The 121,896-nt window shown below is 44.4% G+C and overlaps 1 protein-coding gene across 6 annotated transcripts; it reads left to right on the top strand.

Moving 5' to 3' along the window:
* Nucleotides 1-42,884: 42,884 nt before the first annotated feature.
* RNF38 (ring finger protein 38) lies at nt 42,885-119,529 on the top strand. 6 transcript variants are annotated; one of them, XM_029056200.2, is made up of 12 exons: nt 42,885-42,940; nt 90,721-90,914; nt 98,635-98,845; nt 99,024-99,191; nt 99,812-99,982; nt 102,428-102,589; nt 105,237-105,343; nt 106,181-106,265; nt 109,771-109,836; nt 111,781-111,902; nt 112,472-112,571; nt 115,851-119,529. In XM_029056200.2, exons 2-12 carry the CDS (start codon nt 90,808-90,810, stop codon nt 115,911-115,913), a joined length of 1,362 nt encoding a protein of 453 aa, XP_028912033.1. In that variant the 5' UTR covers nt 42,885-42,940; nt 90,721-90,807; the 3' UTR covers nt 115,914-119,529. The 6 variants fall into 6 exon arrangements, with proteins under 6 accessions (XP_028912033.1, XP_028912034.1, XP_028912032.1 ...); XM_029056201.2 differs by lacking the exon at nt 42,885-42,940 and adding an exon at nt 43,082-43,310; XM_029056199.2 differs by lacking the exon at nt 42,885-42,940 and adding an exon at nt 84,471-84,620.
* Nucleotides 119,530-121,896: the final 2,367 nt, after the last annotated feature.

The following is a 121,896-nucleotide window of genomic DNA, read 5'->3' on the forward strand; positions in this document are numbered from 1 at the left end:
GTGGCACCGAAGAGCTCTAAGGCCTCACCAGACCTACTTTGAGCTCAAGACATCGGGTTCAGATGGATGATCACGTCACGATACGATCATTTTAAAAAGCCAGGGGTACCTGTTCCCCATGACTGTTCAAAGAGACGCTGAAAGTCTGGCAGCGGAGACTGAGGAACAGAGCCTGGCTGTCAGCCTCCTATCCAGCAAGAATGCAAAACACAGTCGCAGATGACTCGACTCTGATGCAGGTACTTTCAGCAACCTTGCCTCTGAGGCAGTTAGAAGCTGTGTTGGGAGGAATCTCAGCCTTTTCTGCCAATTGAATGGAGCACCCGGTGGGCCGGATAAAGCCACGGATGGTATGTTTTGCCCATCCGTGCTTTAGCTGATAGTCTTAACTGTTTCCTGGATTCATAAAACTTCTGGAGCTTTTATCTTAGAACTAACCATAATGACCAGCTACTGACTCTAGAATACTAACTTTAATGCACATCATTATGTACATGAATAGTTCTGTTCTTATTACGTAGGTTAAACTGTATTTTGGCAACTCATTCTAATTCATGCTTACAAAAGGTCTAAATATATAGGGTCTAAATTTTCAATTTCCCTTCAGTAGTGGATGTCAGATATCCCTATGGTCTCTGCTGAAAACATTTTCATTGAATCAGTCCAAAACTTTTATTGAACATTCACTCTGTGGATTCTGTACTGTGTTAGATTTTACAAAATAATTATTTAAGGTCATCCCTTCCTCCAAGAACTTGCTCTCTATTAGGAAAGATGGGAGAAGTAAAATTAAATGGTAGAAACACATGAACATATTCTTGACTTACTGCAAGCGCCTAAGTGATTGATAATAATTGAGAAGGTGGGAAGGATAAACGATGTTAGAGGGGTTAGAGTGATCATCAGTTGTGGTGCATCTGGAAAGCCTTAAGCAGAGTTTTGAAGGAGTGGAGGACATGGTCGGGTGGAGAGAAGGTAGGGATGGTGCGCTAGAAAAAGCGTGCGTGACATCTCAGAAACAAGTGAGGATGAATTGTGGAGGACACTAAGCAGGTTTACATAACAGAGAGACTGGAGGCAGGGATACTGACGAGGAGGTTGCTGTGGTAATCCAGATAAGAAAAGCCAAAGTCGGTGGCGGTGGGAATCGAGAAATGTGACTGAAAAAGAATTGGCGGGCTTGGTGACAAGCTAGATTAGGGAGTGAAAGAGAAAGAGGAATCAAAGGTGATTCCACAGTGATGTGTGACCAGGAGGGTCGTGAGATGACCAATGGGGAGGAGAGAGAGAGAAGGATTTTAAGGAAAAGAGATTAAATCTTTCATTCACTTGGGTTTTGGGTAACTTTCCACATGGTATGTGGAAGTGAAAAGTGAAGGGTCCCCCTCGGTTAAAGCGTATGCCATATTTTTGACTCCATTATCCATTACCACCATGTATACTTCAGGAGATTCATTTGTAACTGTAAAGCGTTTAGGAGTTTATGAGAATGAGTGTTGCTATCGCTCTTCCCTGCCGTCATTATCACTGTTTTCATCCGTATCATAAGTGATGGATTCGGCTCATTTCTATTTGCCAAGCACTGTATTTGGCTCTCTTTCCTCAGCAGTGGCAACAGACATTGTGGTGAATCAGTCAACCAATTGGTGGCATTTACTGAGTGCTTAGCGCATGCAGGGATCCGTCCTAAATGCTCGGGAGAGTCCGATAAAGTAAGTAGACCTGATCCCTGCCTCGGGTAGCTTACCGCGTAGCGGGGGACAGGTCTGTTTCCTGTGGGTTTCCAGTGTGACCACAGCGATGTGGTTGTTGCAAGCCAGAAGTCTCTAGGACCACTCATTCTCCAAGTGGCTGTGCTGACAGGATCCTGCCCCAGCCACTGAGCTGTGAGGGCAGGAGCCCTTCCACCGTAGTCTCAGGGGCAGGAATTCCTGCAGCGTGGTGGTGGAGCTTCTGTCACCTAGAGGGCAGTGGTGGGACATCCATCCCACAGAGCAGAGGGGTGGAGCATCCAGATCGGGGCTGCAGGCTCCCATCGGTACAGCCCAGATGGCGAAGGACAGTGAGAGTCCCCGTCTCTCCTGCTCCCTTTGCACATCTTGTCCTCCTCCTTCCTTTCCCCACTTCCATTCTCCCATGCCTTTTCCCCTTCCTTCCCTTCCTCCTTTTTCCCTCAACTGTTTCCCTCCCTCTAGGCTGTAAGCTCATTGTGGGCAAGGAGTGCGTCTGGTGTATAGTTAGAGTGTACTTTCCCGAGCGCTTAGTACAGCGCTCTGCACACGGCAAGTGCTCAATAAATGCGACTGACTGACACCTTTGGCCCCCATCCACGCTCAGGCCCCCACCCCCAATTTTTAGTCACCTAATTTGTGATGCGACACCTGGACTGTCGATGCCTGGGTGAAATGCCACCCCTCTTCCCTCCCCCTGAAAATGATGCCCAGCCCACACCTTCATCAGTGGGCCCAGGGCTAGATCTGGTCATCGTCCTCCTGGGCCTCAAACGTGTGGCTGACTGGCTTCCTCAGAAATTACTCCTCATCACACAGGCAACGTGAGTTTTCCCTAGATCCTCAATTTGGGTTGAATCCCTTCTACTTCTAGCCTATCAACCAGGTTCTGCAGAAGATTGCCCAAGCCTGTCCTGACCTCATTTCATAAACCTTCAGGGCATAATGCAAGAGTCGTTTAATCATTATTGTTATCATTAGCATTTCTTGAGGGCTAACTGGATGATGGGTGCTAAACATAAAATTAGATCTAATCCTTGTTCAGACTTTTCTCCAAATACCAGAGAGACAGAGAAGTAATTATGGGTGTTAAATGTTAGTGATGCATTGTATATGTGCCTGTGTGCTTGCAGAGGCACATGCTTGAACGGGCACAACATATCTGATGTTGATAAATGTTTGTTTAATATATTCTCAAATATGTAATATCTACAGGAAGGATCAAAATTAATAAAAACAGATGGGCATTAAAATACATTGAATTGCCCATGAATCTTGTTCATATTCAAGCACGTAAACTTTTCTTTACATGTGGTATTTTTTTGGTCATTTAAAAATATGAGTTTCTTTTGGTGAATAAAGGTCCCAGATGCTCTAATTTGAAATTGTGAGCTATAAAAAAAAAGGTAACCCCCATTCAGTGGGTCAAAACTTGATACGCTGTTGGTTTGAACTTGAATTTGAGGTACACTTTGGGGTAAGTTTAATGATATATAATCTGGGGAATGGACACTTGCCATTCTCGAAAGGCAGTTGAGATGTATTTTGTTTAAAAATGATAACATCGACACCCTTCAAAATCAACTCTCTAAGACTCTGTTCTTCCCTTGTAATTACTCCCAAGGAATAATAAGGGAGGAAGCGGCCATTTCAAAGCGATCAAGGTTACGTGCAAAACATCATTCATTCAAACTGATTTTTGTGCCCAACCGATTTGTGATTAATTGGGTGGGCACTGGTCTGAGGCACCTGAGAATACTAAACTGTGCCCATTTCCTGCCTGATTTGAGTAATGAATCAACTGGGTTTCTGCCATTCAGTAATGTATATCCCACTTGATCTTGAAATCAACAGGATAGTGTTTGAGTGTGTATTGAACATCCAGTTGAAGTTTTTCTTGAGTTTTCTTTAGTTTTAGTTATACAAGTTCCAGATCTTCTTTTCTCCTCACGTGTATCCGTGAGTTGACTGCACACCCAGTTCTTCTATAGCGTACATTTTTCAATGGGCATTTTGACTAGGATGCTGTTCGAGAATTAGGGACCATTTTTCCAACAAGACAAGTCTGTTTGGGCTCGGCAGGCTGCATTACTGGAAGAAGGTGCTCATGTGCATGTACCTTTCTTGTGTGATGCTGGGCTGGGTGCATATGGCAGAGTACATTTTTCTTAATGTACAGTTTTGCAAGGACACAACCCTCAAATTATAGGAGAACTGGCTATATTGTACTTCTAGCTCCCCAGAGTTAAGCTGTACTGCTAATGTAACCCTATAAACCTAAGTAAATCTTAGTTTAACGCCTTATAATTTTCATCATTACACTATGAGTTCCTCTAGTCTCTAATAAAATCTAAGCACATCTGCTAGAGCTAAAGCTTCGTTCTCCAGCATGTTTGGGGAATGAATGGTGGGAGTTAATAAAACACTCAAGATAACCGAGAGGGTCTTTTAATGTAAATTGTTAAAAGTTTAAATGTTTGATTGAAAAGTAATTGTAATCAAGTTCTCCTATGATGCAAAGATTGCATTCTTGTGAAACCTCACCTTAAGGAAAACTCGTGTCGTAGTACCAGTTCCGATGCCACGAACGGAAGCAGTTTCTTCAATCACGCTATATGCCTGGCCCAAACAGGCTCTCGTTGTCGGAAGAATGTTCCCCCATTCCGTAAGCGTGTTCTAGCCAAAATGACTATTGACGGCCCATGTTGTGGAAGATCTGAGTGAAATTGAAATGCATTAACATATATTAAGCTTACAGAGAAACTCAGCAATCAAGACAGTACAAAGCTTAATGCTAAAAAACAAAAACATAAGGTAAGACGTAACAGAACACCATACTTGACACTGAAATTAAACTGTATATACGGTGATGTATTCTTTCTTTTGAGATTCAGGAGGCACCTGAGAACTTGACAATGCCTTGGGGTCAACATCAGCAATCAATTTTATACATATTCATAAGTGTGTAAGTTTATATGTCTGTCTTTCATGTTTAAAGATGACACTTCTAATGATGAAATCATTTACATGCACGTGGGTGTGGCTGAAAAGACCAATGCATAACTGACATACTATTTCATAGCGTGTACTCGTAAAGATAGGTCCTTGCTGCACAGATGCATTTGCCCTTTACAGGGGTTGTCTTCATTTTTGAAACTTCTTCTTGGTATCCCGGTCCTCATGAAGGCTCCACTTGAGGAGAGCAATATGTCTCCTGATTGGTGTCCACCAGTCTGTTCTGTCTCCTGTGGAGGTCTCAGATGGTCCGCGCCCTATCACATTGTTTGAGGCTGTGCCTCACTTTGTCTGGAATACATTTGTTAATAATAATATAAATTGGTGGTATTAGGTGCTTACTGTGTGTTTAGGGCTGGGGTAGATACAAGGGAATCAGATCAGACACGGGTCCCTGTCCTGTATAAGCCTAAGGGGCAGGGAGAAGAAGGATTGAATCCCCATTTTACAGGTGAGGAAAATCAGACCCAGAGAAGTTGTGACTTGTCCAAGGCCATACTAGAGGCAAGTGGCAGAGCCGGGATTAGAACCCAGGTCTCCTGACACCCAGGCCCATGCGCTTCCTTCAGACCGTCATACTTCTGCCCTCCCAGCCTATGTGTATTCCCATTCAGCTCACTGTAAAGCAGCTAACTGTGTGACCTTGGGCAAGTCACTTTACTTCTCTGTGTCTCAGTCACTTCTGTGGGCCTCAGTAATCAGGTTGTCCCACGTGGGGCTCACAGTCTCAATCCCCATTTTACAGTTGAGGTAACTGAGGCCCACAGAAGTTTCCCATTTCTCTGGGAAACTCTTTCAACTTAACAGACTGGGAGCATTATCCAAAGTTACAGAGATAGGTGTTCAAGAATTGCTGTTCTCAGATGACTGCACCCTAGAGACACAAACTGAAGAAGACATGCAAAGGCTCACCAAATCAGCCAGGCATTTATGGGCTGACATTAAGCCTCTAGAAAATTGGGCTAATGTATCAGCCTACGTCAGGGAAGCTGTACCCATGGTCAAAAATTCTATATGGGCAGCCCAGAGCTAAGTGCTTTCATGGGCAACACACCGACCCACAACACGACAGGGCAGTAGATATGAAATGAAAAAGACCTGCGCATCCTTTGGGAGACTTGTCAAAAGTGTGCGGTGGCAACATGGTATTGGGCGGTGGATCCGACTCAACCCCTATAAGCGCCCAAGTAGCTGGGAGACCCGGTCCTTGAGCAGTTCCACCAGTGTCACTTATGGGCTGTCGGCAACATCAAATGGCAAGACAGGATCACAGATAATAAAGGCCTGGATCGAAGTTAGTTTATCTTATAAGTTATGGTCACCTCAAAACAATTCTGCTAGGAGAGACACGTGAGAAGAACAGATGGCAGTAGGATACTGAAGGAGCTGTTTTATGGTGAGCTGAAACTGGCAGCCTGAAAGCAAGGAGGACACAGGTCATGCTGTATTTCAGATGAAAACTGGGAGTCAGTGACCACAGACCAACCAGCATGGGGCCTTACAGTCAAGAAAGGAATGGCTACTTTGGAGCAGGAGCTTCTTAAGGATTGTGAGACAAGGAGGCAGAAGTGAAAGCGGTGCCGGATGCGGCATGCGACCTTGAGAAGTAGTGTGGCCTAATGGATAGAGCGGAGGCCTGGGAGTCAGAGGGATCTGGGTTCTTATGCCAGCTCCGCCACTTGGCTGCTGGGTAACCTTGGGTAGGTCCCTTCACTCCTTCCGTTGAGTGTCTGGTTGCTCTGATATAGGTTCGTGCAGAGTACAGTGATATCTGACAGCTTTGTTTCAGGACTATTGATTGAACTTGCAAAAATTGGGGCAGTTTTTCTGTCTTATCGTCATAAATCACAGACCAGGGGACATTGTACTCTTCCACCAAAACATTACTAAATCTCCTTTTCAAGTAGCAAAAAAAAAATACCGTTTTCCATGGTAATGTCAGCACTCACTCATGCACCTCTCTTCTGTTTTGCCTGGCATTTTTGATTTCCTAAGTGTAGGGTAGCAATGATACTTTATCAGTGATAGGACAATCCATAGGAGAATCAACAGATACATGACAGTGTGGACCCAGACAGAAAGTACAACTTTCTGCTCTTCTTGGCTAACCTGGGCATAGTCCAAATGGTCCCGGAAATGCTCAGGTCCTAAATTTCCTCGGCATTGATCCCAGGTGCTACATTAAAGGTTTGTTTTGGAGTGAGGAAACCCTCATCGATGCCTGTGGAGGTCTCAGATGGTCCGAGAGCTTTCCAGTTTTTAAGATGCTGGTTAAAAAAGCTTTTATCACAAGTGTATGAGAACATGGAGAGAGATGGGGAGAAAGAGCTAGACATTCTTCATATACAAAGATGATGCTAATGATGGTGATTATGGTATCTGTAAAGCATTTACTATGTGTCGTGCACTGTCCTAAGCACCGGGGTAGATACAAGTTAACCAAGTTGGACACAGTCCATGTTCCACATGGGGCTTACAGCCTTAATCCTCATTTTGCAGATGAGGGAACTGAGGCACAGAGAAGTTAACTGACTTGCCCAAGATCACACGGCAGACAAATGGCGGAGCCAGGATTAGGTCTTTCTGACTCCCAGACCCATGCTTTATCCACTAGGCCATGCTTCTTTTCTATAATTGATGATGGTGATGATGATGGTATTTGTAAAGCGCTTACTATGTGCCAGGCATTGTACTAAATGCTGGGGTGGATACCAGTTAATCAGGTTGGACACAGTCCTTGACCCGCCTAGGGCTCACAGTCTTAATCCCCATTTTACAGATGAGGGAACTGAGGGCCAGAGAAGAAAAGTGACTTGCCCAAGTCCACACAGCAGACAACTTCTGCCATAGTATTTCCAGGAAGGAGTTACTGAATATGAAAGCAAGTCTGATAAGAAAACAGTCCATCTTTACACATAGTAAAGAAAAGACAGTCACAGCTGTCTTTGAAACCCATGTTAGCCAGCTATTTTGGGGGGGGGGGGGCGGCGAGTGGAGGATTCCTGCTGTATCTGTTCACGTTGTGGAATGCCCTAGGTTGTTCTTCAGTCTGAAATCTTCCCCACTGATGACGTAGCCTCAAAGGTTATTCCCTTACATGCAGAGCCAAGACTAGAATCTAAGTGTCCTGATTCCCAGTGTTGTGGTCTCTAGACTAGGTCAACAACTTAAGTGGCAGAATTCAGTGATAGCAGTAAGTTCTTGGTTGCCAATAAAGACCTGTAGTTGTGCATAGGGCTTTCCATATTTGGGCTGATAGAAAAACCTCAGTTTTACTCATACCTATCAGTCTGTATCATTGTTCTGAATTTGGGAAATGATTCATACTCATCCACATGTTGCTTTGTGTATGTGCCTCAAGAGTACAGTCATCAATATTGGGCAGTTTCCAGATGCCGTCTCAAAAACTCAGAGTATTCATTATAATACTCATAGTCTGTTGTGGGGAAAGAGATGCCTAGATCAGAAGTTTAGAGGTGTACTCCACGTTACTTCCACTCCACAAAACATAACATCCCGAGTTGCGCCACTCTTGACATATCCCATAAGCCCTGATCCAGAAGTTCTGTTTGATCCCAACTGGTAAATCAGTTCTCTATTTTCCACCCCTTCTAGAGCTGCTCTGCTTCCGATCTCCTGTTTGAGCAGTTTTGCACCCCTCCACCCCATCCAAACCCCAAATTAGATCCCTTCCTCTCTTGTCCCCTCTGGCCCGGTATTTTTTTTAAACCAATGAGCCCATAGTGACCTTCTCAAGCCTTACACCCTCCCTGCCAGCAGGAGAGAGGTAGGAAAATGTTACCAGGGTACTTGCTGGGACTCTCCAAAAGATCAGATGGATACCTGGGTCCTGTCCTGGTCCTGTCCTACCTCCTAGCCCCAAATGGTAGGAAGATAGTTTGGCTTTACTAGGCAGTTGCCAGAGCCCAGGTCTGCTGATAATGTCAAGTCAGTCAGTCAGGTGTATTTATTGAACACTCACTGTACTAGCATAGCCTAGTGGATAAAGCACGGGCTTGGGTGTCAGGTCATGGGTTCTATTCCCGGCTCCACCACTTGTCTCTTGTGTGACCTTGGACAAGTCACTTCTTTTCTCTGGGCCTCAGTTTCCTCATCTGTAAAATGGGGATTAAGACTGTGAGCCCTATGTGGGACAGGGACTGTGTCCAACCAACCACTGGTCTCCACCCCAGTGCTTAAAACAGTGCCTGCCATGTAGTAAGTGTTTATCAAATTTCATAATTATTATCATTACTAAGTGCTTGGTAGAGGACAGTATAACAGTATAACAGACATATTCCCTGCCTACAATGAGCTTACAGTCTAGAGGGTGATTTTGAATGGTCTATGAAGACATTATAGAGGTTTTGATACTGCTCCCTGCATTTCTCTGGTTGTACTGGGTTTTGGTGGAGAGCTACTTTGCAATTCAGGTGTTGAATGGTCAGCAGTCATAGCCTGTCCAAATGGATTCTGCCTAGGATATTGCTGGCAACGGAGAGGATTGAGCCTCTCTAGTAGTTTCTACAGTCAGCTCTCATCCTTTCTATTTATATACCACAAGTAAAATATATAGAGAATATATTACATATAATGTATGATAAATGTAATATAAATGTTATATATTATAAATTATTTATATGAATGCCTGTCTTGCCCTATAGACTGTAAGCTCACCGTGGGCAGGGAATGTATCTGCTAATTCCCAAGTGCTTAGTACAGTGCTCTGCACATAGTAAGCACTCTATAAATACCATCGGTTGATTGATTCTGTTTGAAGATAATGGTTATGCAATCATCTTTAAAAGTCCTGGGTATTTTTGCAGTGTTCCATATTTAAGGAAACAGCCATGCCGACACCGAAGTATAAAAACCCCTGGCTACTTGGATGTTGCATCAAGAATATCTTCAGATTCAATTCTTTATCACATTTTATAGCTTTGATTGCAGTAGTGATGTCTTCAAAACATGGAGTTACTGCCATTCCTGTTGATTTTGGTTGTTTCCTGTACTTCACGGGGCCTCATGCTAGATGGTGGAAGCTGTGCTTAGAAAATAGCTATAATGCTGTCAACCCCATAGGTTTTCCTTATCATCTAAGATGAGTGGAGAACCGTCTGCATTCTAAAGTGGAGCTGTGGTAGCATTCATGGGCACATCATCAATTAATAGTAATAATAATTGTTATTATTATGGTACTTGTTAAACACTTGCCATGTGCCAGGCTACTAGTACATGTGCCATGTACTAAGCGCTGGGGTGGATACAAGCAAATTGGGTTGGACACAGCCCCTGTCCCACGTGGGCCTCACAGTTTCAATCCCCATTTTTACGGGTGAGGTAACTGAGTCCTAGAGAAGTGAAACAAGTTAATCAGGTTGGGCATAGTTGCTGTCCCACATGGGGCTGTCACTCTTAATCCCCATTTTACAGATGAGGTAACTGAAGCCCAGAGAAATGAAGTGACTTGCCTAAGGTCATGCATGCAGCAGACAAGTGGCAGAACCAGGATTAGAACCCATGACCTTCTGACTCCCAGGCCCATGGTCTATCCACTATGCCATGCTGCTTCCCTTCACTTGAGTGTGGACTGCGTGCAGAGCACTCTACTAAGCACTTGGGAGGGAGCCAAATGGAAGAAACAATCCCTGCTCTTAGGGAACTTGCACTCTAGCAAGGGAGCTGGACAACAGCGTGGCTCAGTGGAAAGAGCCCGGGCTTAGGAGTCAGAGGTCATGGGTTTGACTCCCGGCTCTGCCACTTGTCAGCTGTGTGACTGTGGGCAAGTCACTTAACTTCTCTGTGCCTCAGTTACCCCATCTGTAAAATGGGGATTAACTGTGAGCCTCATTAACTGTGGGATGACCTGATTACCCTTTATCTCCCCCAGCGCTTAGAACAGTGCTCTGCACATAGTTAGCGCTTAACAAATACCAATATTATTAATTAAATTAATTACAGCTGGGGAAGTAATAGAGTAATATGAGATAGGCACATAAATGCTGTAGTGACTTTGGTAACTTAGGTGGTCCAGAAAGGCCAAGGTGGCAATTGGGGGACACAAGGTGAGAAGAGAAGAGGGCGGGCGTTCCAGGCCAGAGGCGGGATGTAGGCAAGAGTTGGGCGGGCAAGATCGCGGGACAGGGAGAAGGTTAGCATTAGAGGAGCGAAGTGTGTGGACTAGGTTGTAGTAGGAGAGTAGTGAGGTGAGGTAGGAAGGGGCAAGGTGATTGAGTGCTTTAAAGCCTAAGGTGAGGAATTTCTCTTTGATACAGAGGTGACACTGGAGGTTCTCGAGGAGTGGAGAAACATGGCCTGAACATTTTTGCAGAAAAATTATCCGGGCAGCAGAGTGAAAGTATGGGGTGGAGTGGGGAGAGCAGGAGGCTGGGATGTCAGCAAGGAGGCTGATACAGTAATTAAGGTGGGATATTATAAGTGATTGGATTAAAATGGTAGCAGTTTGGATGGAGAGGAAAGGGCAGTTTTTAGCGATGTTGTGAAGGTTGAACCGACAGGATTTAGTGATGTATCGAATATGTGGGTTGGATGAGAGAGATGAATCAAAAGTAACACCAAGGTTACGGGCTTGTGAGGCAGGAAGGATGGTGGTGCCGTCTATAGTGATGGGAAAATTAGAGGGAGGACAAGGTTTGAGTGGGATCGTAAGGAGTTCTGTTTTAGACATGTTAGGTGTGAGGTGATGAGAGGACATCCAAGTAGATGTGTCTTGAAGGCAGGAGGAAATGAGAGACTGCAGAGAGGGAGAGAGGTCGAGCCTGGAGATGTAGATATGGGTATCATCCACGTAGAGATAGTAGTTGAAGCCATCGGAGTGAATGCATTCTCCAAGGGAGTGGGTGTAGGTGGAGAATAGAAGGGGATCCAGAACTGAACCTTTAGTGACACCCACAGTTAGTGGGTGAGTGGCAGAGGAGGAGCCTGAGACTGAGAATGAGTGGCCAGAGAGATAGGAGAACCAGGAGAGGAGAGTGTCAGTGAAGCCAAGGTTGGATAATGTTTCCAGGAGAAGAGGGTGGTTGACAGTGTCAAAGGCAGCTGAGAGGTCGAGGAGGACTAGGATGGAGTAGAGGCCATTGGATTTGGCAAGAAGGAGATCATTGGTGACCTTTGAAAGGGTGGTTTCTGTGGAGTGAAGGGGACAGAAGCCAGATTGGAGGGGGTCAAGGAGAGAAATGGAGGAGAGGAACTTAAGACAGTGGGTGTAGACAACTCGCTCAAGGAGTTTGGAGAGGAATGGTAGGAGGGAGATGGGGCAATAACTGGAGGGAGCTATGGGGTCAAGGAAGGGGGTTTTTTAGGCTAGGGGAGACATGGGCATGTTTGAAATCAGTGGGGAAGAAGCCATTGGAGAGCGAACAGTTAAAGATGTCAAAGAGGGAAGAAGGGAGGAGCGGGCAAGAGTTTTGATAAGGTGTGAAGGGATGGGGTTGGATGCGTAGGTGGAGGGGGTGGATTTTGAGAGAAGGCAGGAGATCTCCTGCTGGAAAAGATGGGAGAGTTGAAGAAGGAGCAGGAGCAGGGAGGGACTGGGGAGAGGCGAGGGAGATTTTAGGGTGATCATGTCTGATAGTGTCAGTTTGCTCAATACAGTCAGTGGCCAGGCCATTAGGGGCGAGGGATGGGGGTAGTGGAGGGGAGAGGGGGTTTAGGAGGGAGTTAAACATCCAGAACACCTGGTGAGCTCAATGGGCATGGGTGTCGACAAGGATGGAGAAATAATTTTGCCAGGCAGAGTTAAAGCACACAAGGAAAGGTTATAGCACACAAGGATGTCTTGCCCTTCGACAGTTTGGATGATTGCCTGGTGGACAAAATCGCAAAGGATAAATACAGCCAACTCTTAGTTGCTTGGGCTGTAATACTCCCAGGGAAGACTGTTTATGCAGATCTCATAGTCATTATTCATCTATGGGACAGGCTCCTTGTAGATTCAGTAGAGTTTGAATGCTCGTGGGCATTAACAGAATTGATAACTGTACACCAATCTTCTTATTTTTTCTTTTTTTTCCTTTAATATCAAACCCTGAGTACACCCTTGTAGGTAGGTTGTTTGGTTTTTTTTAAAATTGGAATTTGTTAAGCACTTATGTGCCAGGCACTATACTAAGCACTGGGATAATTACAAGCTAATCAGTTTTGACACAGTCCATGTCCCAAATGGAGCTGTCTTAATCCCCATTTTACAGCTGAGGTAACTAAGGCATAGAGAAGTTAAGTAGCTTGCCCAAGGTCACACAGCAGACAAGTGACAGAGCTGGGATTAGCTGGGGTCTAGTGGAAAGATCACAGAAACTGGAGTCAGAGAACCAGGAGTCTAATCCCAGCTTTACCCTTCATCTTGACCTCGAGTAAATCACTTAACATCTCTGAGTCTGCTTTCTCATCTGCCAAATGAGGATTAAACACCTGTTCTCCCACCCCTCTAGGCTCATTGGAGACAATGACCATGTCTTGTCTGATTATCCTGTATCTACCCCAGTATGTAGCACAGTGCTTAACAAATAACAAATAGGGAAGAAGTATGGTGTAGTTGATAAAGCACGGGCCTGGGCGTCAGAAGGTCATGGGTTCTAATCCCGGCTCCACCACTTGTCTGCTGTGTGACCTCGGGCAGGTCACTTCACTTCTCTGGGCCTGAGTTTCCTCATCTGTAAAATGGGGATTGAGACTGTGAGCCCCACAAGGGACAGGGACCGTGTCCAACCCGATTTGCTTGTATCCACCCTAGCGCTTAGTACAGTACCTGGTACATAATAAGCACTTAACAGATACTATAATCATCATTATTATTAATGAATAACACTATTATTATTATCATTAATAACATTTATCAAACACATACGGAGTGTTAGGCACTGTACTAAGCACTTCTGAATAGTTGACCAGTAACAAGACACACATTCCCCTGCCCTCAAAGTAGGTACAATTTAATGGGTGAGTCAGCAGTGGTGAGTCGCACTGTCATGTAGGAATATTCATTTAGTCCTATTTATTGAGCACTTTCTGAGGGCCGAGAATATCCCCGAGGCTGCTCATGATTAGAAGTATGCTTTGGGGATGCCCCTTGTTTATTTTGGAAGCAGCACAGATTTTCCACAAATTGGCTGTCTTATAAGCATTTAGGGAAAATACACATGAAGGCGTTGTATCATTACGGCAGCACAGATGCAGTGAAGTTGCTAGGCCGATCCCTAGGAATAAAAAATTGCAAAGAATTTGATCTTTCTTTGACCTCATTGGGGTGCGTTCATAGTAAATATTAAGAGAACTAGTAAGATCTTTTCAAAAGCTGTAATAATACCTCCAGGAAATGTTTCTGAGTAGCGTCACTTTCATCCTTTTTGTTTTCTTTACTAGAAAAATATAGGAAATTAAATGTAAGTACCAAAAATCAGTCTGAAGTTCCAGACTTTAATTCAGAAATAAAGCAGATGAGGTTCAATATTTTTCTTGCCCGTATTGTAATATTTGTAAAAATATGAATACTACTAAACATACTTTAAATTTCACAATATTCAAAAAATTGTTAGGTTTTATTTTGGAAAGCTTTCCTGGAGAGTGCCAGTTTGGGACTACTCTTCATTTGGGCTGTTAGCTGCATCCAATCATGGTCTCGTCTTATGCCGTTGAGTCGTCTCCGACCCATAGCGATGCCATGGACATATCTCTCCCAGAACGCCCTACCTCCATCTGCAATTGCTCTGGTAGTGTAGCCTTAGAGATTTCTTGGCAAAAATACGGAAATGGCTTACCATTGCTTCCTTCTGCGCAGTAAACTTGAGTCTTTGCCCTTGACTCTCTCCCGTGATGCTGCTACCCAGCACAGGGGAGTTTTGACTTGTAGCAGATGGCCTTCCACTCGCTAGCCACTGCCCAAGCTAGGAATGGAACGGGTAGGCCTCCGCTTGACTCTTCCTCCCGCAGTCAAGACTGGTAGTGGGCTGGAAACTCTCCACGTGTGATCCTGAGAGGGGGCCAGTCACAGTACCATGATGTATTTAGTAAACGTTCCACAGCCTCTGGAATCAAGAAAATTGACCAAGGATTAAGAGGCATAGTGATCAGGAATCAAGAGAAACTAAGTGGGGAGTTCGTACCCCAAGACAAGAGGAGAACCATGTGGAATGTACAAGTGAAGAGTGGAGATGGGGCAAAATACTGCCTTTCTCCCTCCCTAGTTTCTGAAAGCTGGAACACGGGGTCTTAACTCAGTGTTACATTTAGCAAATTGGTAGTTTGGCAAAACTGTAGTAAATAACTCTTTGAATACGAGACAACACAGCAGTGATATTAATGAATGTTACTACAGTTACTAATGTCTTAGCTCAGATTCTTCTTGGCCAGGTACTCGTAATTGTTCCTATCATCTCAGGAGGAAAGTTAATAAGGCAGGGTCAGAGAGCTGGAGATTTCTTCTGGTAGCCTTGAAAACTACCCTCTATTTGTAGCAGGATTGACTAGGTTCCTGTGCACCAATTAGCCAGAACCCATTTCCTTTCAGAAAGCCTAAAACTTTCAGGGAAATCTGGGATTTGTAGTTCCTACTTGGGAACCATTTGTCAGTGGTTACTGTTATTGTCATTATTAGTACTGGTAGTAATTCAATTCAGATGTATTTATTGAATGCTTACTGAGTGCAAAGCACTGTACTGAGCGCTTGGGAGAGTACAGTATAACAGCAGACACATTCCTGCCCGCATCAAGCTCACAGTCTAGAAGGGGAGACAGACATAAATAAATTACAGATACATACATATGTGCTTTGGGGATGGGAGGGAGGATGAATGAAGGAGCAAGTAAGAGTGGTGCAGAAGGGAGTGGGAGGAGAGGAGGGCTTAGTTAGGGAAAGCTTCTTGGAGGAGATGTGTCTTCAATAAGGTTTTGAAGTGGGGGAGCAGCAATTATCTGTCTGATAGGAGGGAGGGCGTTCCAGGCCAGAGATAGGATGTGAGTGAGAGGGCGGCAGTGCGATAATAGTAGTATCATGTTCGTTAAGCATGTGATATGTGTCAAGCACTGTTCTAAGGGCTGGGGAAGATACAAGTTAACCAGGTCAGACACAGATTGTGAGCCCTGTGTGGTATACAGGGACTAAGTAGGAAGGAAAACAGGCATTGAATCCCCATTTTACAGAGGAGGGAACTGAGATACAGAGAAGTTAAGTGACTTACCCAAGGTCCCCCACCACACCCTGCCGCAATTTTTTTTTATGGTATTGTTAAGCACTTTCTATGTGTCAGGCACTTTTCTAAGAACTGGGGTAAGATACAAGTTAATCAGGTTGGTTACCGTCCCTGTCCCACAGTCTAAGTAGGAGGGAGAGCAGATATGTAATCCCCATTGCATAGATGAGGCAACTGAGGCCCAGAGCAGTTGAGACTGTCCCAAGATCTCACAGCAGGCAGTTGGCAGAGCCAGGATTAGAACCCAGGACCTCTGATTCCCAGGCCCATGCTCTGTCCCACTAGGCCATGCTGCTTTCCTGCTCAAATGAAAAAGTTGGAACCTCTGCTTTAAGCACATTCATACCTGAATCTTAACACAATCAGTCTTTGGTAATATTGAGGAAGAAATGTTCTGCCACAGCAGTTGTAGAATTTTAAAAGAAAACTGAAGGAAATGACTGTGGTATTTCTGGGTTCTAATGGATGAAGAGAGGAGTCTTAGACTGTGAGCCCCAAGTGGAACAGGGACCTAATTTGTCCAAACTAATTATCTTGTATCTAACCCAGTGCTTAGTTTAGTGCTTGGCAAATGCCATTAAAAAAAGTAATCCATTTAAAGATTCTGGGAAAATTACTGGAACTATGGGTATGATCTTTGTTCACATCAATGTTGAGTGTCAAATAGCAATAACTAGGGAGGATATTTGTACTGAGTTTAAGAACCTATTCAACATCCCCTCTCTGCAGTCCCCTCTCTTTTCCTACCATCCTTCTCCATTTTTACTAAGTAAAGTAAATTTGAAGTAAAAATTACCTTCCATTCAAGTGCTAATCTAAAGTTAAGAGTAATTTAATCGCTGCAAGTACAAGAATGCAATACCGATTGCTACTCTATTTTCTTTCAACACAATTTGTAGAATTTTTTTAAAATGATGCAATAGTCCGAGAAAAATAGCTTTTTTCTGAATACTTAAGAAAACACCGCATAGGTCTCTGACAGGCTAATTAAAATGCTATTCACAATATTTTAAAAAAATCATTGCTAAAATATTCCTGCCCTTCTTTCCACCTGATTTTATTTATAGAAATTATAGATGGAAGAATTGGCCTGCAATCCAAGAAGTCTATTATAAAACAACAGCCTGCTTGCAGAATACTTAAAACATTGAGTAGTGAAGAATCCTTCTCAAGAGTGTAACCAAAGAAATTACCTTTAGTCAGCATGAGAAACTTTAATCTTTGGACTAGAAATCTGGAAATTGTTAGCTATTAAAACTTGGAAACCCTCAGGATGGTATTTATAAACTGTTTCCCAGTAGCTGTGGTAAAGCCGGCTAGTCTGCAAGTGGTGTGATTCAAGTCTAAAACGATGTGAATTGGCCATATTCCATGAATGAACATCACCCAGAGGCCAAGAATTGGGAAGGGCTCAACATGTTTTCACTGATGGCTGTAAAAGAAGACTGGTTTTTTCTTATTTCCTGGTAGTTCACCAAAAAAAAAAAAGAGAAAGAGAGAGACATGCAAAAGTAATAAAGGGGAAGTGGACCTACAGAAGATGAAGGTTTTCTGAAATCTAGTAAGTGGAATCTTGGGGATGACTAAGATGGTGGCAATTCCATTTTGAGAGCTCCTTCTTCAGTTTTGAACTCTGACATTGATTGTGTACCGTGCACATTCCCATTCCAGTACTGTTCTAAGCTCTGAGGCGATATGAGGTAAGCAGGTTGGACACGGTCCCTGTCCCACAGGGGGCTCATAGTCTTAATCCCCATTTTACAGATAAGGTAACCAAGGCCCAGAGAAGTTAAGTGACTTGCCTAAGGTCACACAGCAGACAAGTGGTGGAGCCAGGATTAGAACCCATGTTCTCTGACTCCCAAGCCCGTGTACTTGCCACTAGCCCATGAGAGCAACAAAAAGAGAGATCAAGAGAGCATGGAGAGGCAGAGAAAGGAAAGAGCCGGGAAGGGAAGAACCTTCCAAGGCACCACCATCCTCCTTTGCCTCTATTGCCATCACTGTACTTACTGAGTTCCAGCGTTTCTGTAGGGGCCAGAGGCCCTCTCAGCAGCCTTCAAGGCCATTAGCAATGATGATGATAATACTAACTGTGGTATTTCTTTAGTGCTTACTATGTGCCAGGCACTGTACTAAGCCCTGGGGTAGATACAGTGCAATCAGATCAGATACAGTTTCTGTCCCATATAGGGCTCCCACTCAAAGTGGAAGGGAGACCGAGTATTGGATCCCTATTTTGCAGGTGAGGAAACTGAGGCCCAGAGAAGTTAAGTGACTCGCCCAAGGTCACACCGCAGGCTAGTGACAGAGCTGAGGTTAGAACCCAGGTCCTCTGATTCCCAGGTCTTGTGCTTTTTCCAGTAGATCATGCTGCTTCTCATTGTTGGGAGTTTCTGATATAGCCAGGTGAAATGTTATTGGCTGTATTCCATCATCCACCCGAAAGGCCAGTTTAACCCTGGTCGGGAGGATGATGGGCTCATTACGGGCAGGGAATGTATCTAACACCTCTTATATTGTACTCTCCCAAGTGCTTAGTACAGTGCTCTGCACACAGTAAACATTGAATAAATACGATTGATTGATAACTGCTGATTCCACTGCTGATGAAGATGAAGCAGCTTCCCAGTTTCCTCCTCTTTCCTGCTGACCTGCCACTGCCATCGCTGCCATGGCTGAGGAAATCTCTCCCACCTTACATTTTTCAGGTGGTAGGAAGCAGGACCCCCCCAAACCATGGCAATTCTATTTGCTTCTGGGGGCATCTGGTCACCTTACATTCAGCAGTATGTCATTTCCAAGATGGTTTTGATCATATTTTGCCCTACTAGTTAATAACACAGGCAGGGAATGTGTCTGCTAATTCTGCTGTATTGTACTCTCCCAACCACTTAGTACAGTGCTCTGCACATACTAGGTGCTCAATAAATTCCACTGATTGATTGATTAACTTGAAAGGGCCCATTAAATGTATGTGGGCGGCTACCTATTAATAGCAACTAAAATCTGTTCTAAAGTGTAAAGACAAAGAAGATTTTGCCATTTGAATAAGTATTGGCTGGGTTATAGTTTGCAAACAAAATATTTTCTAGGTATAATATCCAGGAGCAGAACTAATGGCAATACAGGCCCTTTTACCCAAGGACCAAGTGGCTCTGACAGCAGTCATCTTTGATTTCTCCAAACGAGTGTGAAAAAAATACATCTTGGTATTGCTGCGAAGTAGGGACCACACTGCCTTTCTGGGTCCCACCGTCTTTGATTTAGTGACATGGGTGTGAAAAAGCCCTAAGAATGGCACCTAAAGTGGACACTGTTATTCTTGATTTTACTTCGTGAATGGGGCCAAAAAAGTTGTCTCGGTCTGTCGGATATGAAGGAGGAGGGAGTTCCGGGCCGGAAGGAGGATGTGGGAAAGGGGTCGATGGTGAGAATGACGAGATCAAGATAGAGTAAGTTGGCATTAGAGGAGTGAAGTGGGTGCATTGGGTTTTAATCAATCACTCAGTTGTATCTATTGAGAGCTTACTGTGTGCAAAGGACTGTACTAAGTGCTTGGGAGAGTACAGTATAAGAGAGTTGGTAGACACAGTCCCCGATCGGTGAGGTAAAGTAGGAGAGGGAGAGCTGATTGAGTGCCTTAAAGCCAGTGGCAAGGAGTTTCTGCTTAATGTGGATGATCAACCACTGGAGGTTTTTAAGCAGTAGGGAGATATGGACTGAATGCTCTTTTTAGAAAAATGATCCAGGCAGCAGAGTGAAATCTGGATTGGAGAGGGAAGAGAGAGGAGTCCGATGCAGTATTCATTCATTCATTCAATAGTATTTATTGAGCGCTTACTATGTGCAGAGCACTGTACTAAGCGCTTGGGATGAACAAGTCGGCAACAGATAGAGACAGTCCCTGCCATTTGACGGGCTTACAGTCTAATCGGGGGAGACGGACAGACAAGAACAATGGCACTAAACAGCGTCAAGGGGAAGAACATCTCGTAAAAACCGATGGCAACTAAATAGAATCAAGGCGATGTACAATTCATTAACAAAATAAATAGGATAACGAAAATATATACAGTTGAGCGGACGAGTACAGTGCTGTGGGGATGGGAAGGGAGAGGTGGAGGAGCAGAGGGAAAAGGGGAGAATGAGGCTTTAGCTGCGGAGAGGTAAAGGGGGGATGGCAGAGGGAGTAGAGGGGGAAGAGGAGCTCAGTCTGGGAACGCCTCTTGGAGGAGGTGATTTTTAAGTAAGGTTTTGAAGAGGGAAAGAGAATCAGTTTGGCGGAGGTGAGGAGGGAGGGCGTTCCAGGACCGCGGGAGGACGTGACCCAGGGGTCGACGGCGGGATAGGCGAGACCGAGGGATGGTGAGGAGGTGGGCGGCAGAGGAGCGGAGCGTGCGGGGTGGGCGGTAGAAAGAGAGAAGGGAGGAGAGGTAGGAAGGGGCAAGGTGATGGAGAGCCTTGAAGCCTAGAGTGAGGAGTTTTTGTTTGGAGCGGAGGTCGATAGGCAACCACTGGAGTTGTTTAAGAAGGGGAGTGACATGCCCAGATCGTTTCTGCAGGAAGATGAGCCGGGCAGCGGAGTGAAGAATAGACCGGAGCGGGGCGAGAGAGGAGGAAGGGAGGTCAGAGAGAAGGCTGACACAGTAGTCTAGCCGGGATATAACGAGAGCCCGTAATAGTAAGGTAGCCGTTTGGGTGGAGAGGAAAGGGCGGATCTTGGCGATATTGTAGAGGTGAAACCGGCAGGTCTTGGTAACGGATAGGATGTGTGGGGTGAACGAGAGGGACGAGTCAAGGATGACACCGAGATTGCGGGCCTGCGGGACGGGAAGGATGGTCGTGCCATCCACGGCGATAGAGAAGTCTGGGAGCGGACCGGGTTTGGGAGGGAAGATGAGGAGCTCAGTCTTGCTCATGTTGAGTTTTAGGTGGCGGGCCGACATCCAGGCGGAGACGTCCCGGAGGCAGGAGGAGATGCGAGCCTGAAGGGAGGGGGAGAGGACAGGGGCGGAGATGTAGATCTGCGTGTCATCTGCGTAGAGATGGTAGTCAAAGCCGTGAGAGCGGATGAGTTCACCGAGGGAGTGAGTGTAAATGGAGAACGGAAGAGGGCCAAGAACTGACCCTTGAGGAACTCCAACAGTTAAAGGATGGGAGGGGGAGGAGGCTCCAGCGTAGGAGACCGAGAATGATCGGCCAGAGAGGTGAGAGGAGAACCAGGAGAGGACAGAGTCCGTGAAGCCAAGGTGAAGCCAGTAGTCAAGGCAGAATACAAGAGAGGCGAAAAGAGAAAAAAGATAGGAGAAAAGTGATTGGTCTCGATTAGCATTTTGCACTTGGACAACTGGCAATTTACCATTAGGATGCTAAGGCATATGCTGAGGCCTAATGGCAAATTCACTAGGATTTGTATATGGTAAGGCTTTGGGGGATTATGTATTTTTGATTAAGTCCAAAAGGTAAATGGAATGATTTAAAACATGACTAAGTTCCTACCAGGAAATGATTAAGCTAAGGTACTTACAACAGCACTTATTCTGCCATTATACTAATAGTTTTTATTGAGCACTCACTTGGTGCGATGCACTGTCCGAGGGACTTGGAAAATACGAAACAGAGAAGTGACACGTTCCCTTTCCAAAGGGAGCTGTAACATAGGTGTTTATTAAAATTATCAATATACATTTAGAAGCAGCGTGGCTTAGTGGAAAGAGCATGGGTTTGGGAGTCAGAGGTCGTGGGTTCTAATCCCAACTCCTCCACTTGTCAGCTGTGTGACTTCGGGCAAGTCGCTTAGCTTCTCTGTGCCTCAGTTACCTTATCTGTAAAATGGGGATTAAGACTATGAGCCCCGCGTGGGACAACCTGCTTACCTTGAATCTACCCCGGCGCTTAGAACAGTGATTGGCACATAGTAAGCGCTTAACAAATACCATAATTATTATTATTATATTAATATTGGTTACATTGGCTATAAATTAGCTGTTACCTCTGCTAAACCATAAGCTCCTTGAGGGCAGAGATCATGTCTACTAATTCCATTTCACTCTTCCAAGCCCTTAGGCTAGTGCTTGGAACACAGCAGCAACGATTGATTGATATGGAAAGTTAATTAAGCTATATCCCCCTAAACTTTAGAATTCTTGTATTTCAGTGAGGAATGTATGCATTATCATCATCACTATTCCTATTATTTACTGTATTATTTATCTTCCCCCTGCCAGGAACTCTCTCCTTTCAAATTTGACAGATCACAGCTCTCCCCATCTTCAGAGCCTGTCTAAATCACACCACCTCCAGGAAGCCTTCCCTAATTCCCTTAATTCCCACCATCCCAAATCTCATCAAACTAACACGTTTAGCACGTATGTATTGATACCCATCCTCAGAACTAATGTCTTATATAGAGTGGGGGGGTGTAAATCAATCTCTGAATGCTACTCATTTATTCACTTAATTAGTCAGCCCTTCCATCTTCCATACTTTTGCTATTATGAGTTATGCCCTTGTTCTTCCCCCTCTTCCCACTCTTTCTACATAATTTGTATCTGCCTGTCTCCGGGATTAATTGTAAGATCCTCAAGGGAAGGGAACCTGTCTTTGCTTCTGTGATATCTCCCAAGTACTAGGTAAAATAGTCGGCACAGAGTAAGCGTTCAAGATTAATTGTTTTGTTAATTGATTAAATAACTGTTGAGCACTTACTTTGTGCCAAGAATTGGGGAAAGGTATAAGGATGATGATTCACACATAGATCCTGACCCACAGGGGGCTCATAGCCTTAAAAGGCAGGGGGGAGGGGAGGGAGAAGTGGGAGGAAAGAAAGAATATTACCAAGTAAAATTGACAACTTAACAGCTGTAGTACATGACTGTTAGAAGTTTCCAGACATGTATATTCAAGGCAAAACATGACAGTTTGTGCATATACTATGCGACTGCAAAGTCTATGATAAAGTTTTCTCTTGCGAGAAAACTAAAGCACTGAAGAAAAAAGACTTTTGAATTCCCCATAGTTACTGTTCCTTGATGAAGTCTTTTCTGATGTAAACTTTGAATTTAGCTATTTGAAATATAAAATGCAAATGATTGGAATAAAAGGAATATCATATGACCTGTCCCTAACAAAAAAAGTCTAAATTTTGTTTGCTTAAAATTTAAAAACCAATAACAGCCACAGCCCACTCTAAGTACACATTTTAGCCTCACTGGAAACTTTCCAGAAACAAAGAAATCAAGAAGTTAGAACAGGAACAATTTCTCAATTTTAACCCTGAGCCTTATTTTAGAAGTTGGAAAGAATTTATTTTAAAATGACACCTATCCAACTTTATTAGACTCTTTTGATTTTTTCAGCATAGTCTCTCTGGATTGTTTGTAGAAAAGGCTATCAGAACAACAATTTGCGTGTACTAAATCAGAGTGAGCAAATAATTCTTACCTTATCTAAGTTTAACATCTTGAACAAGCTAAATATTGTTTACTGTTAATCTGAAATTGTATCTTGGTGAAGATCAGTATAATGGATCTTTCCAGACTAAACTCCTAGAGGGTACTAGCTGTGATGTGTATGTGTATGCACGCACACGTGCACACATGCTTTTTGGTGTATGGTATATTGTGGGGGCTCAGTAACTGTGATTCAGTTTCAGTGTGGGAAATCTGGTAGGCTAAGTGAAAAGATAAGATGCCACTGGGAGAGGCACCAAAAGTGAACATTAGGTCAGTAAGCCACATAAGAGAAAAAATACTGTAATGAAAGTTTGTTGGGGATAAAATAAAGAAACATCAGTGTAGAACATTAGAAGCAGCGTGGCTTAATGAATAGAGCATGGGCCTGGGAGTCAGAAGGATCTGGTCTCTGATTCTGGCTCCACTGCTTGTCTGCTGTGTAACCTTGGGCAAGTCATTTAACTTCTCTGGGTCTCAGTTACCTCATCTGTAAAGAGGATTGAGTGTGAGTCCCGTGTGGGACATGGACTATGTCCAACCTGATTAGCTTGTATCTACCCCAGTGCTTAGTACAGTGCCTGACACATAATAAGTGCTTAACACATACCATAAAACAAAACAAAAACATTAAGGGAAAGAGCAACATTATTTAATTTTAGCAGTGGCAGAAAAATAAAAATGTTGCTCTTTATTAGATGGAGACTGGGATGTTTACAAAAGACTCCCAAAAGTCAGGGCCTCTTAATATTTTGAGTTGTTGGTTTTGGGGTTGGGGGTATTTTGAGGTTTAGTTTTGTTTTTTTGGGGTTTTTTTTAGCCTTTCTTAGGTTTTATCAAAAAATTGAACTGTGATGACCAGACCCCTCATGAAAAAAAGAAACAAAGCTGGAATAGGGAAAGACCTAGTGGAAGGTTTCTATAGTCAGATCTTTTTAAATTGTATTTGTTAAGCTTTAACTATGTGCCAGGCACTGTACTAAGCACTGGATAGATAGAAGTTAATAAGATTTGACACAGTCCTTGACCCACGTGGGATTCACAGTCTTAATCCCCAATTTACAGATGAGGTGATTGTGGCACAGAGAAGTTAGGTGACTTGCCCAAGCTCACACAACAGACAAGTGACAGAACAGGGATTAGAACCCACGTCCTCTGAATTTACTCAGACCCATGCTCTTTCTGCTAGGCCATGCTACTTCTCTAGATGTATTCAGATATGCCAGATGAATTCAATTACGTGGGAATTAATAGCTGTGTTTTAGGATTCTTAGTGAATTGCTTCAAAGCCACTCACTATGATCTCTGATAATTTGGGGTGAATAATGTGTTGCCTGAAAAAGGGCTAGCTATGTACATAGATTTTAAACTGTGAAAAGGGATGACACAACTATTTCTAAGCTTTTGAAACTGGAGAAACCTCGAGATAGATAATCAAAAACTCAATTTGCAATCTCCTAAAATATTTCAGGATACTTTTTAATAGCATGGTTATTAGATGCATCTCATTTCGTGGTAGAGGGATGGGCCTGGAAGAAAAAGGTTGTGGCATCTAGATAGAAGTCTAGTTTCATCCTTAGCCTGCATTATGTTTTGATGTGCCTGCCTCCTGCAGCTCTCTAGTATCCCAGCACCCTAGATGAGAAATTGAGCATTATCAGTTACCGTGCAAATCTCCTTTCTATTACTATTTCTGGTGAGTTTTCAATCGTATTTACTGAGCACTTACTGTGAGCCGAGCACTGTACTAAGCACTTGGGAGAGTAGAATCTAACAACAAACAGACACATTCCCTGATGAGGAGGAGGGGAGCACAGAAGAGCAGGACAGCACAGTTATTTTATTTTATTTTATGGTATTGAAGTGGTTACTTGTGCCAGGCAGGCACTGTACTAAGCGCTGGGGTGGATACAAGCTAGTCAGGTTGGACACAGTCCACGTCCCACATGGGGCTCACAGTCTTCATCTCTGTTTTACAGGTGAGGTAACTGAGGCACAGAGGAAGTGAAATGACTTGCCCAAGGTCACTCAGCAGACAACTGGCAGAGCGGGATTAGATCTCAGGTCCTTGTGACTCCCGAATTCATTAATTCATTCAATCATATTTATTGAGCGCTTACTGTGTGCAGAGCACTGTACTGAGCGCTTGGTAAATACAATTCAACAACGGAGACAACCCCTGCCCACACCGGGCTTTCAGTCTAGAAGGGGGGAGGCAGACATTCATTCATTCATTCAGTCGTATTTATTGAGCACTTACTGTGTCAGAGGCAGAGTCAGTGGCCTATCCACTAGGTTTGGGAACTGCTCTACTCACCTCCCCTCCATGCAGTGGGCTAAATCCCAGGGACTAAGATGCCGAGAACCTAACTGAGATATTAAGGGGAGGTCAAGTTGCCCCGGCTCAGTCTGTCAGAGAAACTCAGTACTGTGTAAGTGACGTGTGAGATGTTTCTAAATCGTTTAATATGCACGCTGGGGTGGACTGGTGAAGTGCTGAAGGGCATTAGATCAGGGAAAATTTTTCAGTTTCCAACTGGGTTTTTCTAAATGTCAAGCACGTTGTTTGCTAAATGCGACTGTTTGATGCGTCTTTGTTGACGTGGATTTGAGGAAAAAAAATCTCTAATTCTAATTGTGAAAGAATTTACTACTTTTCATTTTATTCAAGGATGAACACTTGAACAAACTCACAGAGGGTAACTATGAGGAGATATTTCTGCTTGTTCTGGAAGAGAGAAGTTTGAAACAGTTTCCTTTTAAAAAACTATTATGAATTCAAGTGACTTTAAACCATGAAGTTTTGCGTTAAATTTTACCAAGTGTGTTAAACGTGTTTCTCATACATTTTCACGTTAAAAATATTCAAAGTTGATGTTTCAAATGTTATTATTGAATTGTTGCCTATTTACAACTTAAAATTAACTGGTCCTAGAGAAGTTCTGCAAACTTGAGAAGTTTGAGCTGGTTTTAAAGATCCAGTCCCCATCTAATGAGCTACCTCTGATCACCGAGACCTTTTTTTCTCACTGCTGGCTAGTCCAACACAACTTTGGTGCAAAACTTGTTAGAACAGCACTCAAAAGTTAATCAATAGTTTAATATTACCGGGGGAAACTTAATGATCTATATTCAGCAGGGATCATCTGGATGCCATGCCTCATACTCCTTATTGATGACCTAAATAGTGGAATAGAAATCATCCTCGTGCATATTGTAGTTAGCAACAAACTGGGTAGAGGTCGTGCTGGTAGTATGGAAAGCTAACATCTTGTATCAATCAGTCAATCAGTCCATGGTTTTTGTTGAGTGCTTACCATGTGCAGAGTACTGTAGGTGTTGTTGGAAAGGTGAAAGAAAAGTTTCAAGGTATAGGGCAGAAAACCAAGCTGCACAAGTACAACTGTGAGAATGACTGATTACAGATGAGTTGAACAGAAAAAGGCCAGGGGTCACTGGAGACCACAAGTTGAACTTGTCAGGACTAGACAAGTCATCCTCTGAAGTTGTATGGTCTCATCAGATTTCCCTTCTGTGATTCTCTCTCATCCTGGAAGGGAACCACCGAATTGATGAGCTGATGAGACTTATACCACTTTGGAGAGAAACTTGTCTGAAGGCCGGTTCAATACTAGGACATAAAATGTGTAGCAATCCATAGGGAATCATTTAATTGAACTCGGCGCAGGTTGACAGCTTCCCACCACTTGGGCTCCACGACATGAGTTATGGAGACGTCAGAGAGGGTTCAGAAAAGAGCTACAAAAATATTTAAAGAATTGGAAATTGAAACCTGTGTAAAAAGAGGAAAAGGAGATTGGATTAATGTAGAGAAGAAAAGGTTACAAGGTGACCGGGACCATGAAATATTGTTCCCTGGGGAATGGTGACCTGCACTCCTTGGGTAAGGGCAAACTCGGGGAAAGAAGAGAAGGGGTGAGGCATGGCTTTCTGCATTTTCTAGGTTAAGAAGATAATTGTGTCTAGCTGAAGAATTTTCAGCAATCTGGATGACTTATTAAACATAAATAAATTTTTAAATGACAAGTGGGCTTTGGCTGTTATCCAACAGAAAATGGATCATATTTTGTTAAGTAAGATGGGAATGGGGCTGACTTGGGCGTGGACTAAGGGCAGATGGGGGGAGAGGGAGAAGGGCAGGCAGTGACAGAGGCAGAAAGGAGGGTGGGGGGGACAGAGAGGCACAGGCAAAAGACATGTGAACAGTTCTCCTGTAAGGTCTGTTTTAATTACGCGCCGTGGATAGGAAGTAATGATGGAATTAGGGACCGTTCTTCCGACCCCAGGTGTTTTGTCTGAACACAGTGCGATTTGGTGTCGGAAAAAACGGTTGTGTGCACGCACGTGGCATCAGACACGGAGCGAGCACCACGATGCAAATTTCCCTTAACACGGGATTCTGTCAGATTTCATCCCCCACATCCTAGGAGAACTCGGGGTGCATACCCACGAATAGAAAATTCCCAGCTACCACTTCCTGAGTCGTCTTCAGGCCCCTGCTTCTCATGCTGCTGCTTCTTGAGCTGCGGTGGAAAGTAGCGCCACTGCCGCTCAGGCTGGGGCAGTAAATGAGGGGAACCTGTAGCTGTGGGGCAATCTTTTTCACTTTGTCTCGTATTTCTAGTGACCTCGACTTCTGAGGTCAGTATGGTGGAAATCCAGGTCACCGGAGACCTGCAGTGGTGGCAGGTAAGAAGTGGGGATGGTTGCCCACTGGCATCGGCAACCCACTGCTGCATTAGGCTATTGGTTGCTCCTGCTTCATGCCTCCCCTGGCCCCCTCCCACTGCCACCATAGCTGCTTCCGCCAGCCCAGCTGAAAGCAGGATCTTAAGGGTCCCAAGGTGGATGGGATCCTAGAGGTCAAAATACTGTGACCCTCCTGGCCAACCCGGGACATCCAGTCCCCATATACTGAAGTAACAAGAATTTTAGATTTAAAGAGTCATCTAAGTATTGACCTGACTTGCCTAGGGTGGACCTCCTCTGGGGACTTTAAAGAGAATAAAATCTCACCCAGGACGTTTAGGTGTGCGCTGCTAAAGATGGAGCAATAGACGAGGTGACCTCTTCTGGCCTTTTTCCACCATCTAATTCCCCACCGATTCAGCGAAACGTCAGGCAATTGATTTAACCTGTCTGTACTTAAGAATCTTCAACTTGATGATGGACTAACACTGCCTAATCTTTTACTTCATAAGGATATCATATGATCTTTGACATCATAAGGATGAGTTTGATCATTTCTTTATGGTGTACACTCTGGGAGAACACAGTTTTTGATAAGAGTGTTATGTTGGGAAAGCCCAACTGCAGCTCAAGAAACCTAGGGCTCACTCATTTTCCCCAACCCTAGAGTGTTTCCCTAGCCAGGGACAGTCATTTCTGGGGATATTGCCCCTGGTGATAGACCGAGAGCACATCCTCCTTAATCCCCAGGCAACTTGGCAGCTTTAGAATCAACGTGAATTGGGACATGGTTCTTGGTCTTTGGAAGATACCCAGATGCAGCTCTGTAGACAACTAGATTCATTCATTCGTATTTATAGAGCTCTTACTGTGAGCAGAGCACTGTACTAAGTGCTTGGGAGTCTGACTTTTCCTCTGGAATTTTGTTCTGCTCGGTAAATAAAACAGAGCTTCCAGGAAAGCAGAGAAAGGAGCATCCTTGCTGGCCAAGAGCTACAAGCATACCTGTAGGCCCCTGGTTCTGCTCTATTTAGAAAGAGCTGGGCGTCAAGTGGACTTTAGCCTCCCATGAGTTGGATTAGGCAGAGTGCTATTAGGCTTGTATTAATATGTATTTATACATTTATTTAGATGAATAATTAGTACTTTAGTACTAATTCTCTGCAGCTTAGAATTGATGTGGCCTCTTTAACGCAGGATGAGATGATTGGAACAGCAAAAATATCTTTGTTGGTATTCCATTAACAAATTTCAATAAAGAAGGCTACCTGAAGGCATTTAGCATCAAAATCTGTTGTGTGAAAAAAAGAATTCTCACTTCTGTATAAGTCTGTTTTTTTGTAGTGTTTTTTTTTCTGATCATTGGGTTTTGCAATTTAATGAACTTTTATTTCCTTTCCCCCCCCACCCCCATCTCTTTTTAGGTAATGTTGGCGCTTCCTTCCAGTGCCATTCAATCCATCATGACCACATTTGTAATGACGACAGTGACAAGGTGAGGCCTGTGCAAATGTCCTCCGTGAAAATACGTGTTGCTCCTATGTTGGTTGAATTCTCTCTTCCTTTAACAGTGTGTGCTCCCGCTGCTTTTTATTAAACTTTTTGCCCACAATTTGAGATTTCTCTGACATGAATTTTTTGGCTCTCCGATTCTACTGTGCCCTGGGCAGGTTTTCTCAGAAGTGGAGACTTGAACCCAGATAATTCACGCGAAGGTCCTCTGAAGACTGAATTTTCTATAGGCTTAGATGCTTCTCTAAGAAGCATCTAAGATGCTTCTCAATGGGGTGACCTGGCTTTTATCTGAATGTTTTACCGTCTGAGGAGTACATAATGAGATGTCACTCTGCTGCACATGTTCCCACTCTGAGTACATGGAAATTTTGACTGATGATATGTTGTGAGCCCTCACAACAGGTCTATACAACAGCAGCTTATATGATTGGCCCATTGGCTTTCAGCAACTTTAATAATAATGGTATTTGTTAAGTGCTTACTATGTGCCAAGTACGGGGGTAGATACAAACTAATCAGGTTGTCCCACATGGGGCTCACAGTCTTAATCCCCATTTTACAGATGAGATAACTGAGGCACAGAGAAGTCAAGTGACTTGACCAAAGTCACACAGCTGATAAATGGCAGAGCTGGGATTAGAACCCATGACCTCTGACTCCCAAGCCTGTGCTCTTTCCACTAAGCCATGCTGCTGGTGCCTTTTTCCTACCAAAATAGAAGTCCCCAAACTATTAGCTTTGGATTTGAACTTGGCTGTAAGACTTAAATTCCTCAATGACGTTGGTTTCGGGAAAACCAGAGCTGAAAGACTCTTAACCCAACATCATCAAGGAATTTTACTAAGTCTCATAGCCAAGTTCGGATCCAAAGCTAATAGTAATGTTAGATTTCTGTTTCATAACAGAGGCAAGGCCACTCTGTAAAACCTTCTCCATTCATTTCTCATTTCCTTACCTAGATTTTTGCCCTCCTGTTGTTGGTTGTTTATCGAGTAGTACTATTGTGGATTCTCTACCACCTCCTTAACAGGTGCCAGAATTCCGTTCTTGTGCATGGACATAAACTTCTCGTGCTTGACTTGGGCTGGCCCAAAACACCCAATGATGCAAATTATTTCCAGATATAATTGCTTGCAAACATGCTCGTGGCTCCTCGAAACAACCCTCTCTTGACCCCATGGCTCCCTCCAGTTATTGCCCCATCTCCCTCCTACCATTCCTCTCCAAACTCCTTGAGCGAGTTGTCTACACTCACCATCTCCACTTCCTCTCTTCCAGTTCTCTTCTTGACCCCCTCCAATTTGGCTTCTGCCCCCTTCACTCCACAGAAACTGCTCTCTCAAAGGTCACCAATGATCTCCTTCTTGCCAAATCGAATGGCCTCTACTGCATCCTAGTCCTCCTCGACCTCCGATCTGTCTTGGACACTGTCGATCATCCCCCTCTCCTGGAAATGTTACCCAACCTTGGCTTCCCTGACACTGTTCTCCTACCTCTCTGGCCACTCATTCTCAGTCTCTTTCCCTGGATCCTGCTCTGCCTCCCATCTCCTAACTGTGGGTGTCTCTCAAGCCTCGGTTCTTGGTCCCCTTCTATTCTCCATCTACACTTACTCCCTTGGAGAACCCACTCGCTCCCAGAGCTTCAGTTTCCATCTTTATGTGAATGATTCCCAAATCTCCATCGCCAGCCCTGATCTCTCTCCCTCTCTGCAGTCTCACGTTTTGTCCTGCCTCCAGGACATCTCTACTTGGATGTCCCTCCGACACCTCAAACTTAACATGTCCGAAATGGAACTCCTTATCTTCCCACTCAAACCCTGTCCTCCCTGTGACTTTTCTGTCACCGTAGACCGCACCGTCATCCATCCCGTTTCACAGGCCTGTAACCTTGGAGTTATCCTCGACTCATCCCTCTCATTCAGCCCATGTATTCAATCCATCACCAAAACCTGTAGATTCAACCTTCACAGCATTGTTAAAATCCACCCTTTCCTCTCCATCGAAACTGCTACCACGTTAATCCACGCATTTATCCTATCCTACCTTGATTACTGCATCAGCCTCCTTGTTGACCTCCCTGCCTCTTGTCTCTTCCCATTCCAGTCCATACTTCACTGCTGCGCAGATCATTTTTCTACAAAAACATGCAGTCCATGTTTCCCCACTCCTCAAGTGATGTTGCCCATCTGTCTCCCCATCAAACAGAAACTCCTTAACACTGTCTTTAAAGCATTCAATCACCTTGGCCCCTCCTACCTTACCTCCTTGATTTCCTACTATGATCCAGCCCACACATTTCGCTCCTCTAATGCCAACCTACTCACTGTACCTCGATTTCATCTATCTCTCCACAGACCTTTCACCCACATCCTGCCTCTGACCTGGAATGCCCTCCCTCTTCATATCCAACAGACGACCACTCCACCTTCAAAGCCTTATTAAAAGCACATGTCCTCCAAGAGGCCTTCCCCGACTAGGACCCCATTTCCTCTTCTCCCTCTCCCTTCTGCATCACCCTTGCTCCTGGATTTGCACTCTTTATTCACCCCTCCCTCAGCCCCACAGCACTTATGTACATGGCCAAGATTTATTTATATTAATGTCTGTCTCCCTCTAGACTCTAAGCTCGTTGTGGCCAGGGAATGTGTCTACCAAGTGCTTAGTACAGTCCTCTGCACACAGCAAGTACCCAGTAAATACAACGGATTGATTGAATGACATGAGGGAAATAGGAGCATTCACTGTGTGCCCACTTGCTGCAATGTACTGAACTAGGCACTTGGGAAGTACAAAATAACGAAGTGACATGTTTCCTGCCCATGAGGAGCTTACATTTCAACAGGGGACACAAACCTAAAAGTATTTACAATCAGAGAGGGCAAGGGTAAAATAAAATAATAAAATATACAAGTTCTAAGTGTAAATAAATTTGTAAGTGAAGGGATGATATGGCCCAGGGTGCGAGGAAATTAATCTGGAAAAGTTTATTAGAGGAGGTAGTACTTTAGGAGGATTTTGACTGTAGGAAAAGCTGTGGCCTGTCTGATTTTGGGAGGGAAGGAGTTCCAAGCAAAGAGATGGAGGTAGGTGAGTAGAGAGTGAGGTACAGCTAGAAAGTTGGCTTGGGAGCAACAAAGACAGTGAATTGAGGAATAGCAGTTGAAGAAAACAGATGGATAAAATGAGGGGATGGTTGGAAATAAGGTGGAATCTATCTTTCCTCCCTTTTGATCACAAATTGGAATTTCTAAGTCGATGATTTACCACACTTAGTCTCTAGCCATGAGAATACCTTTTCTGTTTGATAAAGCAATTTTCAATCACAAAGTACCTTCATTTATGAAAGGCTCAGAATATTGAATCAATCAATTAAAGGTATTTAGTGAGTGCCTACTGTGTGCAGAGTGAGCGCTTACTGTGTGCAGAACACTGTACTAAGCACCTGAATCATAGTTGTTAGATAAAACCAATAATTCTCAATGGGCAACCAAAAAAAAATCAGAATTGGCCTAAAGGAATAAAAGAATCAAAAGGGAAACCAATAATCCTGCAAGATATACATCCCAGAAGGATGAAGCAAATAACTGTCGAGCCATTTAGATGTGTTTGGATATTCATCAGCCAATGGTTTTGAGTGTCTAGTGTGTGCAGAACACTATACTAAGCGCTTGGGAGAGTACAATACAGCAGAGTAGGTAAATACATTCCCGGCTCCACCACTTGTCTGTTGTGTGATCTTGGGCAAGTCACTTCACTTCCCTGGGCCTCAGTTACCTCATCTGTAAATTGGGGATTGAAACTGTGAGCCCCACGTGGAACAGGCACTATGTCCAACCCAATTAGCTTGTATCCCCCCCATTGCTTAGTACCGTGCCTGGCACATAGTTAAGCGCTTAACAAATATCACAGTTATTATTATTATTATAATACATTCCCTGTCCACAATGAGTTTACGGTCTAGAGGAGGAGCTTAAGTCTTATAGTCTTATCCCTCAGTTGGGTAGGGAGAGGAGATGTCATTTTCTCTCACAAAAATTATTATAGGGGTAGTCAGCAAGTTTATCTCAATTGCTTAAGCAGGAAGTAGTCTTAGCAGACTTTTTGAGACCTAGAGTAATGTAATTGATAAATGTCACATTCTAATTTCCTTAACGGGATTATAAACCCCTCGAGGGAGGGACTGTGTCTTTTACTTCTATTTTATGTTCCCATGTGCCTACTACAGTACTCAGGATACAGTAGGAGCTCAGTAAATGCTACTGCTGATGATGGTCGCATAACCAAGGAAGCGTGGTGGGTATGCTTCACTGACTCTTTTAGTTTTCTGAACAATTGTACTAGCAATAGCTGGGTCTGTGTGGGTGCCGACAATAATAATAATAATTGGGGTATTTGTTAAGTGCTAAGCACTGTACGAAGCGCTGGGGTAAATACAAGATAATCAGATCCCACATGGGGCTCATGGTCTAAGTAGGAAGGAGAACAGGAATTGACTCCCCATTTTTTGCAGATGAACTGAGGGTCAAAGAAGTTGTGACTTGCCCAGGGTCACACAGCAGGCAGGTGGCAGAGTCAAGATTAGAACTCAGGTCCTCTGACTCGCTGACCCGTGCTCTTTCTACTCGGTCATACTGCTTCTCAAGAGTCTTGTTTCTGGAATCATGGTTGTGGGTGTCCTCTTCAGTCCTACTCAGGGAATTCTGGCTTCAGTCAGGATGCCTCCCTGATTTAAGAACTGAATTTTAAGTTTTTACACACTCCCGGCATGTCCTCTTACTTTCTCAGGCCTGCCCCCTTACAGGGCAGTCCTAGAGTACAAGTGATAGAATAACGGTGGTTTCCCAGATCAGGAGAGTTTCCGCTCACAAAGGAAGCTGGGAAAAACTGCTAGAGCAACTGCTATTATTTTTGCTCTTTCTCCAAGTATGAAGAAGAAGGGCAACAGCATGAGCTGGTTCATTAACAGCCTTATTTATAAGGACTGTTTACTTGTCGTTGACTTCCACAGCAGAAACTAATCATACAGACTGAAGAGATACTGTCTCAAGACAACAAAAAGAGAGAAGAAACAAAACAAGTCTCTGACAAGCCCTAAGAGTTTCTCTTCTCTCCTATGTTGGCTTTTAGTTGTGGTGGCGACTAATAGGTGGTAATAATAATAGTAATAATAATCATAGCATTTGTTAGGCATTTAGTGTACTAAGCCTTGGGGTAGATGCAAGGTAATCAGGTTGAACACAATCCCTGTCTCACATGGGGCTCACAGTCTAAGCAGGAGGAAGAAAAGATATCAAATTTCCATTATACAGATTAAGAAACAGAGACAGTGAGAAGCTAAGAGACTTGTCGAAGATCACACAGCACGCAAGTAGCAGAGCCAGAATTAGGACCCAGGTCCCCTCACTCCCAGACCTGTGTTCCTGGGCAAACCACCTTATAAGCTTTCAAATCATTTTCATAGTCCAGCTATATTTTTAAATGATCAAATATCTTTAATGAAGATATATTTCCTAAAAGGAAGTGATATGAATTTATAAACGATTACCAATCATTTTCCCAGATGCATGTCCACACACAAACTAGACCACACTGCTTCTCATTAAAAGATCCGTAACTGCATTAGTCAGGATTTTGCAAGGAATTATGATTTGGAGTATTTATCCTGTTGGTTTTACGACAGCAAAAGATACATTACTTCTCTTTTCTAATCCATAAAGATCCCAGTTTTAACTGCCCTAAACTAGGGCAGTTGAAAAGGGGTGCCTGGAAGAGACAGGAAATTCTACCAGCACCTCGGCAGGCAGTCTCTGAGGTAAATGAGGAGACATGCCCAAGGAAGCCATTTTGTAGGGAGAAAAAAATGCCATTTTATCCTTCCATGTTGAATCGTGACAAGTACTCATAGGAAATCCCCTGTGAAGAAACAAGTAACAGGTAAATGTCAACCAAATAAGAAAAAGGAAGATGCCTGAAAACGCTTTCCTATTTGGAGTGACTTTTACTCCTTTGCAGTGATTCACTTCTCTCCTTTTCTTCCTTCAGCCAGGCAGTTTAACGTTTTGGGGGAGATTTTTAAGGAATTTGTTAAGCACTTACTATGGCCAGGCACCGTTCTAAGCACCGGGGTGATAAAGTTACCGGGTCGGACACAGTTCCCGTCCCATGTGGGGCTCACAGGCTCAATCCCCATTTTACAGATGAGGTAACTGAGGCACAGCGAAGTGAAATGACTGGCCCAAGGTCACACAGCAGACAAGTGGCGGAGCCAGGATTAGAACCCAGGTCCTTCTGACTCCCAGACCCGTGCTCTATCCAGTAGCCCACACTGCTTCTCAGCGTGGCTCTTCTAGTCAGTGCCGTCTTAGCGGGACAGAGAGAGGCTGAAGCTGTTTGCTTTAAGAGAACACCTCCTTCCCCATCCTTGGTTTTTCCTCTTTCTAATCTACTTGCAGCCTAATCAGATGAAACACAAAAGCAAACAGGAACAGAACAACTCCTTTAATTGGAGAATGCTGAGGCAGACCCAAAATTGAAAAGCAAGAGCTTTGGCCCGACACCCAGCTCTATTTGTGAGAAAGATGCAGTTGGAATTTGCAGATCTCTCTCACCACCAGCCCAACTCTTTTCCTTCCTTCCTCTCATTCAACAGCAGCACCTCCTCTTGTCAGACTCCCGATTTCTCTGATGTGATGCTGAAGAACCTCTTGTTCCATCACACATAAGTGATATCATAGCAAAATTCAGATAGCCACCATATTCTGATGGATGCCTGTGCTGAATTGATACCAAACACAATAACCCTGAATTTAAGGCTGTCATCCCCTCCCAATCTGATGCATCACATTCAAAAAGTAGCAAACCACCTTATAAGCTTTCGAATCATTTTCATAGTCCAGCTATATTTTTAAATGATCAAATATCTTTAATGAAGATATATTTCCTAAAAGGAAGTGATATGAATTTATAAATGATTACCAATCATTTTCCCAGATGCATGTCCACACACAAACTTCTAGGCACCCCTCAACACACACACACACACACACACAGCAGACAAATCCCTAGAAGTACAAACACACAATCAGAGAAACTGGATGCTGTTTTGCAAAACGGTTTCTTTTTCTCCAGGGTATGTATAAAAGAAGCTACCGCAACTTCATCTGCACGTGGGATCTCTGTAGTGTAGATTAACCGTGCACTTCCCCTCAGTTTACCCCTCTTTCTAGCATACTCCTTGGCAGCTGCTCCTTCTTTAGAGCAGGTTTCATTGCTTTTGTTTTTTAATCATTACCAGCAACAGCATTTATCCCATTCCCCTGCTCCTAAAATACAAACCACGCCCCAACACACTTTTCTTAGGAGCTAAAGAGAGAAGGGGGGAGGGTCAAAAAAAAGGCCGGGGAGGAAGCCGGGGGCGGAGAGGAAAGGAAAAATAAGGGGAACCCAGAGAGAAGGGATGAGTAATGGAGCCACTGTCCTTCTCCACCTCCTAATCCCAATAGAACTGGCCTCATTCGGGCTAAAACTTCAAATAAGACCCGAAGAGCTAGTTCTGCTGGGGTTGGGGAAGCCGGGCAACTGCCACCAACATCAGTCAGCAGTGTTGTCACCACCGGAACCAGGCTGGAATGGAACATAAGTGAAGAGCGGCACTCCCAAGAAATAAAAGCGACCCTGTCGGTAGCGTCAGTTGTAGGGTTTGAACATTAAGGTTCTGACACCTAGCCGACTCCCACTTGTGCCACCCCCTTCCTAAGAAAACACCTCTTGGCACTACGGGCACCGAACCAGAAACTCCACAGCTCTTGCTACGGTGACAGGTATCAGGAGTGGGAAATCTGGTAGAACCCAACAACCTCTAATGGCTAGGAACAAAGGTTGGATCGCAAATCCAGACCTTCAGGAAGCACCCACCTCACTCTAGGATTGGGGCCCGTTCACCTATCTCAGTGTGTTCTCATCATAGATTTACCCAGTGCTCAGATGTGCCGGATGTCAAAATCAACATGTTTTAGAATGCGGTTGAGGTTATTCGGTGCTTTTCCTTGGCTTGTAGTTTAACAGCTATCTTTCAGATTGTGCAGTAGTAGAAGCATTTACTGAGTGCCCCTCGGTAGCGGTGTTCAGTACTGGGTTCTTGGGAAGCACCGAATGACAGAGTGACATGTTCTCTGCCCACATAGGAGCTTACAGTCTAACAAATGTAAAAATATTTCAAGATTGTCCGAATAAATCGATCGGGCTGACATATACACACGAGGCTAAGGAGGATGTAAGTTCAGAAGCGCTAGAGCTGGCTGAAGGGATGATAGGGCTCAGGGTACTGGGAAACTAAGTAGGACAGACTTGGAGGAGGTGAGATTTTAGGAGGGATTTATATGTAGGGAGAGCTGTGGTCTGTCCAATGTGGGGAAAGGAGGGAGTCCTAGCCAGGGCCTTCATTTAGAAAGAGAGCCAACTGCTCATAAACCTTTTTAGTAATGATTGTGGTATTTGTTAAGTGCTTGCTATGTGCCCAGCACGGTTCTTTAGGGAATAATGGGCCTGGAATTCATATTTTAGAAAGTCAAAAAATCCCAAGTTGTAGTTGAAGAAGAAAGAAGTCAGAATACAATATGACCGAAACTGAATTTTCTGGTTGATATATAAGCCAGAGTGTAAAAATCAAGGAGTAACATATATAGATGTGGAAAGAAACCCTGGGGGATGGAAAAAACAATGGAGTATCTTGAAAGAAATGATGGGAAACTGGTAAAATGAGATTGACTGTAATAATTTGGTTATAGTAGCTTCTGGCACCTTGTCTTCACCTATTAGGTGTCTCGACATTTCAGGAGAGTGCAAAGTCGAACTATCACTGCTCCATAAAAAAGTCTGGCTGCTCATATGAAAAGTCTGATTTGTAAAATGAATTAAATTACTTATCTCTGTCAAAAAAATTTCAGATTTCAGTGCCCTTTACTTTGAAAGGTGAAGATAGCACAAAAATATTGTTCAGTTATGCTCCAGTGAGTGGAGAAAGGTAGGAAATAATTTTCTGTGGCTTGCAAAAATTGCAGTTTTTATATTTAAATGCACAGAGTATCATCACTTTATAGAAAGCAAAATTTCTAACTACAAAATGAGAGGGAAAGGATTTGTTGGAAGGTTCCATTTTCTCCAATCTCCCACATCATTCTTAATGTCATACCCTAGTGTTTAAATTGTGACTTGAAATTAGAGTGCCAGAAGTATAAATGGAATGAAAGATGTCAGAGAGAGAAACAGATATACAGGCTTCTTGAATACTGCTAGGAAATACTAGACAAATTTAGTTAGTAAATTTTGAATCTGCAGTGACTGTCACAAAATGAAGGGTGTAACTGGATAGCATACAGAACCCAAGAGAAATTAGGAGATGAAACCAATTACGTTTTTCCACGGTTAATGAGTTATCTTATTGGGAGAATAATAATAAACTTTCACATTTCCGAAGTGTACCACGGGTGGTAGATTGGAAATAGAATTGCCAATCAACAATATTGATCAGGCATCTACTGTGTAGATAGCACTGTATTAAGGGCTTGGGTGAGTATCCTAGCCCATAGACATGAGCCTTGCCTTCAATGAACTTACAGTCCAGAAGGGGATCGAGGCACTAAAATAATGTACAGACAAGAGGAAGGCAATGTGGCCTATATAGATGTGTGAGTGCTTAAAAAATGAGAAACTCAAGTAAACTGATATGTACAGAAGTACCCTAGTGTGTCATTGGCACAGAAGTAGAAGCAGCATAGCCTAGTGGCAAGAGGACAGGCCTGGGAGTCAGAGGATCTGGGTTTTAAATCTGGCTCTGCTGATGTTTGCTATGTGACCTTGGGCAAGTCACTTCTCTGTGCCTCAGTTTCCTCATCTGTAAAATGGAAATTAAATATCTGTTCTCCCTCCAGTTCAGACTGTGAGTCCCACGTAGGACAGGGACTGTCTCCAACCTGACAAACTTGTATCTACCCCAGTGCTTAGAGCAGCGCTTGACACACAGTAAGTGCATAACAAATACAATAACAGTAGCACCAACAAGAAGTTCTGAGGTGGTAGTTGGGGTTGCAAGAAAAATGAAGGGAAAATCAATCAAAGAAGTCTTCCTGGAGGAGATGTGATTTCAGCATGGCATCAGTGCCTGGCACATAGTAAGTGCTTTGAGAAGCAGCATGATCTAGTGGTTAAAGCATGGGCCTGGGAGTCAGAAGGTCATGGGTTCTAATCTCAGCTCCGCCACATCTGCTGTGTGGCCTTGGACAAGTCACTTTACTTCTCTGTGCCTCAGTTCCCTCATCTGTAAAATGGGGATTGAGATTGTGACCCCCACATGGGACAGGGACTGTGTCCAACCCGATTTGCTTGTATCCACCCCAGCGCTTAGTACAGTGCTTGGCACACAGTAAGCCCTTAACAAATACCACAATAATTCTAATTCATTAAAAGGGCTTTAAAGATGGGGAGGGAGTTCCAGGCAGGAGGAGGGGTGCAAGTTGGGGGTCAGAGACCAGAATAAGTTAACTTGAAAGCAATGAAGTGTGCAAGTTGGGATGTAGTAGGGGAAGAGAGTGGATAAGTAAGAGGGGGTTAGCTGATGGGTGCCTTACCGCCAATGGTCAGGAGGTCCTGCTTGATGCGGAGAGGAACGATCAATCATTAGAACCTTTTGAGGAGCAGGGGAGATGTGAGCAGTACGCTTTAGAGAAATGATCTGGGAAGCAGGGGGAAAAGACCAGAGCTAAGGAGACCGGTGAGGTGGCTGACGCAATGGTCGTGCTAGTACACGACACCTGCCCAGACCAGGATGGTAGTTGTTTGGATGGCAAGGAAGGCCTGGATCCAGGAAACGTTGCTGAAGTAAAACTGACCAGATTTAACAATAGGCCCAAAATGGCAATCAAACGAGACGGAAGAGAGAAGGGTAAAGCCAAAGCTGTGGACTTTGGAGACCCAGAGGATGGTGGGGCTGTCAACTGTGAAAATAATAATAATTATGGCATCTGTTAAGCGCTTACTGTGTGCCAAGCACTGCTGTAAGCACTGGGGTAGAAACAGGGTAATAATAATAATTTTGGTATTTGTTAAGCGCTTACTATGTGCAGAGCACTGTTCTAAGCGCTGGGGTAGACACAGGGGAATCAGGTTGTCCCACGTGGGGCTCACAGTCTTCATCCCCATTTTACAGATGAGGTAACTGAGGCACAGAGAAGTTAAGTGACTTGCCCACAGTCACACAGCTGACAAGTGGCAGAGCCAGGATTCGAACCCATGACCTCTGACTCCAAAGCCCGTGCTCTTTCCACTGAGTCACGCTGCTCACAGTCTTCATCCCCTTTTTCCAGATGAGGGAACTGAGGCCCAGGGAAGTTAAGTAGCTTGCCCAAGGTTGCACAGCAGACAAGTGGCGGAGCGGGATTAGAACCCATGACCTCTGACTCCCAAGCCCGTGCTCTTCCCATTAAGCCACAGGAAAGCGAGGTGGAGAGGATTTGGGAGAGAAAGACGTAAAGTGTTCAGTTTGGGACATTTGAACTGGAAGTGACAGAGAGATATCCATGAAGAGACGTCCCAGAGGCAAGAGGAGATGCCAGATTGTAGTGGAAGTGAGAGGTAGATTTTGGAGTCATCTGCCTATGGGTAGGAGTTTAAAAGCCAAGGGGATGGATGAGCTCTTCACTTCACTTCTTCAGGCCACCTTACCTCTAGGAAAGCAATAATTGAGGGACAGAGGATAATTGGCCAGGTCTTCCGATGGGTCTTGCGAGTGTGCTGTGTAAGTAACTTTGCAGGTAAACCTACTGGGCAGTAGTTTGGTTCGAGGATTCATAGGATAGGAAGGCAGTAACTGGTGTCTAGCGATTCTGGCGGTTTCGGGTGCGGACGAGTGGTGAGTGGTGAAAGCGGGCCTGTTACCTGTTGACCCTTTACTGTGTGTGTTTGGGGGTGGGAAGGGAAGGACTATGTCTTGGGCAATATGACTGCAAGGTATCCAGCAGGCTGAGGATAATAATAATGATAATGGTGGTATTTTGTAAAGAGTTGTTATGCGCTGGGGTGGATAGAAGCCAATGGGGTCGGACCCAATCCCACGTGCAGCGCTCTGCACACAGTATGTGCTCAGTAAATAATAATAATAATAATGTCGGTATTTAAGTGCTTACTATGTGCACAGCACTGTTCTAAGCGCTGGGGTAGATACAGGGTAATCAGGTTGTCCCACGTGAGGGTCACTGTCTTAATCCCCATTTTACAGATGAGGGAACTGAGGCCCAGAGAAGTAAAGTGAATTGCCCACAGTCACACAGCTGACAAGTGGCAGAGCCGGGATCGAATGAATAATAATTTGGTATTTTTAAGCGCTTACTATGTGCAGAGCACTGTACTAAGCGCTGGGGCAGATACAGGGTAATCAGGTTGTCCCAGGTGAGGCTCACAGTCTTCATCCCCATTTTACAGATGAGGGAACTGAGGCCCAGAGAAGTGAAGTGACTTGCCCACAGTCACACTGCTGACAAATGGCAGAGCTGGCATTCGAACCCCTGACCTCTGACTCCCATGCCCGGGCTCTTTCCACTGAGCCACGCTGCTTCTCTAATGAATGAATGGGGCTGTTTGTTAAGCACTGTGCTAAGCGCTGGGGTGGGACCCAGTCCCACGTGGGGTTTACAGGCTCCGTCCCCCTTTTACGGATGAGGTGACGGAGGCCCAGAGAGATGAAGGGACTTACCCCAGGCCACACAGCGGGCAAATTTGGGGATGTGGGATTAGAAGCCGTGACCGTCTGACCGGCAAGCCCGTGCTCCATCCACTACGCCACGGGGGTGGGGGGGTGCGGGGGCCCACGGCACTCCTCGTCGAGGGGTCGTCGGAGGCGTGGCCGTGGCCTCGGCACGGCGTCGTGTCCTCCCCCCCCTTCCCCGGGGCGCCAGTGGTACAGTCCAAGGCCTCGCTCCATTGCGTTCATTGGCTGGGAGGTGTGCGGGGCGTGGTGGCAGCCCTGCCTCCTGCCTCTTATTGCCGGAACTGGGAGCTAGCGGGTCGCTCCTCCCGTCGGCCGTGCGGGTCTCCTCCTCGCCGAGTGAAAACAAAGAAAGCTCCGCAGTGGAGGGTGGGGGAAGAGGCGGGGCCGAACGGTGGAGATTCGGGTGCGCTCCGCTGATTTGCGGTGGCCGGGCGGGCCGTCGCGGGATAGGCGGGGCCGGAGGTGGACGGCGGTTAGGCCGGCGGGGCTGGGCGGCTGCCGCGCGAGCGGACGCACTGCGCCGGCGCGCTCGGTGCGTGCCCGCTAGGTGAGTGGCGGTTGCTCAGTGCGTCTCGCGCTCTCGCGCCGGGAGGAGCGACGAGGGGTGGAGGTGCGGGCTGGCGAGGCCGGGGGGCGAGCGGGCGGCGGCGGCGGCTTCTTCTTCTTCCTGTTGTTATCCTCTAATAGGAAGAAGGAAGCCCGCTGACAGCTTTGGAATCGCTTGCGCGGCTCTAGGCGGCCCCGGGAGGCGCCGCAACTGAGGCGACCGAGGAGGAGGAGCGGGCCCTTGTGGGTTACCGTAGGCGGCTGAGGGGGCGGCCGGGCCCCGGTGGCGGCCGGGCCCCGGTGGCGGCCAGGTTGGGGGAAAGCCAGGGAAGCAGCTCTCCCGGGAGCCTCCTTCTGCAGGTACAGGAGAGGTAAGGCCAGCCTCTGGTCTCCGGGGGAGAGCACGGAGCGTGCAGTTGCCCTTCGGAGAGGTGGGCTTGAAAAGCCTGAGGGAAAGAAAGAGAGCAAAAGCAAGCTGGCCACTTTGGGCTGTTTTGCTTTTTCTTTCTCCCTTCCTTTCTTCCCTCCCAACCCCCCCCCCCCCCATCGTTGCTGGTCGTTTGATGTTTAGGCGGCATCGATGTGCGCTGGTTCTGCCCGCAGATTGCTTGGAGGACCCTTTCACTCTCTTTGTTTTGATTAGCCATCCCGGGCGGTGGTGCCAACCCTCCGATCCCACTTAGGCAGGGAGGAAAGGAGCTTGAACACAGCTTGCTTCCCGAGGAGGAGACGCAGGTAATATGGTGCCGAGCAAAAAAAAAAAAAAAGAAGAAAATGCGTCTGTTAACGATTTTAGGGCAATCGTCATCGCTCACCTAGTGACGGTTCCGAGGGTTTCGTTGCGGGGCGAAGGGGCTTTCTTTTGCCCGGGTGCCCCCCGTTGGAGGTTTGCGGACTATTGTTCTGGGTCGTCTGCGGGGCGGAGGAGTAATTCTGGCTCTACGTGCTCCTTAATCGCCTGCTAGAGGCACAAGTTGGGAGAAATTCATCTTCTACCTGAAGAGTGAGCGTTCGGTTGTTCGGGACAGCCCTTTTCTCGACGCACATTCCCGGGATTGGTACTTAAATGTAGACTTGAGGAAAAGTGGGGTGTGCGGTCCCCGTCGATGACACTAGAGCCTAAATCGTTAATTAGGCGCCGATAAAATGGTCGAGCATCTTGCTTAAAGAGATCCCCCGAAATATGGTGGAGCAAACTTTATCTGCTACTCGGGGAACCGTTGGCGGAGGTTATCAGTGGTGATTTTTTTTCGATGCGCCTTTGGTGATATGGAAGCAGCCCATGCCGTGGAAGAAAAAGGGGTCCACTTGGCGTGACCTCCCAATCCGCTTTGGAGAGAAAAACGTGAAATTCGCTTGCAGATTTGCCAGGCGTGGAGGTTAACCGTTTTCCTCCGAGATTTCGAAGAGTGACTGTGTAGGGTAGGTTTCCCGGGATTCGTTTTCTCACTACGCAGTTTGGAGAGAATGGGACGTTTCTCTGACAGTGCAAGCGATCGTGTATGTGCATGCGTGCGTGGACCATCAGGCGTCGTGAAATACCATCCGGTGGTGGTGTGGTGTTTTTTTTTTTTTAAAAAAAAACAAACACCCATCAAAAACGGGGTTCTACCAGAATGCAACCCCCTCGTTATAGGAGAACAGGGTGTATTTTATGTCCCACACTTCTGTTGAGAAAGGTACGTTTTGTCAGGTCCGTTAATCTCAACAAATATTTGAGTTCCTGCTGCGCATAGGACACTGCGTGCTCTGCAAAACTAAGGAAAAGGAATAACGTGTGCCAGTTAAAATTTTAAATTCCGAAGTTAGGGCGGCATAGATAAAATGGGTTGCATGAACCCATTACTCCCTGAGATTACCGGTTTCTCAAGTCTGGTTTGTAGACCTGCTGAATTTTGACTTGGTAACTGATGTTCAGGTTTGGAGGGAAAAACCCAGTGGCACAACGAGGGAATACGGACTTGATGCCTTCCGTAATTTGAAAGGTATCAAGAGCACCGGTTCCCCACCCCCATGAGTGTCTTCCTATTTTACTAAACCTTCGCCTCGTGCATTGGTTTTTTTTTCCAAGAGAAAAAGCTTCTAAAAAGCATATGTTCCGTGTGTTGGGCATACCTGGGCCTAATTGAGCAGCTATGGTGCACCAGCACACACAGCTGCTGAACAAATTGATACAGTACAGAACATCATGTTCTCAGAGCAAATTTCTAATAGTTCAGCGTAGTCTATTGGGTAGCAACAGGGACCTGTAGCCCACCCTTTAACGTTCAGGTGGCGCTTTGGAGCCACCCAGGTGCTGCAAGTTGCAAACCGTAAGAACTGGCTTGAAGATTCTAGACATGGGCGAGCATCGTATTAACTTATACAAATCAGTTTTTGCATTTTTAAAAAAGGTGTTTTTTCATGTGTGCTTATGTTAACATTGAGTTTAAATAAAAAGACTTTTAGTATTTGTGCATTTTTACTTTGCTCTTAGATCGTGAAAGTTAATAAACGGTGTTAACTAATTTTTTTCTATCAGTTTTTTGTTGTCGTTTCGATCGGTTATTGGCAGGGGGAGGAATTCTGGCGATGCATTAATGCACTTTGCATTATTTCCTAATGGAAACCATAATTTAACGCCCTTTCACTTCACACTCTCTTCATTGAACCAATTAAGAGTGTGCACTGGGGTTTTTCGGGAATCTTAAAATTGCTAGGAATATTTGGACAAAATCTCATGCTTGTTTTTCAGTCATTCATTGGTATTTATTGGGTGCCTTCCTTGTGCAGAGCACTGGAGCTTGGGCTAGTACAGTACAACTGAATTGGTCAACAGGTTCCCTGCCCACAGGGAGATCCAGTTTTATTCTGCACTTTTATTTTGATGCAGCAATTTGTCATCATTTTAAGAAATTCATTTTCCTTCCCTCCCCCTTTGTGACTGTTTAGCCCAAATGAGGTATTTTCTAGTACTGATTTTTAGGATTTGTGGGTAGCGATTACCTAAACCTCTCATTTTCAATTATTTGATGGTGACAGGCTGGTCCATGTGAATTGGTATAAGGACATAGAGGCGTTGTATTGGGTAATTTGCATTATAAATCTTACCCTAGCTTTAACAGGCTTACCTTAGCATCACCATTCTTGCAAATAAATCCCCAGTGTTGTTAGAGCCTCACCAAAAGAAGAAAAAAAAATTCCAAGAAAGTGCGATGGCTTGGTTGCTTGTGTGACCGTAGTAAATTGCGGTAAACTCCTAAGAAAATACATGCCATTTATCTACAGAGGGAGTTAACGGTGGTGGTAACTGTAGTACTCCTAATATATTGTATCTGCCCCAGCGCTTAGAACAGTGGCTGACACATAGTAGCTGATTAAAAAATACTGTTATTATTAGTAGCAGCAATGGTATTTGAGTACCCTCAGGGTGCAATACACTGTTCTAACTGCTTGAGAGCTACAGAACAAAGAAGTGAAATTGTTCTTGCCCCCAAGGATCTTATAAATATCCTTTCCCTAGTCTCCTCTCTTCTCACACAAAAATGTCTCCTCCTTCTCTTTAGAATCTACCGTCTTGGAAATATTTTCAGGCATAAAACTTTTTTTGAACTGTAAACAGCTAGAGCTCTGGAAACCGTATAGAGGAAATTCCACTAACGTTGGGCCTTGAAAGTTTGGATTTCAAATGCCGTAAAGCCCAATTCATGTCGTCGTCTTGTGACTCTTGGACTGCTGGCTATAAAAAGGCAGTGCAGTGTGAATTCTTGGAAAAAAGATGGTTTGGTTTCAGACGGTTATAGGCTCCCTCCAGCTCATTTCAGTGTCCCTGAATGAAACACAGCTAAGTACATGCGTGTGTTTGTGTATAGGTGTGGTTCCACCAAGCTTCCTAAAGTCTGAATCTCAAAGAAAGGTCAGCAGAACTAGGGACCTGGATAGCTTTGATTTCCCCCAGCCTGACTTCCTTGAAAAAACCAAGCACCTGTGTAGTTCTGGCAAGTGCTTGACTTGAGCACCAGGCAGTTTACTTAGCATAGCCTTCCTCTCCATGCTCTACTAGCTGTGCCTCTGGGAGAACTGGGGAGGACTTGTTCCTGAAGCCTGAATGAGTATCCAAATCATCCAAGTCCAGATGGAGCTGATTCTGGGCATGCAGGTTGGTGCTGAGCTACTTAGGCCTGGCAGAATGAAGTCTCCTGTAATCCCCATGAGACTTAACCCAAACTGTGGGACCCACCCCTATGCAGAGCAAATTTGGGGGAAGAAAAAGTAGGTGTGCTTGAGGCCATGCAGAAAGAATCTGTATAAAGTGAATATGTTCTGTCTTTTTGATATTGTGTTGTAACAACTGACTTAGCCATCCCTTAAATGCAGAACTAATGCTGTTATCGCCACTAGCTCTAAACTGATATTTAGGCTGCATATTGATATTAGTTACTATTGATATTTTATGGTATTTATGTGTTTTCTATGTGCCAGACACTACTAAGTGCTGGGGTAGTTACAGGCTAATTGGCCTAATGGATAGAGCACAGGCCTGGGAGTCAGAAGAGTCAAATAATAATAATGATGGTCTTTTAAGTGCTTACTCTATGCCAAGCACTGTTCTAAGCGCTGGGATAGCTACCAAGTAATCAGGTTGTCCCACGTGGGGCTCACAGTCTTAATCTCCCTTTTACAGATGAGGTAACTGAGGCACAGAGAAGTGAAGTGACTTGCCTAAAGTCACACAGCTGACAGGTGGCGGAGCCGGGATTAGAGCCCATGACCTCTGACTCCCAAACCCGTGCTCTTTCCACTAAGCCACACCGCTCCTCTGGCTCCACCACTTGCTTGCTATGTGATCTTGGGCAAGTCACTTAACTTCTCTATGCCTGATACCTCATCCTGTAAAATGGGCACTAAGATTGTGAGCCCCACGTGGGACAGGGACCGTGTCCAATCTGATTTGCTTGTATCCACTCCAGCGCTTAGAACAGTGCTTGGCACGCAGTAAGCACTTAACAAATAGCACAATTATTATTATTAATTATTTTTAGGTTGGACACAGTCCATGTCCCACATTGGACTCACACAGTCTTAATCCCCATTTTACAGATGAGGTAACTGAGGCCCAATGAAGTGACTTGCCCAGCGTCACACAGCAGACAAGTGGCAGAGACGGGATTAGAACCCAGGTCCTTCTGACTCCAAGGCCTGTGCTCTGTCCACTCTAGGCCATGCTGCTTTTTGATGCCCATAAGGTTTTTTTTATTTTATGGGGATAAGTATCAGGAATCAATTGGCTACTTAAAAACAAGTTCTGTTTTGCTTTGTGTGAGGTCTGCATTTTCTTTTATTCTGGAATTACATATCCATTTGAAAACACCATTCTCTCATCTTGACCTTTTTTTTAATATGCTCAACTTAATAGCCAATGTTTTATTTGAAATGAATTTCTAGGATTTTTTTTAAAACTGACCTTCAAAGTTAGGTGATAAAATCCTGAAAACAGCTCCAAAAATTGTGGCGTTGCCTTCCCTGGAGAACTTCAAGTAAAGGAGAGAGAAAAATGCCTGCCCTGGTTGTTTAGTCCCTCACCTTCTTGAAGAAAGGCAATGGGACAAGATGATCATCTCTTCCGTATTATTTTTGAATTCTAAGACCTACTTCTGTTAAAAGAGGACAGGAGGTAATAATTGGGTTTACAGAATACTGTTCTTGTAAGGAGAGCAGAACACCAGGTAACAAAATGCCATCATTAGTATTTCATCATGCTAATCTGCCGGTGTGGTATTCCAGCGGAGCGTGAGTCAGCCAGCCATTGTGGTGGAAAGAAAGCCATAAAGGATATGGTGCCACCATGATACCAACTCCATAGAAAAGACATGGATGGGCGGTAGGGGTGGCCCTCTAGGAGGGGGCAATAAAAACCTAAAAATCGTTCCAGGCAAATAGAGGAGCGTGGAATCCCCTAAGTGGAGATTTTTTGATTTGAACAGGCCAAGATGGGGAAAATGAATGGGAAACATAGGATGAAAATGGGGAAGCTGCAGAATCACTGCTGTAGTAATAATGGAAGGATTTCAGTTATCCTCACATAGAGAAGCAGCATGGCCTAGTGGAAAGAGCACAGGCCTGGGAGTCAGAGGGCCTGGTTTCTAATCCCAGCTCTGCCAATTGCCTGCTGTATGATTTGGGGCAAGTAACTTAACCTCTCTGTGCCTTAGTATCCTCCTCTGTAAAATGGGGATTCAATGTCTGTCCTCCTTCCTCCTTAGACTGTGGTCCCCATGTGAGACAGGTACCGTGTCCACCGTGATTAATTTGTATCTACCCCAGCCCTTGGAGCAGTGCTTGATGCAGAGTAAGCGCATGAAAATACTACCGTTATTATAAATCAGCTGAGTAATAAATCAGAACCAGAATTGGGGGTAGACCCCATTTCTTCACACCTTATCAAAGCACTTGCCACCTCCCTGACTGCCATCTTCAACCGTCCACTCTCCATTGACTTCCTCCCCACTGCTTTCAAACATGCCTATACCTCCCTTATCCTAAAAAAAACCCTCCCTTGGCCCCACAGCTCCCTCCAGTTATGACCATATCATCCTCTCCAAACTCCTTGAGCAAGTTGTCTACCTCCGCTGTTCTGTGTTCCCTTCTGTTCTCCACGTACACCCTCTCTTGGAGAACTCATCCGCTCCCAGTGGCTTCAACCACCATCTCTATGTGGGTAATTCCCAAATCTACACCTCCAACCTTGATCTCTTCAGTCTCACATTTCCTCCTGCCTTCAGGACATCTCTTCTTAGATGTCCCACCGACACCTCAAACTCAACATGTCCGAAATTGAACTCCTCGTCTTCCTACCCAAACCCTGTCTTTCCCATGAGTTTCCCATCACCGTAGATGGCACCACCGTTCTCCCTGTCTCACAAGCCCTTATCCTTGGCATTATCCTTGACTCATTGCTCATTCAACCCACATATTCAGTCTGTCATCAAACCCTGTCAGTCCAGCCTTCATAACTTTGCTGAATTCTGCCCTTTCCTCTCCATCCAAACTACCACCTTAATCCAAGGAGTTATCCTATCCCGCCTTGATTGCTGCATCAGCCTCCTTGGTGACCTCCTGCCCTTCTACTCCAGTCCGTACTTCAATCTGCTGCTGGATCATTTTTCTACAAAAATGCTCAGTCCTCGTTTTTCCAGTCCTCCAGAATCTCCAGTGGTTGCCCATCCATCTCCACATCAAAGAGAAACTCTTTACCATTGGCTCTAAAAGCACTCAGTCACCTTGTCCCCTCCTGTCTTTCCTCGCTGCTTTCCTACTACAACCCAGCCCGCACACTTGGTTCCTCTAATGCCAACCTACTCACTATACTTCGATCTTGTCTGTCTCACTGCTGACCCCTCGCCCACGTCCTGCCTATAGCCTGCAACTCCCTCCCCCATCGTATCCGACAGATGCTCACTCTCCCCACCTTCAAAGCCTTAATAAAAACACATCTCCAAGAGGCCTTCCCCGACTAAGCCCCCATTTCCTCTTCTCCCGCTCCCTTCTGTGTTGCCTTCGCTCTTCGATTTGCACCCTTTTTTCACCCCTCCCTCAGCAGCATAGCTTAGTGGAAAGAGCCCGGGCTTGGGAGTCAGAGGACGTGGGTTCTAATCCCAGCTCTGCCACTTGTCTGCTTAACTTCTCTGGGCAAGTCACTTAACTTCCCTGGGCCTCAGTTCTCTCATCTGTAAAATGGAGGTTAAAAGTGTGAGCCCCGCATGAGGCAACCTGATTACCTTGTATCTACCACAGTGCTTAGAACAGTGGTTGGCACATAGTAAGCACTTAACGAATACCATAACTATTATTGTTATGTACATATCCATAATTTATATTAATGTCCGACTCCCCTCTAGACTGTAAACTTTGAAGTAGGGAACATGTCTACCAATCTGTTACATTGTACTCTCCCAAACACTTAGTGCTCTGCACACAGTAAGCACTCAATAAATCTGATCGATTCACAAGTCAAAGAAACATACTCTAATAATAATGTTGGTATTTGTTAAGCGCTTACTATGTGCAGAGCACTGTTCTAAGAGCTGGAGTAGATACAGGGTAATCAGTTTGTCCCAGGTGAGGCTCACAGTCTTCATCCCTATTTTACAGATGGGGGAACTGAGGCCCAGAGAAGTGAAGCGACTTGCTCACAGTCAGCTGACAAGTGGCAGAGCTGGGATTCGAACCCATGACCTCTGACTCCCAAGCCCGGGCTCTTTCCACTGAGCCACGCCGCTTCTGCTAATAGCCTTCTATCCAGAATGTGTAGTGAAATATCTCTTATGGAGGAACTGAGTATACAGTAGATTTTATTATGGGTAGTGGTCAGGATCTGGTGCAGAAAATATACGTGACAGAGACACTGTAATGCTCACAACATGATTAAATTTAGCATTTTTGCTTGGAAGGAAAAACTAGAAATAACTGACTCGTGGGTATTAAATTTCAGAGAAGAAAACTATGATAAAAAAGCAAGGCTTGCGGGGAAAGCCGAAAGGATTAGCCAAAAACAATGTCTAAAAGAGGTCTACAGGCTGTTTAAAAGCTCTTAGAACACAGGTAAAACGTTTGCAATGCCACAGAAAAGGTGGCCAAGGTAGAAGCCTGAATAAAAGAGGTCTGTATGAGATGGGATATTGTTTAAAAGGATGGAATATGCACCCAAGTAAAGAGAAGGGGGAGACCCATGAAAAATGCCAAGTCAAGGGAAACAGGAAATTGGGCAGGCTAAAAAGGATAATGAGAAACACCTTGCAAGGGACGCCAAAGCTGCTAATAAAAAGTTCTTCTAACATTTCAACAGCAGGAAAACCGGCTAGGGAATCAGAGGCACTTGATGGTCATGGTGTAAAAAGTGCATTCAGAGATGAACAAAGATATCCCAAGGGCTTTTAGTTTGGTAGATAGGGAAGTTCTCACACCACAAATTGTTTTTTGTAGCAGACAAGTTGGAGGTAGTGAATCAAATGATAGTGAACAAATTCTTGTTGTAGGCTGAACCAAGGGTCTGCAAACTGTGGCTTGGGAGTCATATACTGCTCTTCAGCGCTCAGTAAATACGATGAATTCTTGGAGCCAATGTGGCTCTCAGCTGGTGGTGAGGAGGGGGTTAGGTGGGCATTTAAAACAGCTACCCATGCCACACGTGGCCCCGCTGCCACGGTTTATCTAAAAGGCGTCGCAAATGGCACAGGCCCACCGGGCTCCATCTGGTCCATTGTTGCTTGGACTGAAGTGGGGGAGCTGACGACAGGTAGCGTGCCCAAAGTCCCTAGTGGGTGTCGATGCCGCCCTCCTCTCCCACCCTTCACCCACCCCAGGAAGGCCTCTTACCTCGCCCACTGCCTTGGAAGCCCCAGAAAACTCCAAGGTCCAGTAGGTAGCCCTAGATGGAGCTGGACCTACCTTGCTCGGAACCCACCCATCCTCTGCTCTTCAGACGGAAAAGTCCTCACCCTGTACTTCCCGAGGGAAGGAGGAGTTTCTGCCCTCTCGCGACCCAGAATTCCTGCCCACCCTGGAGGCCGCTGCCATTTTGGCATCTTTGGATCTGGGCAGGAAGGAGGAGGCCAGGGGCTGTGGAGCAATGGAAGGTGAACAGCAGAGAATCTTGTTGGGGATCCTACAAGCGGCGGGGCGGCGGGACCTAATGTGGGGTGGGTGAGGAGTGGAGGGGGAAAGAGGCCGGGGCTGCTTTTTTCAGGTTGTGACTTCCAAGACGATACATTCGGACCATTTCCTAAGTTGAAGACATACACACATTCTCCCATCTCCCTCTTCTCTCACCTTCCTTCCTCCTTCACCTCCCTTCTCTTCACCATGTAAGTACAATATTAACCCTAAATTACCTCTATGTGATTATTGTAATAATAGTGGCATTTGTTAAGCACTTACTGCATCAAGCACTGGGGTAGACACAAGATAATCAGGTTGGAATTTTCCCCCATTAGACTCTTCCACTGTACGGATGAGGAAAGTGAGGCACGGAAAAGTTAAGCGATTTGCCCGAGGTCATACAGCAGACAAGTGGTGGAGCTGGTATTAGAACCCAAGTGTTCTGACTTTCAGGCCCGTGCTCTTTCCACTAGCCCATGCTGTTTTTCTAGGTAATAAATGAGTTGCACTAAAGTGATCTTATTAATACTAGATTAACCGAAACATCCCTGGTGAAAATCTAAATCAGTATGGACACAGCAGCTATTTTATTGGAAACTCCTGGGTGGTGTCACCGTTTTCTGGCCAAGCAATATCCAACAGAAGAGTTGAGGAGAGTTGCCATATAAAGAAAGTGCTGTGGCTACAAGGATAACAACCAGTTACATAGGGCGAGAAGAAAGTAAGACTTTAATTAATAACTTGTCACAGCCCCTGGATAATTTGCTTTTTTCAAGCATGAAAAATTATTTAAAAACAAATGTATTGAAATTAATTGGTAGATTATAGTTTTGCAAGTAGTCACTTGCCTGCAATGTGACCTTCGGTAGGGTCACTTCCCTGTGCCTCGGTTTCCTCCTCTGTAAAACAGTGATCACGCCTGTAAGCCCCATTTGCGACATGGACCTTGTCCAACCTGATTATTTTCTATCTATCCCAGTGCTTAGTACAGTGCCTGGCATAAAGTAAGCCCTTAACAAATACCATTGAAGAAAAACAGTACAGATAATAATAATGATGATGGTACTTGTTCATTCATTCAGTGGTATTTATTGAGCACTTATTGTGTGCAGAGCACTGTACTAAGTGCTTGGAAAGTACAATTCAGCAGTAAAGAGACAATCCCTGCCCGCACCGGGCTTGCAATCGCTTACTACATGCCAAGCACTATTCTAAGCACTGGGGTAGATACAAGGTAATCAGGTTGTCCCACGTGGGGCTCACAGTCTTAATCCCCATTTTACAGATGAGCTAACTGAGGCACAGAGAAGTTGTGCCGTGCCCAAAGTCACACAGCTGACAAGTGGCGGAGCTGGGATTAGAACCCACGACCTCTGACTCCCAAGCCCGTGCTCTTTCTATTAAGCCACGTTGCTTCTCATGTCATCTTGCTTCATGTGTACTTCCTGGAAATGAAGTGACTAAGGGTTTTTTTTGTGATGTGTTTTAACTAACTATACCTTTCTATTTATTCACAAGGTTGTTTTAGCCTCGCACTTAGATGGCTACACGATTTGCTTCTATTACACCCTAAGTAAAACCTCTTAAAGGGCCATACCCCACCCTTGACTTTATGTTGAATTTATAATTGTGTACATCTTTCCTTAGGAGGGGATTGGGAAAATGAAGCAGCATCATAAGCAGGGGAAAGCAATGTGTCTGGTTTGTCAGGAATTGGCAAGGGGTTTCTCAGAGAATAACAAATATCTAGTTGTTCCAGCTAGAGCCATTCTGTAGGGATCTTTCTGAACTAGCACTGGGAATCACGTCTTGGTGCGAGAAGCACATTTTAATGCCCAAAACTTGATATTTGTAAGAATGCCTATGTTAAGTGAATAAAAGGGATTTAGCTTCTTTTTATCCAATAGTTAGTTGTTGAATGATTTGGGACGCTAGTTTCATTTGTATGCTGGCAGAATCGAGTGAATCTGGTTGCATGTTCTCCCCACCGCTCTCCCCGGGCCTTTTGCCCATAACTCCACCCTTCCTCTCTCTGGGGATGGAAAATAATGCTCAATTCTGAAGAAACTAATTTCTCTTAGGGTCGAAGCAGAACAAGGTTAGATTTGGGGATTGTGGGTCTTTCCTACTTGTCATCTCCATCAGCTATTACTGAACCCCCTTGAGGCACTGTTTTAATAAACGTACAGGCCTGTAAGCAGATTTCTTCTAAAGGGCAATCCTAGTTATTACAGCCCCGTCTCTCTTTCTTGGAGTTCAACTACATGAATTCAGCAAGGATTTTGTTGAGAATCCAACCAACGCAGAGCTCTATCTCGTCGTCCCTTGCTCTTCAACACCGTGTCTTTTTCTGCTTTTACTGGGTAGTCAGTATTGAGTCACATATTTGCATATACTAGATTAATGATAGCCAAATCCTCAGTGAAACTCTTAGTGGACATAGCAACTGGGCTTGTGTCACAAGTGCCCATCCACTCAGCATAGGTCAGCAGAGGACTGGTGCGCTTCAGGGAGAAGCTGAATGGGATTGGAGATAAAACTAGGCTCCTCCTCTAAGATGCCCGTAGTATTAATCGTGATATAGGCGTACCTCAGTTAGTCATCCCATGAAATATACAATCCAGGGATACAGCAGCTAATGGTATTTTCTTTAAGTGGTATTTGTTAAGCGCTTACTATGTGTCAAGCACTGTTCTAAGAGCTGGGGTAGATAGAAGTGAATTTGGTCAGACACGCTCCCCATCTTGAATGGAGCTCGCGGTCTAAGGGGGGAGAATAGGAGAACCGAGGCACGGAAAAGTTAAGTGACTTGGCCAAGGTCCCACAGCAAGCGTATGGCAGAGTCTGGATTAGAACGCAGATCCTTGATTCCCAGGCCTGTGCTCTTTCCAGTAGGCCGTACTGCTCCACGTGAGTGCTTTCTTCGTGCAGAGCACTGTACTAGGCATTTGGGAAAGTATGGTACAGTCGGTAAACGTGATCCCTGTCCTCAGGAAATTTACAGTTTAAGAGGGGAGGCCAACAACAATTGCAGCTAAGGGAAGCAACCATGGAAATGCATGGAAATGCTGGGGGAGTGGGACTGAGTGTGTGGGGGAGGCAGTAGTTTTTGTTTCTCGACGATCGAGTGCATCACTGCAAGGTGCCAAAACTGATGAAGGTCTCTCCACCATTAGCAAAAATTGAGGGGCTAAGTCTTGAATCTTTTTTTTTAAAGCAGCTGAATTTATAAGAATGATCATAGACCCTCATGAAGAGAAGAGTTAAGAGATGTGAAGAGGTGTTCAGAAGAAATTGGTCTGGTACAAGGTACTTTATGAAAACAAGAAGAAGGCTGTCATTCAATCTCTTGGACAAATTCTTCACCAAAATTGCAATACCATAGTCAGTTGTGTTTATTCATTCAATAGTATTTATTGAGCGCTTACTATGTGCAGAGCACTGTACTAAGCGCTTGGGATGAACAAGTCGGCAACAGATAGAGACAGTCCCTGCCGTTTGACGGGCTTACAGTCTCCCCAACTGTGTACAGAGCACTGTACTAAGCACTTGGGTGAGTACAATTGAAATAGACATGATATCTGCCCTCAAGGAGCCTGTAATCTACAATCTTGAGTAGAGATTCGTTTTATCTGTTCTGAATTGTACTTTCCAAGAGCTTAGTACAATGCTCTGCACACAGTAAGTGCTCAATAAATACGAATGAATGAATGAGGGAGGCAGACTCAAAGTAAATTACAGGTAGGGGAAAGCAACAGAGTTTAAAGATATTGAAATGCTGTGGGAGTGGGGAGTTGCCAATACTTAGGTAATCAGTTGATGGAATTTGGGGGCTTACTGTGTGCAGAGCACTACTAAGCACTTGGGAGAGTACAATATAACAGAGTTGGTAGCCTGCTCAGAAATCTACAGGGAGAGATAGACATTAAAATAAATTACAGGTAGGGGAAATGGTGAGTATAAGGATATGCACATAAGTCCCAAGGTGAATATCAGAGTATTTCAGGGGATAGAAACCCAATTGCATAGGTGATGCTGAAGAGAGGGCAAATTAGGGAAGTAAGGGCTTAATCAGGGAAGGCTTTTTGGAGGAGTTATAATTTCATTAGGGCCTTGACGATGGGGACAGCGATGGACAAATGGATATGAAAGGGGAGGGAGTTATGGGCCAGAGGGAAGATGTGGGCAAGGGGTTAACAGCAAGACCGGTGATATCAAAGTGCAGTGAGTAGGTTGGTGTTAGAGGAGTGAAGTGTTGTAGTAGGAGATTAGCCAGTTAAGATAGCGGGGAGTGTTGAGTGCCTCAGAGCCAATGGTAAGTAGTTTCTCTTGAATGTGGAGATGGATGGGCAACCACTGGATAATAATAATGTTGGTATTTGCTAAGCGCTTACTATGTGCAGAGCACTGTTCTGAGCGCTGGGGGAGATACAAGGTAATCAGGTCGTCCCAGGTAAGGCTCACAGTTAATCCCTATTTTACAGATGAGGTAACTGAGGCACAGAGAAGTTAAGTGACTTGCCCACAGTCACACAGCTGACAAGTGGCAGAGCCAGGAGTCGAATCCATGACCTCTGACTCCGAAGCCCAGGCTCTTTCCACTGAGCCACGCTGCTGCCCGTGGATGTTTTTTGAGGAGTGGATAGATGTGAATTGAATATTTAAAAAAAAAATCTAAGCAGCAGAATGAAGTATGTACTTGAGAAAGGGACAGGAAGCTGATGCAGAAGTCAAGGTGGCATAGGATAAATGCTTGGATCAGTGTGGTAGCAATTTGGGTGGAGATGAAAGGGTGGATTCTAGCTATGTTGTGATGGACTTTATAAGTAAATTGATTGAGAGATGAGTAGAGGGTAACAAGGTTACGGGCCCTCCACAGGGAGGGTGGAGGTGTGTGAAGAGATGGGAAAGTCAGCAGGAAGATGGGATTTCAGTGAGACGTGTTCTATTTTGGACCTGTTAAGTGTGAGTTGTCAGCGGGACATTCAAGTAGAGAAGTCCTGAAGGCAAGAGGAAATACGAGACTGCAGAGGGGAGAGGTCGATTTGGGAAATCATCCATGGGGAGGTGGTAGTTGAAGCAGTGGTAGAGAATGTTTTCCAAGGGAGTGGGTGTAGATGGAAAATGAGCCAGACTGAGCCTTAATGAACTCCCACAGTTAGAGGGTGGGAGACAGAGGAGGAGACTGAGAATGAGCAGCCAGAGAGATAGGAGAACTAGGAGAGGACCGTGTCAGTGATGCCAAGGTTGGATGGTGTTTCCTAGAGAAGGGACAGTCAACCAAGTCAAAGGCAGCTGAAAGGTTGAGGAGGAATAGGATGGAGAAGAGGCCGTTGGATTTGGCAAGAAGGAGGTCATTGGCAACCTTAGAGAGGGCAGTTTATGTGGAGTGAAGGAGAAGGAAGCCAGATGGGGTCAAGGAGAGACTTGGAAGAAAGGAATTTGAAACAGCTGATGTAGACAACTTGCTCAAGGAGTTTGGAGAGGAATGGTAGGAGGGAGATGGGGTGATAAATGGAGGGAACCATGGGGTCATGGGAAGATTTTTTTAGGATAGGGCAGACCTGGGCATGTTTGGAAGCACTGGGAAAGAAGCCCTTGGCGAGTGAGCTGTTCAAGATAGCGGTCAGGGTGGGGGCTAGTGTTTTAATAAGGGGCAAAACCATGACCTTAGAGGCACAGGTGGAGAGGATAGATTTTTTTTTAGAGGAGGCAGGAGGTGATGCAGAAGTATTGAAGTGGCAGTAGAGTGGGAGATAGGGTAGAGTGAGATGAGAGATTATTCAGTGAAGGTCCCCAGGAGGCAAAGGAGGTTAGATGGTGTTTCGTAGAGAAGGGAGTGGCCACCACTGTCAAAGGCAGCTGAGAGGTTATGTTGTACCCAGGAGGTAAAATGATTTCAGAAAGGCCTTGAAGATGAGGAAAATAGTGGTGTGCTGGATGTGAAAGGGGAGCGAGTTCCAGATAAAACTAAGGCAGTTCTGCTGGGATTCTAGGAGAAGCTTATAATAATAATCGGGGTATTTAAGTGCTTACTGTGTGCCAGGCACTGTGCTAAGTGCTGGGGTGAATACAAGCAAATGGGATTGGACACAGCCCTTGTCCCAGTCTCAAGTCCCATTTTACAGATGCGGTAACTGAGGCCTAGAGAAATGAAGTGACTTGCCCAAGGTCACACAGGAGACAAGTGGTGGAGCAAGGATGTCCACCTTGCTTTCTGACCCATGACTTTCTGACTCCCAGGCCTGTGCTCCACCCATGACACCATGCTATTTCTCTATACAAAACCCCAGAAGGGGTATGGGCAGCATTAGGCTGGTAACGTGTCTCCCGACTCTGTTATATTGAACGCCCAAATGAGTAGTACAGTGCTCTGCACACAGTAAGCACTCAATAAATAATTGGTCAACTGGGAGAGGAAGCTCGGTAGTGGGGAGCTGAAGTGTTTTCTAATCAGATTAGCAGAGATTTTATGCAAATATCCCAGGAGAGTGGCTTGCCCGCCAGGGAGGATTCCAATAATATAATCTCCCCAGGGAGTCAATTAGCTAGTGCGCCCCATAAATGGGGCAATCCCATTGGCAGGGCTTTCTGGTTTGGAATTCATTCGGTCCTATTTATTGAGCACTTACTATGTGTAGAGCACTGTACTAAGCACTTGGAAAGTACAATTCAGCAAGAGAGAGAGAAGTTTGGAAGTTACCTAGCAAACGTTTTTATCCAGTTAAAGTTTGTCTCTTGTGTTGGCCACTTACCTTTTGTAATCCTGGACCTTCTTTCCTTTTTGTTCTGTCCTTTATTTTCATTTTCTTGGGTTTTTGGGTTTTGTTTTGGTTTTTTTTTTAAAGGTATTTAAGTGCTTACTGTGTGCCAGGCCCTGGAGTACATACAAGGTGTTATGTTCCACATGGGGCTCACAGTCTTAATCCCCATTTTACAGATGGAGTAACTGATGCACAGAGAAGTGAAGTGACTTGCCCAAGGTGACACAGCAGGCAAGTGGCAGAGTTGGGACTAGAACCCTGTCCTTTTGACTCCCGGGCCTCTGTCCTATCCACTAGCCCACGCTACTTCCCTCCCCCACACACGTATTTTATCCCAATCTTTTCTCAAAATTTCACATTCTGGTTTTTGGCTTTTTTCCCATTCTTCTTTCTTATCCCCTTCGTCCTTGATTTAGAGTCCTTCTTGGGCTCAGGTCAGCCCATGGAACTTGCAGCTGCAGGGCCAAGTTGGACTGACCTGAAATCGAGTCAAGTTCAATCTGGGACTCCCCTAAGCCTCCCAAATAATTCAGACGTAACCCATCGAACGTGTCAGTTTTCCACATGGCACTCCGTGCTCCAAAAGGGGGAAATATATTCTACAGCTTGTAGTAACCCCAGTGGAACTTCCTTGCTGTTGAGCAGACCTTTGAATACTGCCTGACTGCATATTCAGTCAGAGCCTCCTGGCAGCATTCACAGAGACCACAAAAAAAAAAAAAACAAAAAACCCAACATTGCCACGCTGGAAGGTTTGGGTTGAAAAAGACCCCAAATTTTACCAAGACAGCCTTTACAGTGTGGCCAAGTTTGAAGTAATTGGTATGTACTAGATAAATGCAAAATTTAAAGACATCCATTTGCTACCGGAGTTGTTTTCTAAATCTGGTGATGTCACATTTTGCTGGTAGGTGTGCCAAGATAGATACACGTGTGTATGTGTGTGTGTGTGTGAGCAAAGAGATGGTTCATTTAGGTAGTCACTAAATCCTGCTGCTGTTGGAGACAAAGAGCGGAGGGGTGGTCCAGCTTTTCAATATTTTGAGCATGTGCATAGCCTTGGGGTGGGTATCCAGTGGAGCGGGACTGGGGGAAAATGAAAGAAACACACAATTGGGCTATGGAGGTGTTCACGCAGACACGCTCATGCAAGTGAATGCGGGAGAGCTGCAGCCCAGAACTCTGTCATGGCTCTGACTTCCCGCTGACCCCTGCCTTACTGTAGGAGGTAGGTCAGGACAGGCCTCTCCAAAGCTGTGGAGATGTTCCAGTTCCGTGGCAGTAGAGACACCCGTTGCTTTTTTTTCCCCCTTCCTGTGTCTCCTTCCCTTTGGAGTCAGTGTCCCGATAGGTGGGGACAAATGTCATCTTGTTGTCCAGATGCTCTTTTTCCTGAATGCCCAGGAAACCTAAAGATATCCAACTGCCCAGTGGGTGTTGGTCTATGCTGTCCCTTTTTGGGGAGGAGAGAAGGGCATTCTTTCAGGGTCTGGAGTTCTCTGCCACCGTCATCTACTTTCAGTTTGGCGTAGTGGCTCAAAGCAAGGACCTGGGCGTCAGAAGGTCAAGGGTTCTAATTCTGGCTCCACCACCTGTCTGCTGTGTGACCTCGGACAAGTCACTTAATTCATTTGGGCCTCGGTTACCTCATCTGTAAAATGGGGATTGAGAATGAGCGCCCCACATGAAACAGGGACTGTGTCCAATATGATTTTGCTTGCATCCACCCCAGAGTTTAGTACAGTGCCTGGCACATATTAAGTGCTTAAATACCACAGTTATTATTATTAGTTGCCGTCTCTTTCTGAAGAGGGCCCTTCTATATGGCAGAGGAGTAGCATGGCGTGATTGGAGTAGAATTTGTAGACAAGCAAAACAGTTTTCTTTTTCTGTGAATTTTGGATTATCTGTACATCACCCCAAAAAAACTCATTTGGGTCACCAGATCCCTGTCTACCCACAGAAGTCTTCAGCAACTGCTGCTCCAGGGCAGCCAGGTCCCCAAGGCCATGATGATAACTGTGGTGTTTAAGTGCTTTATGTGCCAATCACTGGGGTAGATATGGTGTATGCAGATTGGACACAATCCCTGTCCCACACGGGGCTTAAGTGTATTCCCTTCTCTCCTTCCCGCTGGCTTTGCCCAATCTGTCCAGCAGGAGCAGAAGACCCAAGAACGTAGTGAGTGTCAAAAGAGCAGATTTTCAGCTTTTTCAATTTTCCATGGTAATCCTTCCATCTCTTGATGTGAATAATTGAGATTGCCAGGGTGGTCTACTGGTTAAAGGCCAACTTGCATAGTTTTATGGGAAGCTGGAGTTGCTTTCACATTTAATATATAAATACTTGGACATTGCCTGTTGTTTTGCGCATTCTAACTCAAGACCAATACAGTCACACCAACAACTGAAAACATAATTACTCATCCTGTAGTCAGATAATCAAAGAAAGCCAACTGGTTTTTTCACTATCTAAGGGCTTGTGTGTACACATCAGTCAGTGGTATTTATTGAGCACTTACTGTGGGCAGAGCACTATACAGAGCTCTTGGGAGAGCCCAGTACAACAAAGTGGGTAGACACGTTCAGCATGTTGGGTTCTTCCGAGTACTCCTGGGGATCTCGGAACGTGTCATCAGTCGTGCAAATTGAATGGAGGGGGAGAGTCTCTGTGAACAAAATAAATTATTTTCTTTTCAATATATGATGGCAAGCAATGGTCAAGAATAGTTCCTACATCTTGAGAAATGCTTTCTAGTTGTATTTGCCCCAATTTCCATCTCCTCTTTTGGCAGCCACAAAATGATCTTGGCTAAAATGCCTATTAGGAAAAAAAAAAAATTAGGGGGAGGGAGGATGAAACATGAATTGTAATCCTGCTATCCAAGCAGATAAAACAGTGTCAGCGTCCTAAGTTACCAATGCCATAGTTTGCTCTTAAGATGCAGTCAGTCCTATAATGCACAGGTTCAGTAGAAAGTGGCATGCATTACTGAAAACTTGAGTTGCAGTACTTGACTGCTGTATGCATGTACAAAACCAATTTTTCCAACATAGCACCACATTGACAGAGGAGCACAGTGGGCAAAAAACTTCCCCAATTTCTCAGTGTTCTATCCAGAACACATAATGAAAGCACATTATGGCAGGACTGACTATATTTGATTCCAAGACCAATCAGTTGTATTTGAGTGCTTACTATAATAATAATAATAATGATGGTATTTGTTAAGCATTTACTATGTGCCAAGCACTGTTCTAAGCACTGGGGTAGATACAAGGTTATCAGGTTGTCCCATGTGGGGTTCACTGTCTTAATTCCCATTTTACAGATGAGATAACTGAGGCACAAAGAAGTTAAGTGACTTGCCCAAGGTCACACAGCAGACAAGTGGTGGAGCTGGGATTAGAACCCACATCCTCTGACTCCCAAGCTTGGGCTCTTTCCACTAAGCCACACTGCTTCTCAATGTTACTAGGTGCAGAGCACTGTACTAAGCGCTTGGGAGAGTTTGATGGACCAGAGTTGGCATACCTGTTCCCTGCCCACAAGCTTACACCACATCTTCCAGTAGTCTTCAGGAGGTAAAACGGTAGCGTTCTTCTTTGCTTAGCTGCCCTACTGTAATATATCAGAAAGTACAGTGAGCAACAAGCCTTTCTCCAGCAGCATTGCAAAAATCACTATTTTTTTTCAACTCATCAGTAGCTAGAGGTGTAGGGTATGCCATCCTGTGTTTGTGTCTCTGAAGCTAACTGAGGATTTTTTCTAGTCTTCTTTCTAAGAAGCTCACCAAATAACTGGAATCACCAGACTATCCGTTCACAGGCATGGTCTAATAATAATATACAGTATTTGTTAAGAGCTTACTCTGTGCCAAGCACTGTTCTAAGCATTGGGGTAGATACAAGGTAATCAGGTTGTCCCACGTAGGGCTCACAGTCTTAATCCCCATTTTACAGATGAGGTAACTGAGGCACAGAGAAGTTGTGACTTGCCCAAAATCACAGAGCTGACAGGCAGCGGAGCGGGGATTAGAACCCACGACCTCTGACTCCCAAGCCCGTGCTCTTTCCACTAAGCCACGCTGCTTCAACGTTGGTGCAAGTTAGCCATGAACTATCCTTTTCTTCTCCCTCTTTTTCTCAGATCTCTCTCGGGTCCAATTCAGCATCTCTACCTGACCATCCTAACAAGGTGATTTGTGAAAGGGTGAGACTTCAGAACCTGTTCCCTCTCATCTCAGGTGATCAGGACACTTCCGTTCAAGAGGATGCTAACTTCAAACCTTTCTTCCAGGTTCTTATATATGTTTACACTTCCCTAACAGGGCATTAGTCTCAAATCATTTCCAAAGTATTTGGAGGAAAATTGGAAAAAGGCAAGCGATGATGATCCTCAGCCCATAGAGGATTAGGTCAGGGTTACTTTTAGCTGTCTTCTGGTGGTTGTCAGTGATCCTCTTTAGACTTCTTTAATATGCCTTATGCTTTAAGCAGTGGTTCTGTTTTGTCTTCTCTTATATTGCTGTTGTCTCTTGATTATTCTTGACTTGTCCGTGTTTCCTGGTCTTTTGCCACATACCGTTCAATTAACTGCCTGTCAGAAACTACAAGCAAGGAGTGGGATGGATCAAGGATTCCAGTGCATTGTCCATATATTGAGTGAGTGAGTGAATGAATGACCCAAGAGACCTCATCCGAGAAGGTAGAAATAAGAGCAAATAAACCTTTTTTTGTTGTTGTTGTTTTTAAATCATCGCTGAATTTTCAGGTAAGCTACTTCAGCATATAGAGACAGGGAAGATACATCCTTGTGGGTCTACAATGTAATGGGAAAATTTTGCAAGTGCAACTTTAAAAATACATTTTTAAAAACAAAGAAAACCTAGAAAAAAGTCATAAAAAAGTGGGATTTCTAGAGTTAATTATGTGCATTGAGAAATTTAGGCTCTGATAAAGATTGACTGTTCTGCTGAGGTCTTTTCTAGCCTTCATCTAAAGTAGAAAATGCAATACTCTTGTTTCTGGATCATTAGAGAAGCAGCGTGACTTAGTGGAAAGAGCCCAGGCTTGGGAGTTAGAGTTCATGGGTTCTAATCCCGTCCCCACCACCTGGCTGCTGTGTGACCTTGGACAAGTCACTTAACTTCTCTGTGCCTCAGTTACCTCATCTGTAAAATGGGGATTAAGACTGTGAGTCCCACATGGGACAACCTGATAACCTTGTATCTACCCCAGCGCTTAGAACAGTGCTCAGCATATAGTAAGCTTAACAGATTGCTCAATAAATACTATTAAATCCGTTACTCAAGGAAGGGGGGGTGGGTTTTTACCCTGCTTCAAATATTTTATGTCTATTCTTTTCAGTAGTCTGAACATTTACTTTTGGGGCAGGTTCTAAAAAGCACCAATGTTCTCTAATAGTTTGATCAAGTACAGTGCATTCAGATCTGTTTGGGACAGATTTTTCTGAGAATTTCTTACGAGGGACCAGTTCCAGTAACTTTTCAAACAGTTGGATGGAATACGTGTAGTCAGTATTGTGCTTTATAGGTTACAAAATGTTGATTGCCCTTGCTTGTGCAGATAGTAGTCATCCTATTCCCGATTTGTAGCTTTAGTTTAACGGAAACTCTTTTATCTTTTTCCCTCCCTAACCTTGGATTTATAAGCCTGGTGGAGCAAAAGAAAAAAACGATTATTCTTCCTAGAGAAGCATATTTCCAAATCTAGCTCTCTGCAAGCCTTGAAAACTTGGCTCTTGGTTTTCCAACTTTGTTTCGCCAGGCTCTGCCTTTGGGGAATCTCTGCTGTACCCAGAATGTTTGAAGTTTATTGTTCCCTTTTTGTTGCTACCCAGGGTCCGGGAGATCTCTGACACTGGCCTTCAGGGTGAAGATGGGGGGTGGGGGTGGGGGGATTTAGGCCCACGTGGTCCTCCATGTGGCAGCCTTCCCTTGGTCACAACCTGGGCATGGGTCACCCCTGTGGATTTCTTAAGAATAGCCACGCCTGTACTTGAGTTCTGTCACTACTTCTCAGCCGACCCCAAGATCCCGGTGACGGGAGAAGGGTGACAATGCAGCGAGGAGTTGAAAGTACCTAAATCCTGTTTGTAAAGGTTAAATAGGGAATGGAAATAGAGGAGAAGTCAGAGAGCTTGGCAAACGGCAGTACCTGTGATTCAGAAATTAGTGGGCTAATCTTTTCTTTCCCAGAGGAAAGAAACTACTAGAGTGGGGTGACCAAAGTGAATGAGGGCACAACTTTAAAGAGAGGCGGGGGGGGGGGGGGGAGGCTTGTTTATGCTGCCACAACCCACCTTAGAGTGTGTTCATTGACGTCACAGCTGAAACAGAAGTCCTCACTGTAGCCAGATCCAGCATGCTTGCCTTGGGCCAGATATCTAAACCGCTGGTCCTGCTCTTGCTGTGATCCCATCCCGCACAGCATTACCCACAGTTTCAATTTGTAGCCTCACCTCCCCTTCCCCAGTCCCAGCTGTGGGATTGGAGATAGGGACAGATCAGGGTAGGATGAGAACAAAGCCTGCTGCTGCGAATGGGGATGAGAAGGGGAGACGTAGCTGCTGCTGCTAAGAACAAAAGTTCAAAAAAATGAATAAAATGCTGGCAGGACGGGAGGGACTGAGTTTGGATAAGGAAGGCAAGGAATAAACAATTGAAAGGGGCCACTAGGGAAGGATGTATGTACAGTTTTGTGTGTGTGTTTTTTTAATTCACCTGTACGATTGGATCATCACACTGGGGCTGGTTCTGGAACTGAACTTAGCAGAGTGCATGTTCAAGGGAAAACTTGCCCTTGGGTCTAGCCGTTTGCAGTACATCCCCGTTTTTGAGGACTCTATCAGCGCTGTATCGTGGGGTAAACTTGTATACGGAGCATCGTGTGGGTGCTTGGGGGTGGAGGCCTGGCAGAACTGCAAGTGCTTATAGCAGTGAGAGCAGACAGGAGCTCTATATTATAAAGTGCTGTTTAAATCAGCAGGAAAAAGAGATGTTGGAGTGAAAACAACAAAACTCCTTTAAACAGAAAACGGAGAACAGAGAAGGAGAGGCCCACGGTCACAGGAATTAGTTCCTTATTTAATGTCAGAAACAAGAGCTCAGAGTGTTGAACCTTCAAAAGGTTTCAAGAATTCCCGGGACTCTAACTTGGGAATCTGTTCTTTCTCTCCCATTCCCCTACCTCCATGCTGAACATCCCCACTGCCACATTGTGAATTTTTGGTATGCTTTAAAAAAAAACAACACACACACACACCATCTGGGCAAAATGCTGCAGAAGGAGCCTTGAAAAGCAAAAGAAACTTATATTTAAAATTCTGACTTGTTTTTTCAAGATTTACATTTTATTTGGTCTGAGTGATAGATACAATTTCAATCACCTAATCACTGCATATTTTCTGTTCTGCTTTAAGGAATGAAAATGTCAAGAAATACAAGAATTTTAACTTAGATTGGTATAGGTAACATGCAGGTGTGCTTTTAAAACATTTTGCTAGTATACTTAATGTCTCAGTTCTATAGTTTCTCTGGTGGCCAATGACCCAGGCCATTTGCTATCAGTCCTCCATACTGATCATTTCATCAGCTCATCAGCACAGCACAGAAAGGAGAGAGGGAGGAGGAGTCATTTTAATGAGTCAGCCTTGTTGTTTTTTGGCAGCTCTGGTAATAGATTTGCTGGGCGAGGAGATTGGAAGCCTCGGCACAAAGCTTTTGGATGATCTCTGGATTTCATTTGTGCATTCTATCCCTAGCTTCCGCTGCCACAGATAATGGCGTGAAAACTTGGACATATGTGATAGTGTGTTCAAGATGGAACTTTCAAGGGCATTTTTTAAGTAGTTAATAATACCCGGAGCTTCCAGGATGCAAGTTTTCACCCGACATTTAGGGTAGAATGCTATTAGAGAGGGGTCTTCAGACCGCATAAAATCTAAATGGTTAGAGTTTAGGCATGCCATAATATGTTTTTCCTTAATCTTGCCCAGAAAAGTAACGTCCATGTTATAGGAGAATTGAGCATACGGACATTTATTAGGCATTGTACAGGGGCTTTGGTGGAGCCTTTGCTCTGGTGGGGAACAGGAGTTGGTGTGAGATGGAGGGTTGAGCTGGCTGATCTTCAGGCTACTCCCCTATGATGATGGTGGTGGTGAGTTATAGCTCCAGGCCATGGGGCACCATGCTTTTGCCTGGCCCCTGATTCTGCAGGAGATATGGGGCATGGTTCCCATGATGTCTTGTCGAAGACTGGAGACAGATCTAGCCCTTGGGTTGCCCTACCACAAACTGCAGGCCTCTGGTGGTGATTAGCAGATAAAGGGAGCAAATAAATATTTTCAGATACGAAGGTGAATCAGTAGGCCAAGAATTGATGTTGCGTACGGGCAGGGAACAGATCTACCAACTCGGCTGTACTGTACTCTCCCGAGTGCTTAGTACAGTGCTCTGCACACAGCGAGTGCTCAGTCAAGACCATCGATTGTGTGTGTCTAAGTATGGCCTGTTATACAGACTATTTTATAAAGATTTGAGGTGTTATGTCGAAGATATCTAGCTCTGCTTTAAAGTGGTGCGTAAAATGAACCACGAGGGAAATTTCAGCCTCTGTTTTTGTTTATAATTTTTGAATAATTCCAATTAAAAGGCCTCCTATTGGAATGTTTTTGAAATGCACATTTTTAATCAGAGATGCACACAGTGGTTTTGACTGGCCTCAGTTAGTGAAATGAGTTGGATTTTGACTTTATTTTTCTCTCTGCTTCCAGTGTATTATTTATCCGAAAGCCAGGTTAAAAAACTTCCAAGGACTTACATAATTTTTGGAGAAGTGCTAGCTGTAGTCTTTAATTGAAAAATCCACCTTTATGCAACATTAAAACAAGCACTTTTTACCTTTGTTTTTATTAGGCCCCATTGAAATTAAATTGGTGTATTTCTTTGAAAAGGAAGGAATGCCGGATGTTTTTATATTTCAAAGGATTTGAATTACTGTTTGCATTTGTATTTAAAAGACATTCAGTAATATGTCTTTGACATGTAAATAGAATTGAAATTCAGTTTGAAGAACTTCACTGAGATTGCTATGCTTTTTTGGACTTCTCTTAAGTTGCTTTAGCATTACAAAAGTAGTTACTTCATTTGTAAGGCATGCAGTGCATCTGTATCTGTATTCTCTTTGCTCGTGCTTGTAGATGGAAAACTCTTGTGAAAGTATAACCCTGGCGAACAGAAAATATATTTCCTTCTCTTCCCCATTTAGTTACTGAAGAGCATTTTTAGGGCTGTGTTGGATCGTGTCTTGATTGAGTACCTAATTTCCTAGCTATAAATGCAGTAATTTTGTGCATGAACGAGCAATGGAATTCTCCTGCTTAATCATCTACTCTAGTGCAGGAAGGGTGCTGATTATCAGAAACTCATGTGCATGTAGCAAGAGTTTTGGACCAAACATCCGTCCTGCTGCTCTGTCTGAGGAGAGGTGAGTCAGCCCCTGGAAAGTTTTGAGGGAGAAGTGGCTGAAGAGCAGGGAAGAGAACTTGCTCCATTGTACTTGGTGTCTGGCCTTTCTCCGGGCTTCCTGCTTTCGTCTTCTCAGCCACCTTTCCGACTGCCCTGCTGTGGTGCTTCTGCTTGGCTGCCTTTTGGCATTTAACTGGGACTTAAGATGAAGTAACGGTAAAGAATCTAGTCAGTTAATCCATGGCATGTTTTGAGCAACTTAGTGCGTGCAGAGCACCATACTGAGCACTTGGGAGAGTACAACAGAATTAGCAAAAACATTTTTCCAGAATTTATCAAGTCTTCTGTGTCTTTCACTTATTTTAGTTGCTATTTAAGCACATGATTTTGGCAAGTAGCTCCCTTCTATGTTGCCCTTGCACCTGGATTTGCTCCCTTTATTCACCACTCCCTCAGGCCCACAGCACTTATGGACATATCAGTAATTTCTTTCTGTTGATGTCTGTCTCCCCCCCAGACTGTAAACTCGTTGTGGGCGGGGAACGTGCCTAACGACTCGGTTATATTGTACTCTCCCAAGCTTTTAGGGCCATGCACTGCACCCAATAAGCACTCAATAAATAGAATTGATTGCTTGATTTTACAGCATGTTTTTAAAACCAGCACAGAATTAGCGAAGGTATGCCTAGAACAAGGAAGACAACTCGGTATAGTAGTGGGCATACTTGTGTGCTTAAGGTGCCATCCTGCTAGAATTCTACCTGGAATGGCTTTAGCACTTGCCCTTCCCCTCCACCCCCCCACCTCAAGACCCTGGGTTGGGCCCACCTGGCCAGGTAGACGTCAGGATAGGGTGACTACCACAGCCTCTGTGGCTCTCTGTTCAGTTGTGGGGCAAGGGGCATAGGTTCTGTCAGACCTCTTCATTTTGAATTCAGGGGTGTAAAGGGGGTGGGAGTTGGGAGTGACTGGCGAGTTTTGGAGTGCTAATGGGACCCCCCCAAAAAACCCCACCCCAAAAATGATTTGGGATCTTTTTCAGCCCTGCTTTTAGAAGCTCTTGGGTTTTGTTGATCACCTAGCATGCTGAGACTGAGAGTCCAGCCCCCAAAATAGGTGGGAGCAAAGAGAATGGCCCTATTTCCACAGATGGAAATTCTGGTGGGCAGTGAACCTCATGGCATTGACAGTCCGTGGTTGCCCATCCACCTCTACATCAAACTCCTTACCATTGGCTTGAAGGCCCTCAGTCACCTTGCCCCCTCCTATCTCACCTTGCTGCTCTCCTACTACAACTCTGCCCACACACTTCACTCCTCTAATGCCAACCTACCTACTGTACCTCGATCACTGCTCCAAAAAACAGTTTTGTGTAGTGGCCTAGTGGAGAGAACATGGGCCTGGTGGGTCAGAGGACCTGGGTCCTAATTCCGACTTCACCATTCATTCAATTGTATTTGAATGCTTGCTGGGTGCAAAGCACTGTACTAAGCACTTGGGAGAGTACACTTCCACAACACATTCCCTGCCGGCTCACAATGAGCACACAGTCTAGTTCTTGTTGTGTGGCCATGAGCAAATCACTTCACCTGTGCCTCAGTTTCCTCATCTGTAAAATAATAATGTTGGTATTTGTTAAAGCACTTACTATGTGCAGAGCACTGTTCTAAATGCTGGGGTAGATACAGGGTAATCAGGTTGTCCCATGTGAGGCTCACAGTTAATCCCCATTTTACAGATGAGGTAACTGAGGCACAGAGGAGTTAAGTGACTTGCCCACAGTCACACAACTGACAAGTGGCAGAGCTGGGATTCAAACCCAAGACTTCTGACTCCCAAGCCCGGGCTCTTTCCACTGAGCCACGCTGCTTCTCTAATGGAGATGGAAGACCTGCTCTCCCTTCCCTGTGAACCCCATATGGGACAGGGACTGTGTCTGACCTGATTATCTTACATCTATCCCGGTGCTTAGTACAGTGCTTGGAACATACCTCTTAAGTGCTTAACAAATCCCACTATTATTATGCAAAATATATTTCATGAATTTGCATTTTTTGTAGCTCAATTTAAGACAGTAGTTTTGAGAGTATCGGAAGGAAATATTTGGTTTATAGATTGAAATATTTGGTTTTATATGTTCCAAGAGTTTTTCACCTGTCATTGAAATTTAATGTTTTATTTTTTTCATTTAACATATAGGGAAGTAGAGCATCATTAATATGCACATTTCTTCATCTCAAAAAGTCCTAGCCTTCATTTATATCGGTAACCCATCGTTCACTTCACGAGCCCAATGTTAAATCGTTAGTGAACGTGTTTTTATATTGAGAAAGCACTGACTCTTGTCTCAAAATATGATTTTCCAAATTTCTTGAAGGTGATTGAGGGGCAAAATTTTCAGATAAATTACTACTGATGAAGCAGATTGTCTTCCTGTTGAACTCCAGGGGAACTCCTGTGATTACATAAAATATCCATTATTCTAATGTTTTGAGGATGACTAAGATGTGCCTCTTCTGCTTAGATTGGGTTGTAACATGAATAGTTTTTCAAGGATAGAAAAGTGAAAAACCTTTTTAAAAATTTTCACTGACGAAGCGTAAATTGCTAATTTGACAACCTTGTTTGTATTGTACTCTACTGTGTATGCACATTTTAAATTAGAGCAGTTTTTGAAGTGGACTGACCTCTCTCTCTTTCTCTTTCTCTCTCCCCCCTTCCCCCGCCCCCCCATGTCAGTTGTTTTCAGATTTAATGTCTTTTTTTTCCTTCTTGCCTCTAGAGGTACTAATTCTCAGAGTGTTTATTGAGACTCCCTTAGAAATAGTATTGAAGCATGGATGGCCAGGCTTACTCCAGCCTAGAGTCACTTTTATTTTTAATGGTATTTGTTGACACTTACTATGGGTCAAGCACAGTTCTAAACTCAGCAGAAGGTACAAGTTTATCAGGTTGGACATAGTCCCTGTCCCATATGGGGCTCACAGTTAAAATAGGAGGGAGTAGGATTTAATCCCCATTTTACAGTGGAGGAAACAGAGGCATAGAAAAGTGAAGTGACTTACCCAAGGGCACACACCGCAAGCAACTGCTAGAGCCCAGACCCACGCCACTTCAGTCGCTCTTAGTAGCCATCTTTTGGACGTTTCAAGACCCGGGTCCAGAGGTTGGTGACGTCACTTCCTGGAGCGAAGTGGGGGGGTCTTCAATGGTTGCCTAAGAACCGACACCCACCTATCTTTGCTATTGGTCATGAGCACAGGGAGTCTGGACCAGTGAGGACAAGGACTCACCAACTACCACTCGGGATAAGAACTCCTGACCCTAGCGGTGTCTTAAACGTGGAAATTTCTCGGGGATAAAGCGAACCACATGGCAGCAGTGAAATCACCAGGCACATGGCTTAATCTGGAAGTAGTACGATGGAATGAAATACGATTGAATGAATTTGAGGAGCAGCTACTGTCTGCAGAGCACTGTACTGAGTGCTTGGGAGAGTATAATAGAGTCCAGGAGCCATGATCCCTGCACAGAAGAAGCTAAGAGTCTAGTAGAATCACAGCGGCCTGTAATGCCTGCTCCCCCAGCCTCAGACTTGGGGGCCCCTCCACTGCAAGGCACAGTGGGATTAGGAAAAAGTTGCATCATCAGGGCTGCCGGTCAGGGTATCCCAAGCGACGTTGAAAAGGCTAAAGAGCCCCAAGCAGCTTGTGAGCCAGCACAGCTACCATTGCCCTGCCCCATCCCAGGTGGGGTGAAATATGGGCACAACCTTGGGTAAAATGTGCACATGCTGCAAAACCTTCGATCTTAGATCATTTTCAAGTTTGGAATTAGGCCATGGGCCTGGTGATTTCACTGTTGCCAAGTGGTTCACTTTATCCCAGAGAAATCTCCCATTTAAGACACCGCTAAGGCCAGGAGTCATTATCCCGAATGGCAGTTGGTGAGTCCTTGCCCTCATTGGTCCAGCCTCCCTTTGCTCATGACCGGTAGGGATGGGGCAAAGATAGGTGTGTGTGGTTTCTTAGGCCAGCGTTGAAGACACCTCCCTGCCCCTCCCCCCCCCACTTCACTCCAGGAAGTGACATCACCAAGCTCTGGACCCTGTTCTTGGAAGGGCCAAAAGATGTCTACTAAGAACGACTGAAGCAGCGTGAGTCTGGGCTCTGCCAATTGCTTGCTGGGTGTGACCTTGGATGAGTCACTTCACTTTTCTGGGCCTCTGTTTCTTTTGCCCTTTTTTGTGGTATTTTTTAAGTGTCTACTTTGTGTCAAACACTATTCTAAGCACTGGGGTAGGTGCAAGTTAATGAAGCTAGACCCCGCCTGGGGCTCAGAGTCTCAAGTAGGAGGGAGAATAGGTATTCCCATTTTATAGTGGAGGAAACTGAGGCCCAGAGGAAGTGAAGTGACTTGCCCAAGGTCACACAGCAAGCAATCAGTAGAGCCAGGATTAGAACCCAGGTCCGTCTGACTAGGCCACGCTGTTTCTCTGCGCTACCCTTTGGTTGGTTGCCTTTTGGCTCTTTTTAATGCTGTCTGTCATATTCTTTCTATCATGCCTTCTCTCATTATTACAGAAGTATGTGCCTAGGAGGGGGGAGGCAGGGATCTCAGAGAAGTGAAATGATTTGCCCGAGGTCACTCAGCAGACCAGCGGCAGAGCTAGGATTAAAGCCCAGGGCCTCTGATTTTCGGTCCCGTGCTCTTTCCACTAAGCCATGCTGCTTTCCCGGTGGTTTAACCGCTAAGATGTACAAACAAGGAGGAGAGCTGCTGTTTGGTTATTTTCACAAGCTCTTCCTCAACCTAAAAAGCACTGAGGAGATGCCACCATTGTCACCACCTTGGAGAGGAAGGAGGGAGCAGAAACTAACTTGGAATTTCAGTGCTCTCCGAGCGGATGCGACGTGACAGTACTTAATTCTAGGAGACGGTATGTACAGTAATCACGATCCATGCAATTTTTAATACTATGGGGACAATGCTGTAATAACAAAAGAATGAGAAATGTGAGAGGAAATAATATGGGAAATTTCTCGGTGGCATTAAGTAAAATACAATATAAATTCATTGGCTAAAATATAGATTTTTATATCCTACAGTAAAACAATAAAGCACACCAATTCAAGAAACCCAGTAAAATAATAGATCGCATAAATTCTGCAGCTTAACTCTTATTACAATAGGAACACCTTGGAAAATTGGCCAAGCCTCCCAACTCTAATTCAGCACATGGAATGAGACCATTCTTCGCACCCTGGAATCAATCTCTCATTGTTTGGGGGGGGGTCCTAAAAAAAAAAAAAAAAATTAAAACTCTGCTTTTCTGCCCAAAAATGTTTCAGGGGATTTACACTACATATGTATCTATGCTACATATGCAGCTTTGGTCTAGAAGAAGTGCAGCGCTTGTTATCACAAGTTACCTCTAGTTGTTCTCTCTGTCCCCAAGTTTCTCTTTTTCTACTACATACATATTAAAACATTCTTACAACTTTGATATCGTATTCTCTGACCTCAGTTCTTATGATCTCGGTGACCACCTCTTTTCTCACGGCCTGTGGCCGTTTCTGGTTTTCACGCCTCTGGCTCTGATGTTCTGATGACCATTCTGCTGGCCGCCTTCTATCACTCCTCCACTCCACTGACCTCCTGCTCCACCCCACCCACTCGCCAACTTGGACACCCACCCGATCTCATCATTACTAGTCAGTGTACAGTCTCTGAACACCAACACCAACCTCACCAACTCTGAATCCTTCTATCCCACCTCAACCTCCTCACTTCCCTTCTCTCCCACCCACCCCCTCTCTGCAAATGACTTGTTCCCCCCAAAAGACTTCCAATTTTTTGCCCCATACCAATTTTCTTAAGTCGTTATGCCTTAACTACCTGCCCTTGATGACAAAATTGACTCCCTCAACACCAGCCTCTCTTCTCATCTCAACTCAGTTGCTCCCCTATCCCTTTGTCGATCTCGTACTGCTAACCCACAGCCCTGGATCACTTCCTTGGGTCCCATTCATGACTGGCTGCTGGCCGAAATCCGGATATCAGGATGACCTCCTCCATCTCAAATCAATCCTTGCCTGCTTTTGCACTGCCCTCTGCATGGCAACGTTATTTCTCCATCCTTAGGTGGACTCCCATACCTGTTGTCCTCACCACTTTTACCTCCCTCTTTTCAAACCCCCTGTTCCCCTTCCTCCTCTGTCTCTTGCCCCTAATGACCTAGCCACATCCTTTATTGATAAAATTGAAACAATCAGGGGTAATATCCCCTAAAATGTCCCCCACACCTCTCCGGTCCCTCCCTCCCACCCATTTTTCCGACTCCCATCTTTCCCAGCAGTATCTCACGAGGAGATCTCCCAACTTCTCTCAAAAGCCAACCTTTCCACCTGTGCCTCATCCCTTCAATCCTTATCAAAACATCTGCCCCCTCCCTGATTGCCACCTTCAACTGTTCACTCTCCCAGTGGCTTTTTCCCCACTGCTTTCAAACATGCTCACGTCTCCCCATTCTAAAAAAAAAAACCCTTCCCTTGAGCCAACTCCCTCTAGTTATTGCCCCATCTTCCTACCACTGTTCTCCAAACTTTTTTTTTAATGGCATTTAAGTGCTCACTATGTGCCAGGTACTGTACTAAGCACTGGGGAAGATACCAGATAATCAGGTTGAACACAGCCCATGTCCCATGTGGGGCTCACAGTCTTAATCCCCATTTTACATATGAGGTAACTGAGGCACAGAGAAGTTGACAGAGGTTAAGTGACTTGCCCAAGGTCTCAGCAGACAAGTGGCAGAGTTGGGATTAGAACCCAGGTCCTTCTGATTTCCAGGTGCAAACTCTATCCACCAGACCACACTGTTTCTCCTTAAGCAAATTGTCTACACCTGCTGTCCCCGCTTCCTCTCCTCCAATTCTCTCTTTGACCCCCTCCAATCTGGCTTCCACCGAAACTGCCCCCTCAAAGGTCACCAGTGTTATCCTCTGACTTTGTGTCTTAATCTCCATTTTACAGATGAGGTAATTAGGCACAGGGAAGTGAAGTGACATGCGCATGGTCATGCAGAAAAGTGGGGGAGCTCGGATTAGAACCCAGGTCCTTCTGATATCCAGGCTCATTGCTCTATCCACTAGCCCACACTGCATCTCTGCCACCGGATAGCACTTATCCTGTCCTGCCTTGATTACTGCATCAGCTTCCCTGATGACCTCCCTGCCTCCTGTCTCTCCCCACTTCAGAACATACTTCACTCTACTGCCTGGATCATTTTTCTACAAAAATGTTCAGTACATGTTTCCCCACTCCTCAAGAACCTCCAGTGGTTGCCTATCCAGCTCTGCATAATAATAACAATAATTGGGTATTTAAGTGCTTAGTATGTGTCAAGCACTGTACTAAGCACTGGGGTGGATACAAGCAAATCTGGTTGGACACAGTCCCCTTCCCACATAGGGCTCACAGTGTTAGTCCCCATTTTACAGATGAGGTAACTGAGGCACAGTGAAGTGACTTTCCTGTGATCACACAGCAGACAGGTGGCAGAGTCAGGATTAGAACCCATGACCTTCTGACTCCCAGGCCCGTGCTCTATCCACTACGCCGTGCTGCTTCTCAAAACATACAGCATCAAATGGAAACCCCTTACCATTGGCTTAACAGCACTCAATAACTTTGCTACCTCCTATCTTACCTCTCGAGATGTCCTAAAACCCAGTCTGCACACTTCACTTCTCTGATACCAACCTACTCAGTGTACCTTGAACTCATCTGTCTCGCTGCCGACTTGGTATTCTCTTGCTGTTGACTTGGTACTCTCCCCCCATTCATACTAATACTAATAATTATTGTGGTATTTGTTAACTGCTTACTATGTGCTCGGCACTGTACTAAGCACTGGAGTGGGTACAATTAAATAGGGTTGGACACCGTTCCTGTCCCATGTAGGTTTCACAGTCTCAATCCCCATTTTACAGATGAGGTAACTGAGGCCCAGAGGAAGTGAAGTGACTTGCTCAAGGTCACACAGCAGACAGGTGGTGGAGCGGGGATTAGAACCCATGATCTTCCGACTGCCAGGCCCCTGCTCTATCCACTATGCCGTGCTGCTTCTCATATCCCCATCTTCAAATCCTTATTAAAAGCACATCTCTTCCAAGAGGCTTTGCCATACTAAGCCCTCATTCCCTCTTTTCCCACTCCCTTCTTTCTGTGTTGCGCTTGCATTTGGATTTGTACCTTTTATTCATTCAGTCATTTATTAGGTGCTTATTGTGTGCAGAACACTGTACTGAGTGCTTGGGAAAGTGCAATACAACAATAAAGAGTGACAGTCCCTGCCCACAACAAGCTCACAGTCTTCATTCCATTCTCAGCCTCACAGCACTTACCTATGTGTCCATAATTCATATTAATGTCTTTCTCCTCCTCTATACTGTAAGCTTGTTGCGGTCAGGGAGGAACTTGTCTAGCAGCTGTTATGTTGTACTGTCCCAAAGGTTTAGTACGGAGTTCTGCACATACTAAGGTGCTTAGTAAATATGATTGATCGAGCTCTTCACCTGATGTATGCCAAGTACATTGGTCTAGCTTTGTGTCAATTAAGGAGAATGTCACCATAATTCTAACCACAGGCTTTATAGGCTGCCTGATCCTTCAGTCAGTGGTGTTTATAGAGCACTGTATTAGCAGCGTGGCCTAGTGGTTAAAGCATGGGCCTGGGAGTCGGAAGAACCTGGGTTCTAATCCCGGCTCTAGCACGTGTCTGCCGTGTGACCTTGGGCAAGAGACTTCTCTGAGCCTCAGTTACCTCTGGAAAATGGGGATGAAGACGGTTCATGTCCCTCGTGGGGACTTGCAGTCTTAATGCCCATTTTACAGAGGAGGTAACTGAGGCTCAGGGAAGTGAAGTGACTTGCCCAAGGTCACGTAGCGGACAAGTGGCAGAGTCAGGATGTGAACCCAGGACCTCTGAGTCGCAGCTCTGTGCTCTTTCCACTAGTAGGACTGGTAAGACATTTTCCAGTGTCGCCAAGGTAGACAAAGGAGGTAGAAAAGTGAATCAAGAAGGCTAGGCTTGTTCTTTGGGAGGTTCAAAGACCAAATATGATGCCTGCATGGCATCAAGATTTAGACGAAGCTGAAGATAGAGTAATTAATTGTATTAACCAGACTGCTTTATGGCTTTGAGAGACTCGTACCTACCACAGACACTGCATTTGACTTTGAGCACCACCTCTACCTGCACACGATACCTAACATCAAGTGGCCAGACAGGATCAGTCAGTGAAATAGTGGAATGCATTCAGACCACCAGTGGCGTAGCAGTGCTCATTGCATCACACCTCCACTGTGTGACCAAAAGGTACCCAAACAAGTACTCTAGGAGAATGGTAGAAGAGGTGGACAGAAGAAAAATTCTATACAGGATAAAGCAAAATTGCTAACGGTGTCCAGTGGGAAGATGGCCGCAGAAGACAGGTCAGCCAGTTGTATAGCTATCAGAAACAGACTAGTTCCTATCGCTGCCCTGGAGGAAATGAAAATCTAATGGGAGAGAAAACACATTTCAAAAGAACCTCGAAGAACACTGTAATTCCAGTCTTGAAAAGCATTGCCTCACAAAACTGCTTCTTATGAATCAGAACCAGTGGTAATTTGGGAGCTATTGGTTGGTGAGGTCTCCAGTTTTTCATAGCTTTAAATGTTTTTGTGTATGTAAGTATGTTACAGATGTATATACATTATTGAAAATCCCATCAGGCAAAGCATGACTATTTGAACAAGTAAAACTAAAATGACCTGAGGATATCATTTAAGAACGTTCCTACAGACTTTATCCAAGCTGGTTATTTCAGTTATTGGTTGCTATATGAAGTTAAGATTCAACCTCACAGTTACTCCTTAGCGGTGTGGAGAAAATAGGTTCGTGGGTTAAGTGCTTTCCTTTCATAGCATTTTGTTACATCCCACCATGCCACGTTGTGCTTTTAAACAAGAGGTTTCACACACAACTGCCTCTTGGCTAATTATACTTTTGCTTACCTGTCAAAAGGTTAAGCAAAAAAAAATAAAAATCAGACTTGGCCTAACAGTCTTCAAGCTAACATTGATGAATTTTATTTTAATTTTATAACCTTTTTCTTTATGAATGCATCATGTCAGATTAATAACAGTAATAATAGTAATGATTGATACTTGTGCTTACTGTGTGCCAAGCACTGTTCTAATCATTGGGGTAGATGCAAGTTAATCAGGTTGGGCACAGTCCCTGTCCCATATGGGGCTCACACTTTTATCCCCATTTTACAGATGAGGTAACTGAGGCCCAGAGAAGTTAAACGATTTGTCCAAGGTCACAGCAGACGTGGCAGAGCTGGGATTAGAACCCAGGTCCTTCTGACTCTGATTACCTGAATTGCTTATGGGAAATATTCAGAGAAGTAAGAGAGTGCCTGTTTCTAGGATCAGAAATAACAGATGGATATTAATAGTAATGAATAGTTCCATTAGATACTCCATTCAGGAAGGCAGAAATTTATTTTTCAAACTTTCTCATGTATATACTTATTTCGGAGAGCCCACATTTTCTGTGACATAAACATTCTGTAGGGCTTGAAGTGATTATTAATTGAGAAATTATGGTCTTTGTTCATTAGAGGGATGAAATTGAAGCTTGTGACATATCTCATCCAACATAGTTCAGGGCAGTGTAATGAAAGAAATGCAATTCAATCACATACACTGTGGAAAATTGTATATATGCAAGTGGAAATGAATTACAGCTACCTTATTTCTTCCTCAGTTCTGATGATGACAAACCTACCTCTGTGGTTTGGTGATAGGTTTGAATAAATTCATAATGCTTTCAGGAAAATTACTAACATATTAGGATACACAGATGAGGGAGAGGAAAGAAACCAGCAATTAAAAGTTCATTCTCTCTTTTGTTGTGAATTCTTGAAATTTGTGCTATTAGATTTGACCAAATGGATGAAAAAGTAAGAACATGTAACACCGAGTGGTCTTGCTAGATCATTATCACTAATAGTATTTGGTAAAATTTTATTCACTACAGTAATTTGAAGCTTTTAACTGCCCCTCTTGATGAATTCTGTATATTCCACTGTAATTCTTGCCACTTTTTTTTTTACTCATAACCTTTAAACCTTTTCTCCCCATTAATATTTATTAAAAAAAACTCAGTGCATACACAGAGAGGTTCAGAGAGTTTGCAACTTTGCAGCACTGTATGCAATCATATCAAGAACTTTCAGGTGCTCCTTTTTTTTCCCCTAGTATTAGGCGCTTACTATGTGCCGGGCACTGTACTGAGTGCTGAAGTAGATACAAGCTAATCCGGTGTGACACAGTCCATGTCCCACAGTCTTAATCCCCATTTTTCAGATGAGGTAACAGGCCCAGAGAAGTGGGGTGACTTGCCCTAGGTCACACAGCAGACAAGTGGCGGAGCCGGGATTAGAACCCAAATCCTTCTGACTCCCAGGCCCGTGTTCTGTCCACGAGGCCAGTCTGCTCCTCGTAGTTCTCTCTGGTGTAGCTTTGTGTGAATAGCATTCCCAATCTGAAGGTTATGAATACAATCACCCTCTTTTAAAATAGTTCTTTGGACTCTATACACTGAAATTGTCTCCCTAGCGTACTTACTCAGAATGCCATTTTGATTGTTTTTAATTGTGTATTCCTCAACAGCAGCAAATATGTGCTAGTGTGAAGAGGAATAGATGAAATAGCAAGATGAGGAGGAATCGGGAAAGAGGAGAGAATGAGAATGCCTGAACCCCACCCTAGTGCTTGATTCTTCTGACCACAGAAGGACCTGGTCCTTGTTTTATGCTGTTGGTCTGTTGGTTTTTTTTTTAAAAAAAAAAATCTAATTTGTATTCTGTATGCATCAGAGTGAATGGCAAATTGAGGAATAATGTTTTAAGAATTTTCTCCCTTCTGGTTACAATGTCTGTTGCCAAGGATAAGAAAACACTTTTGAGTTCCTTCTTTTTCCCCATTTTCCACATATCTCCACTTAACATTGTTGTTGACTTAAAGAAGTCTATGCTCAGTACATGGATCCCCTTCCTGTTGTTTGGTGCGAAATTAGAATATCAAGCCCAGGTCAAATACAGTAATGAGCTTTGAAAAACAGATATGCCATGTGAATTAGGGGGAAAAAAAACTGTGGTTTTGTAAGACAGCCAGTTTGACCAGAAGAAAGGGGCAGCAGACTTGGCCTCTGCTTTCCTCCTTCTGAGCCTTGGTAGTAATAATAACAATAATAATAATAATGGTATTTATTAAGCACTTACTACCTGCCAGGTACTGAATTAAGTGCTGGGGTGGATACAAGCAAATCGAGTTGGACACAGTCCATGTTCCATATGAGGCTCACAGTCTCAATCCCCATTTTACCAACAAGGTAACTGAGGCCTGGAGAAGTAAAGTGATTTGCCCAAGGTCACATGGCAGGCAAGTGGCAGAGCTGGGATTAGAACCCTTGACCTTTTGACTCCCAGGCCCCTGCTCTATTCACTACACCATGCTGCTTCTCTGGTACTCCTGCAGAGGCCTTGGGATATATGAAGAGGAGGTTGTTGGTATCAGTCTTTGAGGATTCTGAATGTCAGTGTAACTGATAAGGAGAAGATATTTGCTTCTCCCAAGTATTACTATCCAATGGCTGCCCTCCGTGCAAACATCAAGAGCAAATGTCACATAGTTGGGGCTTTCATTTTCAAAATGCTTTCCTATTATCTCATTTTACCCTTACAGGATCTCTGTGAGGCAAGGGTCAGTAGGATTCTGTGGCTCCTACTTATTCCGTTAGAGTGTGAGCACTTAGTAGCTAAGGAGAGAGCGTCTTTTGTCTGTTCCCTTTAACACCTTAAGAACGAATTCTCCAAGAAGTATCCCTCCTTACCCTCCCTATTTGTCCTAAGGCCAATAGAGAGTTGATGTGTTGCCTATTCTGCAGTTGTCAAGAATATCTAAATGCATAGGGCTGCATTTTATGTCTCAGGTACCGTATCTGGCATTCCTTGGAACCAAGTGGGTCTCTTGCACTGAGGAGCGAGGACAAAGAATTTAAAATGTCCGCCTAGAACGTACTGCGCGGGACGCTGCCACCGCACCCTCCCTTAAAGCCACGTCAGGTGGTGCAGAGCCACTGGGCTCCATCCATTGACTGATCGGCTCGTTGTCAGCCATGGTGTGAGGAAGTCAGCAACAGGCAACCCATTCAGGAGCCGACCTCCTGAAGGTCACGGATCCGGTTCCCCACCTCAGACCCACTCCACCCAGACTGCCCGCTCTGGGCTGTTCAGACTGGAGAATCCTCAACCCCCTCCACCAACGGAGGAAGTTCCCACCCCTTCATGGAGGAGAATCACTGCCCACCTGGGATGCTCCCCTGGGCTCGCCAACTCTTCTGAGCTGAAGGGGAAGAGAGAAGCGAGGGGCTGCAGGTGGAGCAGGAATAGATTTTAGATATCCTCCATTCAGTCCCAGGAAGCCTTTCCCCCATCCTCTTACCCAAGCCACACGGCCGAACCCCGTCGCTGGGGCTGCAGGGCCTGGGGAAGACAGTTCCCCATTGGGAGCTGGGGAGAGCAAGGTCCCCAGAGGTCTCCCTGCAGCCCCTGTTCTTTGCTGGCGGGTCTGGGTGACTAGGGAGGGGCCGCGCCGCTGCCGTTCATACCCAGCGGAATGGGCACGGCAACAGTGTCTCCCATCCCTGAGGTGAGGGAAGGGAAGGGGGAAAACTGACTTCGGTCAGTGCCAGCCCGTTATGCTGCCTCTCTTCCCTTCTTCTACCTTCTCCTCCCCTCCCCCTCTTCCTTTTCCCTCCCCTCTCTTCCTTTCCCCTTCTTTCCCTCGCTAATAGCCGTAGCTGTTGCTGTGAAGTAGCCATGAGGTGCAGTGACATCATCACATTGTGCCATGTGCAGCATGACATGGTGTCACCTGCTGCACAAGGGACTCGTAAAACCAAGTAGCCAATTTGATTTATTTTAAAACCTCTGGTTGTAAAGGCAGCTGTTATTTTTATTTCATAATTATATGCACCTTCTGAACGTGGAAAATCAAAATCAAATAAGTTAAACTCCCATTCATTTGGCCAAAATGTTAAGATTAGACCTCGTCTTTAAAAAAGGAGATCTTTTCCTTTAATGGGAATCTTTGCATTTTGGTTTTTTCCAAAATGCAAGCTTCGTGATCTAGGAGAACTGACTGTATTTGTAAATCTTTTAAAAAATGGTACCTAGTAGATATGATGTGCAGCAAAACTATTACGACACCATCCATTTAGCCTTTTCCTCTATTGCATTTTTAAATTCTAGGACATGGTCTGTAAAGCAGTCCAGGAGGGCCTCAGGATACAGACAAAATATGTTCCTTGAAAACATGGCTGTATTGTGGGGTACGTTTACCCATAGACTTATAATTTATTATAGGTTCTGTTCTAGAACCAGCCCTGTTGATCGGGCCCTGAAAGGTAAGCAAAATATCACAGTGTAAATCCCTGGCCACCATTCCGTTCACCTTATTTATTCCTCTCCCCTGATCCTAGGAGCTTTCCTGCCCTCTATACCCCAAACCTGGCCCCTTCTCCTCTGTAATCCCACCCCCACATTCCAGTATTTTGACTTCTTTGAACTTGTTCATAGCAACAGCTGTTGCTGCCAGCGTGGTTAGCTCTATCACCCCACCTTTCCCTGCCTCCTGGCCCCAGCTGGGAAGAAGAAGAGAAAGGGGAGGGGAAAGGGGGCTGCTTCCACAGCAACAGCTATTGCTCCCACCCTGCCCCAGTCTGTCCCGGTCTCCGTTCCCACACCTGGGCTGGGGAGGCAGAAGTGGGATGGGAGTGGTGGGCTGGGGGTGTCAGCGCTGTGCGGGGCACAATCACAGCAAGAGAGGATGTACCGTGCGTCTGGCATGGGGCTGGTGGAAAGTGTGTTCAATTCAGCTAGTGAGAGCTGCGGCTCTAAATGGCAGCAGCGAGGGTTTGCGTGGCTTTTAAACAGCCACGGTGAGGACTCAAGTGGTTGTTGGCAGCAGTGGAGGGGGAGGAAGGGAAGAGAGGAGGCCTCTCGTGGCTTTAAAACAGTCACAGTGAGAACGCCCACTGCCTGGTGGCGATAGTGATGGGGAGGGTTCTCCTGACTTTGAAGAGCTGCAGTATGGACTCCCATGGTTACCAGCAGTGGTGGAGAGAGGCTGATGGCTTTAAACAGCAGTAGCAGTCCACGGAATTTACCGGAGCCCTGGGGGTGGGGTAGAGAATGGGAGGCTGAGTTCAGGTGCTGGAGGCCAAAAATGGCCCCAGATGGGAGAGTGGGAATGGTACAGTGAAATGGGGGGAAGGGGCTGGGAGGAAATTGATCTCCCTGCATCTGGCAGGGCTTATAGAATCTGGGCATTGTCATCGATTAGTGTACACCATATGTGGTCCTCACAGCCCCATTTGGCCATAGTTGTGTTTGGGACCCCCGCTTCCTTATCAGGAGCTGGCTTGGATGCAGTGTACTGCCGATACCCGCAATACCATTCAGTAATATGACTGGGCACTATGCCCCACCCCTACTAGAAAGTAGCATCTCTCAGTTCACCTGGGAGAGACACTACCCAGGGGCCCCTTCCTGTCCTTCTGGAACTGGGCAGGAAGAAGGAAAAATGGCAGACCTCCTTGCAGTCATTTAAAATCTTGGGAAGGTTGTCGCTGTTGTGACTGTTGGACTCTGGAACGGCCTGCTGGAGTGGTGAGTAACCTAAAATCTGTTCCTTTAACCCTAATTGAACCGTAACGCTTATTGAATTTGTTTTCTTATGTTGTTTTGCCATTTACATTATTTTAATATTCTTTTTTCTTCGGTCAGTCGGTCGTTAAACCCGCCTTCCCTTCCTCCCCTGCTCTTAGATTGTGGAGCCACCTGTGGGCCGGGTACTGTGTCTAAATGATCATGTATTGTTCACGTTATTAAATCATTACTAATTTCTCAAGTACACTCATTGTCGTAAGGGACCGAGGGCAGGCCGAGGGCAGGGTACGGAGCTGAGAGATGAGAAGGGCCTGAGCGGAAGGATCAGGGCGAAGGTGAGAAATGCCGAGGGGAACAGCCTAGAGACACGAGGAAAGCGGAAGGAAAAGTGAGGACCGCGGGGTGCTGAGGAGAAAGGCACAGAGACGAGAAAGAGGCGCAGGGTGCTGAGGCAGGCTGAGGGGCAAGTGCTGAGAAACCGAGGGGGGAGGTGGCGGCAGGGGTTGAGGGGCGGGATAGAGACCGTGAAGGGAAAGTGCCGGGGAGGAGGGGCTGAAGTAAACTGAGGGGCCAAGGCTGACTGGAGGAACTGAGGTAATGAAGGGAGGAGCTAAACCTGAGGGGCGGAGCCGGGGCCAACCACACGGCACAGAGACCAGAGGCTGAAGGGAAAGTGCCGAGGTAAACTAAGGGAAGGCTGCCGAGCTGAGAGACTGAGGGGTCGGTGCTGGGGTAGGCTGAGAGGACGGTGGGAGGAGAAGGAGCCGAGGGACGGTGAGGAACTGGGCAGAGATGAGAGGTGCCGAGGGGAACGGCACGGAAACAGGAGGGAAGCTGAAGGGAAAGTGAGTGGCGAGAGGCTGAGGTAGACTGAGGGGAAAGTGCTGAGAAGCTGAGGGGGAGGGACTGAGAAGCCTGAAGGGAAAGTGCTGGGAGGCGGGGGAGGGGAGGAGGCTAAGGCTGACTGGAGGAACTGAGATAAAACGAGGGGAGGGGCTAAGGCTGAGGTAAGTTGAGGAGAACGGCTCAGAGCCGAGAGAGAGGCTGAAGGGAAAGCGTTGAGGTAAATTGAGGAGAAAGGCACAGAGCCGAGGGGCCGAAGGGAGAGTGTTGAGGTAAACTGAGGGAGAGATACGCAGCTGAGGGGTTCTGACAGCCTGAGAGGGAGGTGCTGAGTAAACTGAGGGGAGAGTAGAGAAGTGAGAGGGTCTGAGAATCTGAGGGAACGGTACAGGGCTGAGAGTCTGAGGGGAAGGTGCTGAGGGAAGGGTATGGACGTGAGAGGGGCTCAGAGCCTGAGAAGAGGGTTGCTGAGGTAGACTGCGGGAAGGGTACGGAGGTGAAGGGGGCTGAGTCTGAGGGGAAGGTATAGAGTTGGCGGGGGGGGGGGGGCTCAGCCTGAGGAGAGGGTGCTGAGGTGAGGGGGGCTGTGTGTCTGAGGGGAAGGTACAGAGTGGGGGAGGGGCCTCAGCCTGAGGAGAGGGGGCTGAGGTAGGCTGAGGGGAGGGTACGGAGGTGAGGGGGGCTGAGTCTGAGGGGACGGTACAGAGTTGGGCGGGGGGGGGGGGGTTCAGCCTGAGGAGAGGGTGCTGAGGTAGGCTGAGGGAAGGGTACGGAGGTGAGGGGGGCTGAGTGTCTGAGGGGAAGGTACAGAGTGGGGGAGGGGCCTCAGCCTGAGGAGGGGGGCTGAGGTAGGCTGAGGGAAGGGTACGGAGGTGAGGGGGGCTGAGTGTCTGAGGGGAAGGTACAGAGTGGGGGAGGGGCCTCAGCCTGAGGAGAGAGGGCTGAGGTAGGCTATGGGGGGGGTACGGAGGTGAGGGGGGCTGTGTCTGAGGGGAAGGTACAGAGTGGGGGAAGGGCCTCAGCCTGAGGAGAGGGGGCTGAGGTAGGCTGAGGGGAGGGTACGGAGGTGAGGGGGGCTGTGTCTGAGGGGAAGGTATAGAGTGGGGGAAGGGCCTCAGCCTGAGGAGAGGGGGCTGAGGTAGGCTGAGGGGAGGGTACGGAGGTGAGGGGGGCTGTGTCTGAGGGGAAGGTATAGAGTGGGGGAAGGGCCTCAGCCTGAGGAGAGGGGGCTGAGGTAGGCTGAGGGGAGGGTACGGAGGTGAGGGGGGCTGTGTCTGAGGGGAAAGTACAGAGTGGGGGAAGGGCCTCAGCCTGAAGAGAGGGGGCTAAGGTAGGCCGAGGGGAGGGTACGGAGGTGAGGGGGGCTGAGTGTCTGAGGGGAAGGTACAGAGTGGGGGAAGGGCCTCAGCCTGAGGAGAGGGGGCTGAAGTAGGCTGAGGGGAGGGTACGGAGGTGAGGGGGGCTAAGTGTCTGAGGGGAAGGTACAGAGTTGGGGGGGGGGGGCTCAGCCTGAGGAGAGGGTGCTGAGGTAGGCTGAGGGAAGGGTACGGAGGTGAGGGGGGGCTGAGTGTCTGAGGGGAAGGTACAGAGTGGGGGAGGGGCCTCAGCCTGAGGAGAGGGTACGGAGGTGAGGGGGGCTGAGTGTCTGAGGGGAAGGTACAGAGTTGGGCGGGGTGGGGGGGGCTCAGCCTGAGGAGAGGGTGCTGAGGTAGGCTGAGGGAAGAGTACGGAGGTGAGGGGGGCTGAGTGTCTGAGGGGATGGTACAGAGTGGGGGAGGGGCCTCAGCCTGAGGAGAGGGTGCTGAGGTAGGCTGAGGGAAGGGTACGGAGGTGAGGGGGGCTGAGTCTGAGGGGAAGGTACAGAGTTGCGGGGGGGGCGGTGCTCAGCCTGAGGAGAGGGTGCTGAGGTAGGCTGAGGGAAGGGTACAGAGATGAGGGGGGCTCAGCCTGAAGGGAGAGGCCCAGGGAAACTGAAGGGGAACAAGGCAGAGATGAGAGAGGCTGAAGTAAACTGAAGGGAACAGCGCAGAGATGAGAGGCTAAGGGGAAGGGCACTGAGATAAGGGATTGTGGGGGGGGGGGGGGGGCATAGGCGGGAAAGGGCGGAAAAGGGATGAGGTGAGGTGCGGGCGTGAAGGAAAAGTCCTGGGGTGAGGGGCTGAGAAGCAATAGAGGTACAGAAAAGTTGATGAGAAAGTGTTGATGCACTCTGAGGAAAGAGAACAGAGAGACTGAGGAGAAGGGACCAGGTGGGTGGTTTGGGGGGAAGGCTTATGGGGGAGGGGCGAGAGAGAGACAGGCACATCAAGAGCCCCCAAATGAGCCTCCATTTTATCTCTCTCCTCACTTTCCTGTCGGGCTGACCCTTAGACCTCTTTCAGCCAGCCTACCTTTGATTAGTTTTGACCTGCCTTGCCTGAAGTACACCTGAATCTGTAAAGGTAAGGTAGACTGGTGCACCACCATTTTGATAGATTGTGGATTTCCAAAACATCGTGTTGCTACTCTTAGCATCTCTAAAAGTGAGAAGCCAAATTGAGCTGGCTCTGAAAGGCATTTAGATTTTTTTTTTTAAAGTATGAAGGGGAAAATCGTCACTAATGATGCCACTTGTTATGATTTCGACTTAACTATAGAGCTTTTCGTTTGCAATTGCTTCTCAGTAATGGAACTCAGAAAATAATCATGGCAAGCAATATGTACAAAAATTCCAATTTTTATGTCTGTGAAATATTTTTCGATTTTTATGTTTCCACTTTTGTGTTATAATCTCACTGTGAATTCTTGTGGAATAGAAAAATCAATTAGTTCACATATCAAATGAAATTAATATTTTGTATTGTGGTGTCATTGTAGAATCACCTTTATCCGATAGAGTGAAAGCATAAAATATAAAATATTTGGGGTGGGGAAGAATATGCAGTTGAATTTCATAATTTAAACAAATATATACTTCATTTAAAAAAAAATTTCGTTATTATTGTGAATATTTAATATTCATCATGTACAGTTTGCCAAGCCTAGACCAGATAATAGTTCTTCCCCTTAGAGTGTTCATACTGCAAGATTTCAGCTCCCAGATAGCTAGTAGATTAGTTTGAGCATGCAAATGGAAATTTCTTGATGATATTGTTTGTTCAAAGAGTGGCTCTACTGAGCTATTCCTGACACTCTTGCTCCTTGTTGCTAGGCCATGGACTATCATTATTCCATTCTCTTCCAACCTCAGTTAATACTCTGCCATCAAAGGTACCATTCAGTAAACGTAGTTTTACCTCAGATTCTGGCACCCTCTTTTCTCAAACATGGGCGCCAGGATCGATTAGGATCCTACTCCACCCTTTTGAAATCCTGTCTCTACTTGGATGATGGAAATCTAATTCCTTATGTCCCCATTGACTCAGTAATGTTTTCCAAGAGTGCAACTGCAATGCTATATGAAGTCTTCCTGAATCAAATTTGTTATATTTGCAGTATAGATTGCAGGCTTATAGTGTTTGCATCCAGTCCCCATGTGAGTATATCAGTTAGCTCATTTTAATGTCATTCTGTGTCAATAAATATAATTTTTAAAGCATATGATTTTTTCCACTGTTCAGCTCATAGCCAAAAGTATGTTATCACAACATGACAATTTATTTCTCAATTAAAGTAAAAAAAAAATGCAAGTGTTCTTTTAATGAACTTCTTCAGTTTATGAAGAAGTTAGGGTTTAGCTTTAGGCTATTTTGGTTTTTGTTTTCAATGTAAAAAAATATAATTGCATATGGTTCAGAAAATTACTTTATCTTTTCTTTTTTAATGACAAACAAGTTGGAGTGGAAATATGGTTGCTTAACATAGAAGACAATTAACACAGGGTATTTGGAATTACTCTTCTATGGAGTAATTTGGAATGATGATGAAGGGTAATCATTTTGCAGTTTGTATTATGTTTGACAATTTCAGTAAATTCACAAGTTCTGTCCTTCATATACCTCTTCAAATCTAAAATCGAGCAGTTAGTATGCTAGCGAATATCTTAGAGAGAAAGCTTTTTAGTCGTCCTTAGTGCTATTGAGAAATATCCTATTTGTCGCCCAATATGCAGTAGTTAAGCCTGGACTGTAGCTTAGGGATCTGAAGGTCCAAACTATCTGTAGGAAACTGGAAAGTCGGTTTCTGTTAAGCCAAAGGCAACGTTGTGATCATCGAGAAACAAATATCAGTTTAAGACCTGGAGGTTTGACACCACCACTTTGAAACTAGTTTCAAGAGGCTAACTCTACATCCTATTTCTAATTCCAGAATTCATCCATATTAGAGGTCTAAATGATTTCTTAAATGCTTACTATATGTCAAGCAGGTATTTAATTCCCATTTTACAGATCAGGAAATTGAGGTACAGAGAAGTTAAATGACTTTCCTAAACTCACACAGCAGGCAAGTGGTGAATCCGGGATTAGAACCCAGGTCTCAGGTCTTCTGACTCCGGTCACTACAAATGTGGCCTGGTCCAGTCATGTTGTTTCTCTTTGGTAAAGACTGTTGTGTAATCAGTACAATGTTGAGCATCCTTTAGCTGCTCGATAAATATTAATTAAATCTTAAGGAATAAATTCTAGGAGACAAACTGGGAACAGAGTATTAGCTCTGTATCACATGTCATATTTTCCAAGCCGCCCTTTAGCCATCTTTCCACCCCCTTTCTGCTTTTGCCTTTCTCCATTGTTGATAGATTAGGAAAGACTCCAAGTGATCAGTAAATGCCCCCTTTCCAACCTCCTCACCTCCTTTGTTGCTGCCGTTTTTATTCTCCATTTATCATGCCTGCTGCTCTGATAGCAAGATTATGGGGTCCTAAAAGCTCCATCTGGCAACCTGTTTAAAAAGCCACAAAATATGCATCCTATTAATGGGAGTTCTTTCTTTGAAGCAGTACATTTCAAAATGGTAATCCAAAACATTTTATTCCATGGAAATGCATATTTTTTCTATTTTACATTTGCTTAGAATCTTTTTTTTAAGAAGTTACAGGTATCCCAACTCTAGTTTAAAATGCCTTGAGGACAAAAGTTGAGAAAGTTGTTGGAATGTTAATATATTGTTAATGCAGATATAGAATTCCCATCATGATACTGCCCCATTAAAATCATTCTCTTTCAAAGTCTATTAATTGTATGGGAGCTTGTATTGATAAGTGTTCGTTCATAAATGATGTTATCTTATCAGTGTCAGAAGTTTTATGCTTAGTGGATTTCAACTGTCGGTTTTGCAGAGTGAAGATAGTCCAAGTCCCAAGAGACAGCGCCTTTCTCATTCAGTCTTTGATTGTACAGCAGCATCCCCAGCCCCATCCCCGCCTATGCGGCCTTGGGAGATGGCGACCAACAGGCAGCCACCTCCTGTTCGAACCAACCAAAATCACTTCTCAGGGGAGCAGTGCAATACACCTGCACGCAACAGAAGAAGGTGAGTGGATTTATTTAACAGTTGGTGGAGAAGATTTGTGGGGTGCTTTCTTTGTCTCTTAGTTGCTATTCGTTGCTTAAACCAAGCGTATCAAAGGCTGCTAACTTTTCCAAGCTAGAACCTCATAAAGTAAACTGTTAAACAAGAATGGTTTCATCTGTTCTTTCCCTTTTTCTTCAAGTAGTGGCAATGGGAAAAGAGTACGTAGCTGCAAGTCAGGAAGCCTGGGTTCTAGTCCTTGGCTGGCTCTGCCACTGACCTTCGTCATTTTGGGCCTGTCATTTTTATCTCTCTAGGCCTCAGTTTCCTATTCTGTTAAAAAATTAGTGAAGATACCGTTCACTTCCTTTGTCACAGAGTTGTTGTAAGGACAAAATGAAATATTTGATTTTTATTTCGGTTGTTGCTATTTCATTCTCATTCCATCCTTTTATCTTCCCATCTCCCAAATTGACAGTCCATTAGATAGCTCACCTATTCTAGTTCATTTATATTGTTGGGGTATCATATTGTGACACTCCAATATCCCTAATTTATTATTTTTGTAATGTGTATATTTAGATTAATGTGCATCTCCCCCTCTAGACTGTAAACTCCTTGTGGGCAGGGAACATGTCTCCTGCTGTATTGTACTCTCCCAAGCACTTAGTCAATGCTCTGGCCACAGTAAGTGTTCAGTGAATACCAGTGATTGATTGGGCAAACTTTTAAATGAAACATTTGGCAAAATTCAGTGCTTGTGGAAATAATGCTTATTTGATGTTAATTGACAGACCATCGACAATTTATTGCATGCTGGTATTAGAAAGCCTACCTAATAAAATACTGAGAGGTGTAATTTCTGCTAGAGCACAGTAGTTGTGTTCTTAAAGAACCTCAGGTTATGGGAAACTTTTGTTATAGTAGCTATTGATTTGGTGGGAATTAATACGTCATCACAGGCATTTTTGGATACAAATTCCTTTATTATTTCTATCACTAGGAAGGTGCTTTATACCTTTGCCCCTCATTGTTCATTTATGTATGCGATACTATAGAATCACAGAAATGGGAAGTGTAGTGGCATTGTGCCTTGACTGATCACGCACACAAGCACACAATTGTTTCTTCCTACACTAAATCTAACAATAATAATAATAATAATGTTGGTATTTGTTAAGTGCTTACTATGTGCAGAGCACTGTTCTAAGCGCTGGGGTAGATTCAGGGTAATCAGGTTGTCCCAGGTGAGGCTCATTTAATCCCCATTTTACAGATGAGGTAACTGAGGCACAGAGAAGTTGAGTGACTTGCCCACAGTCACACAGCTGACAGGTGGCAGAGCCAGGGTTCAAACCCATGACCTCTGACCCCCAAGCCCGGGCTCTTTCCACTGAGCCACACTGCTTCTACTTGTCAACATGTGGATTGTGTAATATCCGAAGCAAATTTGTGAGTTGTGGAGAACATTCCCTAATTGGCAGTTCTCCTATAATATGTGCTTTCATTAAACATTTTAAATCGAACACTCTTGGGGAATTAGGAAGCATTCTTTTGACAATGTGGGACTGTCTGAATAGAATGAAATGCAATTTACAAGAGTAAAAATTGTAATTGTTGTCGTATTTCTTAAGCACTTATGTGCCAGCCACTGTGCTAAGTGCTGGGGTAGATACAGTGCAATCAGTTTGGACACATTCCTTGTCCCACACAGGGTTTACAATCTAAGGTTGAGGAGGTTGGGGGGAGAATGGCTATTTAATCCCAGATTTACAGATGAGGAACACTGAGGCACAGAGAAATCAAGTGATTTGCCTGAGGTCACAGAACAGGTAAGTGGTGGAGCTGGGATTAGAACCCTGGTCTCCTGACTCCCAGTGCTGTACTCTTTCCACTGGACCGCTCTGCCCCATGCTGGGTACACATGTGTGGCTTCTGTCAAGGTGTATGTAACCCAGATGTTCTTAATTCAGGTTCTTCAAGAACATAATCTCTGCATCTTTGGAGAGGTGACTGCTTCCACTGTGTTAGCCAAATCATGTAATAAAATCACATGTTCTAACAGAAATGACTCTATTTTATAGAATTAAATGTTAAGGCAATACTTTTCTCCAATCCAGAGAATCCTATGTTCTCTTAAAGGTGTAGGTATAGGTCTCATCAGGTAGTTGCCTTCCAGGGTACCAGAGAGGATCGAAGAAAGATTTATGTTTAGGCATGTAAGGTAAGTGTGCATTCAGCAAGCAAAATCTTGATAATTACTCTGCCACCCTTTAAAGCCTTATTGAAGGCCCATCTCCTCCAAGAGGCTTCCCCTGACTAAACCTCCCTTTGCTCTTCTCCCACTCCCTTTAGCATCGCCCTGACTTGCTCCCTTTATTCATCCCCCATCCTGGCCCCACATATTGCATACATTCTATTATATGTATATATTACATGCATATCGGTAATATAGTTAGAGTAATGTCTGTCTCCCCTTCTAGACTGCAAGCTTGTAATGGGAAGGGAACGTGTCTGCCAATTCCAATATATTATACTCTCCCAAGCACTTAGAACAGTGTTCTGCATGCAGTAAGCACTCAAATACAATTGATTGATAATAACGGATTCCTCAGAGCCTGTCAAGTGGTTGTAGTTTAGATGTACTCGTCTCTATTACAGACACTTCAAACTCATTCCTGGGAATGAGCCACGTACTAGTGGGTCACACTTCAGAATGCGCTGATTACTGATAAAATTCTTTGGACAATGATTTGCAAATTGCTGCATTATTAAATAGAGCAAAAGGAAATTGGTGACTAGCATGATCTTTAGTAATGTCTTGCAGATGCGGTGTTGGTGGGTAAGGGTGATGATTCAAGATTGGGAGGGAGAAAAGGGCTGGAAAGGGAGGCAGTGGGGGCACACTTTGACGGCATGAACTTGGGCGGGTCGTTTGACATGGAAGATAGATCATGAATTCACACACACACTCTCTTACTCTCTCCCCCCCAGATACTCTTCCCTTTAGAGAGTTGGCTGGCAGTGCCCCTAATCCATTTCTGTCAGCAGTCTGGCTTCTTGCTTCAGGTGAAAGGACTGCTGCCAATGATTGCTCTCTGGGACCGAGACTGTATGTGTAAAGCAGCTTCCTCCCCAAGACTTGAGGAGCAAACCCTAGCAGTAGCTCCTTCAGCCCAGGATAGAAGCACAGAGTCCAACTGCCAACAGAAGGGGAGGGATTCCTTCATCTGCATCTCTCCTCCTGCTTCCCTGCTGGGCCCTAGATACCCCAACAATAAGTCCCAGGTTTGACATGTCTGTTGTAGATGCATTCCACTGCCCTTGCTCACTTGGAAATTCACCTGATACTTTTCCCACTCTGTCAACTTGGAGCTATTCCACAGTTCATCTTCAGCAACTTGGCATTTCATCACTTAGAAAAATTTAGGTGATCCATACTCATCACATATGATGGCTTTCTTTTATCCCCGGAGAGCCAAGTGTTATAAAGCCCAGAAGGTAGAGGAAAGGAAGTTGGTAGTGACAAGAAGAGATTTCAGTATTTCATGGAGTCCTGCATGTGTGTGTAGGGAAGCATTCTTGCCTGTGGTCTTTTTTTTAATCCATGATCTGTATCTTCTCTTGGGTTAGCTGTATCTCATGGAGGACTAAAAGGATTTTTAGTCCTTAGTTCTTTTTTGTTGTAAGGGGATCGGGACTATTAATCCATGTATTTATTTATAAGGTGTAGTTTCTTACCTGTAAGTTAACCCTCAACCCTCAGAAATTTTTGGTATCTAAATTAATCACTAATATTTATTGAGTGTCTATTATGTACAAAGCACTGTATTAAGCACTAGGGAGGGTACAATAGAGGTAGGAAGCATGGACCCTGCCCTCATAGAGGTTACAGTCTAGTGGTGGGAGGCAGACAGACATCATTTACCAAAAGTGAGAGCAGCAGGAAGAACGAGGATGTTACATCTAGTAGCGGGGTTATGTCAGATGAAATGTGCCCAGTTCTTATATAATACAGTGATAACATTATTCAACCATCCTCTGCAGAATTAACATAAGGGTTACGGGGAAAAGCTTTATGATGAAAGCACATATATGATAACATTTATTTTAAAAACTGACAGATTACATTTGGAATTTTAGTAAATGCCATATTGTGGAACAAAGAGGTATAGGTGAAAGGACCTTAGGGCCCGAATATTGAAGGATCAGTGGCTACCTTGCCAGATGTAGACCACGAAGCAATGTGGCTAGTGGAAAGACCAGGGCCCTGGGAGTCGGGAGACCTGGGTTCTAATCCCATCTCTGCCACTTGCCTGCTCTGTCACCTTGGGCAAGGACCTTTTCTGTGCCCTAGTTTCCTCATCTGTAAAATGGGGTTGAAATACATGTTCTTCCTTCCCCTTAGATTGTGAGCCCCATGTGGGACAGAGACTGTTTGATCTGCTTATGTTATATCTACCCTAGCGCTTATAGCGTTTGGTGCATAATAAGCGCTTAACAAATACCACAATTATAAACCAATGAAAACATTTGTTAGGTGTTAGTGGCAGGCTATTGGGTTAACATGAGCTTGGAAGAATTGGTGTAAATGGGATCAGGGAAGTAGACCTACTGAGTTTTGGGAAAAGCAAGCGGAAAAAGAGGATGGGGATAGAAGGGAGAAAAAAACCTAAGGCTATAAAGAGGAAAAGAAAACACAGGTTTTAGAGATGATTTCCCATTGTATTTTCTTTGCTTCTCTCTGTTTCCTTGTTGTAGGTTTTTATTTTTTTAAAGAGGAAAAACAAAAATAAGCCCCAAAAAACCCCAGTAAAGGATAACAGAAAATGGGGAGTTGGGTGGAAAAAGCCAAGGCCAGAAAGAACAAGAGTAGTAAAATTGGCACTAGGGTGGAAAACTGGCAGCCCTATTTGTAATATACACCCTACATATAATGCATAACTTTAATTTTTCCCTTGAACAAATCCATTATAGTGGACCTTAAGTTCAGGTGCAAAGTTTTTGAAGGCAAGGACCATGTCCTTATCTTTCGTTCACTTCTTTCAGCCATTAGTACAATGTTTGCATTAAGGATGCTCAGTTCTGCCAGAACACGTGTTTTCACTATGCATTTTGGCTAGAATGCAAAGGCAGAATTAAGGAACACCTCTTGCAACAGAGAGACTGTGTGTGTGTTGGGGGAGGGGTACTGTGGGAAAAAAACAATTGTATGATTGCGCCCTGTCAGACACAGGGTAAGAACTCCAGTGTAAGTTTGCCTTAATGTGGGATTCTGCAAAAATATAGCCCCTCTTCTCATATAGGAGAGTTGGGTATAGATTTTTAGTAAATCATGTAGATGATCATTCTTTACCAGTCAGTCTTACTAGAATCATAGCTTTCTTCACCTTCCTAGAATATTTAGTGGGAAGAATCATGAAGTAATCAGGCTAAAAAAAGCCTTTAAGAGGACATTTAGTTCATTCTACCTTCATGCTGGACTGATTTCGCCAATTCAATCATTATAGACAAGGGAGTTAGTTCCGTTTCTAATGATATCTATAAAAGGGGGATCTGACCTCCTTTAGCAATCTGTTGCAATACCGAACAGCCCACACTCTTTTTGTGTTTTTCCATTTAGTTAGCCAGCCTGTTTTCCTGGAATCACCTCTCTTCTGGCACATACATATTACCCATTACTCTCTCTCTCTCTCTCTCTCTGGGTGGAGGGGAGATCTCCTTGAAGATTTTTGGCCTCCATGGCCCCTTATCCCTCTTATTTTTTCCATGCTGGCATATTCATGCTTCTAGTGTCATTATCTATTTTTATGGTCTGGGGAAAATAACCCAGATCTTCAGAAATGACTAGAAGCAAGGCTGGTTCTGAGGACCATCAGAATAGACTGCAGAGGTTTTAGGTCACATGCAATCTGTGGGTTAGGGGTAGATCCATATTGGTCTAGAACATTTTCTGGTTTCAGCCTGATTTCCAGGAGGGTGAGTGGGACTCTTACAGAGGCATATGAATGCATTGCTGCTTGGAGCACTAATACTAGTAATTCTGGTATTTAAGTGCTTACTTTGTGCCAAGCACTGTACTGAGTGCTGGAGTAGATATAAGATAATCAGGGTGGACACAGTCCCTGTCCCACATAGGGCTTCCAGTCTACATAGGAGGGAGAGCTAATCCCCATTTTACAGATGAGGAAACTGAAGCATGCACACATGTATACACACACAAGATACGTAAATGTCTCTCAGTTGATGGGAACCATATCATTTTCTCATTCATCCTCTGGTCAGAGAAGGTCCAACAAGGGGGTGTTGGTTTCCTGCCTGAATCTGACCCTTTTTTTGACGGTCTTGCCCATATAGCATGGGAGTCTGAAGACTCCATTCTGCTGCTTGTGACATGGACACCTTCTCTGTTCTTACTGTTTCTGGCTTCAGGACACCATTCTCTTCCTTGTTCTTCTGCCGCCTCTTTGACTGTTAAAGCTGAGTAAAAAGACCGAAACGAAGACCGTAGAGCAAAAAGCCTGTTTTTATTTCTAATCACCGTAGGCCCCTCATTTAGGCAGTCACCATGGACACTGGCATCCCAATTATCAAACCGTCTCTCTTTTCCCGTTACCCTATATAACATGGACGCACATGCTCTTAACCCTTTACCTTTCCCTATTGTCACCCGCATCGTCCTGCTTCTCCATTCCCATTGACCCCACCCTTATTGACTTGTCTCCTTGGCAACGGCCCCATTGTATGTTCAGATCCTATTTGAATGCTGTATCATCTCCTCTAATTGGGGTAAGTAGGTACCATACTCTCCTGGTTCTCGCTTCTCTTCGATAGAGTTGAGTAGAAAGACATTAGAGCCAAAGGCCAAATAGAGCGAGAAACATCTTTTATTTTCTAATCACTGTAGGCCCATCATTTATTATCAGACAGTTGCCATGGCTGCTGGCACATCAATTATCAAGCCATCCTTCCCTTCCCCTTTCACCCTATATAGCGTGGATACATATGCTCTCAACCCTTTGCCTTTCCCCATCACCTCACCCAAACCCTATCTCTTCTCCACTCTCGTAAGCCCCACCACCCCCCTTGTCTCTAGGGCAACAACCCCATCGTGTACCGGCACAGTCCACTCGAGCTCCACTATTAGTAGTAATAGTTTCCCATCCTGGTGCATGTTCTGATAGCCTCTCTTCTAAGGTAAGCTACCTTTTTCATCACCTCTCCTACACTATCTCCTTCCAAGTGGTTATCTTTGTCCTTCTAACCACTAGTCTTGAATTATTTTACTCATTATGCCTCCTTCAGGCATTAAAATTCCTGCCAACTGGATTTCCTTGGTTGTTAGCCACACTAGGTATCCTTTCTTCTTTCAGCCCAGCACTGACCATTCCTTATGTGACCCTTTTCTTACTTCTTCTTCTCCTTCCTCTGTCCCCTACTCTCCACTATTAATTGTGCTAGTCTCAGTTCTAAAGGCTTTTGAAGACAAATTCTCTGCCCACCACATGCCCCACCCCCCAACACTCCTGTAGGGGATAGTTCACTTCAGAACAATTCATTTAAAAAAAAATGTATGAAGAGGCTGGAGTAATTCCACATCATCTAATTGAAATGAGCTCCAGGCAGTTAAGCACACCTCAAAATAGGTTGCTAAAGTAACTGATTTTACACCGTTGAAGTTTTGATACATTTTAATGGGTTTAAAATCATTATAGCCACTTTCTTGTTTAATGTGTTACAGTCCTCCTAGACGCCAGAGAGGTAGACGAGACCGCGTGTCTCGACAAAATACAATGAATCAAGATGAAAATTACCACCATCTCCCTTTTGGACAACAACAAGCAATAGAGGAGCCTCGAGCTTTCCATCCTCCGAATGTATCTCCTTGTATGCTGCACCCAGCTGCTCATCCGCCACAGCAGAATTCAATGATGGTTGACATACACGAGCAGGTAGGAGATTTAAATGGGTTGAGAAGACTTAAAGAACCAAAAATGTTTCTGCCCAAACTGACCTGTAATTTATAATTTTAGAAAAAGGGATGTGAATTTAACTGAAGTTCTCTCTGTTAAGAAGTGATATTTAGTGATTTAAAAGTAATAGGAAAATGTTGGTCTCTTTTTACTCTAGATCCACCAGGGGCCAGCCCCTGTCTCATACACAGTTACTACAGTGGCACCGCATGGGATTCCACTTTGCACTGGCCAACATATTCCAGCTTGCAGTGCACATCACGTCCCAGGATGTTCCGTGGTTTTCAGTGGGCAGCCCATTCCTGTCTGTAGTGTGCCTCCTCCGGTAAGTAGACTTCCCTTACCTACGGTTTAGTATTAATTTTGGAAATGTGCACAGATAGACTTTTGACAAGCCACCTGTGTTCCAAAAGATTTTAGGTTGGTCTCCATTCAGTTTCTCCACATGCATTCATAAAAAGACAGCTCAGAAGAAGAGGGCAGTGTGTTGGTGAAGTCATGAGATACACAGACTATAGATTGTCAGGAATTTAGAAAGCATCGTCAGTGGTATATGAGCACTTACGGTGTGCAGAGCAGTGTACTGAGCACCGGGAGAGGACAGTATAGTAAAGAGACACGATCTCTGCCCTCGAGGATCTTAGAATCTGCCTGGGGAAATGTCCCTTTCTGTCATCAAGATTCAAAATGACAGTGCCTTTTCCTGGAGCGTACATGTCAGAATTTCTCACAGTCAAGAGTAACCTAACTGATAATACAAGAGATGTTTGAAACACTAAAATGTCGAGTAGTATCTCGGATTTCTCTCGTCGGTTTTATTTCTTTATTAATATAGATCATTGTCAGGGTTTCAGAAGTGGGTGTGTCTTTGACAGTGATATGTTGAACTCTGTGTGCCCCACAAAAATTAGACCCAGAGGTTAATGAGCATTTTTTCTGTTTCAGATGATTCAGGCGTGTTCCGTTCAACACTTGCCGGTGCCGTATGCTGCATTTCCTCCTATTATTCCCAGTGAACCATTTCTTTACCATCCACCTCATGTTCCACATCATCATCATGCCCATTTGCCACCACCAGGGCAGTTTGTCCCGTTTCAAGCACAGCAGTCAAGATCGGTATGTACCTCTATTTTTCTTACTGTAAATATCCTAGAACAGTTACTCCCAAGAGAGCAAACGAACCTGCTATCCTTTAGCTGCAACACCCATGTTTTTAACATTCATAGCAAATAATATCATTTTGGGTGCTTGAAAAATGTTCCTCAGGCATTTATTGTGATTCACAAAGAATCGTTCCTAGCGTTTATTAGAATTTCCTGATCATTTTAACTGTGGCTTTAATTGGAAAGAATGTGTATTCTTAATTTTAAATGATTTTGGTCAGTCATGGGTACTTGAGCACTTACTGTGTGCAGAGCACCATACTGTTATTTCATGTATTTTTCTCAGTTAATCTTGAGAGAGCAGTCATTTTATCCAGGAGTTACAACCTACTTCTCCACCAAACCTTTTATCCTAGTATTGATCAGCACCAGAGTTTCATCTTCTTCCATTTTCATTTCCTCCCACCCATTGTGTAGTAGAGGTCCTAAGGAGCAGTGAAATTTCAAAAAGCAAGAAAATAGAGGGAGAGGGAAAGTCAAAAATGTGTGTAATCCTGAAATGAAATCATTAGTCATAAATAATTGAGATCTGAATGGATATTACTCCTTTATAAACTCTTAACCCAAGAAGAATAATGCAGTCTTACTTTCTGTGGCTTATTTTCCTCGGAGACAGTGGCTGTGGCCACTGGGCTCTTTTAAGACAGGATTGAAGAAATAGAGAATGGCCAGTTTGGAGATCCCATCAATATTTTGCTACTTATTAAGGATTATGGTTCTTCAGAGCATGCATTTGACCACAGCAAGCACAGGGCAGCTGTGTCCATGACTCTGTTCTTGAACCCAAAGTTTGGGCACAAGGCCAGTGACACACCTGAGCCCCATGCCTGAACAAAGGCATGGCTTCCTTTGCCACTAGTAGAACACCAAGAATGAAAAGGGAGCCCCTCAGACCACAGGCCACTGGTTGTTAAAATGAACATATCATTAATGGTAGTGACAGTTATAGTTATCGCTGCCAAATAGCGGGAATCACTCCGATCCAGTTTGACATAGATACCTCAATCTACTGTTCACACATACTTAAATTTAAGGAATGCCTTTTTTTTTTTTAATAAAATACCCTTCCATTGAGATGGGCGAGGAAAAGAAATATTCAAAGAGTGCACTGTTATCGGAGTCTCATGAAATATACTTTTTCTCCACACGGGAAAAGGTTTTTATGTAAGAAAGACACTTTTGGACTAAACGGATGGTTAAAAGATAGTAGAAATGTGCTCATTTTGAAAGGTATGAAACAGCTACATTTGTAACCAATTCACTTTATTTTAATTACGAGGATTTGGTTTATCACAATATCAGCATTTGAGATTTAGCCAAAGATTTGCAAGCCTCCTAGTTCTTAGGTTTGTGTTCATGCAAAGATATCAATATTCTCCACTACTCCATGAATTGTGGTCCTACATTATAAAAGATATTAGTTGATTGCCAAAGCAATTTTCAACTATCATATATACTGTATTTATTCACGTATTTGCCTCCAATACAAAATTCCCCTTCCCCAAAAATTTTGAAGGAAATAAAATATTTTTTGTAAGTAGCAATAGCACAAGCCAGATTATTGAGAAAGGTACAGAACTGAACAGTGAAGGTGTTTGTTGGTTTTTGGATTTTTGTGTGTTTTTTTTAGGGGATTTGGGCTTTTTTTTTTTTTTTTTTAATGTGGGTGCACTGGGATAGGAGGACGAGATGGTGGGGTGGCAATTGCCATAATTCACTGAGTGTCTATTGTATGCAGCACATATCAATCAATTGTATTTGAGTGCTTGCTGTGTGCCGAGCACTGTACTAAACGCTTGGGAGAGTGCAATATTAACAGAGTTGGTAGACGTATTCCCTGCCCATAATGCCCATCACATTCTACCTCTCTCTTCCTTCTTCCTTCTTTTCCTCTTCCTCCTTTCTGTTCTTTTATTTCTCTTACTCTCCTTATTGCTAGACTTAATTCCCTACATAATAACGCCTCTTCCGTTGTGGGGTTGCAAAAATAAATAAAAGTGGGGCAGGTACGTGACAATATAGTAGTGGCCCTATTATTTTTCTCTCTCAAGCCTGAAGAAAAGTATAGATTATTCTGATGAGCAATGAGATACCTAGTGATGAAATTTACCACTTACAAATACAAATAACGGAAAATATCCAGCAATATTTGTTGGTTGTGATGTGGATTTTCAGTCTAGCATAAGTTTAGTAAAAGGCAGGAGAGTTACTGTGTGGTCTGCGTTTTCTAAGCAGGGTCATTTATGCATTCTGACTTAGTGTTAAAGTCAGCAACCTCTTTATCACAAGGTGGGGCAGGGGAATGGGATGGTGTCTGCACTGATTTTGCAGAGAAAAGATGATGCTTGAATGTGTGAATTAAGGGAGAGATGATAAATCCCGTTTTTGCCCGCTTCAGCCGCTGCAGAGAATAGAGAATGAGGTCGAACTGTTGGGAGAACACCTTCCTGTAGGAGGCTTTACCTACACGCCACCAGCCCATCCGCCAACTTTACCGCCAGCGGCTCCTTTGCAGTTCATCACACATGATCCTTTGCACCCGGAGGTGTCCTTTGGAGTAGTAAGTATTACTTTCAGCGTTCACTTCATTCGTACTGTATTTTCTTTCATAGTAATTACTATTCACCAGAGTTATTTTCTAGAAATGATCAACAGGAGTATTTGGTTAAATTTAACCGTTCTACATCATTTCCTCTATTTTAACCTGTCCAATTTGAGCCGTCATTCGAATAAATCTGGGAAAATGCAGTTTAAAATATCTTTCCTTACTGGCAGGTTTCTCTGATCGTGTCTCAATCATGCCTTTTTATTCAGTCCATCAATAATCAATCAATGGTGTTTATGGAGCGCTTGCCATGTACAGAGGAGAGTACAATACAACAGAGTTGTTAGGCACGTACCCTGTCCAGAAGGAGCTTACAGTCTAGAGAGCTTACAGTCTTTGTTCATAATAGTTGGGGCAGAATTCTGGTAAGCTTGCCATTAATTGTTAGAGGAAATGTCACTTCTGCTGATGAAGTTTATCTCTTCTGCTTTGGATCCTGTCACCTCCCATCTAATGAAAACTTTCTCCTTGGTAATTTCAGTGACATCTCTGACTTTGCCCTCTACCCCCCTCTTCTTGTTTTCCCTATTTAATTGGCCCAAGTATCCCAAATTATGCAAAGGCCACAGTTTGATTTCATTCTCCTTTTGAACTGCATTCTTGTGTCTCATCTCCAGTTCATTGCTAAACTCCTTGAATATGCCATTTCCATCCTCATCTTGCTCTGAAACTGCTCTCACTAAAGTCACCAATAACTTTTTTGTTCATACCAATGCCCTCTTCTTTGTTATCCATCTGCAACCCTCTGCTACTTTGGATAATCCTCTTTGACTTTGCCTTCGCCTTCAGCAACATAGAAGTCAAATTCTTAATTCTTCTCAAATCCCTCTGACTACTCCAGAGCTATCATATTAAGGCTTCCCCCTCCCCGAACAATAATCTCATTATGGGCAGGGAACATATCTGTTAATTCTGTTGTATCGTACTCTCCAAAGTGCTGAGTACAGTGCTCTGCACCTGGTAAGTGTTCAAAATATTTGATTGACTGTCTCCATTGCTGGTTCCTCTCCTTTGCTCTCTCATTAATTGTGGGTTTCCCATAAAGCTCAGACTTGAGTCCACTCCTCTTCTGTTTCCTCCTTTGAGTAACCAGTTTTTTTCCCATTATTTAAAAATCACTCCCAAATCTGCATATCCATCCCAGACTTACTATTAGTATGGTATTTGTTAAGCACTTACTTATGTGTCAAGCACTGTTCTAAACCCTGGGGTAAATTCAGGGTAATCAGATGGGGGACAGTCTCTGTCCCACATGGGTCTTCCAGTCTAAATAGGAGAGAGTAGGATTTAATTCCCACTTTACAGATGAGGATACTGAGGCACAAGAGAAGTTAAGTCCCAAGATCACACAGCAGGCAAGTGGCAGAGCCAGAATTAGAACCCAGGTCCTCTGACTCAGGCCCGTGTTCTTTCTGTTAGGCAACGCAGCTTCCATGCTTGAGAGTCGCAGGCAGGTTTTGATTTGCTAATAAATTATAGATGCCTTTGGCCATTTAGTTTTAAGTGATTTCATTATGCAACCAAGCAAATTGGAATATTAAGGAAAATATTAAATAAATTGTTTTGGACCAATTAGTTCAGGCATGACTAGTTTTGAGGGATAAAACAGTGAAATGACTAAGGACATTATTTTGAGTGTCTTGCTGCTGTTTTCTAAATTGTGCCTAGAGTAGTGAAAGTGTACTAGATTTACACTAGTATTTTGGGGAAAAAAAACAAAACCACTTCCATGTGCAAATTCAGACCTACATACAGATTGAAGATCAATAAACTATTTTTAAAAATTTGTTTTATCGAGAAATTCAACACTGAATTCCTTATATCCAGGTAAGGAGCAATTGCATCTCAAGAAACCAGTGAACCATTGCAACTTGGAGGCACAAGGACACTTCCTTTTTTCTTCCCCCCCCCCCCCGGGGTTGCCAAGAGAGATCCACACACTTCCCAAACTTCCTTTCTGAGGGGAATACTGAAGAATCCCAGTCACAATCCCCAATCAATCAATTCAGTTGTATTTTTTGACTGCTTACTGTGTGTAGAGCACTGTACTAGGTCTGTGTGGAACTTCCCATGTAGCAACTTCAGTCAGAGTGCATGATTCCTGTTCCCAAACAGATTCCCTTGGAATTGTGAGGATTCCTCACTACTTCAGAAGGGTTGTAGGATTAAGAAGGGGGATTTTAATGCCCCTTGCATTTGGAGAAGGAGCAGCAAAGACTAGTTTTTAAAAAGTTATTTCCCTAATAGTGTGAAATAAAAATGATTATTCTATCAAATTTTTGGTAGAAATTTTGTAAAGCTAATAAATTTAAGGGAATTTTGCATACTTGGAAAAATGAAGTGTTTCTTGATTATAATTCTGAAAGCTTTTTGGAAAAATAAATAACTCTGCTATTATGAGTTCTGTGTATGAAATGTTGTTTGAATTTTCAATAGTCATAAGTTAAACAGTCACAGTCTTGAGGTGCTTTTCAAAATATAATACTGCCTGATAATTGACTAGTTTTCCTAGGTTGATTTTTTTTTTAAATGCTTGTTTTAAATGGGTGACTAGGTGTTGAGGAAAATATTAAATTGTGATTTTTTTTTTGTTCTCATTCAGCCGTATCCTCCATTTATGCCGCGAAGACTCCCGGGACGTGGTAGATACCGATCTCAGCAACCTGTGCCACCTCCACCGTACCATCCTAACCTGTTGCCCTATGTGCTGTAAGTCCTTTTCAGGGTCAATGTTTTTGCAAAATCCATTTTATTACCCTCTCTGGTTTTTGAAAATTTTTGATTCTGTGTGACAGTTCAGACTCCACATGTCCAAAATGGAACTTCTCATCTTCCTTCCTAAACCTCTTCCTCCAAACTCTCCTGTCTCCATCAATAACACCATTATCTTCCTCGTCCCAGAAGCCCATGACCTTGCTGCCGTTTTCGATGCCTCATTGTCAGTTAGCTCCTAGATCCAATCAGCCTGCCGATTTTTCCTCCAAAACATTTTCTGGATCTGTCCCTTTCTCTCCACCCATGTAGCCATCACCCCTACTTCAAGTGATAGGGTTCAAGTTTTATCAGCCTCCTTGATGGTTTCGTTTTCACCGTTCCCCTTCCCCCTTCAGTTCATACTCCACGCTCCTGCCTGGATCATCCTCTTGAAATATCGCTCAGTACTCACCTCTCTCCATTCGAGAATCCCCAGTCACCGCCTACCTTCCTCCATATCAAATAACTCCTTTTCATTTTTTTCAAGGCTGTCCACCAGGTTCCTCGGAATGGGCTGAAACTCAACTCCTGTATAAGGAAAAGGCCTGGAACCACTGTTCCAGTTGTGAAAGTTGTTCAGCGGGGAATGCTGCCCCCAGTAGAGATCCCCATCAAAAATAGAGGCTATTTTGAAAACAAAATCACTCGTTTTTACATTAAACACTTCCTCGATTATTTAAAATACATTTTTGTTTCAACACTAATAATTTCCTTTCTATAAATGTGTTAGTTTCCTTAATAGTGAAAGTCACTTTTGTTTGGCTTTTCCTTTTCTTTTTTTTATTTTGGTAGATCAATGCTTCCAGTGCCACCTGCAGTCGGACCAACTGTTAGCTTTGAACTGGATGTGGAAGATGGAGAAGTGGAAAATTATGAGGTTGGTAGATGACCTCTGAACAGGTTGGGGCGGTAATAGTGATCCCAAGCAGCTAAAATTCCATGGCACAAGCAAGAAAAATATTACATACCAATACCTTGAGTAATTTTACTTCACTCTGACTCTATTTTCTTAAATCAATAAGAATAATAATGAAATGGTACAATTGCAGAAATAGGCACTTGCTACAGTTTCCTAAAAAACAGTTTATAGGGAAGAAGCGTGAAAGGGGTATCCCTCACAGTGGATTCGGCCTCAGAGGAGAGCCAGAGCTGATGCATATAGACAAGGTAGTGTCATTGCTGAGTTCCCAGTCATCTGCAGTCCTTTTAAGTAACTTCCTGCACCTCACTAGATTGTTACCCAGCCCGATATGAGACCACTTGAAACATTTTGAAATAGAGTGCAATTCTGTGACTGGGTATTTGAGGTGTAAGTGGACTCTCGCTGGGGCTGGGAATTAATCAAGTGTTTATGGAGTGCTTACTCTGTGCAGAGCACTGTACTAAACCCTCAGTTGTGTCCAACAGAGTTAGTAGGCATGATCCTTGCTCTCTCTTAAGGAGTTTAAAGTCAAGTGGAGGAGAGCGACACGAAAGAAAATTACCGATAGGGTGAAGGAACAGTTTACAGAAGTATTGTGGGGAGTTGGAGTACCTAAGTGCTTAGAGAGTGAGGGAGGACTCAAGTGCTTAGGTAATAATGTTGGTATTTGTTAAGCGCTTACTAGTAGTAAGTAGTAAGTAGTAGTAGTAAGTAAGTAAGTAGTAAGCACTTAACAAATACCAACATTATTATGTGCAGAGCACTGTTCTAAGCGCTGGGGTAGATACAGGGTAATTGGGTTGTCCCATGTGAGGCTCACAGTTAATCCCCATTTTACAGATGAAGTAACGGAGGCACAGAGAAGTTAAGTGACTTGCCCACAGTCGCACAGCTGACAAGTGGCCGAGCTGGGAGTCGAACCTATGACCTCTGACTCCGAAGCCCAGGCTCTTTCCACTGAGCCATGCTGCTTCCCCCAAAGGAAGTGCTGAAGTGGCAGCGGGGCCTGGGGTAATAGAGTTGGAAGATGAGCTATTAGGGAAGGCCTCCTGGAGGAGATGTGAGTTTTAGACGGGCTTTGAAGATGAAAGACTAGTGGTCTACCAGATAGGAAGGGGAAAGGAGTTCTAGGCAAGAGGGAGGATGTGAACAAGAAGATGAAAGTGAGAAATATGAGAGAGAGGCATTAGAGGAGTGAAGCTTGCAGACTGGGTTGAAGTGGGAGAGGAGCAAGGATAAGCAGGGAGAGAACTGATAGCCTTAACTCTGATGGTCAGAATTTCTCCTTAGTGTGGAGAGGAATGGGCAATGGTTGGAGAATTTAGAGATTGGGGAGATATGCGCAAAATTACGTTTTAGAAAAATGATCTGGGCAGCAGAGTGAACCAAAGACCAGAACAAATAGAATCTTAAGTGGAGTATGTAAATCACTATATATAGAAGTGGTACAGGTGATTGGAGTGCCTAAATGCTGAGGTGGCACAAAAGTGCTGAGTTGATTGGGAGGCTATGACTTGGGCAGAAGAAGAATTAAATCAAGAAAAACCTCAAAGAGGAGGTAGCATTTCAAGAGGGCTTCGAGCTAGGGAGAGTTGATTTGAAGGGGAAAGAAGTTCCAAGCAAGAGAAGGGTATGTGAAGGGATCAAGACAGGAGATTAGAGACTTAGGTAGGGTGAAGGAAGCGTAGAGTGTGAGTTGGAGAGTGGTAGGTAAAGAGACCTCAGAAATAAGAGGAAGAGAACTGATGGAATACCTTAAAGCCAATGGTCTGGAGTTTCTGCTTGATGTGGAAAAGAGTGGATATCAATTGAAGGTTTTTGAGAAGAGGAGAGAAGTTTGCAGGTTGACATTTTAGAAATACGATCCGTGCATCAGAGGGAAATATGCAGCCATGAAGGAGAGGCCGGAGGCACGAGTGACCATCGAGGCAGCTGATAAAGTCATCCAGCCACGATATGACCCACACCTCGGAACGTTTGTAAGGAGGGGAAAAGTTGGAGCTGGGGAACGTTGTGGGAGAAAAACTGTGATGGAAAACGGTGGAGGAGAGGACTTGGGAGGGAAGATGTAGAGTTCAATTTTACACATGTTGAACTTAAAGTAATGGCAAGGACGTCCGTATGGAGTTGTCATGGAGGCAAGAGGAAATGCAAGATGGCTTAGGTGCAAGATAAGAGCTAGCAAGGTAGATTTGGGCATCATCTGCCTGTAGACTGAAGTCATGGAAGCAGATGAGCTTCAGAGGGAGTTAGTGTAAACTAGGAAGAGTAAAGAACATAGAATGAGCCTTGAAGTGAACTAGAGTTAGGAGATGAGAGGTGAAAGAAGAGCCAGTGAAAGAGACAGAGAAGGGGTGTCCAGAGAGGCGGAGGGGAACCAGGAGAGAACTCTCCGGGAAAGCAAGGTTTGATTGCACCTCTAAGGGACGGGAGTGGGTGTCAGTGTCAGAGTTGGCCAGGAGGTCACAGAAAATTAGGTTAAAGCAAAGTCCATTCAATTTGGCATGGAGGAGATGATTAGTGGCCATGAAGAGTGTAGTCTCCGTGGAATGAAGCGGGCGAAGGCCAGATCTTAGCGGGACAAGAAGGAACCTGGAGGAGAGAGAGTGGAGGCACCATATGTACACGACTCATTTTTTTTCTCTGCTCATTTTGTTAGCCGAGGAAACTGAGGCACAGACCGCTTTAGTGATTTGGCCAAGCTGACCGAGCAGAGTGGTGGTAGAACAGAGACGGGACCCCAGCTCTTTGGATTTCCCCACACGTGCTCTTTCACTAGGCCACAGTGGCACTGTGAGAGAGCGTTTCAGATTTCCCAGACGACAGCTGGGCTAGTAGGAGGAGAAGGCCGTATGGACAGAAGCCCAAGTCCTTTTTTTCTCCCCTTTCTCCAGCTCACATAGTGGAGAGCCGCGTGGCTTAAGTGAGGTGAAGCTCGACCCTGCTCTTTTGAATTTGCCTTTCTCCCATTCCTCCGATGTGTAATTTCTTGGCCCTGTTCCCTAGAACCCCACAACTGGACCACAGTGCCAAGGACCAGGAACACAGACCGTAAAATACCCCGACGTGTTTATGTTAGAAGTTACTGTTATAGATGTATTTGTGAGTGGCCTTTCTCCCATGACCGTTGGCCTGCTAATTTGTTCCAAATGGTGTCTCCTCCTCGTAATTCCTCGAAATCAAATCGCTGTGGTTCCTTTCTTCCAAATTGACCTCCGCTCTTTCCGACAAGCTTCAGAAGCAATTCTGGTGATGGTTTTGATGGCGATTAAGTGTCTTAAGAGAGTCGTTGCTTCATTTCCACACTCACTAAGCATATAACATATTGTTTCGAAACTCCGACGAGGTTTTCTCTGCCCATTTTGAGCGCTTAAGAAGGGTTCGTCTTAAAATTGCAATCTAGGCAATTGCATCATCCTATCATTATCAACAGTATTTATTGAGCATCTACTTTGTACAGAACAGTAGTAGAGTTGTCCTTGAATTCGAAGATGACGATGACGACGGTGAAACTGGATCCATGAGTGTGAGTGTCTTTGAGAGAGAATCTCTTGCACACTTGTACACTTTGTCCATGAAAATACGGTAGTCCACCTTTTCTGGGCCCTTGCCATTCGGGTGAGCATTGCTCAAATGCCATTGGTTAGGAGGGGAAAGTTATGTCCTTCCAGCAGCAGGACATGCACTGGATTGTTGTTTATTGCAGTAGTGGTGATGGTTTGCACTGAGCCATACACACTCTCTCTCCCAGTCCTCCTGTGCCCAGCGGCACACGTTGTGAGACAACTGGTAGGAAGAACGGGTGCAGTCTGTGGTCACAGAACACAATCTCTCTGAGACCTCAACAGCAGCAGGCACCACTGTGCCCTCACCCATGCCATAAGCCATCAAGAATGGCTTAGTAGGGGTTGGGGATGGGTGTCGGGGGCAGGGAGGGCATTCTTTTCCACTTTCTTGCGAAAACCAGGGGAAAGGCAAAAAATGAAACAGAACAGCAGCGGCAGAAAATGTCACAGTTGTCCTCTGCACAACTCTCGAGACTAGCCTAAGTATTTTACTAGATGCTCTGGGAATTTGTTGAGGGAAAGGGAGGAATTCCATTCCCAGTAATTGTGCTCAAACTCTCCGGCAACCGAAGCCATTTTGCTTCCTCCCTGCATTTTGCCAGTGGTAAGGGAGGGGAAAAAAAAAAAAGAGCACATGGTCCAGTGCTGAATACGTTGGAGAGAGAAAGAATGAGGGTTTTATGTTCATTTTTTGGCCTTTCCCTTGTGTGTCTGGTTCTCTTCTCCCTTCATGTCTCTTTCTGCCTGTCTATTTTTTCTGTTGCGTCTCCTGATGCTTCTTCAAGCCACCATCTGCTTCCTGATCTAATCATTGTGTACAGTTGTGTTTTTTTTTTTTAATGTAGATTGTCATTTAACAGGAAAAAATGGGGAAGGCAAAAAGAAAGATAACCTGAAAAGGTTACCTTAGAAAAAGGAAATGAAAGTGATAAAGGGAGAGATGAAATGCAAGGATGAATTATTTTTTCATCCAGTTTTAAAAGGGACATCTTAAATCGAGGATTAATTTGGTTTCAGAATGCTGTAACAGTCTTCATATCCATCAGATTAAGAATGTAAAAAGTAGGTTTCCCTGAACTCTAGGTATTTCATTGATTGTGCCATAGTACAATATGCTGCTGTAAGAGGTATCTAGGAACCAGTTTCCCTGTCTGCCCAAGAGCTCAGAAGTTTCTGAGACATTCCAGGGTGAAGCATATTAGAAATGTGAAAAACTGTAGAAGTAATTAGGTCACAAAATATACAGTTCATCTCAAGGAATGAACTTTAATCTTAAAATGTGATTTTCGTAGCTAGTATACGATCAGCAGAGGAGTCAGTAAAATGTAGGTGTGTCTTATTTGAGTGGTCAGGAATTGAGAGGCTTAAGCAAAACAAAAAAAAATGTTTTTGTTTTGACCCTTTTCAACTAAACTACATATTTCAGAGGTTTCACACACTGGAGTTCATTCTCCATTTTTCCTAATGTTAATAATTGTGGCATTTGTTAAGTGCTTACTGCGTTCCACGTGCTGGAGTTTAGTTACAGGATAATCAAGTCGAACGCGGTCTTTCCCCCACATGGGGCTCAAAGCCTAAGGGAGAAGAACAGGCATTTAATCCCCAGTTTACAGATGAGGAAACCCCAGCACAGAGAAGATAAGTGACTTGTCTAAGGTCATGGAGCAGGCAAGGAGCAGAGCCAGGATTAGGACCTTGGTCTCCTGACTCCCAGTTCTGTGCTGGAGGCCATTGTGCCTCCTCAGCTTTTTGGGTTCTGGGTAGGGAAAGTTCTTGAGGGAGAGTGTAGCAATTGTTTCTCTGAAAAAGACAATAGTTCCAAATTTGTTAAAATAAACTTTGTAATTTCCAAAAATTTTACATTTTTTAAATCGGTTGCAATTACTTTTTCCTCCACCATTCAGGCACTGTTGAATCTGGCAGAAAGATTGGGAGAGGCTAAGCCCCGAGGACTAACAAAAGCAGATATTGAGCAGCTTCCGTCTTACAGATTCAATTCCAACAACCACCAGTCAGAGCAGACACTGTAAGTACAGTATTTTTGAGCCATTTAGATGTTAAACGATTGCTTTTATCCTTTTGGGGAGTTTGAAGGTTAGTGTGATTAATTGTCAGTGCGACATCAGCTTTACAAGAATTTATTAACTGTTAATATCAGAATTGTACTGTAACAATTCCTTGAATTTACAAAACACCCTCCCTTTAATAGCCTCAAAATATCCCCTTACGATTATCTCATTCTCACAGTGTCTCTGTGAGAGAGATAATGCCAGTTCTTGAGTAGAGCAGGCACTCAGTGATTTAATTCTTCCTCCCATGTTCTCACATTCCTACCCTTCTGCTGCTGCCCCTCCTTCCAGCAAGCATCTATCAGTGGTAGAGGGAAAAAAAAATCAAAAATTGGGGCGGGCAATTATGTGAGTAACTACGGTATTCAGTTTCTGGGAAAGCCTTGGCATAGCTTATTCAAAAAAAAATCAGTCAGCAGAATATGCAAGTTAAGTGCCAATTCAGAACACTAAAAAAAAAAATAGCAGCCTTCTTTGTTGGATATGTAATTCCGCTTGTTTTTTTGTTTTTGTTTTTGTTTTTTAGGTGCGTAGTGTGCATGTGTGATTTTGAGTCCAGGCAGCTTCTCAGAGTCTTGCCTTGTAGCCACGAGTTCCATGCCAAATGTGTCGATAAATGGCTCAAGGTAACTTATGTTTGGGCATATGTTTGAGAAATACATTTAGTATGGTGTACGATTTTCTTAATATTTTTCTTTCTAGGCTTTAAAGTATTTAAAATGAACAAAAATTGTTCTTGACTCTCAGTGACACCGTATAGTAAGTGAAAGAAAATGTTGGTTAAAGAGCTGTGCCACCGCCAGGAAAATTTCAGATTCTTAGAAAATTAAGATCAATTCATTTAAAGACAATACCTGTGGATACAACCTTTAGAAGATCAGGAATGAAGTATAATGAATTTGCCAACTGTATTTATATTTTAGCCATTGAATAAGTGTAATTATATCAAATATCCATGACGAAAACGCATTCCAGAGTAATTCTCTCTGAGTGAGAACATCACCCTGTGTTGATATAGTCTATCTCTAAGCACCTGAAAAACATTTTTAATCAGGGTGGGTGTAAATGGAGCATAGAGGGAACTCAGAATGGTAGCAGAACAAAAAGAATGCAGTTTAGTAACATTTGGGGGAGAAAGGGAAGATCCAACAGTTGATCATATTTATTGAGTGCTTTCTGTGGACAGAGCACTGTACCAAGCGCTCCGGAGAGTACAGTATAACAGACTTGGTAGACTCATTGCCTGCGCACAGCTGATTATTTTTAAGATATCAATTTTGCCTGATTGAGTCTCACCACATCGCTGTGAGATCAGTACAAAGGAGAGTAGCAGGGAAGAGCTCAGACATCTGCAGCTCCCTCAGCAAGTTGTTAGCCAAAGAAAGTTCCAAGCAAGGGATTGATTGGTGGAATGGGGTGAGGGCCTGCTACTCCCTACTGAGCACTTGGGAAAGTAGAATAGAGTAACCATCAAGGAGTTTGCCACCCAGTAAGGGGAGACAGATGTTAAAAGAAACTGCAAGTAGGGTGAGCAACTGAGAATAAAGATGTGAACTTTTGAGTGCTGTGGGAGGGATGAAAGGAGGAGTGAGTACGTAAGTACTTAGGGATACAGACTCAAGGGATGATAATAATAATGATACTTGTTAAGTGTTTACTATGTTATATCCCGTTATATCTCGTTATATCCCGGCTAGACTACTGTGTCAGCCTTCTCTCTGACCTCCCTTCCTCCTCTCTCGCCCCGCTCTGGTCTATTCTTCACTCCGCTGCCCGGCTCATCTTCCTGCAGAAACGATCTGGGCATGTCACTCCCCTTCTTAAACAACTCCAGTGGTTGCCTATCGACCTCCGCTCCAAACAAAAACTCCTCACTCTAGGCTTCAAGGCTCTCCATCACCTTGCCCCTTCCTACCTCTCCTCCCTTCTCTCTTTCTACCGCCCACCCCGCACGCTCCGCTCCTCTGCCGCCCACCTCCTCGCCGTCCCTCGGTCTCGCCTATCCCGCCGTCGACCCCCGGGTCACGTCCTCCCGCGGTCCTGGAACGCCCTCCCTCCTCACCTCCGCCAAACTGATTCTCTTTCCCTCTTCAAAACCTTACTTAAAAGTCACCTCCTCCAAGAGGCGTTCCCAGACTGAGCTCCTCTTCCCCCTCTACTCCCTCTGCCATCCCCCCCTTTACCTCTCCGCAGCTAAAGCCTCATTTTCCCCTTTTCCCTCTGCTCCTCCACCTCTCCCTTCCCATCCCCACAGCACTGTACTCGTCCGCTCAACTGTATATATTTTCGTTACCCTATTTATTTTGTTAATGAATTGTACATCGCCTTGATTCTATTTAGTTGCCATTGTTTTTACGAGATGTTCTTCCCCTTGACGCTGTTTAGCGCCATTGTTCTTGTCTGTCCGTCTCCCCCGATTAGACTGTAAGCCCGTCAAACGGCAGGGACTGTCTCTATCTGTTGCCGACTTGTTCATCCCAAGCACTTAGTACAGTGCTCTGCACATAGTAAGCGCTCAATAAATACTATTGAATGAATGAATGAATATGTGCCAGGCACCGTTCCAAGCACTGGGGTAGATACAAGTTAATCAGGTTGGACACAGTCCCTGTCCCGCATGGGGCTCACACTCTTAATCCCCATTTTCAGATGAGAGAACTGAGGCCCAAAGAAGTGAAGTGAGTTGCCCAAGGTCACGCAGCAGACGTGGCAGAGCCGGGATTAGAACCCAGGTCCTTCTGACTCCCAGGCCCGTGCTCTAGCCACTAAACCATGCCCCCTCTCCGTGCATACGTGATGCAGGAGGGAGGGAGGGAAGTGAAGTGGTGAGAGCGGCTAAGTACTTCAGAGGAATGGGTGGGTGTAAATGGAGCGTAGAGGGAGCCCAGAAAGGAGGAGAACAAAAAGAATGCAGTTTGGTAATGTTTAGGGGAAAAAGGGAAGATCCAGCATGCACAGAAGTGCAGATTTGAACAATAAAATACCTAAGTGGTGAGGGTGGCTGATGCAATTAGAGTGTTATGAACTAATTGGAGGAAGGGGGCAATTTCCGGAGGGCTTTTTAAGATGACTGCTGTGGTCCCTCTAGACTGTAAACTTGCTGTGGGCAGGAAACACGTCTACCCGACTCTGTTATATTGTACTCTCCCGAGTGCTTGGTACGGTGCTTTGCACACAGTTAGGGCTCAGTAAATACGATTGATTGCTGGTGGTCTGGTGGAATGAAGGGTGGGGTGGGGGAGTGAACCACAGACAACAGATGAGCAACTCATCAGGATTCGCTCATCTGAGTAGCAGGCACCTTGAGCCCCCAAACCCCCGACCTTCGCCGTGGATTTTTCCGAGGACATCTCGGTGTCTGTCCTGCCGTAGGAGGGTTGCGTTCTCATGGATCCCCGCCCTCAGGAAAACTTGTGCCATCCTCACCGTGTCTTGCCATGGGGAGCATGCACACAAGCTTTTCTTCTGAGACCACAACGCGCGTTCTAGCCAAAGCACACGGTGGCCGAACTGCATGCACCCAGAAATGGTCTCCTGGTTGCCACTAGATGTCACCTCTATTATTTCAGTCCAAACACACTGTCACTGTTCTAAGTATATCTGGAATGGATGGTTTCCTTGGGTTTGTGCCCATCTTCCTGTTGGCATTTCTGGACTACCCCTTCGTAGGTTTACTCCTCTTGGTCTGTTTCCTTCATTCATCTTTGTGGCTCTGCGTGGCACTCTGTCTTCCTCTGATGGTCTTCTTCATTCAGTCAAATTGACTGAGCGCTTACTCTTGGCAGAGCACTCTACTAAGTGCTCTGGAGAGTACAATACAACAGTAAACAGACACACTGCTGTGAATAATCGGGGGTAAGTCTCTAGTCAGTAAAACCTTTTTTTCTTTGACTTTTCTCTCATAGGCAAATCGTACCTGTCCAATCTGCCGGGCTGATGCTTCGGAAGGGCATCGTGATTCCGAGTAACCAGCTGAAGAGCACAAATCTCATCTAGGTGTTCCTTGTCACCTGTACTTACCCATGTGGTTTCCAGCCTTTACACAAAAGGGTCAATGGACCTTCCTTTGCACTGTGTGATTTAACCAATTATAAAGCTTATAGTCTTCACAACTATGGGATTGTTTTACTAACGGTATGATTGGAACTCCAAAGACTTTTCTTTAGCTTAATTTTGTGTGTGCACTAACATTCCCTGGTTTTTGTGTGATCATTCCGAGTGTTGCTGCAAGATTACAGTGGACGTGATCTTTTAGCATGTGCTTTTATAAAAAAAAAAAAAGAAAAAAAGTGGTAGCTCGAAACCGTATAGCAATCTACTTTATATAGAGCCTTCAGATACTGTGAGTGGAAATGAAAGGAACGAATGCGCATCTGTGGCGATGCTGCCCTCTACATGGGCGTGTGCGTGTGTTGTGGGTGGGTGGGTGGGTGCGTGCGCGCACAAGTGCTGGTGAGAGAATGTCGTAGCGAATGTATTTGAGAACCTATATACCAGCATGTACTGAGAATGTATGTGTGTGTGTGGGGTGTTAACTACGCTGCAACGTATACTCTTATGTGTTATTTAAGCAGTACTAGTACTGTACACTGGTTTCTTTCCTTGGGTTTGCAGTTGCACACTGAATGCTAAGGGTGCAGCAATTTTAGGCATTTAATGTTCTCCCCTTCCCTCCCGCCTTTGGTTTACCTAATGTTATATGGTCCACATCATTTTTCTTCAGACGACTATTAAACTTTCCCCTTAACGGTAATTTTGAATGCCACTTGAGGGGTAAAAAGAGAGTGCATCAAACTCTAAATGCCTAGACCCAATTCTTAGCATCTGATATTAAAAAAAAAAAAATGAAGGCTTGCTGTTTACCCATAAAATACTGCAAGCTCACCTCTTCGGTTAGCAATATTAATGTTTTCATTCAGTATTTAGAATGTTTCCCTTTCAAGGTGTTAGCTTAGTTGTTTCATAACAATCACAAGATTTTCATAGTTAGACTTTTATTATAGTTGGAAGATGTTCAAGTAATATATTCCTGATCAGAAATGGTGTTCAAGGGACATCTCAGTCCATGTAGCCTAACACCGTGTATTTGGTCAGCGTCTTTAACCGGAAAATAATTTGTAAACCAACTCTCGCTTTAATGCACCACCTGTATTCTTTATATTGTTGGACAAACTCTCGTGTAAGCATTTAAATGGTTAGAAGAAAATTTCCATTTATTTTTCTGCAGATTCATTTCCCAAATTCAAATTCTGCAAAGAGGTCTAGCTCTTCCTCAGTAAGGAAATGCCCTTAGAAAACCACTATAAGCCGTGGTCTGGATGACTTATATACTATGACACTTTCTCTCCCTTCGACCTTAGGTGATCCTGTTTTTGTTTTTTTGAGTGTTTGTTTTTTTTGTTTGTTTTTTTTGCATGAATGAGTAAAGTGTAATACAGCCAGTGTCCAGAATACTCGCAGTGTAAGAAAAGACTATGTTCTTGCACAAGTAAGAACAGATAATGCTGTGAAACGGGAGTTAACCTCCATTCAATTGACCTGAATAATATTATAATTGCTGTTTTGTTGGGGGAAAAAAGGGTTCCTTTAATGTATTTAAGATTGTTTAAGGTCTGTTTTCCAGGAGTGTGTTTAGGTCCACATCTGTACCAAGATTATTCGAGAGATGCACTTTTTTTTTGGCATCACTTTGCTTCTTCGTACATTTAGTGTCATTACTTTGATTGCAATAGCACAAGTGGCACAATTAGCAATATTGCTACAACTTGCTGCTGCCAGTCTCAGCTTTAATTTCATTCCGTGTCATAACTTCTGATGCTTTTGTATGCTGCTATGCTTTAGTATCAGTTATATTTTCAGACAGTGTTAATGTGTTCTCCAGTGCTGCTTGCCCTTCTTGGAAGGCTCTACAGAAAAAAAAATCACAGCTTGTGGTTCAGTAAAAGAAAACAAAAGCACAATGTAGCCCATATTTCAGACACTATTGCCTCTGCCTAGTTAATACCTCTAGATAGGATTCACGGTTTTCTAATCTCGTCCATATTTTAGTCCTTGAGTCAAAAGATAACATCTATCCTATGATTTTTTCTAGCCCAATATAGCTTTCTCTGCCCTGAAAGTGCTGAAGAATGGAATTAGCAACCTGGTCATGAGCCACTAAACAAATTAAATCCATAGAATAACCTTTATTTTTTAAAACTATTAAAAGAATGTTAACATTGCATATGCCACCTGTCTTATACTCAGTATCTTTTATATGGCTGCAAAAAAAAACAAAAACCTTTCTACCTGTAAAGATGGAACATAACACTACTCCACCCAGTATTCACTTAAAGAAGCATGCAAAGTAAAGCACTTTTTCTCATTTAGATAGAAATACATAATTAGGTCACATTTTACTAATATCTAGGAAAAGTCCTTTTTTTCTCAAATTGGAAAATTATTTGTGTATCGTCCCTATTTCTATGATGTTCTGTGAGGCAGTTGGAGATTTCGAGGCAGTAGGGTCTAATTTGGGAAAATACTGACTTTAATTGTTGCACTCTTGTGGCTTATCTCTTTTGGAATGTTTCTTTTGTTTGCATGGGACTCTTGCAGATGTGTGCAGACTTGCTTCCTGTGGTTAGTGTGTATAAAAGGCACACATGCATGTGTTCTGAGCCAGTTCAGGCTGGCTACAACTGATACTTTCCAGTTGTGGCTGTCAGGAGGAGAGGAAGGGAATTGATTTGTCGCTCAGTTGTTACTGCCATGTGTTGTGCACATTTATGTGTCTTAATTTCACAGCCTGCAGTGGTGGCTGATAGCACCAGAATCCAGTATGGTTTTGTGTCAGCCATCTTCCTCCTCTTCCCTGCACCACCATCCCCTGCCCTCTCCCGCCCAAAAAAAAAACAAAAAAAAACAAAAAACAAAAAAAAAACACTGTTGGCGTTATCATATCGGCACTGCTATGTTTTTGCATGAATTGTTCATTGAATTTGACTTTGTTTTGTTTTGAAAACTGATGTCAAGACCTCTAGATATCTTCAAGATCTTATTTGTTGATTGTCTTTACGGAAGGTTTTTTTGGGCAGTTAGGGAATTTGTTAGTATATTCAGGTTTTGTACAATCTCTTAACTGTGATTTGTTAAAATTGCATCTCTTGTAATATTTAGAATGGAAACTACAAACTCAATTTTACTTGTAAAAACCTGTTTTTGACAGCGATATCTTGAGGCCTTCATTTAAAAAAAAAAAAAAAGCTGGTTTTTTCCTTTTGGTACATTCAGTTACCTCATTTTGCTATTTGTTTCAGATTTGCAAATGATTATAAAAATGTATGGATTTTGTTATAATTTTTATTTGTTGAGTGTTTTCTTTAAACCATTCTTGTATCATTTAACATATAGTTTTAAATGTATTATATCTGTAACCAAATCATTTGAAGGCTTGATAAATTTTTAACAAAGTTTGTACATTTTTTATGAGAGTTACTAGTAATGCTTTACTAAGTAGTGCAATGAATTTTTATTTTTAATCCCTGTGCCCAATTTTGGAGTTGAGAGGGTTGTTCAGTAATAAATGTATGTTGTTCAGTTAAACTCTTTTGTCGGGCCTCCTGTTCCTATGCTGGGATCTGTAGCTGGCTTCTCAGAGGCAGGGAATCAGTTTTGCAGTATTGGTTGTTTGGCTTTTGAAAGCCAAAGTTTCAAGTGTTCCAGGACACTCATTCCTTACGAGTACTTTTAATAATGTGGCCGTCTTCGTCTTGCTCACTGCGTGTGCGTGCATGGATTAAAAATACGTTCGACCCTAGGGGCACACCTCTTCATGGGGGGGGGGGGGGGGGGGCGGCAGTGCCATCGGCTTTGAGGGGCAAGGTGGACAGTCTTAGGTAGCCTTCTCTGGGAGTGTTAGAGGTCCAGTGGCTTCTCGCTCCCCCCCGGTAGGAGAAAGAAAGTGATGAGACCAGCACAGCAGCTGCGTTTTTTCCGGTTCCCGCTGTGCAGCCGTGGCTGGGCGTGGATGGGGATTCGAGCTGGAGCCTCAGCAGCACGCGTCCCGGGGGATTAATTGCACAGCAGAGGAAATTCCGTCGTTTCTCTGGAAGCAGCCACAGCTGCAGCCATCGGAACCTAGATGAGCGATTCTGGCCTGAGGTTGAAAGTACTCCCCTGGTCGGAGCTTTTGGGGCCCATGCCGCCCACAGCGGATCAGGAGGGAGTGAGGCCAGGCAAGTGTGATAGGAGGCGGCAAGGGGGGAGCTGCCCAGGCCTGGTGAGGACCAGAGGGGTAGGATTGGACAAGGAGATGCTTTTCGTTTTATAGATTTGCTTCCTCTCTTTCCTTCCCTCCCTCCCTCTTTTCCTTCCCTTCCCCTCCTTCTCCCCCCCCCGCCCACTCCCAAAGTTCTGACCCCAAGTTCACCCCCACGTTCAAAACGAAAAGTTGTCACTCCTGCTTTTTATATTTCCTTAGAGCACGACCCACTTGAGAGTTTACCGAGCAGTAGAGTTGTTTATCTAATATCTGTATTTGTAGATTTGTGTGTGTGTGTGTGTGTGTGTGTGTGTGTGTGTGTGTCTTACCAGAAACAAGGTCACAAAGAAATTTACCCAAGCGAGAGCCATCGGAATTGCTTTTTTAGTTCCCAACTTTAAATTTGTATTATAATTGTGAAAATTGGATGATGGTTTTTGGTTTTCCTTTGAGTTGGCTCCTTGACTTTTGATAAAAGAACTACTTTACCATGCTTGCCTATCCAACACGTTGGTAAGTCTTTTGAAAATGACTTGAGGAAAACGACTAGTTGTTTGTAAAGCAGGTTTATTAATATCAGTCACGCTGATGAAAAGCTACAGAATCCGTGTACAAAAGATCTAAGTTAAAACACATTTTACTTGATCTTTGTATTCCCTTGATGTGATATTTTATGTTTAATTATATTTAATGACCAGCATAATGAATGGTATTTATCAAGTGCTTACTATTTGCAGAGCACCGTACTAAGTACTTGGGAAAGTACAATCCAGTAGAGTTGGTACACGTGATCCCTGCCCCTCAGGAGCTTACGGTCTACAGTCACGGTCATCTACCACATCCCACCAGGCCCTCCCTCCAACTTTTTGAACCGTTTTGATCCCTTTCTCATATTCCTTCTTTCTCCATCCCTCCGTTGATCCTTGGCGACAAATAGCCATGTGGATAGTGCCGATGGTCCCCTCTGCTGTCGGCTTCAAGTCATTCCTGTCGTTCAACTGGATTGACCTCCTGCTCCACCCCACCTCATCCACTCACCAACTTGGCCACATGCTCGATCTCATCAGCTCCAGTTACTAAGCTCTACCCTCTCCAACTCTGAAGTCCCACTGTCCGACTGCAACTTCCTCACTTGCCTGCTGTCATAGTCCCATCCCTGTGTCAAATGAAGCAAAATGCACCTCTTAACAGTGCTGGCTCCTTCAAACAGTTTGAAGATGCACACAGAACTTCACCCCTTACTGGTTTAGGAACCATGTCATTTATCTTTTTAAGCACTTTTTTCTAATAATACCTGTGGTGTGTAAGTGCTTATTGCAATCCAAGCACTGTGCTTAGCGCAGGGGTAGGTGTAATCAGATCAGACCCAGTTCCTGCACCACATGGGGTTCACAGTCTAAGCAGGAGGGAGAACAGGTATTTAATCCCCATTTTACAGATGAGAGTGAGGGCCTGCAGTTGAGAGACTTGCTTAAGGTCACAGCAGGCAGGAGCTGGGATAAGAATCAATGTTCTTTAACTTCCAGGCCCATGCTCTTTCCAACTAGGCTGTGCTTTTTCTCTAGAATATCTTCTTCTTCCTTCCAAATTTTGGCCATGTTTATCTACTTCACTAGCCCAACTAAGTCTATTAGTGAAAAGGAACCCTTCTATCCAAAAAAAAAAAAACCAAAACGAAAAAACCCCACAATTATTGTGAATATTAATAA

The sequence above is a fragment of the Ornithorhynchus anatinus genome, chromosome X5, assembly GCF_004115215.2.
Source record: "Ornithorhynchus anatinus isolate Pmale09 chromosome X5, mOrnAna1.pri.v4, whole genome shotgun sequence".
Lineage (NCBI taxonomy): Eukaryota > Metazoa > Chordata > Mammalia > Monotremata > Ornithorhynchidae > Ornithorhynchus > Ornithorhynchus anatinus.

Bases quoted from the DNA above. Each gene is read 5' to 3' on its own strand.
- RNF38 (XM_029056200.2), top strand. From the start codon at position 90,808: ATGCGGCCTTGGGAGATGGCGACCAACAGGCAGCCACCTCCTGTTCGA. The intron at 99,192-99,811 runs GTAAGTAGACTT...TTTCTGTTTCAG, and splicing joins TCTGTAGTGTGCCTCCTCCG to ATGATTCAGGCGTGTTCCGT. The intron at 99,983-102,427 runs GTATGTACCTCT...TGCCCGCTTCAG, and splicing joins AAGCACAGCAGTCAAGATCG to CCGCTGCAGAGAATAGAGAA.